Raw genomic sequence first — 121,494 nt, 5'->3', positions numbered from 1 at the left:
AGGTATATCGCGCCTTTCTATTAGTGATTGATGAGACATCTTGTCCTTACAGACATAACAACAGCTACACTCTATGACATTAATAAATGAAATAACTTGAATATTTCCTATGCGGCCTTCTTTTCACATACCAAGTTTCATGACCTCCTTTTTGAACAAACGTAGGTTCCAGACTTTAGCTTTCTTTTTTTTCATAACCATATAAACTAACTTGTTGTCTGGCATAAACACGCTGACAGCGTGCATAATCCCCATAGAGCCTTCTTGTCAATCTAGCGTAAGTCCTTTTTGCCTTATCGCATAATCCATATTTTGACTCATAAACGGAGACACAAGCATACGGACGCATGAACGGACTGGGGGTGAACATTAAACTCCCGGTAGGTGATTAACAAATGGAATTTTACACCGGTATGTGATGAAGACTGTGTATCAGTTTCGTTATTTGTTCAAAGCAGAATGCAATACGACTTAACAAAACCGACTTGACTCAGCCAAGTTCTCAAAACATCATACTTAAATAGTGTTCTATACATATATTACTACAAAGGAAGACAATCAGCAAGGCTTATTGTCGACGTCGTATCGAATATATATTGTCCCGTTTTGGAAAGGCGATTGTTCACTTTCTTTAAATAAAAACATTATCTCCTGATATTTTATTTCTAGTTTCACTATTTCTATACATGTGACAGTATTTCAAGGAATGAAGCAGTCCCATACAAGTGTAAAGTCTTATAAAACGAAGATGTTGCATATCGTCCGTACTGTTTGGATTTAAATGTTTAAAGGTATCTTCTACGACCATTATTGCTCTAGCGACACTGAAGCGGGCCACAGGATGGCCAAAGATAGAACAACATGTGCGACATTGCTTCGGAGGCTGTGTTTCCTCGGGTCAATAACGTCAAGCCAACACACTTGTAGATATTTAACAGTGTTCAGTGTTAAGACTTTCATTAGTGTTTAGATAACACTAAGTCTTAAAATTAAGTAACAATTGTTTTTCACATCTCTTCAAAATATATGATAAACTAGTGTTTACATGTTATCGCATAATGATGTCTCTCTTAGTTTTAAATACAATCCCTAAACAACTATGCCTATTGCTATATTAATGATTCCACACACCTAGTACGTATTTAGTAATAAGACTTGCATAAGTGTTAAGACAACGCTAAGTCTAAAAATTAAGTTACAATTGTTTTTCACAAGACATTTCGGTTTACATGGTCAGAAAAAAATTGCCAAAGATCGAAACAACATGTGCGACATTTATTTGCAAGCCGTGATTACACTTGTGTGAAGCATTAAGCGTTTAACAATATGTTCAGTTTACATTTGCATTATATTTAGCAACATATATGAAACGACAGTATATAAAATTATAAGATATACTTGCATATGTTTTTTCTTTCTTTCTTTTTTGATTTATTTTGATTAAGGTTCATTTAAATCATGCATACTGTAAAATTAGCGACCCGACATAGCTACTACCTGTTCATTTTTTAGATTTGTTTTTCTGTGTTTTGGTATAGTAAGAAATGCCTGGAAATTTAAATTTAACGCCTGCATACAGAGCGTTCGTATGAATGTTGTGCGGAGGAGGAAACACGTCGTCAGATTTTTGCGGAGAACATAAAGTAGATCAACATACACACTATCAAAGACGTCAGTTTGGGAATCGACGTTTTATCTCGGGATAAACCGGTTCTAATATATAGTAAAGGTTAGGCAAACTAGAAAAAAAAACTTGATTGATGAAATATAGATTTGATATATTTCAACTAGTTGCAACACACAAATATGCGCATAATATAACTAGTATCGTAAAATTATGTGCTGCTTATCTTCAGACAAACGAAGAATTTGTACTTTAATACGCGAATCTCGTATCAACAAGAAATAAAACGAAATTTCGTCCGCCCGAAAATTCCACGAAACCATTTTCTGTGGACTAGACAGAAGAAAGATATGTTACGCCTGTCAAATATCAAGTACGTTTATCTATTGCGGTCACACTATGAAATGGCGTAAGGGTAAACCTAATATGCTTCTTTAACCGATCTGATCTTGGCTAGTTGCTTCCCATAATTGGTTAACATTAATAAAGTGGAACAACTTATTTCCTACAGTTAATTTTTACTCATTTTTTGTTATGGGCCTGTTTATATTAGCTTTGGACCGACTACAACATTTAATCGATAATCTTTGGCGGTGACCGGAAATATTTCGCGATCTATAAGCCTTTAAAGGGTATATTACTCTTTTCAACCCCCTTCCACCCCAACCCCTAACCCGGAAGAACCAAACAAATGTGTAATTAAATATTATTTTCTCTAAACAAGTTCATATATCTTAATTGTTGATTCTTAAAAAAAGTAAAACAAGTTAATGTACACATGATCGATAATAAAGTTATAAGCAATTTTTGATCTTCGACATGTTTTGTTTTATAACCTTACACGTGTATGTTTTTATCTTACGTATGCAGGGGAACTGCGGTTTGTGTTGTGAGAAGTAGACTTTGATTATGTATAACTCTATTTTAAACTTACACAGTAAGATACCAAGATTAAATCAATAAAAAATGCACTTAAGTATCAAAACAATTAGTTAAAAACTATTAATTACTGTCATTAATACAATTGGTCTATAAATAAATAAATATAATAGTTATAAAAGCACAACTATAATATTATTACGCGAAGTGCATTAAAATGTATCAGACTTGTTCAATTGAAGGTCAACATTTCCGAAAGATAGGTACACCTTGCGACTCAGTGAACAGCTACTGGTGAACTGTTCTAGAGCCTTTGGTAACAACGGTTGCTCCGGAGGTCATGCTGCCAATGCTTTCCGGTATGTCATCGCTCAAGTGGGCATCGAGGTCGAGACGGATTATAGATACAACGCACATGCGGGTTAAGTTTTTCATCTAGGGATGAAACAATCAATTGACGTTTATTAAATATTTAAGCTTCAGCAAGAGCAATCTTTAAATTTTCATACTTAAAATCTATCAAATAAACATAACGTTTCATCTGAGCGAATCGCGAGAACAACAACTATCAAACTCCTTCATCCAGTTCCTGTTAGTTAAGTTTTACAGGGAACCAGTTTATTACTCTACATCTTTGTATAATAGTTTCAAATAAATAGTAACCAGCTCCAATATCTACATCAGTTCTTTTCATATCAGCAGGACGTTGTAAATCCTCGTGTGTTCTCTCTTGACAAATCAAACATTCTTTCCAATCGAATCGATCAGTGGGTTTTTCGGTAGGTATATCATGAACATCTACAAGTTCTTTTTGCCATAATGTCTTTAAAAGTTCCATGTTTTTCAAATGCAAGAAACTACTTGGATGAACTTGCAATTAACAAAAAACTTGCATAAAAACCTTTTATTTACCGTATTTTCCGGTGTAAAAGACGCAACTTTTTTCTACAATGTTTGTACCCGCGTCTTTTTCAACGATTCGACTTTTCTGTGTAAAAAATCCGATTTTTATAAATATTTTCACCACCCACCTTTTGCAATAAAATCATCAAAAAATGTATGCAATCCTATCAAAATAAAAATATTTACCATGATTGTGACAATAATATCCAAAATTGACCATATGCATCCTGTATCATTTGTCAAACTGATGTGTGTATTTCCTAGACACCGTTTATATGTCATTGACAAATGGGAGTGTTGTAATACTCTATTGACATCGCTTACGTAATTTTGATTGGCCAGTATTGCTTTGTTTTAAGTCTACCAGTTATTTACACAAGCATGTGCTGGAATGATATGTGCATGTGTTGAGTTGAAAAATGATTGACATAGATAATGTGTTAGGATAAACATTAAAAGTAACATGTAAGCGTTGGTAATTTTAATGAAAAAAGATTACATACTATTGATAAAAAATAATTAAAAAATGCATTATCTATTTTTGCAATTTCGAAAAATGCAATTTTCAAAATGGCCGTTATTTTATATGGCCGTCGTATTTTTGCCAATGGAAGAAGTTTATTGATTTGGGATATTATAAGAGATGTGTATACCAAATTTTATTGTAATATATGAAAAATATATTTGTTATGATTTTTTGAAGATTTTTTATGAACATATTATGGCCGCCATTTTAAAATTGCTGCCAAAATCCGCCATTTTGATTTTTTAAGATGGGTCTATATCCGAAATTAAGTGTTATAACCTTAACTCCATTTCTGCAAAGTTTCATGCTTTTATCATTTTCTTAACAATTTTCACACAAATCGACTGGACTATGTCTCAGTCGATTTAAGAAATCTTTTTTTTAAATTGGACAAAAGCCCATGTTTGTTTCGCAAAAGAAAGGTACGGGCCATTATCCATGACTTCATTATGGTAGAACAGAATAAAAAATATATTGACACTACAACCGAGCATGCCGGTCCTGTATTAGTATCGATTGTGTTCATTCAGAACTTCAAGCATTGCCAAGAAAGTAGGATAAGGTTGACAAATACATGGTAAAATCCGGACTTATATATGCCATTTACTAATTAATATTTTTTATGTGAAGACAAGAGCTGTGTTTGTAAAACACAATGCCCCCTACTGTGTCGCTTTGAAGCCATATATTTGACCTTTGACCTTGAAGGATGACCTTGACCTTGACCTTTCATCACTCAAAATGTGACGATGCATGTCAAATATCAAGTTGCTATCTTCAATTTTGCAAGAATTATGACCAAGGCTAAAGTTTTTGGACAGAATTACAGACAGAGCGAATGACAGACAGACAGACAGGCCCAACACAATATATCCCCGATCATTCGATCCGGGGACATAAAAACAAATAATGCTGTACAATAAATTTCAACACATAACACTATTTGAATTATATTAAGTAAACAAGCTAATGGCAGCACGTATTTATTATATGTAAATTTAGACGAAACAAATATGTATGGAGTTCTTAATTAACTTTTACCGATTTTGAGGCTAGTTAAACATTTTTAAACTATGTGAGTGTAAATATAATATTTCAAATCAACCGTTTTGTATTTTATAAGGTGTTTTCTATAATTCATCATGCTCACCTGCATCCGGAATCCACGTTGTTCTCGTGCAGGGCTATCGATACTGGCTCGTAAAGAACTCCCATGGCGTTAAGTGGGGTGAAGCGGGCTGCATCAGGATGGCAAAAGATAGAAATTTCTTAATTGGCATTGCTTCGAAACGAGTATATCCAGTTGTGTAACAATTGTTCTAACGTTTGATTTAAAAGCCGATCATTTTGCGACGTCGATTAAATTTTTCATTCTCAAAATGTTGGACGCCATTTTGGTATCGTCTTTTGAATAGTCCTTATATGCTTAAATTGACGTTCAGTTTGCATTGAATGTCACATTTTCTGTTTTTATCAATTTTCAAAACAACGTAAATAGTTATTTTATTGACATTTTATTTAATAATATCATGCCAATTCATTTTAATTGCCCTCTTCATATCATGGAGTTATACCGCAATGTGCTTTTTTGGGAAACCCAACTATTAAGTAGGTACAAACACGCTAAACCAGTGTGTACCGATGGTAGTTACATTCAAATTTTTATCATTTCTTAGGAATGTAATTTTGAGAGAATTTAATTAGCTCGGATGGTTTTTAAACCCAGATTAGCGATTTCTTCCAAAATCTTCAACATTCCGGGATTTGTCTACTAATATGTGTTTGATTAAATGTTCATAAATGTTCCTAAGTCTGTCGTAACGTTTGACTTCAATATTGTAATAAGTAGTGGTTGCCAAAATTTCACTGATTTCTTATTATTTCCCTTCAGTAAATACACAGAGCAGAAAACAACAACATGTTTTATGACAACATTTCGTGTTGTCATTATACTATAAAGAATTACTTTATTGTCTCCTAACGGTGAAACCGGAGGGGACTTATGGTTTGCGCTCCGTCTGTCAGTCTGTCTGTCAGTCCGTCACACTTTTCTTGATCCTGCGAGAACTTTTAAAGTTCTTCATATTTTTTCATGAAACTGGAAACATGGAAATATGGCAATATGGAGATTATTCACGCCATTTCATTTTGCTCCTAAAAATTCTGGTTGCTATGGCAACAAATATGTATATATATATATAAATAAATTACTGACAATGGTGGAGTTTCACCGGTAGGGGACAATATTGCTTGGCAATCTCTTGTTAATTATGGTTGATAAAATCACATTCGCAAAAAAAGGGTTTTGTCCATTTTCATATTTTTTTACCATATCCCCCGTAGTAGCATTAGTTTAAGCAGTGGCAATTTTGTTAAAAGTATGCCTGTTTCATTTCACTGTTAACATTATATGATTCGATCTACGTATATCGAGGGAGAAAAGTAAAATTACAATATATCAGCTCTTTTTATTGGACATACATATACATTGCAAATGTTGTATTTTGATTGTATTTTTATCAAAGGGTGATACCAATTACTTTGCTTAAATAATTTAAATCGCATCGTACCTTTGATTTAGTGACTTTTATGATTAGTTGTTGTTTAGGCCGATGCATATATTTCTAAAAATTATATTATACGTTTAGCCTTGTTCAATTGTTTGAAGGGTCATGACTGATAAATTAAACACCCACGCGTCTTTCAAGTGAAACAAAAGTCCAGTGCGCAAACAACAATAATGACTAAATACAGTAATAAAGATGACTTTTCAACATATCAAAAATTAAGTAATGACCGGTATCATTCAATTTCTGTGTGAGTATTATATTGGATCCATTTAACTTTTATTTAAAATTGTTTGAGTGATTATGTTTTTTTAATTTGTGTTTATGTTGCTATAAAACATGTTCAATTTGTCTGCTTCCCGTGCAACTGATGTATCGCTTTGTTCATAAGAAGACATGAATTAGCATCATGAACGGTATCAATAACTTTAAATATGATAAAAATAATATTCAGTGGGTGCAGAGCGTGCTGTAACACGTGATTGTTTCTATTTAAGTGTGATTAAGCCTGAAGCCATGTATACAATTGGTAAGCATTTCGTATTGAGGACTGATACACGGTCTCAAACAAATACTGGTGTAAACTACCATTTATAAGCCCCATACCGTTGCAACCGAAGGAGACTATAGGTTTACCCCAGTTCCGTCCGTTTGTCCGACCTAATCCGCATCTAGTCCGTATAAACATACTCCCAGATCCTTTGATAATTGACGATGCTGCGAAGCAGCTCGTCTAAGCTATCATACCATGAAAACATTCTTCACAATGGCGACCTATGTAAAAGACCGAGCCAGTCCGATTGAGATAGCTCGATTTTTCTAATCGGCATACCTCGCTGATTATGATTAATAAAGGTAAAGAAAGCTCAGCTATAAAAAGGACAGCATATTCTGGGAAAAAAGATTTAATACTTGTTTGAAAACGTTAATTTTAAATTAGTTATATTAAATTCATCATATTTTTATAGATCAATGAAACAACTATGCATTTTCTGTATTTTATTTGACATTTGTCGTGATTTTGTAAATAAATTGCAAATGAAAACGTGTGTAATTAACGTTTAACGCGATCATGAGTGTAAAGAAAACGAATTATTTCAAACCTGCCATTTGTAAACGTGATAGCGAATATAGTATTTAAACAACATAATAGCCATACGACATTTATGAAACTCGCTTTTATGCGTGCTTTCTCATTTTGCATATTTAATAAACTTTTCAAACAAAAATTACAGAGCCACATTAGTGCACATTCTATGTTTGATGATTCATTCGTTTGTCGGATATTCTTTGCTGTTTTAAACACATATTAGGTCATGTCGCGGAGATTTAGTTAACCTTACCATGTGTTCATGGGCAAACTCACGTATTCAAAGTGCTCTTACGACTATGCGCTCATACCTTCTTTCGGGAATCAGCATAAAAGTATTGTCGTTCTTAACGAACAAACATGCCTAAGCTTATTGAATTAGAGAAAAAAACATAATCCAAAGAGTAAAAATTATATGTTCGCACACATGGACATATGAAATCACATCCGTACACAATTATCATTAACTTAGGAAAGGAAACAACGAAATATAAAGTTCGGTATGATATACTTGTGACATTAAAGAGCATGGTGTAATACAAGAGCATGTCAAGTTTTGAATATATCTGCTGAAACGTAATGTTATAACCCAAAAATGTTTTACTGTAATAGAACGTTTTTTTTAAAGATAAGTGGTACAGAAAATACACGTCGAATATTTTTTTTTAAGATATTTCTCGTTATACTTGATCAAGAATGTAACCCGCCTTTCAGATTCGCTGAATAGGTCAAATTCCTTACGGGTACTACTTCACGGTACCCCAAATGTTTTTTCGTACCCAAATTTATTTTCGTACCCTAATTTATTTTCCTACCAAATATATTTTCCTACCCATTTTTTTTCGTTACCAAATTTTTGTTCGTACCAAGTTATTATTTTGGCATAATTTGTTTAACCCAACATTTTCGTTCACATTTTTTTTACCCAAAATTTTCGTACTCACATACACAATTGTGGTGATGTAGAAAAACTTAAATTGATGCTTTTATATCCATTCTTTTCAAAAGCATCGTCACACCAGTACTGTCAGTACTTTGTTTTTTGCTATGGCGGCTCTGGGAGTACATATGCACCCCTGCATAGACACAATCGCAGTTGTGCGCACAGATTTTGTGCGCATCACTAAACAGACGACTTTGGTTACCAATTAAAGAAAGCGATGAATAAACTGAGAAAACCCATAACATTTACCTGAATGGCAGCCTACGGGCGTTATCCTTTGCATGCAACCTAACAATCACGACGATATTTCAACAGACTATTCTTGACGACATTTTCATTTTGAAATTTCGAACAGTGTAAATATTCGACGACTGTTCGACATCGTTATCGACTAAGGCTAAATCAAATATAACGATGTGCAAAATATTGGTGTACTGCGACCTAACCAAAAGCGACACTTTTTGTTGGCAAAAATAAAAAGCAATCATTTCTTGCTTTAATGGTACAATTTGCATGAGTTTGTTCTTTAGACAGGTAAACGTTGATCAGTTTGTGCAGTATCAGTGTCCCATAGCCTTTGCAGCGGTGATACAATTCTCGACCTTTAGACAAACGACGGCGCATTGCAACTCTCAGCAACCCTTTGGGTTAAAAAGCTGAGAGTTGAATTATTACAACTAAATCCGGATCCTGCTATACCTTAAGGTACTTAAGCCTGGTTTATGAAACTTGGTATGTAGATAGGGGATCATATGGGAAATATGAACGTTATTTACATGTCTTTGTCAGACAAAAATTGTGGTGGCTATTACGGGAAGTGCACATCAAATCTGGATTCTGCGATTATTCAAACAATCCAAAAGCTAGGTTGATGAAACTGGTTATTTGCATATTAGAAATGACAAGATATTTCAGTTATTTCGTCGGACAAAAACATTGTTGTTACGGTAACGGATGCCATGCTTACATACATAATTGATATTTAAAGTCTGGCTCTTGCTATAACTAAAAAAGCTTGTATGCTAAATTGATTTAATTTGGTGTGCGGATAGAGGCCTATATGATGAATATGCACGGTTTCTTCATTTCATATATCTATGCGTTCGTCCGTCCGTTCGTCAGAAAAATCTGGATCCTGTGATAACTTACGAAGTACTTTCGGAAACTGAGTATGTGGATAGAAGGTCGTTTGGAAATATTTTTGTTATTTCTGTTTTTTTTAGGTAGACAAAGATGTGGTTGATATTGCTAGAGATAAAGGCGAAAATTAATTTCTGGATCCTCGACAACACAAAACTTGCTTAAGCTTCTTTGATGAAACTCAGTATCTTGATAGATGGCCATATGGTGATTTTCGTAATTTCGATGGAATCTTTCTGTCCGTCTGCAAAATGTGTGCGATAACTCCAAAAGTACATAAGCTTGGTTGATGATATCGGGCCTTATCGGGAACATGCACGTTAATCTAGTTGTTTTGTCAGATAAAAATAGAACATTCTAGCTTGAGGCTTGTGGTTGCTAAGGTTACAGACACATGTATGAATTTCAATTTAGATCATGAGACACCTAACAAACTACTTCAGTTAGGTTGATGAAACTTGTTGTGAATAAGCACGTTATTTTAACTTATTGTCAGACATTATTTAAGCAAAGCTATTATCTATGTTTTTGGATGCTATGGTAACAGAGATTTGAAAACTACAATCTGCAGCCTCTTAACTAACTAATAATTACTTTAGTTATGGTAACGGAACTTATGTGTATCTAGTTCTCACTCTGACTACATTTACATGGTAGGAACTGCTGTATGGTCTTTGTTAACGCTCTTGTTCTTCAAAATTGTATTCTTAACATGCAAAAACGATTCACGAATTATTGTATGGCACGTAGAAAGGCGTTCCGCGGAACGACGCAAATTGCCAAAGGCGGCCGAGTGTTAAATTGACAGAAAGGTAGTCCGGCTAATGGTATGATACGAGTTTCTCGTTGATTGCAGTGTGTGTGTTGATGGCGGAAAATCGACAGGTACATAATACTAGCCTAATCGCGCCGTTATCACACACGTCGACATAACTGATGACATGTTAAAAGACTTGAAAATTGAAATTTGTATGTTTTTACACATTATTAACAAACATTGTTTTTTGTTATTTCTAATATATTCATAAGTGTTTGAACACCTTACCATTAGTATAAAAGCATTAAATTGTTCATTGTATAAGTTCAGTTTAAGTCATATTGTTATTATTAAAATGGCTGTTATGTATTTACAAAATTAAAACAAACACAGTGCCATTTATGCGATTTTACTATTGACCTTAATTTTTCCAGAAAACGCTAGTAGCGTTATTCTTAAAGAAAGTGAAATGTTCCGTTCACACACGTGGAAACACGGCTTGCGAAGCAATGCCGCACATGTTGTTTCTATCTTTGGCCATCCTTATGTAGCCCGCTTCACCCCACCTGGTGCCCCAGGAGTTCTTCACGAGCCAGTAGTTGGAGGGGCTCGATCCATAGCCCACAACTAGCACGGCGTGGCGTCCAATCGCAGTGCTGGAACATGATGGGTCGTAGAAGACACCTTAAACAGAGCATGAATCTTGGTTGTTATCAGGCCGATTGGTTTTGATAATCTTATCAAAATTATATATTTCATTGATGAAAACTTGTGAACATATTCCATTTGTATTAAATCTTGCACCGATGTCATTTATCCCATTGCAACTTCAATAGATATCTGACGAGTAGTCCTTTCTGTGCATGTTTAACCAACTAAAATCCTACGCAAATTAAGCGAGGAGTTGATTCTGTGTATATTATACCAATGCAAAACTCAGTGTATATTAAACAAGCAGACAGTTTGATTCATATTAAAACAATAACAAATTACATGCATAGTAAACGCGAATTTATCCCGCATATATATACGAAAAGGAACCTTAATGCACATCAGACAAGCTAATATTTTACACATACCTCCCATATAGTGCTGGAAGTTCCTGTTGACGTACATGGAAACTGAGATAGGCCCAACTGAGGCGGTGACGGTCTCAAGATTCTTTTCGCCTGGATTGACGGTATAGTATCCACGAATGATGGCCCTAACCTTGCTCTTGGTAAATGAACAGGGGTAGGAGTCCTAAATGCACATGTTAAAAAGCACAGTTTAACTTACGCTTTAGCTTTTACACAAATAAATACAACTATGAATGTCTATAGTGGTAAAATAGCTGATGGTGCTTTGAATACTGCTTGTAAATTGGGCTTTCATACCGGTATAAATGGTAGCATAAAACATAACCTATACGAACGTGTTAAGAAGTTTAAGGCATCATGCAAGACTATTACAAGAGTAAATTAGCATAGCTTTTCACAGCTGACAAACCGATATCATGGTTGTATAAAAGATCAGAATCCTTTGTATTCCAGCTTTCCATAACGAAAGAAGAGGCACAATACACTAACCCCTGCTCTGTATGGATAGTCCGCCTCGCCTTCTATGCCAGGCTGGTCGCTGACATACTGAAGACTTCTACCAGTGTATCCTCCTTTACAACCATTGTTTCCGTACCGTCTAGAGCAGTCAATGAGTTGTTGTTCACTCAGTGAGACAAGTCTTCCAGTCTGCCGGGCATGCTGACCTTCTATTGTACCAGTCTGCAAAATTGCACGGTTAATTGAATTCCAACTGTATGGGTTCACCCAATGAATAGGTTTTGTAGACACGTAATATGGCAAACTCTTTATTTACACATTTTGTTTAGAAGAAGCCACAATAACAAGACGTGTTGAGATGATAAAGATCCAATTGTTGATGTCAGTTAAAACGATGAAATATGTCTGAAAATAAGGCTTGTTATTGCCGACCTATGTCCTTTTGTGAAGATTTGATGTTAGTACTTTACTTAACAACATAAAAATGCATAGCGTTTGTAGTAGTGAACTTTTTAACGAATATATTCTTTTACACAACAAGTGTTCTATAAAAAAAACACTTGAAAGGCTATTAATATACTTACAGCACTAAATGACCAACACGAACCGCAGTTTCCCTGAAACAGATACAATTATACTAGATTGCATATCACACTTTAATAAGGATGTTCGCCAAAGGATCTGAAATAACATATCAAAGAAACTATATTATTTTATCACCGACGGACCGAGAATACCATATTAAACAGATAAAATGATCAAGCAAATAGGATACTTCCATGCATATTGTATCTTGCGGACAACATATCAATTGTCAAACACAGATGCAATCCTGTTTTATCACACTATTAGGAGTGCATATATAAATAATGTAAAATTTATTTCTGCTTTGCTGTTACGCGCAGTATAACACGCAATTTTCATTATTTTTGTGACGTCATTTGATGTTCCGTGTTTTGAGCCATTGTCCTTTTTTGTCTAATTAACACTTACAAAACAGACACTTTTGGGATCAATATAATGCTAGTTGAGTGTAGAATACATATTTGTTTATTTGCTCGGCATAAAAGGGTTTTCTAAGAATCTCTAAAATGTGTCAATGTAATCAAAAATATAGCCCATTTTTCTATATATGCTGATTATATGCGCGTGCATTTATGTATTCACAACTTACTTGGTCCTTGACTTGCGTCACATATCCCTTTTGTCTCCAATCAACGGAAGATGGCGCTGCATAATTTGCTGGCAAGAGATAAATGGACACATTCCCTGTCCAAATATCTTTGTTTTGAAGATTGGCAAATTGTTCAGCAAATTCTTCATAGGTCTACAGTAATATTTTGATAATCATGATATTTGATGGGCGAACAATGAGCATATCAATTCAGCGTGTTTAAATATACAAACTTATACGTAACCTTTGTACATCTTTCAGTAATGTATGGGAAAGTATGTATCCACTTGACATAATGACAGTAACAATAATGCAATGTCCATTTACTGGTGCACGATCAGCGAAGCAATTGTCTTGTACACTTGGTGATTGGTGATACTATTATTGTAGTATGACTGAAACAATCGCCGCGTTTTGGTGTTTCAATCACTTCTCTTCGAAGAAATGATAATTTTAGTACTCATGCGATGATGAACAATGCATTACAATTTCAGAAAATGAGCGCGTTCACGATTTAGATTTGCACTTACATTAACAGGATAGGCACTGAAAGTACATTTCTAAACAGTCGGAAACCACGTGATTCCCCGCAGTGGGAAAGGAAAGCAAAATATTTTCACACGGGCCATTTTATATTATCGCGAAAGCTTTATAACAATTTAATCTTGCAAGTTCATTTGATCATACAATGTCAAAATGACATTTCAACTACCATAAATGGATAGTTTCACAAAACAAGGAAGTTGAAAAGAATCACATTTTAAAACTATTTAAGAACCCTACTTAAATCTCATTTTGCATTTTATTAAGATTTCCTTTTTATAGTGCAAAAAACAAAAAGATGTTCTGTAATCAGTATGCTAAATCAAAAAATTGATTGGCGCATAAAACATCCAGTACATTCATTTATATTATTATCTGTTTTACCATGTCTGTAAACTGATTGATCCCGAGATAGTACGTCGACTCTCCGCTGACGTACTTGGCGTTGTGTTTGTTGATATACCTGATGTTATCAGCAAATATCTGACGTCGTTTTTCCTCCTCTGCTAAACTGTCACATTTCCGTTCTGAAAAATATGTACATGCACAGTTTTCTTTAACGTATATGAAGTGCATCACTCTCTTATTTACTATAAAAATTAGCAGATTCACATTAACAAGCTGTTCGTTGGTCATGTTTTTAACAAACTGAGGTTTTACGACGTGATAAAAAATTGCATGTAATTATATACAAGTAATATGCATTATTACAATTTTGCACGACCTGAATTAAGCACGATCTTATATTTTACCATTTTATATGTCAAGGAGCATCTTATAGTTTACCATGAGTGTCTTTGAACATTTTGAACAATGACTCGGTCGTATGACTCATGTTGTAGACCCCAGTTTGAATAGCGTCACCATATGACGTCAAAGTCGGAGTGCATTGTGCGAACAGCACCGACAGCAAAAGCGTCGCAGCCGACAACAGCATCTTTGATTTGGTTGAATCAGTATTGTTACTATGAAATAAATCACTTAAAACGTACTCAATAAATAAATAAAAACCCTTTGTGAACTTTAATGCTGACAACTTATGATAATGATGGCCTTATGGCAAAATAATTTAGTAAGAAGTTATCATTTGAACCTTTGTTTGGAACTATCTGCAAATCAAAATGGTGTTGCTGAGAAAAGTACATTTTAAAGGATTTTAATATAGAACAAAAAGTTGCATTCTTTTTTATTTAATGAATAGACATGAGCCGGTCAGTCAACTGGTCTAACAATTGGTAATTTTCAACCTCAATGTCATTATTTTAACAATCTTAGACTCTTGCGAAAACGAACAATAATACTGAGGCAATATGTATAATTTCTAAGACACGAGTTGCATTTTTTTGCGTAGTCTTTATTGAACAGTTTAGCAGGAGAGGAGTTTAGGGACATTATAAATTATTTATTAACTTCATTAGCATGGTCAAAACCGACGAAAGGTTCGAATAGACACATTGTGACAGTAAAACAATCCTTTACATCGTTGACTGTGTATACTTACATTACAAAACCAAAATACAAATAAATGTAAAAATTACTTACTGTCATGAAAGGAAAGATTAACGACGTAGTTGATATCCCTACAATAACAAAGTTAGTTCAGATAGCATGTGCTCGATATTATTTAAATACTCCTGATAACAAAAAAACTGACCGTATCCCAGACAACCCGCAATGACTTGTGATCATTCGTCGAAAAGGAAGTTTTATTTAAACGAGCAAAATGCAAACAAATGATAACACTGACTCACTCAGACACTTTACTTCCTGATTTATGTTTTAAAAAAAGCACAATATTACCATCTTTAATTTGAAAGGAATCATTTACTATCTCACTACACGCACTTAAATTTCAAGTTTATAGAACTCAAAACTGATGATATAAACTAGACCTCAAAACAAAAATAACAATTAACACTTTGTTTACATAAATTTGTAGCTGCTTTTGAACTTTTTAAACTAATGTTTTTGTTACACATTCATATATGTTCACCAGACTTGTAAAATAGGAAGTAAATATACCCAGTATAATTTGAATTATAAACGCGTTCTGAGCTTTTGGGAAAACTTCAGTATGGTTTAAAACTTCTGCTCTTACAGCAGTCGTTAAATCCGCAATATTTACAAAAATATTACTATACATTATATACGGGTAAGTATTTATATATGAAGGTTAACACAAACACCTACCGGATATATCTAAATATCGGATGGTTAATAATGCATGACAAACAAGAACAACTTTTGAATGGCCTTCGAAAACGAAAGTTTTTTTTGCGGATTCGTCATTGCCATGCTCTTTATTTAAAACGATCAAATACAAAACAAAAATGAATAAATAAGTCACTTTACTTCTTGATTCATGCCTTAAAAATAGCCTTACATCACGATAAGAATATCTTTGACAAGCTTTTGAAAAAAAATGCTTCCATGTAATGGTGCTCAAGCTGCAAAACACCTGTTTATAGCCACCAAGGCGAATTAGGTACAGAGAAATTCCTAAATAAAGGTGTGCAAGTAAGCAGCATTTGGAGTATTTAAATAATAACCAATGTAAGATTTGAGTTTCGGTTGATTTACTTAATATTTATAAGCTTCAAAACTGTTGCTAATTTTAATCATACTGTTTTAAATGATGTCAGAGGCACACAAAACGCCAATAATTGTATTGCTATCTTCGGCCCACATGGAAATTAAAAAGGCTTACGCATTTTTGTGAAAAAAAGAATTCTTTGATCTCCAGTTTCTTATAAAAGCAATTGAGAGGTACGGTATGTGAGAAAACGGTTTATGAGACTTGTCGGACTGGCAGGAAAATGGAAATTAAAAACGTTTGTTGTTGAAAATTGGCAGACATTAGTTTAGCCCAACGTCTAAATATAAGCATTTCTAGATATTATCTAGCAACGGATTAGGATAATGTTTTCCTAATTTGAAAAACTTACAGATCTAGCTATTTTAAAAAATCAAGTTTTTGGAGGACATGTGTTGATGTTCTTGAATTGAAGCTCGATCCCTGATCTTGACGGACCATGACGCTAGAAACAGGATATTTTCCCCCAATTTCAAACTGATAAAAAGGCCTGTTTAGCTCTTCAGAAACCTGTCCGTATAGACATGGTCATGACAAAGGGGTCAGAAGGTGACAGGAGAACAGTTACGGTATACTTGAGTAGTATATTAGAAAGACAGGAAGAAACAGTACCGTCCACTTGTTAAAGTTCTGATTAGTGGTGATAAAAACGAGCTCGTTTCTCAAGAGCCAATAAAACAGCAGAGCACCCATTACGAACTTTGTTGCATTCGAACACATCATGTCATAACTCGCTATCCGTATAATATAATTTAGTTGGAGCCTTCTGCTAGTTGAATGTTGGGTTTTAATACGGGCAGAAGCCCGCGAAACGGGCGTTCACCGTTCATACATATGGAAATTTAGACATAAAATTACATAAGAATACCACATATGGATGCGTCTCAAAAAAATTTGCCACGCGACATATATTTTCGCGATGCTATTTTTGACCTTGAACAAATCAAAAACACTTTGACATATGCTATATCACATGTAAATACATAACTCAGGAAAAATTATATCAATGACATCATAATTGTGTAGCGAATCGCACTAAATATTCTCGCATTATTTGTTTTTCTTCGCAACCGTTTCAGAATTAAGACATTACTCAATTAGCTCCCCTGAATACTCTTCTTCAGTGGGTATAAGCCGAAGACTGGTTCACTACATATAGTGACAGTCTTTACCAAACACAATTTACGTGAACATAACCCGTCTTAAATATATTGCCGAATATCAGATTTCTGTCGAATATATTTGCTTTGATCTTTTCGATATCTTATTGTTATTATTATCTTGACAAATCACAAACGCTTGTTAAAAAAATATTTGTTTTAAACATTATAGTTGACATTTCTATTCTTCCAGTATTATCGCGGTATTTCAATAACCACACCCTACTGTTTATTTGTCAGAATTCGTGACGCATTTTCCATTCGCTCTAAGAAAGAAGTTGTACGTGTGATAATGAGCAATATTCTGGTAAGTTGTCGTTGTTATCCATTATAAACACATTTGTTCATAAAATTGAAAGATATTCCGATCTAACTTTTTAGTCTTTTAGCTTTAATTTTAAACGTATTTACACCTCGTCTGCTCGCACTTTACCGATATCCCGAAAGGTTACATATCACTATAATAAGTTTAGGCCTAAAACCACAAAATCCGATACCTTTGGATTTTCTTATCACAATTTTACGTAAAAAGTCTTCCAGATTCGAAGTCAACAAAATACAAGACATTTATAAATTGTCTGCATTATTGATCAGATTTTAAGATATTTGTTGGTTTTCCGTCTTAAGAAGCTGTTCTGCCAAGTCAAGAGCTGGGCATCACACAAGCCATTCTATCCAGCAAAACTGACAGTGTTGGTTTACAGAAATCAACAAAGGAGGGATTCCTGAACTATCAAAGTTTCCAAGCTATTCACACAGTGATTATCTGTGGTGATCTTTATTGGTTCTGTTGGTTTACTTGGATAGAACATGTGTGAACTTTTATAGAACTTTGAAAAGTCTATATCTGTCTATCTATAAACAAAAATTAACTATGGTATAATAAGATCAGATGTGCAAACAATGTCAAAGGGTTGTTAAATTAACAATTTGAAGGCAATTATGTTGAAAAAATATGAAAGTTCCCATGCAAATTTAGTCTGTATATCGACAAGTGTCTGCCAATAAATGTCAAACTAGTAATACAAAACTTACCACAAGTATGTAAAAGCACTAAGTACCTGTTGTGATCATTTTTAGTAAGATAGTGTAATTCTAAACAGTAGCAAATAGCTCGTTTAGTAAATGCATAATGCAATTAATAAGATTTCCTTTATATTGTGTAATTAATAAATTGGTTGTTACTTGTTAATCCATGATTAATGTTTTATGGCTAGTACAAAACCAGCATTGTTAATTTTGTAAAAGAAAATAAAATAACACCACTTTGTAATTTCATATACGTAAATATTCGTGTACTGTAGGTTGATGACAGTGTTTTAGTATTACTTATTTTGTAACAATTATTTTATGTGCAAATTAATGATGTGAAGTGTTTTGTATCTCCACACAATACCACATACCTTTTTATATATGTACTGTGTTATGCGTTATTTGAATGTTTAAATAAAAAAATATGGATGATATAACATGACGCATTCTAATATTTGCATTCAAATTGTAACTATAGAGCTAAGTGTATGCAGTTAAGACTTGATTTAAGAATTGCTACAAAATGGCTATTTTTTTTGTGGCGACAAAATTTAAACTATTCAACAATAGTTTGCGAAAGAAAATTAGAATCCTGCCAGATACCTGTATTTATTTAATATTTTAATTGCGAAACAAGTATGTTGTTATGCTATTACACATAATTATACATTGATAATAAATAAGAAGACAATTAGAGTGTTAACGTTTCCCAACAGTAGAAATCATTCTTCTGATGAAGTCAGTGGTATACAGACGAAAGCTAGTGGTATGGCTTTCAATACGTATTGTGTGTTATTTGACAGTCTAAAACTTATTGGATTTAAAAAAATCCTGTCAAATTTGTCAATCAAAATTGATTTGACACATCACATGATTTTGATTATGTTAAATCAGTGTACTGTATGCTAAATGCAACTGCTTCAGCAAGCTGTCAAGTTGATTGAGACATTTGATGAAACAAACTGTTTCCGGGGTAGGACCAGTACTTAGTGTCTATACATGTATGACGTATCATGACGTCGAAAGTCTACAAGACCTACTAGGTAGAACGAGAAATGTACTTTGACGTACAATTTTCACCGACCCTTGAGTGTTAGCCAATCAGAAGATACCTTACATATGTTGCTTTTAGATATATTTGACATTGAACATTATTATTATTATTATTTATACCGAATTATGCGACTATCGACCGCTTACTCATAGATATTGTGCGTATTTATTGACCTGACGTGGCGGAAGTAACCTCTGACTTATGCAAGTTATGGTTAATACAACAAAATACGACCAACGGGGAGGTTATTATACATTATTTATCCCGTTAATGTTTGGTAACTGTTTGGTTACCGTTGGGAATTTCCTACACAGTAGTGCGCTGGACGGTCGTGATACTCCGCCCCGCATGAATAAATACTCACAATATGCTGAATAATTTAATTTTAAAAAGGTAACAAATGAATCTTCTTCAAATTTGTATATAATCTTTTTCAATGGCTTAAATACTTGAAACTTCTATTATTTTTTTTTCCATTCTGATATTTTTATTCATTTTGTCCTTAATTAAAAAAAAGATTTTAACATTTATTATGAATAAATCAGAAAGAAAAGCGGCTCAATAGACAAGTGTTTTGATTGGCTGTACAGAAAATGTGTACGTCGAAGTACAAACATGTGTGTCGAAGTACAAATTGTACTTTGACATACAAACATATACTTTGAAGTATTTTATATTTGTATGTCGACGTACAATTGTTGTACTTTGACGTACATTTCTGTTTTTACCTAGTAGGTTTTCTTGACTTTCAACCCAAATGGTACGCCATAGTATGTCTTTATGGTTATCTAAAGAATGCTCCCACTTAAGGGATCAATAGAGAGACCTCCCAGTGACTAAGCAAGTTAGCAGACACCCCATCCATTATACCACGGTATCCGGAGAGGCGCCCCCCCCCCCGGAGAACTGCACCCCGGAGAACTGCCCCCTTATTTTAAAGGGGGCGGAGAGGTGCCCTCCCATCAAATCTTTATGGGCGGAGAACTGCCCTCCCATTAAATCTTTAGGGGCGGAGAACTGCCCCCCTGTCAGAATTAAGCAGGCGGAGATCTGCCCCCTCACAATAATTCATTGGGCGGAGAAGTGCCCTCCCGTGTCAACTTCAATTAACATGAAATGTCGGGCATCATTATCACACCTTTTTACCGCAAACAGTTACACAAACATAAATGGTTTCCGATGAGAAGTAAAAATTCAAATGGTGAGCAATAATTTACTTATGGCGAGTACGTAATGAAAACAATACTTACGGGTAATTTTACGTTATACCCGTACACATTTTATCCGGTAACAATGTAATTTCAGCGCAAGTATATTTCCATTTATCGTCCGCATCACTGTACATGAATGTCATGTAAAAGTCGTGTTTTAATAAAACACGTAGACCGGGCGGACTTAAATTGTTGAGCACTTGTTACCTATGATGAAAGCCGCATACGGCATCATTATATTGAACCGTCGAAATCCGTTATTGGAGAAAATAAACAAATAAATTATTGTTTTCAGCTTGCATAAGGATGTAATAAATTGCATACTAATTGTTTATTTAACTGACGGGGAAAATATCAAATAATTCAGCCGCGATAACTTTTTAATAGCAAAAAGGGGGAAATCACGTTATTATCAATATGGCGACGTCAATGCCGATGCAGGTATTATCTGTTGTTTTATACCTTTTATTAATTGCATAAATTTCGCTTACTTTCTAACCATATTAGCAAGAAAGTTATTGGCGTTTTTTTGTCATTGTAATACTCGATCTATATATCGACTTTACTCGCCGCGCAATTTCTTTATTTAGGGGGCACTTCTCCGGGTCTTCAATTATGACAGGAGGGCACTTCTCCGCCCGCTATTTTTCAGCAGGAGGGCAGTTCTCCGCCCACTAAAAAACTGTGAGGGGGCAGTTCTCCGCCCATTAAAAAACAGTGAGGGGGCAGTTCTCCGCCCAGCGAAAAATTTTTGAAAGGGCAGTTCTCCGGGGGGGGGGCACCTATCCTAGAGCCTTATACCACAGCCACCGAACCAGCTTTAAATTCCTGTTGCTAGAAAACAAACAAAATATAAGATGCTAGATCTTTAAGCTAGGAACATGTTACTCGTTTTAAGATTGATTTTTTATGATGCATTACTTAATTATTGCAACAATTATAATTTTTTTAACACAATCATGTCCATATATTTATTAAAAATACATGGTTATCAAAAAAACTTAAAAAGCTTTTGCCCGTAAAATAGGTATAATCATATTAAAACAGTTATTGTCATTTAGTTGAATACTGGATTAACAATAGTTTTGTTAGAGCAAGCGATTGTACATTGTCATATTTGTAAAAACAAACTTTACAGTGAAATTAATCCAGATATTTCGGAATGTCAACAACGTGTGATAGTGTTTTCAGTTATTTTATACAAATGTGGAACCTACAATAACTCAACTCACTTTAAATTGATTGCTTTGAAACGATTATTTCGTTATTAACACGAACGAATTGTTCATATTGTACTTTATTTTTGCTCATGTAGTTGACATAATCAATTATCAAGAAAAAGTAATTTTACCAATCGTGAAAGTCCAATATCAATAAAGATGCTATGAAATTGTCCTTAAGATAATTAAAATAATCGCTGAGATGAGAAGTCGGGTAAAATTTTGGAGGTGATGCACCTCTGATGACTCGTGATGTTGCATTTCATAGAACATTATTTCAAGCTATCACTGGTTTGGTATACAGTTCAAATACTTACAACCAATAATTATTTTACCTATATGCATTGAGAGGATCAAGAGAATTTCATAGGTAAGGATTTTAATAGTGGAAAACAATGGTATGCTAGTTTGCATTCTTAATTCATTTCAATAAATACATATAAAAAACAATATCATATTACGTCTCATTAAAGTGTATAACTGGTGTTTCATACATGTTGATAAATGAAATGCGGATGCTAAGTGTCTTATTGCAATTGGCTAAAAGCTTCACACTCGTGGAAACACGGCTCGCGAAGCAATGCCGCACATGTTGTTTCTATCTTTTGCCATCCTTATGTAGCCCGCCTCACCCCACGTGATGCCCCATGAGTTTTTCACGAGCCAGTAGTTGGAGGGACTTGATCCATAGCCCACCACGAGAACGGCGTGACCTCCTATGGAAGTTTTTTAGCAATCCGCGTCATAGAAGACACCTTAAACCAGTGAAATTCGACGTGTATATAGAAAAAGACCCATACAATCGTAAAAGATTGCATATATTGCCATTCAAGACTAAAATGGGAAAATTGCTGTTCATGAAATATTGATCGTGTGAAAGTTAAAAGAAAGTTTGTTGAATTAACATAGTATAGCAGTGGTTCCTCAAATCTTATTAAACGTTTGCCAAGTGACTAAATCGGATTCAAATAATAAATTAACATAAACTATTTTATAATTAGTGTATGCTTACCGCCCGTGTAACTGATGAAGTTTTGATTGATTTCGATGGCAACTGCTATAGGTCCAACAGTAGCAGTGGAGGTTTCCAAGTTCTTTTCACCATCGGGGACGCTGGAGTAACCACGAATAGTGGCTCGAACTTTGCCAGCGCTGAACGAACACGGATAGACATCCTTGTAAATAATCGAGCAAATACTGAATTTATCTGGGCTGGGCATTTTGCACAAGCATTGTTTTGTTAAAGATATTTGACTGTTTTTACTAAATATGTATTCTTTCTTTGATCCTCGAGTTATTTCTCTTAAAAGCAAGCTTTTCAGACTTTTTTTAATCAAAGCTGCTTTTATTTTTATATTATATTGGAAAATGCATCGCCTTATAAATTTAAACATTGTTGAGTTTAGACTATAGTAAATTCGTTTAAATTCGTACAACCGCCTTTATTTTTCCATATGTATGTACTCATAGTAAAACTTCAGTAACATTAAAGGGATCTTTTCACGCTTTGGTAAATTGACAAAATTGAAAAAAGTTGTTTCAGATTCGCAAATTTTCGTTTTAGTTATGATAATTGTGAGGAAACAGTAATACTGAACATTAACCATGGTCTAATATAGCCATTATATGCATCTTTTGACGATTTTAAAACCTAAAAATTATAAAGCGTTGCAACGCGAAACGATTGAATAATTTGGAGAGTTCTGTTTTTGTCGTTAAATTTTGTGAAACTACGAAGATTGCTTATATAAGGTATAAAATACGTCAAGTACGTGTACTCGGCGGAATAGCTCAGTAGGTTAGAGCGTTTTTACTTCAGGACTCTGGCAGGACTCCAGGGGTCACTGGTTCGAAACCTGTTCCGGGCAATGTTCTTATCCTTTTTTTAATTTTATTCTTGATTTTTTACTGGAGCTTTTACGATCCAATGTTTACATTTATCGATATAAAGCATTTAATGAATAAGTTAAAAAAATGCCAAAATCTGTGAAAAGGCCCCTTTAATAGCAGAAAAATCTTTTATTACATGCGGTCCCTTATTTATTGCAAGGATAAAACAGTGAAATACAAAACAAATGTACTTGAAAAGACACACAAGTTCACAAGTAAGACATGGCATAGAATAAAAGTGAAGTCACCGCCTTGGAACAGACAATTCAAATTGGACATTTAAACCGGTGTAAAGAAGCTCCAAACCGCATAACCAATAAGAAAATGCACTTGAATCTTATTGCTATTTAACTACTCAATGGTTTACTACAAAAAACTGAATTGTAAAATATTTAGAATTAGACAGACCTTTCCCTTGTAGCTGTAATCCGCCTCGCCTTCAATACCTCCTGCGTCAGTGACGTACTGAAGAGTTTCTTTCAAATACCCGCCATCACATCCTTGGTTACCATAGTTTCTTGAGCAGTCAATTAGTTGCTGCTCACTCAGTGACACCAGTTGTCCAGTTTTTCGGAAATTCTGTCCTTCGATGGTTCCAGTCTGAAATTGAGAACACAATCTGACTCGTTAAACGCTTAACTTAACAAAGAAGACCATGTCCTTCAAAAAATAGGTATTATACATTCATAGAAAATATAATTTACTCAATAGCACTGGAGGTTGATGCTATTGTGTGTTAAATATAACATATTGGATCTCCAGATATATATATATATATATAAAGTACATTATATATATATATACATTTAATGTACTTTATTAAGGTAAATCGCCACGCAATCAGAAACAGGACAAAACACATAACAAACACAAACACCAATGCATAAATATGAGGTCGTGTATCATGTTCCAATTATTTCAATACGAATACACATAATATCCCTGACGTTTTGAAGTTCGTCTCTATGTATTAAATGTTAACACAATTAACTTACCACACTAAATGACCAACATGACCCGCACTCGCCCTGCAATAGGAATAGGCAATTAATTATGTCAAGTATATTTATACACGGAGCGTATATTGACAGGAGTTGAATCGAGTATTTGACCTTTACTGTAGTAATTTCAATTTTATGCAAAAACTTATCATCCGATTTTATTGGTTTATACGTTATCTTGTTGCTTGTTAATTCCTCTTTCAAAAAGTATAACTTTTAGTATATTTCCGTTGTTAATAATTGATATATAGTGAGTTAAACACGAGAAATAAACATTTTATGTTTTACCCGCGCGCGTTTAACCTTGTCGATACTTTGTCACGTGACCAGTAGCTATCGATTAGCGTACATCGAAGCGCCGAGGTTATACATTTTGATGTACCTACTAACGTCTTTTTTCTAATTTTACTTTTATTCTCGGCCGATTTCGACAAATTATATATCATTAGAAAGCCTACGTTTCGTAGTTTTACTTCTTATTTCGACAGCCCGGCGAGTTATAACTTTAACTTTTGCAAATATCATACCGTATTAGAATGTATATTTACGGTTAACATCGTCGTACTTTATACAGATTTGTACAGATTTGTAGCGTTAATATTTGGAGTTCAGTTTTTAAAACTACATCTTGCTTAGGAGCAAAGAATTCTGTATATTTTTCGGCTTTGCATACTTCAAATAAAATGAGTGTTAAAACATTCATCGTTTGTTGTTTATTTCCAAAGAGGTTATTATGCATAATAATATGAAAGGCTATTTATCTTACATAACCAATTAATAAAATTATTTAAAGATTCTTGAAAATCCCGGCCGAAAAATATCAAGAGGGTCCGCTATATACGCTGTCTCGTAATAAAATTAACACCCTGTCTGTGTTATAAACAAGAGCTGAAATCGTTAATTTATTAAGCGTCATTAATAATTAGCTTTATTGATTTGTTTCGTGAACAAAATATTTCAATCTTTTCCATAAAAAAATATATAATAGTCATGACAAAGGAAATTAAATGGCCGCTATTTAAACAAGAGCAAAAATCGCCCAGACCGTAGCATCAGTTCTCCGCGTTAGGACCGCACGATACTTTCGTACGCCTTCATTCCTTACTTAATTTCATTTTTAAAATCAATTTTTTTCTATCGTATACAGAATTCTATTCTACTAAGCAAGATGTAATTTTTAAAACTGAACTCCAAATATAAACGCTACAAATCGGTATAAAGTACGAACATGTCAACCGTAAATCTAGACTCTAAAACGATGTGATATTTGCAAAAGTTAAAGTTATAACGCGCCGGGCTGCCCAAATCAGAAGAAAAACATAATATATATTTATATATCTGAAAACTACATAGCGTAGGCTTTCTAATGATATATAGTTTGAAAACATCAAAATGTATAACCTCGGCGCTTCGATGTACGCTAATCGATAGCTACCGGTCACGTGACAATGTATCGACAAGCTATTTGCCGGTACGGTCCCGTTTCATATCCGTCTCATCTAAAGTCCGTGCTTTATATAAACTTGTTAAACAATAAACATCAATAACACATAGGTTTTCTTAAACTGACTATTTAGATCGGGTAACAAACATCAAATGAAATAGTCACGTTAAGTTGCTTAATAAATGAAAACATTGATGATTTAAAACGTATACACTAATGAACAGTGCATATCTTCGAATTAAGGACTAGAATACTTGGTTCTTGACTAGTGTCACGTATCCTTTCTGTCTCCAGTCCACCGAAGAAGGCGCTTTGTAATTTTCCGGGTGAAAAAAGATGGATGCATTTCCGGTCAAGATATGCTCATCTCGAAGATTGGCAAATTTGACAGCAAATTCTTTATATGTCTGAACATTACAAAAAAAACGAACATATTATTATTTAAAGGCAATTGATCATACAATCAAAATGTTTGCGATAAATACACACAATTCAACCAAACGATATTTGGTAGTTTTGCTCCATTTAATGGGAGATATGTGGCACTTGTTAATGGGATACAATTTCCTTTCATTACGAACAAATTATATTATGACTAAAACAATGGAGTATTTCCAAGTTAAAATACAAGCTACTGCATAGGAATTTCGTATTTATTTCACATTCTCTTCTGTCTTCAAAGGCTAGGATAGCACGCTAATCACATGATTTATGTATTATAATATTTGTAATTTTCCAAGCGCATCGGAAAAAAACCCGTGTGTTTGTGCGTTTGTCAGAGTTAATTTACAGGTCCCACTGTGTATTCACGACTGCCTGTATGTGCGGACTGTATGATCGACTCCATGTGACTCTTCAGGGGATTTTTTTTAAATATCTTAAGCATGCTATCCACTAATAATATAATTTTGAGAAAAGGACCAAAGCGCGATGGCCAAGTAGACCTTCATGTGCAATGGTAGTCATTTACATATGTGGCTCATCAGATGCGTGATCAAGATGCAGAGATATAACGGAGACATGCAATATTATTTTAATAAAGAATAATTTTGCTTTTTTATTTGAAGCAATTTATAAAGGTAAACAAATGTGGTTGCTTTTTTGGTATGCTGTGTTAAATGTGTGATGTCAACACAGAGCCAAAGGACGGGATTGAAATTCGCTAGATGCAAGCTATTAAAACAGCAATCTCCACGCAGAGTTGTCGTTACTTATACACATACAAATCTGCATAAGGCTCAGCACGCCATTTTGTCTACCAAATAGCTAAAACCGAACAAACGCATACAATGTATATTTGAGTGGATATCTAAGATCGCATGCATTTAATTAAGAAATAAGACTTTTAAATGTACGATAAATCGTGCAAAAACTTGTGAGTTTTAATGCAACTCTTTGGAACTATTTTATTGCCCATTTACACACGCACTTCACAAATGTAAACAATTGTACATATTTTTTATTAAGTGACGTTAGGCATTGCTTCGACGTATTTATGTATGTCGGTTTCTTAACATAAAAAACATATCAATTTTATAATAATTAATTAAGACTGATATAAGATATCATGGTATGAGATGGTTTTCTTTAATGCAGTTAATGCAATGTAACCGTCGTGAAAGAGATTGTTTAGTATACTGTAACCTCACTGATGAACGCTTGGAATGATTATGACATGAATGAGACGCTTTCATAACAATAGTCCGTTCTGAGCCCAACACAGAGGTGAATGTAATGTGACCGTCGTGCAGGAGATTGTTAAAACAGCAGACGTGATCTTCCCAACATATTTTACTCTTTTAATGTACCTACACATTAATTTTTAAATAACTGCATTAACACATATATGAATATAGCATGATTGTTAAAAAGTTAGGTACGCCTTTTTAGAGGTCGCATTAGAGAATAAGGATTAGGGTTAGGGTTAGGGTTAGGGTAAGGGTTAGGGGTAGAGACATATGGTCCACATGCGCACGTATTTCATTTTCCAGAGATCTGTAGAAGTTTATTGTATACATGCTTTCCCCTGTCTTCTTCGTCGGGATCTGGCTACAGCTCAGAAAGAGGAAGAAAATGAGTATCTCGTGGATTCCTGGTTGTGTTATCTAATGCTTTTCTATAAGAGATGGTATAATATTTCTGTGATTTTTTAAAGGGTCCCAGGCGCGTGTAAGTCCTATCCGATTAATGGGACTGTAGATATTGGTCGTATTACTAGGCTTCATTCATAAACAAATCGTGCTTTCTTTGGACAGAACAATAGCCTTCCTGAATTGTAATTTGTATTTTTTGTAATAATGTACCGATTCCATATAAACTGGTTGTTTCAATAATCTGTTTGACTGTTTTCATGATAAGGAGTTATAATAAGTGGGATATTATATGACTGAGGTTTTCCGGTGTATGTGTATTTAATATAACACATGTTGATTCTTTTACACAATTAAAGGGGCCTTTTCACAGATTTTGGCATTTTTTTAACTTATTCATTAAATGCTTTATATTGATAAATGTAAACATTGGATCGTAAAAGCTCCAGTAAAAAATCAAGAAAAAAAATAAAAAAAGGAAAAGAACATTGCCCGTAGCAGGTTTCGAACCAGTGACCCCTGGAGTCCTGCCAGAGTCCTGAAGTAAAAACGCTTTAGCCTACTGAGCTATTCCGCCGAGTACACATTGGTGACGTATTTTATACATTATATAAGCAATCTTCGTAGTTTCACAAAATTTAACGACAAAAACAGAACTCTCCAAATTATTCAATCGTTTCGCGTTGCAACGCTTTATAATTTTTAGGTTTTAAAATCGTCAAAAGATGCATATAATGGCTATAATAGAGCATGGTTAATGTTCAGTATTACTGTTTCCTCACAAATATCATAACTGAAACGAAAACTTACGAATCTGAAACAATTTATTTCAATTTTGTCAATTTACCAAAGCGTGAAAAGATCCCTTTAACTCGTGCGACATAACTTACCAGAATACCACTTTCAGACAATGTTTTCTATGTACTACTTGGTAAAAATTATTGTATTTAACAAGTTAATTTCATTCTATTTCATATACCAATCAAATGGTGTTTCTTAAACACTGTGCTTTGCAACATTTCAAAATCCTTATATAATATTGCTGATTTTAAGTAGTACCATGTCTGTAAACTGGTTGATCCCGAGATAGTACGTCGACTCTCCGCTTGCATATTGTGCGTTGTGTTTGTGGATGTATCTAACGTTGTCAGCAAAGATCTGACGTCTTTTATTTTCCTCAGTAACATGTTTATATTTCCGTTCTGAAATGAAATTTTAAAACTCCTTGGACAAATGACGTGTTTGAAGTTAGAAGACTTTGCAGATGCAGCACACTTAGCAGAATTTTAAAATGTACAGCAGACGTAAAGGGGTAATTATACTTTAAAAATTCTGCCACCCGATGTAGCAGGTTAAGTATACTTTGAAAATCTGCTATTGAAGTGTCAGACTAAGCAGATGTAAAGCATCGGCTAGCAGATGTAGCAGACTTACTACACTTTAAAAATCTGCTGGCAGTTGTAGAGGATTTTGGAAATGTATGTCTTCTTGGACACCATGCAATGTATGTATATAAGGAATCTTTTTTCTATAATTTGACAGCCTGAAACGTGCACGTGAATAAATAAGACTGCATGTCACCTTATAACGACAATAGAACGTACCTAGGTCTCCTACGTAACACAAGTCGAAATGTGACGTTAACTCTTATTTGCTTGAAATGACGACCTAATCGGACAGATATCAGCATTAAACAGCAAACATGAAACTCTGTCACGCGCACAAACATAAATTAACAGTCAAATCAACGGTTTTATCTAACTGTACATGTATAATACTAGTCATGTAATTATGAAAGTTAATTTGATGCTTTTATCATCTCTTGTTAATCAAATTATTGATTGGCAACAATTTTATTATGGTTTTACTTATGTGAATTTTATCATGAATAATGTTGATGAGATGTAAATAAATACATAAATTAGACGACATATCACCAAATCAGGACGGTAGACAGTACCTAGCTAAAACGGTAAAAACACTTGTTTGTCACACGTTGGTACCTGAACACAGTAGAAAATGAGCATTAATACAGCGTTTAAAGGCTAGCCCAATAGACTATCTAGTGCACAAATGAATATTTAGGCACCAATTTTAATCAAACAAGTGTTTTCCCAGTTTATTATAATTATACTCATTAAGAAAACTGCAAATAATGTCTATTTATAGGATGCTTTTCACATGGAAACTCAGTTTATAAATATATATCATCAAATAATATCTTCATAGTGAATTGCAAACACAAAAGAACGCAGTGCATGTGTTACTTTAATTACATGAGTGGTTTCAAACTTAAAGTGTAAATACATCTCGCATTACTAAGCATATATTTGTTTTATATGTATGAGTAGGAAATAGATTCTACCATGTGTCTCTTTGAACAGTTGAAACAATTCGTCGGTCGGGAGGCTCATGTTGTATACACCAATCTGAATGACGCCATCATATGACGCCACAGTCGAAAACACCACCATCACTAACAGCGAGTGGGTGACCACTTGCAGGACCATCTTCGTTTGAGGTTAAATGTAACCAAACTGTATATTAAACATATATATGCGTTACATGACATGTATATATAGAGGAAGAATAGAGATGACAGTGGATGTGAAGACACGAAGACAACACTTTATCGAAAAAAAAAAAGAATAAACTATTTATAATACATGGTACTTTATGAACACTATTTAACATAATCATAACTACGTCAAATTATAGAAGAGTATGGAATATGGAGGCCAAATTATTTAACTCGATTGCATAACAAGTGCGTTGAAAGCATAGAATGTTTAAGTTGTTAAAACCTCATTTTATTCCGCATTTTATTACAAATGAAAATATACTTGATAACTTTATTTTTCGATTCTTAATATACTGTGATATTATATTCAATTAAAAAATATGTTTACAAAATGTCCATAAAAATATAGATAGTGTAAACGATATAAGTAAAAGGCGATAAATATAACACAATTCAAAAGAAATATTACAGTCCGTACCTTGAAAAATCTCCAAGATTCTTATGTAAATGAGAGAAACGCATGCATATGTACTGCCGCTTAGATACCCGGATAATTATTATAACAACAGGGCGGAAAATATACTTCTACATTGTAAAGAACCCATGAATGCCATCAGAAAACAAAAACGCGGCTGCATTATTCAATACCATTACAGGGAAGTTTTAATTCAACGTTGGATAAGGTTTCATCTCTTCCCAGTGTTTCACAATCCTCATAAAGGACATACATAACCGGTTGTTTTAAATGTCATTTTAACATGTGAACAGGCAGATATTTCATTTCTTAAACTATTTAATCCATCAATGCAAGAAGTTGTTTATCTTTAAGAAATTATTAGCTTTTTTCGCAACACAAACATTGATGATCACAAGGTCTTAGGCTTCAACAATGTTGATAAGACATTCGTCAGATTTACCGCACACAAAAAAAGTAAAAGTAAATAAAACTATTTTATATTTAAATAGCCCCCGCAGTATAAATGCAGTCTTGCTTTTTAACCGAAATGCAAGTTTTCGATTCGTTTTGGTAAAGCCTACCATATATATGTTTGACATACTTTCCATATATCAGCGTTTAGAAATGGTAACATGCAGCTGTTAAATAGTGTCTGAAACGAAATTGTATTTGTTCATTGTTTTACTGAAGCTGCATATTACACATTTGTTTATAAGATTGATTTCGATAAGATGAAACTGCAAGTGACATTTAATTTGAATGATTACCATGCATAAAAGAGGACTTGTATTTTTGAAATGCAAATACAAACAAAAAGTGCGCACTAATGACTTCTTAAACAAATACTTACACTTACAAACCACTGGGACTTTAATGAATGAACTAAATTTATTGGTTGTATTTGGTAGGCCTATATTGATGACGATAAGCCTTCAATTAGTAAAGCTAAAAGAATGGCAGCACAGGTTCAGGACTTTTTTTGACATCAACGAGTGACAGTAGACGGCATTGGTTGTTTAAACAAACACACAATTTAAAAAAGGACAAACACTTTGCATATTCATTATCATGTGCAAAGCATTTTTTTATTATATGTGAACTTTTAATAATGTCACATTTTGAGATGGCTGTTTTTTTTTAATGTTATCGAAATAAATAAATATTACCTTATATTACCTTATGTATGTATATTTCAATCTTGATTGTGCAGGGCACTGCGTTTTGTGTTGGTCTTTAAGTGCAGTGAGTAAACAAACTTTGTTTATATATAGCTTTTTTAGCTGGACACATGATGATTAAAACAATTGTACATACCAAAATAATTTCGTTACAAAGAGGAATAATCATTGTTGAGGTTTCTTCAACAAAAGTATCGGTCAAATTTATTATAGAAAAACACGAATTTATATATTCTAATAACGCGAAGTAAATTTGTATTTATGGGACTGGTCCAATTGAAGGTCAACATTTCCGAACGATAGGTACACCTTGCCACTCAGTGAACAGCTACTGGTGAACTGTTCTAAAGACTTTGGTAACAACGGTTGCTCCGGAGGTCATGCTGCCAATGCTTTCCAGTATGTCATCGCTCAAGTGGGCATCGAGGTCGAGATGGATAATTAACCAATCGCCACCTGTCAATCAATTTCTCCGATAAGCCAAACAGATATCAATTTTTTAGATACCCCTTAGCAGCGATTATCTGGCCGCCATTTTGTCCGATAAACGAAGTGTGTCGTACATATGGAATGAGCGTAACTTTTAAGGTGTAGACAGATTTTATATCAAATGCCTGCTCATTGCTGTTCGGTCATAATTTAAAAATGTAGGGGCTATATATACTGTATAAAAGGACATTATTTTACTTATCTTTCTTGAAAGTATGAACGAATAATAAATAATAAAAAAATATGAACACAACAGTTGTGCGTTCTGTTAAACCGTTTGATGCACAATATTATTAAGCAGTTTGGGCAACCAAATAACTGCCACACGTCTTTTTAAATCTCGGCGTAATTGTAGATAATTTATAAATAACAGTATATGCTCATCAGAATATAGGAACATTGAGGCATTGTTAGTTACTGTACACAAGATCAGAAAACTGTTTAATTATTTCCAAATACATATTTATTTTCTTTGGACTATAAACAACGGAAACTTTCCTAAATTATTAAGTTAAATATTGTTTTTAACTTAAGTAAAAAAGCAACAGCAAAAAGTATTTTCAACGCGGCTTAGCCAGTTATAGTGACTTCATGTGTTAAGTGTATAATACATTGTATTGAAACGGGAGGAAATGTGAACATTGCAATGAACATATAAAGGTTATCTAGTTATAAACAAATGCATTATATACTTAATAAATTCCATTCGAATATTCGTAAACAGCACTGGAAAACCAACATTTCATTTTTCGAGAGTGAACTGTAACTGGTACGCATTAAATAAAACATGATATAAAAATGCATATCAGACTATCTGTAAATAAAACCACGAAATTAGGCATATATTAAATTATGGTTCCACTCAACATTTGATTTATATCTAAATAAAGAGAATCGGTGTTTTTTTTTTAAATAAAACAATAAACCAGAGATCTATACATTTTAATAAACGGAACTAATTCATAATGATATAGATGCTTCATTTGGATTGGATCATTAATATATTCATCAAAATAATTATATATATAAATAGCCCTAAGGCCGTTTAATTCAAATCCAAGATTATAATAAAATAAAAGTTCATTTTTACAAGGGATCTTTATTCAGCTCCCTTTATATGTATATAAAACATTTCTTATAGTCAGTCTTTCGTTTGCTCATTTCTTTTGATTACGCAATTTCTCTCTATAGCATATATGATTGTATTAAAGTTGTACAAAGCAGTTTATTTTATTTTGCGGCTTTAACAGTTTACATTGTAGAAAATAGCCTAATACATCATTACAAAATATACAGTTTCACCCGCCTAATCCAGGATCATTGCGAACTGCTTGTCTGAGTTTTCCAATTACTATACCACGTGACTGTGTGGGCGGAGCGATCGATAATTTGGCGACTGATCAATTGATACAACGCACCTGTGGGTTTAATTTTAATTTTGGCATGACATAATGTATTGATTGTATTATACATTATAGCTGAGCAATATCTGTCTTAAATTGTTTTTATCTATGCAATCAAACAAAAAGTAATTCAAAAATCTATGCAAAAATAAGAAAATGCACACGGTACCATTCATTTAATGTATTTTCATGTTCAGCAATTATCTAGGTAAATGGCAATTTGTGTTAAAGATAGGTTATACTTTTTGCATTGTAAAATTGTTTCAATTGACATGACTGATGAATAAAACACTCATGATACAAGTGTCGATCCCGTAAGAAATCAAAACTTAATGTTAAACAAGAATGCCTTATTTATTCAACAATATTCATATGATAATTTAGGTTGCTGCTGATTGAGTTTGCTAAAAGATTGTTAAAAGAGTTTCATTCTATTCAAACTCTTGTTGCCATGGCAACCGAAAAATAAGTAAGCTTAGTTTTTCAAAATTGTAAAACGTATTAACAAATTTAAAATCAGAAAATCATTATCACAGACTTGCCCATTTTAAGCAGATCAAATGGTTTCCATCATGAAGTACAGGAATACGATAATACACTTTACCACTATGGCCTGCAAAAGCATTTTTTTAAATACAGTTTATTGTTTTCAATGGCATGATCTTAAAACCGTCGTGACATTAAAGTGTATTCAATATGACGAACGACAGTGTGTGTCGAACAATATCCTATTTATATTACGTTTAAGAATCAAAACTAATCAACTATACAGAAACAGTAATTATCCAAGAAATAATATTTTTTTAGACTTGTACCGAAGGTCATCATGCCCGTCAGACTGGAAGACTTGTCTCACTGAGTGAACAACAACTAATTGACTGCTCTAGACGGTACGGAAACATGGGGTGTAATGGAGGATACACTGGTAGAACTCTTCAGTAAGGCGAGGCGGACTATCCATACAGAGCAGGGGTTAGTGTATTTTATTTGTTTCTTCTTAGGTCCTTGACAGCAGGAATATTGAAATTAATCGTTTCATGTGTAATATCATAAACATTACGGAACAATATTGCATAAAACATGCAGGTATACCTATTTAATACTTAAGCGGCGGTATTATTTTATAAACATCGTTCTATTGGTAGACAGCATACCTCATAACTCTAATGAAACACGTTCTTAAACGTTCTTTTACATGAGTTATTCTGCTTTGCAAATCGAAACCGCTATCCGTGTGAAAACGAAACACGCGTTTAATTTTAGTTACCTGGCGCATGCCAGCAGGGATATTAATAGTATTCAGATAAAAGTCTTAGTCGGGGCAGGGGGGGCTTATTTCATAGCTATGCCTTGCAAGATGCGTTTGTTAGAAATATTATGTAAAAGAGATAATCTCATTTTCAACTTGCGTTTGTCTTCTTTTTCCCAGTCAACATTTTGTGTAGGCACTTAGCGTTTTGATTATAACTTTGTATTTTATTATGACATCATACATTTAGCATACGTTAAGCACATGAAATTCGCCAGCATTATTAACAATGGATATTTATTTCTCAATATCAGGATGGTATAGCCCAGTAATACCGTTTAGCAATCCGTTTTCAGGACTCGTTTTGCTGTTCATTAATCAAAAGCAAGCTAAGAGAAACCATACAAGGTTACTTTACTGTCATGCCTGGCGAAAAGAACCTGGTGACCGTAACTGCCTCAAAAGGCCGTTTCTCAGTGTCCATGTTCGTCAACAGAAATTTCCAGCTGTATAACGGAAGTACGTGTAATATCCAAGACATAAGCTGATGGTTTGATGTGCATGGACTTATATTTTAGTCTTGTTTACACGGATATACATGAAACTAACTACACGTTAAATATGCATGTAAGTTGCTATTGTTTCATTGTACATACTTGCAGGATTTTATATAAATGGAATCAGCTCATTAAATTTCATTGATCGCATATATAATTGCTATCGTATTGTCCACGACAATCGGCATGATATCAACAACGATTCATGTTTTGTTTAAGGTATCTTCTACGACCCATCCTGTTCCAGCTTTGCGATTGGGCGCTACGCCGTGCTAATTGAGGGCTATGGATCCAGTCCCTCTAACTACTGGCTGTGATAAATCCTGGAGCTCCTGGTGGGGTGAAGAAGGCTTCATCACGACGGCCAAAGGCAGAGACTACATTTGTAGCATTGCTTCGGAAGCCGTGCATCGACGTTTGTGAAGGGAACATTTCTCTTTCTTTATGAATAACGCTTACATCGTTATCTGGACAATTAATAGCAAAAAGTAAAATCGCAAAAATTGCACTGTGTTGGTTTTAATTGTGTTTAAGACTTAACTTTGAATGTGTTAAAGACATAGTAACTTAGTAAAAAATAGTGTTAATTTAACTCAACTTTAAAATTTTTACCATAAAAACACACTGTAACCCAAAGTAAATTCGAGAAACCATATTCACCTCAAGCGTTTGATGTTTGTGTATCAAACTATCAGCCGAACTTATTTTTGTGTGAATACTAACACTCGGTTGGCTTCGGCAATTATCTTCGTACGTTTTTGGTTGGTAAAGAATACAATTTGAAAAAGGTTGTTTAATAACAAGAGCATCACATACAAAACAGCAGGCTCATAATGAATAAATCTTGCAAGGGTGAGTGAGAACTGGATATTCTCAAGTTTCATTTAGCTATATTATGTAACTTTTAATAATGTCATATGGCTGTTCAAAGTGATGCACCTCGCTTTCGGGTCATTTTGATTTAAATACCTATGATAGTGAAATATTTTTTTTTCAGAAAAGTTTTTCGTTATAATTTGATTATTTATCATTAAAAATGATTTTTTTTCTCTAATAAATATCATAGCCACACGCTAACCACATGTGTACATTAAATAAAAAGGCATAAGAACCAGGTACCGTAAAACACTTCTTATTTTATATTGCCTAAAAAGCATTTAAAAATCGAGTACGAGGATGTGTACATACAGTGTCGATAGAACGCTGTATACAAACAAAGTAAGCAAAATAGGTTTTATGTTTTTTGTTACGGATTTTTTTGGCAAAGGAAATTTGTGCATTATGAAAATGGAGGTAAAATACACTTATGGCCATTATTCAATTTGTTTGCCTGTTTAGAACGCATTTCATTCAAATATTTTGTTCTCAATTGTAAAAAGACAGTTTGCAATACACAATTCCGGTTTTCGTCTCCAGGATGTCAAAATCTAGCGCGTGTAGTTATTTAAAACTGACAATCCACGAACTTACGCTATCCACGAACATAGACTATGCAACGATACGTTTATTTGGCGTGGTAAAACATTTTGCACATCCGATACGGTATTTTTTAAAACTCAAACTTGCCATTACTTAAGGTTCATGGGGGGTGGATAAAATTCATTAAAAATTCGCTTTGGTTTTTCTTCATTGAATGTGGTACAATATGGTCAAACTATATTTCATTTTAAAGCTAAAGACGGATAGAATAACATAAATACATTTTTGACATTCAATATTTGTGTGATTTATTCATATTTTGGTTTGAAACCAATACATTTTTACACTTATTTACAAAATCTCAATCTAAAGTTAGGAAGGATATGCACTACCTTAAGTTGAATAAATACAAAGCTATATACATATACAAGGTCAAGTTAGCAACATTTCACAGAAAATTATTGTCATAAAACAACAAATGAGTTTTTATTCAACTGCCTTTTTTGGATAAATATACTAAACAAAGTTCTAAAAATGACTAAAACGTAACTACTTTTTAAAAATCCAGGTATGGTGGATAATAAGAGTCACAATTCTATTTCAAAGGCTTAACAATTTTGTTATTTACCTCTCAACCAAATTGCAAATTTTAAGCCATCTCAAATTGAAAAAAGATTGCAGACGACATATAAAATTGTAAAGGAATATAAAGAAATTGGCAAAACGATTGATTTTATATTTCGATTCCTTCTACCCATTTTGAAAGCGTGGCCATCGCTGTGATTCGTAGAAAAACGTGCAAAAAAATCGGTCGAAACCACGTGCAGTGGTGAGAAAACCGGGTATGTGTATACACATACCTGAGAAAACACATACTTATTTTGACAGTTGGGTGGAAAATAGTAAAACAACTATTAACATTAATCAGCAATAGATCGCACTGAATAACAGAAATGACCACGTAGAGATATCATCACTTACCCTATTTCAAATATTTTCCAGCTGAAAATTGTCCCACACACGTATTTTTTAGTTTATTTGTATTGTTTTTCTCGAGCCGAAGTGCATCTCACAGAATATCCATCCAACTTCCGTTGTTTTCACTTTCGTTATTAAAAACTCCGTTTAAAAGAATTATGTCTACTTTTAGATTGTTAAAGCGATGTATTATTATATATTATCAATAGAATAGTATACCGTGATGAATTGAACGGAGTTACGTATCGATCTTTCTGTCAGTCTGTAAGCGTACTATTTTATGCGCAATAATAATTACATGTGATTCGACAACGATTGTAAACATTGGTGAAATGCTTCTTACATAATTATTCTTTTGAGTGTTTATGAGGTCTGATCAAGCAGTTTGCAAACATCAACGGAAAGATTACAATCCAATGCATTTGTCATCGTCAACCGTTTGGAATGTCAATTAGGCGATGAGTGAGTTTTTAGCATGTTTCTTTCTATTTTATTAATTTAAAAATGGCTGCCCCCATGGTGATGAAATGACATGTGCTCGAGTTTTGATATTTCTAGATATGTAAACTTTTTTTACTATTCAAGCGTAACTTGCCCTCGTCAATGTCGATATTATTCACTAGTTATATAATTTTCCGCCGAAATACGTGGAATAAACATGATTCAGATTTTGAAAATAATGTATATTTTAGTGTTAAAATCGCTTTGTATTTTAATTGATTTTGTGGATGTTATAATACGTTGATGTACAAAATTGGTAGCAGTTTGAAGGAAAAACATCCTTTAAAGCATATATGTATACATTTTCAATGTGGCACTCTTCCTTTAGTCAAATTTGAGTTCAATGCTAGGGGTCCCACATTTTTCAAAATGAAGCCTCTACATGAACCTTAAAAGGTTCTGAATATAATTATGAAAACTATTATCGGTAATATAAGGATAAAACACGATTTCATTTATTTGAAAATGCAGAATTTCATCTTGAAGACATGGCTTAACACATGTTAAGCCAGTGTTTTTATCTATAAAAAAAAGTTGAAGTTGGGATGAAAGCTCAAAGTCGGGCTTATTACAACTTTTCCAGACTGTAATTTTTTATTTGGCATGCATTTAAAATCCTGTTTTTCAAAAAATAAATAAAAGGCTGGACCCTACGTTGCATCTATAATGTTTTTATTCAAATCAATGATACCGGTAATCGACATTCTCAGATTGTTTTGCGAAATAAAACAAACTAATTAAAAACCACATTTTACCTTTCCAATAAGGTTACGAAAATGGAAACGTTTTATTATAAATGTGTGAAGTAGCCAGTTACCAAATTCTTTGTTTTAAGATGTTTTATTCAATAGATGCTTATGTTGCTTTACGGTTGCAAATTGTGGGGATTTAAAGCTTTGGATTATATAGAACAAAGTCAGCGATATGCCTCTAAAAGACACTCATGTTTAAATGATAGAACGTTAAAATACAGTCATGCCAGGGATTTTTTTACGTTTTCCTTTATTTATCACCGCAAATTGCAAAACTGAAATGTGTAAATACAGACTGATATGGTTCCATGATATTGTCTACACACGGAAAAACACAGATATTGTTATGCTTTATTTACGTCTGTTCACCGTGACCTCGGAATGGGATGGTATCGGTATATAATAACTCTATTGAAGCGGGAATCTGCAGAGTTTGAAATCTTAACCCATTTATGCCTAGTGGACTCTCCCGTCATTCTAAATTGGATCAATTTATTTCCAAAATTAGGGATGTCTAGTATATTTATTTCTATATTAAGAATATTTCTTACCGAAATTTCTTTTTGCCAACAGCGCAGACCCTGATGAGACGCCGCATCATGTGGCGTCTCATCTGGGTCAACGCTGTTTGCCAAGGCCTTTTTTCTAGACGCTAGAAGCATAAATGGGTTAATCAATTCAAAGCGTCATATCGTTTCGCAGTCTTATGCTGTATGTATTAAGAATTAAATGAATTTCGCGAAATGTGTCATTTGTCCAAATAGAGTGATAGAAAGCCATATGTATCTTATATTTGAGATGAAGCAGAGTGTTTTTTTGTTAGCTAGATGATAGGCATTACTGAAGTTGTAGACTGTAGTCGTTTTGTCAAAAAAGTGTCCGCTATGTACATGAAGTAGGCATGTTAAGCACACTAGGCGTGTAAAACAATAGTTTAAAACAACCTAAACATTCCTTCTATAATATCATTTAGCTATAGGATAAAAAGGGTAGTGTATTAACATAGACTGACTGGCTGGCTGGCTGGCTGGCTGGCTGGCTGGCTGGCTGGCTGGCTGGCTGCTGGCTGACTGACTGACTGACTGACTGACTGACTGACTGACTGACTGACTGACTGACTGACTGACTGACTGACTGACTGACTGACTGACTGACTGACTGACTGACTGACTGACTGACTGACTGACTGACTGACTGACTGACTGACCTGACTGACTGACTGACTGACTGACTGACTGACTGACTGACTGACTGACTGACTGACTGACTGACTGACTGACTGACTGACTGACTGACTGACTGACTGACTGACCTGACTGACTGACTGACTGACTGACTGACTGACTGACTGACTGACTGACTGACTGACTGACTGACTGACTGACTGACTGACTGACTGACTGACTGACTGACTGACTGACTGACTGACTGACTGACTGACTGACTGACTGACTGACTGACTGACTGACTGACTGACTGACTGACTGACTGACTGACTGACTGACTGACTGACTGACTGACTGACTGACTGACTGACTGACTGACTGACTGACTGACTGACTGACTGACTGACTGACTGACTGACTGACTGACTGACTGACTGACTGACTGACTGACTGACTGACTGACTGACTGACTGACTGACTGACTGACTGACTGACTGACTGACTGACTGACTGACTGACTGACTGACTGACTCACTCACTCACTCACTCACTCACTCACTCACTCACTCACTCACTCACTCACTGACTGACTCACTGACTCACTGACTCACTGACTCACTGACTGACTCACTGACTCACTGACTCACTGAATGACTCACTCACTCACTCACTCACTCACTCACTTGTCAAGTCTTTATATTGTAAGTGCTTATTTATTTCAGCCTTTTTTCTTTATGCAAGTAAGACAGATTCGGCTAGTTTTTAAATATCAATCTATATTTACCAGTCTGATGAAACATGTGCGTTCAACAAAGGCAAGATAAAAGCCACTTTTTAAAGCTACTAGAGGGTGAGTGAGGGCGAAGAGAACCTAGAAAAGGCCACAGCCTCTGTTGGTCCTGATGCTGTAGCTGTTTTCATCTGTGAATCGGTTGAGTATTATAAGACAGGTACATATTCATGCCTTAAGTATGGAAAACACAATATTGTACAAATATATCGATATTGATTATACTTCTAAAACTGGTGCGCATGTTAAATACTGGATTTATCAATTAGATCTGTATCCTTTAAACACGTTCTCTTAAAGGAGTCCTGAACGACCCAGACTGTCGAAACGGTGTTCTCAATCACGGTGTTCTCGTGGAGGGCTATGGTCACGAAACCTCTCTTGGATTGGATTACTGGCTCTTGAGGAACACGTGGGGTACAGACTGTGGCGACGAGGGCTTCATACAGATTGCAAGAAATAAAGGCAACATGTGTCGCTTTGCTTCTAAAGCATTTGTCCCGATTGTTGATGCGAGTCCCAGCAAGAGTCCAAAGAATCGGAGTGAGGGAGTGTTCGTGTTGTTGATTGTAATTGCAATCTACTCATTGGCGTAGAAAATATGCATGTTTAGATCATAAGGTTCTCAGAGTAAATATACATACGGACTCTGCAGACTTCGAGATAATCCGGATTAATCCAATCCGTTGAGAGTAACTTTGTGTGCTGTACATATATTACATATTATACTTTGGACAACCCTATTCTGACTTTCACCTATCTTGACTTTCAGTTGTGATTCATTTTCTATACACATATTTTGCATGATTTTGTTTAATGTTATATTTCGTATGACACTTTTTTTTTACTTGCAAACTTTTACACAGCTGAGTTATGTTAAACCAAATACTCAACAAGTTTATTCTCTTTTTAAAACTATGCAGACCGTTATGGCGCTGTATGAGGGTTGTTAAGTGCAACCATATATATGTGAAAAGGGTCATATATGTATGTTTAATATCATGCATGGTTTCACTTAGTAGCATACAAGGTCGAACATGTCTGTTAAATATCATACAACTTAGTAAACATATGTTTCTGAAACATACGTAAACAGAGTTACAGTCGCATTAAATCAGCGCCATACACGTCCAATCAAGCATCATACATGTCTGTTCAGTAACATACAGAGTCGTACAGGAACGAATCAGGTTCGGACATGTCTAATCCAAATATATACATTTCTGTTCAATACCATACAGGGTCGTAAATGTATGAATCAGATATGTACAGGTATGTTCCACAAACATGTCTGATCAGTATTATGCAATGTCGTACACTACTCATCCAGAATCATACATGTCCTTTCAGTATCATACATGTTCTTTCAGTATCATACATGTCCTTTCAGTAGCATACATGTCATTTCAGTATCATACATGTCCTTTCAGTATCATACATGTCCTTTCAGTATCATGCATGTCCTTTCAGTATCAAACATGTCCTTTCAGAATCATACATGTCCTTTCAGTATCATACATGTCCTTTCAGAATCATACATGTCTTTTCAGAATCACACATGTCATTTCAGTATCAAACATATACTTATAGTAATTCTTACATGTCCTTTCAGTATCATACATGTCCTTTCAGTATCATACATGTCCTTTCAGAATCATACATGTCATTTCAAAGGCATACATGTTTTGTCAGTAAAATGCAGGATCGTATATGTATGAATCAGGGCTGTATGATTCAGCGTCGTAGCGGTATGAATCAGGGTTGTACAGGAGAAAAAAATCGGGGTAATACATGTATCAATTAGGGCCCTAAGGGAATGACAAATGATCGTGCAAGAACGATTCAGGGTCATAATTGTATACATTAGGGTCGTACTAGTATTATTAAAGGCCACACAGGTATGATTGGGGGTCGTTCAGGTATGAATCAGGGCCGTTAATGTATGGTTCATGGTCGCAGATGTCTTCTGAATAAAGGTCGAATATGCATGATAGAGGGTCGTATTTTTACGAATCAAAGTCGTACGTGTATGACTCATGGTTGGACAGCTATGTTTAAGCATAAAAAATGTATGTTTGGTATGAGACAGGGTCGTATAAAAAGTATAAATAAGAGTCGTATATGTATGCATTTGTCACGCACATGTATGATTTATTGTCGTACATGTATGAATCAGGATCCTACAGGTATGCATCAGGGTCGCACATGAATTATTCAGGGTAGAAGAGGTATGATTTATGTTCGCAAATGAATTATTAAGGGTTGAACAGGTATTTATTAGGGTCGTACATGTGTAATTACATTTGCATTCACCGACATGTTATTGTCCATTGATGTGTTTTGATCTTCATCAAGATCCGTCGACGATGTTGGCACGTCACTGACATCAGACATGACTGTAATGCAGCTAGCGTCATTTAATTTGTCTTTTTCACACGCATTGTCGTTATCGGTCGCAACGTCACTAAAACTGAACAGGATATCCATCGGTTCGCAATCAGAAAGTCCGGATATATAGCAACAATGCGCCGGGGACACAAGCGGTACGAAATGGTTACATTTGAAGTCAATACGGCATTCGAGCGCGCGCATTGATGTCCACATAACGGTCACTTTTAGATGTAACCTTTGATCAACTTTCCTTCCTCGTACGGTACGAGTGTATGCATCTGACATCTCCATGAGCTGTTGGGGCGGAAAATACGATTGTATTGGCTGCTTCAACGCGGCGCTGATCGCATACAAGTGAGCCATTTCCGAGTAAGCATTTATAGTCACTGCTCTTTGTGCCAAATCTACATACGGACTTGTAGAAATTAAAAGTTCATTCAGGAAGTCATTTTAGGAAGCCCCGAGTCGTAGGAAGACCCGTTTAGTATCATTTCTATCGCCGTCTAAAGTCTTAAAAGAACGTGATAGTCCTCCACTCCGGTCAATGCCTTTGACACAGTTCGGTATAGACAGTTTCCATCACCAATTGTTGTCGAAGGACGGAAGTCTGCATTCATTGCAGGCTGGTAAATGCGCAATATCTTAACTGCCTCCTTGTCGACGTCCGATGCGCTGAACATCAGATTTTCATTCACCGGGAGTTCCACTTTGTACGTTAACAATAGTTTTGATTCAGTTTTCGCTTGATTCAAGCTTTTGTGGCCACCCAAAGCATGTTAATTGCAGAGCCTGAAAAGAAAAGGAAAATACTGCAGTACTTATTAGACAAAAACACGACTGACTGACTGGCTGACCGACCGACCGACCGGAACAGAAAATTCATTCGTATTACTTGAAAAAGTCTTGTTCATAAAAACAAAACTGACAATATATGAGCAAGAAGCATATGCAAATCAATCCGAAACTTACAGAAAAAGTATACAAAATATGTTAGATAAGGCGGATTAGGCCATTACATTACTCAACGTATGCATTCAATAACTCAGTTCTCTTTTTTAAAAGCATTTTTACAATATTTCGCGATACTTGTTAGAAATTTAGTGTTATTATATGTTTACAAAATTATAAATATATGCAAACTAGATAGGTTATAATAGTTGTTCATCCGTTAATTAATCGGTTAACTGAAAGACTGAAAAAATAACTAGCTATTCGATGTACTGCTATGAAGTCGGGTGGTTGTAGTGCATAGGTAACAGGAAGCACATTTCGTTTCACATGAAACACATACAAATGCATATTAATAAAAACTATTTTTGAGGAAAAAAAATGAAATAAAATACAAATAATGTATCATCATATTAATAATTTACGGATGCTAACAAGTATTGGGATCTCAAACGCCTCGAATTACTTTTTTAAACGTACCATTGTGCGCAACTGTAAAATAATTTGATACATACTACAAGTAATGATTTACTGACTTAAGGAGTGTTGGTTTCTAATCAAATATGTTTAATAGTTCGCTCTTAATTAGAATCGCTTAGACGGTTGTGGTTGCATAATTGATGACGTAAATTATATAGACTTTAAGACTTATTATATTATATTCTGAATGAACATATACGACGTAATCTAATCATAATATCAACAAAAGTGATAATCTTGATACAATTTATATTTCAATGCACTTGTTTACACGAGCATTCAATTGTAGGATGGTTAACAAAACATCAAATAATCAGACAAAGACTCGTTGGTTGCTTTATTAATGCTCGATTGGTCATTGTCGGCTTGGGTACTACTTACATGTACCCCGGGTACTCTTAAGTATACTTTAATGTAAAATACTAACAAGTACCCGGGAAATTTAACGCTAAATCGGTTGTTGTCGGCTATTTTGTTTAATTAATTATATTCACATGTATGTCAATTTTCTGTAAAATGGCCTTTATATTATCGAAACTCATACTCAAAAAGCATATTTATATAGTTGTTGATTTTTTTAAAGAGAAGTTTGTATAAGATTCTCGGATGCGCATTTTACGACATCGGATGATTTGCGTGAATACAACTCGGGTACAGTCTAATATCGACCGGGTACGATGAAGTACCCAAAGAAACTGTACACACTGGTCAAATCCAAGAGATGCGACAGTTGTGGCATATCGCCTCTGAAGCAAGATGGATTGGCACACAGCGACCCAACCACCAAAGCGACCATACTAAACGACCAGTTTTGCAGCGTATTCACAAGTGAGGACTCAACACAAATTCCATCACCTGGAGATACCCATTTCCCAGACATGCCCAGCTTCACCATTGGAGAGGAAGGAACAAGGAAGCTTCTGGCGAACCTTGACCCACACAAGGCAACAGGTCCGGACAGCATCTCCACCAAGTTCCTGAAAGACTTCGCCCAAGAACTGGCACCAGTCCTCACACTACTCTTCTCTGCCTCACTCGACCAAGGGGAAGTGCCATCAGATTGGAAACATGCAAATGTCATCCCAATATTTAAAAAAGGTGACCGCAGTGACCCCGCCAACTACAGGCCTATCTCACTAACCTGTGTTTGCAGCAAGCTGATTGAGCACATCCTCCACAGCCAAATAATGACCCACCTCGACAAACATCGGATCCTCACCGACCAACAACATGGGTTCAGGAAGAGGAGATCCACAGATAGCCAACTCATCCTTACCATAAATGACCTAGCCAAAGCTCTGGACGAGGGAGAACAGATCGACGCAATCTTGCTCGACTTTAGCAAGACCTTCGATAAGGTCCCACACGAAAGACTCGCCAGCAAACTAAGTTATTATGGCATCAGGGGAAGCCAGCTCCAGTGGATTCGCAGCTTCCTAAGTAACAGGTCCCAGCAAGTCCTGGTGGAAGGGAAGTCTTCCGACACAGCACCCGTCACTTCTGGAGTGCCCCAAAGATCTGTCATCGGCCCACTTCTCTTCCTCCTCTACATCAATGACCTTCCACTACAGACAACATCACCAACTCGCCTCTTCGCAGACGATAGCCTCTTGTACAGGAAGATCCGCTGCGCACAGGACGCAAAGGCCCTGCAAGAGGACCTGGACAGGCTACAGAAAAGGGAACGGGACTGGTTGATGTCCTTCAACCCATCTAAATGTGAGGTCATCCAAATCACAAGGAAGAGAAACCCCATCCGTTCTACCTACTCCATCCATGGTAGGGATCTCAAGGTAGTGAAGGGAGGAACATACCTCGGAGTCCATATCGACGAGAAGCTGACCATGAACACGCATGTAGCCACGACCGCAAAGAAAGCAAACAACAGCCTCGCTTTCCTCAGGAGAAACCTGACAAGCTGCCCACAGGATATAAAGGCACAGTGTTACCAGACCCTTGTCAGGCCAATCCTAGAGTACGCAGGAACTGCCTGGGACCCCCACACTAAGACAAACATCAACCAACTGGAAGCTGTCCGACCCGAGCAGCCAGATTCGTCAAGGGAGACTACCACACTACAATATAAAGAAGTGAAACTCCAGCTGCTGGAGCAGTATTGAATTTTCATTAAAAACAATTAGTTGGTCCTTTATTTAAGGCAAGTGACCGATTGCCCAAACAGTACAAAACAGCACAATACAGCACAATACAAACCAACATAAACACAAAATATGAATAAAGCTGGGGTCACCGCCTTGGAACGGTCAATGCAAAGCATTGGGGGTTTAAACCTGGTTATAGAGCGCTCAACCTCACACTTGGCCCAGCAATATTCATAATACATTCAAGTGTAAATAAAATTTAACGTCATAGCATTGTAACTCAAATTAAACAATAATAAAAGGGAATTAAAACGCATTCAATTTAATTACTATTTAATTACTCAATTGCATTGAAGATACAAGAGTAACAGAATTACAACTTTTTGACGAACGATCAAATAAAACTATTAACAATTGTCAACTACATTCCTTCTTTATAGAAAAGATTTGAGAATGTAGAATCATAGAGTTAATATCTCAGATAATCATCGCGCAAAAACAGGAAGAAGCAGCAATAATGGGTGTAAAAATTCCATATTAAGCAGCACCAGCCAAATGGTGGCAAACCTTGGGTGGCAGCCCCTTGCCGAACGACGCTCCAACGCCAAACTTGTAATGGTGTACAGAATAACACACTTCCTCATTGACATCCAACCAGAGACCTTCTTTCACCCGACTACCACAAGCACAAGGGGCAACTGCACACGCTTCTTGCTACCCTTCTGTCGGACAGACGTCTACAAGTACTCCTTCTTCCCCTCCGCCATCAGACTGTGGAACCAGCACCCATCGCCGGGCACCATAGCTGACAGCGTAGAGGCCTTCAAGAGGGGCCTGTCGGCGCAGCGATAGGCCCGAGAGGCAGATGTTTTTAACCTTTTAATCAGCACTGTATATAGTTGCGCGCCGTGCACACGTCCCTGTACATAAACCCCCATGTACGAAACTGCCCCAGAGGGGACCTGTACATTACTGGAAGAAGAAGAAGAAGAAGAAGAAGAAGAAGAAGAAGAAGAAGAAGAAGAAGAAGAAGAAGAAGAAGAAGAAGAAGAAGAAGAAAAAGAAGAAGAAAAAGAAGAAGAAGAAGAAGAAGAAGAAGAAGTATATTTACCGTACCCGGGGTTCATGTTTGTATATTTAAGAGTACCCGGGGTACATGTAAGTAGTACCCGAGCCGATTATGACCAATCGAGCGTTAAGCTCGTAATTAAGCGAAAATTTCAGCATTATACATGTCTGTCCGGTATGAGACAGGGTAGTGCAGGTATAATTCAGGGCTTACATCAACTGAAAGCAACTGACACCAGCTAGGAATTTTAACAGGAAAATTAGTGAAGTCTAACCATGAGCTGTTTTATTAATCTTTCGGGTCATTTCTTTCCGGCAGTTTAAGATGTAAACATAAAATCAATGAACTGGCGTATTTTTCTTCCTCCGTATTTTAGTTCAAAATCATTGATACAAAGGGTAAGTTATTCACAAACTATATCGTAAGAAGTCAAGTGGAAATAACTGGGATATAAATACTAAAAATAGGCGCCTGCCATTCTTGATATTACCCGTTTTGTAACTTATTTTCGCGTAGCACTAAAAAGTAAAATAGTAACAGACCCACATCATAATTAATACTAAAACCAATAAAAGCAAAGGTTTTGACAATTTACTTGAAATAATTGTACCAAAAACAAAGGTCCGACCAGCTTGTTTTGTGTATCTTCTCGATCCCACTTATTTTATAGTCCATATAAACTGACTACCAGAGCCTTTGATAATATTTGCTATGACAGCACTGGGAGTCCATATGAACCCCTTTATAAACACAACCGCAGTTCTGCGCTGCTATTCAATGTGTATCATTAAACAGACATTGTACTAATTAAGGATAGCGATGAATAAACTTCAAGAACACATAAAATTTACCCGGATGGCAGTCTACCAAGGTTATCTTTTGCATGCAACCTAAAAAACTCGACTATGTTTAAACACACTAATCTTGCTGACATGTTAATGTTGAAATTTTGAACAGTGTAAATGTTCAACATTTCTTTGACATCGTTATCAACCTTACCTAACTAAGCTACATCAAACATCACAACGTGCAAAAGATTGGTGAACTGCGACCTAACTGAAAGGGACACTTTTAATGGGCAACTTTACGACAGTTTTCCAATATGGTGGATATAGCGCACAAAAGAATAACAAAGTAAATTAAAAGCAATTATTTCATGCTTTAATGGTACCATTCGCATGAGTTGTGCATTAGACAGGTAAAAACGTTGATAAGTTTTCAGTGCCTTCCCCAGGATTTTTTTCAGGCGCCCCGGGGCCGATCGGGGATGGGTTCCGGAGGGGTGTCCCCTCCATACGTTGATTTTTTTTTAATTTTACGTGTCAATTCACGTTCTGTGGTGCGTTATAACTCAAAGAAAAACAGCGTCAAAAGACGTCTTTTGGTGCGCTATGACTCTTCAAAAAATTCCCCCAGTCATTTAAAAATATATTTTTTTTATATTGTTTAATTGTTTTAAAACTTTTCCGCACAGATAGTAAAATCCCGACTCGAACGATTCCCCAATACATCCGTTTCAACCTGACTATTACTGTATACTTACTATTTTTCAAGTTTCTATTTATTATCCGATAATCCCGTTTATTCCGTTTTTATCAATCTCTTTCTGGTAAATATTTACGATAAAAGCTTTCAGTTATTTCTTTAACACAAACCTTGCCATTTTTTAAGTGACTATTTATAGATTTGATGAAATATTGCGTCTGAATATGCGTCAATCCCCTGACCTGTTGTGTGCTTGTTAAAACGCTCAATACACGCCATTTGTATGCAATAGACGCGACGTTGTACATGCTGCATACTTTTCGCGCTCTTTTTAATTTAGAAAAAGATTCGACACAAAATAAAATTTGCACTGCTAATTTGAAGCAAAAATATTTAACGTTGCGGTAACATTTACATTCGGAAGTGTGTTTCGGATTAAAAACGCGTTAACATCGACTTACGGGAATGGGTTTCGGATTACAAATTTAATTATTCCCATTTGAGATTTCAACAAATATTAACCGTTGCGTTATAAATTCAACGATAATTTGTTTAAACACTTTACGAGTCGAATAAATGTTTTTACGGAATTATGCATGAAATTCACGTTGTCCACGAGGATCACGGCCGGTTGCCATCATCAGTCTTCTAACTATCGATTATCGGACGAAACATTTACAAGTGTGCGTAATTTATTCAACGAAAATTTGTTAAAGCGCATTCCGTGTCGAATAAATGTCAGAAAAACGAGGTTAATCAGTTCTATAAATGGACATGTTGAAATATACATGTACTGGAATTAAATAAATTGTTATCACATAATTGTAACCGGGAGTAATTTGCACAACTTACTCGCTATAATAATTAATTGTTTACCACTTGCAATTAATTTCTCGTATTAATTATGAGTCGTAGGTAACACTTGTTTACAGTAAAAAGGTGTGATGATGATGCCCGAAACCATCTTTAATGTTCTGTACTGTACTAATTACCGGTTTATATTACTCAAATGGTACAACTTCTTACTAATCAAGCTGCGAAAAACTCTTACTTTATGCCCGACGTCAATCAAAAATAATGGTCGATAGTTAACCCCGCCCTCATAAGCATTCTCGTAACCAATTGGACGATGAACTTCACAGTTTGACGACTGGAAAGTTACCAGATACATCCTTGTCAGCATTTAAATGACCGTGTAATGTGGCTAGAATAATCGATACGCGCGTCATGCTATTCTCTTATCAGTGGATTATCCATTACCCCATGTGGTGTTTATGGCGATTAATTGTGAAAGTAGGTACCGAGTGCTCTTTTAAAACAGGGAATATTGATACACTGATAGGGAAACCTTGATTTTTTTGGACAATCTCCACTTTATTTTACTGAAGAATACACTGATCGGAAAATTTCAAGCGCCCCGGGGACTCTGATTTCGAAATTCAAGCGCCCCGGCAAGGGGCGCTTAAATGGCCTGGGGAAGACCCTGGTTTTTGCAGTATCAGTGTACCTTAGCCCTTGCAGTGGTTATAAAATTTTGCACCTTAGGACAATAGACAGCCCATTGCAGCTCCCAGGAACCCTTTGGCTATGTTAACATAAACGATCGCCAAAATCGCATTTGGCAATTACAATTCCCGGTTGGCGATCAAAAATAAGATTTTCATGACTTTGGCAATTGAAAAACTGGACCCTCTGATGTTCAAATGCACTCTCTTAATCCCTGTTTTCAGGCCGTATAAATTGCCAGAAACATCGGCATGAATACACAGATAAAACCCTTACTGGAAAGGCCAGATGGGATAAATTCATAAGAACAACCGCTTTGTTTAGGTCGATAATTCGCATAGTTAATCCCTTAATTGGTCACGCTTTACACTGCGACCAGACTTCCGAACATAAGGATTACTCGGCGATTCACGTTAGAACTGTATCACTGAAGCGTGTCGTGTAATGACCAAAATGTCATGAGAAATTCTCGTGTAACTTTCCAGTCGCCAAACAGTGATGTTCCCCGTCCAATCTGTTACGAGAGGTGCTTATGAGGGAGGGGTTAAACTTAAAGGCGGTGTTAACTGGCGACTATTATTTATTATATATTGACGTTGGTCATGAATTAAGCGTCTCATTAAACAATAACCGTTAAAAGGGCCTTTTCACGTTTTGGTAAATTGACAAAATTAAAAAAAGTTGTTTCAGATTCGCTAATTTTTGTTTAAGTTATGATATTTGTGAGGAAAAAGTAATACTGAACATTTACCATGCTCTAAAATATCCATTATATGCATCTTGTGACGATTTAAAAACCTGAAAATTATAAAGCGTTGCAACGCAAATTGATTGTATAATTTGGAGAGTTCTGTTGTTGCCGTTATATTTTGTGAAACTACAAAGGTTGCTTATATAAAGTATAAAATACTTCTCTGATTGTTTTGAGCATGGATGGCTGAGTGGTTTAAGTGGTAGACTTTTACGCCAAGACTCCAGGGGTCAGTGGTTCAAGCCCAGATGAGGGTTACTTTTTTAGCTCACCTGAGCACAACGTGCACATGGTGAGCTTTTGTCTGTCGTACGTTGTCCGTTGTGTGGCGTTAACATTTGCCTTGTTACCTCCCTATAGGCCACATTTATTGTCCAATCTTCATGAAACTTGGTCAGAAGATTGGTCTCAATGATATCTTGGATGAGTTTGAAAATGGTAACCTTTGCTTGAAAAACATGGCTGCCAAGGGGCGGGGCATTTTTCCTTATATGGCTATAGTAAAATCTTGTTAACACTCTAGAGGCCACATTTATTGTCTGATCTTCATGAAACTCTGTCAGAAGATTCATCTCAATAATATCTTGGACCAGTTCGAAAATGATGCCGGTTTGTTGAAAAACATGGCCGCCAGGGGGCAGGGCATTTTTCCTTATATGGCTTTAGTAAAACTTTGTTAACACTCTAGAGGCCACATTTATTTTCCGATCTTCATGAAACTTCTTCAGAAGATTTGTCCCAATGATATCTTAGATGGGTTCGAAAATGGTTTTGGTTGCTTTAAAAACATGGCCACCAGGGGGCGGGGCATTTTTCCTTATATGGCTACATGTATATATGGCTTTTGTAAAACTTTGTTAACACTCTAGAGGTCACATTTATTGTCCAATCTTCATGAAAATGAAATTTGGTCACAAGATTGGTCTCCATGATATCTTGGATGAGTTTGAAAATGGTTGTTTTTGCTTGAAAAACATGTCTGCCAAGGGGCGGGGCATTTTTCCTTATATGGCTATAGTAAAATCTTGTTAGCACTCTAGAGGCCACATTTATTGTCCGAAACTTGGTCAGAAGATTCATCCCAATAATATCTTGGACAAGTTCAAAAATGATGCCAGTTGGTTGAAAAACATGGCCATCAGGGGACGGGGCATTTTTCCTTATATGGCTATAGTAAAACCTTAATGTTAACACTTTAGAGGCCACATTTATTTTCCGATCTTCATGAAACTTGGTCAGAAGATTTGTCCCAATGATATCTTGGACGAATTCGAAAATTGTTCCAGTTGGTGGAAAAACATGGCCGCCAAGGGGGCATGGCACATTTACTTATATAGCTATAGTAAAACCATGTTAACACTCTAGAAGCCATACTTATAGCAATAGTAAAACCATGTTAACACTCTAGAAGCCATACTTAATGTCCGATCATCATGAAACATTGTCAGAAGATTTGTCCCAATGATATCTTGGACAAGTTCGAAAATGGTTCAATTTGCTTGAAACACATGGCCACCAGGGGGTGGGGCATTTTGCCTTATATGGCTTCATGAATCTTCATGAAACTTTGTCAGAATATTTGTTTAAATGATATCTTGGATGTGTATGAAAATGGTTCTGGTCTGTTGAAAAACGTGGCTGCCAGTGTGTTCACTAGTCATGAAAGTTGGTGAGAACATTTTGTTCTAATGACATCTTGGGCTGCAAAGAACATGTCAGTTCCTTTCCTTTCAGGTGAGCGACTTCGGACCTTTCAGGCCCTCTTGTTTTAAATTTTAATTTTGATTTTTTACTGGAGCTTTTTATATCCAAGGTTAACATTTATCAATATAAAGCATTTAATGACAAACTTCAAAACATGCCAAAATCTGTGAAAAGGCCCCTTTAAATTCCACGCATCGAAAGCTTGCGTGATGCAACATACCACATGCTGTAACTAAATATACCATTATACGTGCAACTCAATATTGTAGTATTTTATAATGAAAGAAATTACATCGGAATTAATGCACATGATGGGAAAGTATTGACCTATTGAAAATATAGAAAAAAATATGTCAATTTACGACTTGTACATTGCAGTATATGTATTTCTAAAGAGGCAAACAGCACCAGACTACGGTGTTTGACAAGTACCTTCGTAAAAAATATTGGTGAGAGGGGGAAGCGAAAGGAGTCTCCCGTTACTGTCTATACATTAAAATGAAATAAAATGAAATCTCAATAAATGAATGCCGCATTTAATTTCAAGTGAAAAATAATAAATATTTTAATTAAAAGTAGTTTGCTTGATAATAATTATGGTATTGTTTATTCTGTTTAAGTATCGCAAACTAAGCGAAAATTACACTCATATATAGAGCAAATTAGCTTGTAAGCTGAGGGTTGTCATCGTAAAGCTGAAATTTGGCTACTGCTTTTTTTTCCTTAGCGCCAACCTAGCTTTGGGTTATAAAGCTGAGAGTTGAATAATTGTAACTTACCTATTTTGTAACCTTTAATTTATTCACTTTGTTTAGTTGACATCGCTATTCTCGCTGTATCGCTATTTCTGTGACATTTGAATTGTTCACACACACACACTGCAGAAGTGCTGTTTACACGTCAGAATTTGTGACCCAATTTCCATTTGCTGTAAGAAAATAGTATCAACTTTTACCTGTTGTTGTTATCCATCAGAAACACTTTTTCTCACAAAATTTAAGGATATTCTCATTTAAATTATCAGTATTTTAGCTTATTTTCAACTTGTTAAATCAAATGTTAAATTGCTAATACGAGGAAGCAACTTTAGGTGCATCTAATGTCCAGAAGAGATGTTCATGTATTATGATTGTGGTGAGTTCATGACCGTTAAACCCTTGATGTTCATATTAATATCAATATCAATGTTTAAAGGGATCTTTTCACGCTTTGGTAAATTGACAAAATTGAAAAAAGTTGTTTCAGATTCGCAAATTTTCGTTTTAGTTATGATATTTGTGAGGAAACAGTAATACTGAACATTTACCATGGTCTAATAGAGCCATTATATGCATCTTTTGACGATTTTAAAACCTAAAAATTATAAAGCGTTGCAACGCGAAACGATTGAATAATTTGGAGAGTTCTGTTTTTGTCGTTAAATTTTGTGAAACTACGAAGATTGCTTATATAAGGTATAAAATACGTTCAGTATGTGTACTCGGCGGAATAGCTCAGTAGGCTAAAGCGTTTTTACTTCAGGACTCTGGCAGGACTCCAGGGGTCACTGGTTCAAAACCTGGTCCGGGCAATGTTCTTTTCCTTTTTTTAATTTTATTCTTGATTTTTTACTGGAGCTTTTACGATCCAATGTTTACATTTATCGATATAAAGCATTTAATGAATAAGTTAAAAAATGCCAAAATCTGTGAAAAGGCCCCTTTAATAATAGCTTTTACTTTACAAAATTGAAGCATCATTGAAGATATTATTTATCATACCACCGCATTGATATCCGCCTGATATAACGTTGGGTGATATATTTTATATTATGATTAACAGGAAGTTCTTAAATCAGTCATGTGTTGAGGATAGTCATATTACTCGGAATCAACTATAAAGTACCGGTAATCATTTTTAGTAAAATCGAATCAGATGCTGTTCTTGTTGCATTTCATGTTCAAAATTATATTACATCTGTTTTGTTGAATCTGATTAGATTTTACTAAAAATGATTACTTTGTTGTTGATTCCGAGTAATATGACCACCCTCCACACAAAGTGAACTTAATTTGAAGGAAAATATTTTATCTTTCTAATCTTCATGACTATGGTCTCATTGTCCATAAAAAAACACAAAAAAACATACTATATAATCACAATAATGAATTCATTCAATGAAAAGGACACATAAAAAGGATGTTTGTAATATTTAAATATAACAACATTGAATTTTCAGCATCTGCGGGCAGTATTCTTGTTGTTAGACAGCAATTGTTTTGTGACATTTAATAGCACATGCTGACCATATTCTGCAGACAAGAGTTGGTAACTCTTTCAGTGTGTTAAGATATTGAAGTTTTTTATCTAGTCCTAAGGATGGGATCAGAACAAAGCAGTCAGCCCCCAGCCGGCGCCCCAGGCAGCAGCATCAAGTCACAGAGAGACGAGGACATACCATACACCTCGTATGCAATCAGCAAACCTATCTCTGCAGGTGTGAGGCTGGGAACATGTGTAATTCTAAAATCATAATTATAAACAGATAATAGGGCAGTGCTCCAGCTAGGCCTTAATCGAAGGGCGCCGCGCCCTGCCCTCCCGAACCTCCGCCCTGCCCCCCCGAACCTCCGCCCTGCCCCCCCCCCCCCCCCCTCAAAAAAAAAAAAAAAAAAAAAAAAATTTTTTTTTTTTTTTTTTTTACATATGATAATTCATAAATCTCTTATTACATTGTAATTAGTTTAATCCTCATTGTAGACATTATATTTGAATGGTTTGATAATAATGGGAATAATACAATTATTTATAACATATAAATTAACATGCAATAGAAAGCATTCCAGAAACACCCGCGCGCTCGAACGTGCCCTTTTCACAAAATACTGCGCGTCGAAAGTGCCCTTTTCACAAAATACTGCGCGTCGAAAGTGCCCTTTTGCCAAAAAAGCCACCCTGCCCTTTTCAAATTCTAGCTGGAGCACTGATAGGGTATGGGAACATTTCTTAACCCATTCAGCCCTAGTGTCGTATATATGCGTCCAAATAATCAACAGTGGAGTTCCTAGCGTCGTATATATGTGTCCAATAATCTACAGTGTGAATTCCTAGCGTCGTAAATATACGACAACTTAGATGTAGCTCTGAATGCCTAATGACTTAAAAATACGTCTGTTCATATTGGCATTTAAATAAACAGCTATTTATTTGCAGTAAGTTTTTCAACCTAAGAAAATTCTTGTAACAAATACTTTCATAATTTGGAAAATGATTTTGTTTTATCATTTCTGGTCAAAACCCTGTGCAAAAAAAGATAAAAATAAATAAATTAAGTCATGGTAACTCATGTTGTTTTTTTTATAGTTATTTGTATTCTATTTTTGTATTTTATTTCATTCTACATTTTAATTAAGTTTTAATATAAGCATATTAAGATGTTCTCGTTTATTTATTTTTCATAAAATTACTTGCAATTGAAACATAACTGTGCTTATTAATGTTTGTTTTTATTATAAGCAATATCTTATTATTGTTTATATGTCATTTAATTATTTATTTTGTTTTATTTTAAAATAATTTTAAAAGATTGTTTTTATTCATTATAACAGTTTCTATTTGTAAAAAGTGTATACATAGATAATAATGGTATTGGATAAATTATTTGGATATAATTCAATGTTTTTTTATTTGATAAGTTATGCAAGATTTCTAAATTTTCATATATTACTACATTCATTTTTAAATTGGAAATATAATAATAAAACATCTGTCACATAAACCGTCAACAAAGTAACAATACTTAAAAACACTATATACCATTTCACACCACTAAAAGTAACAATAATCAGATAATCTGTCAGGCATTCAGAGCTGATGAGGGTCCTGATTAGCTAGGGGTAGATAAGGCTATTACTGATAGGGGCTGCCTAGAGATAAGGCTGTAGTATGGAATGAGTTAAACTGGACATTGTACAAGACTCATTATTTCTGTTCTCAGCTACATAAATATATTTATGCCCCCCTTCGAAGAAGAGGGGGTATATTGTTTTGCACATGTCGGTCAGCCCGTTCGTCCGTCCACCAGATGGTTTCCAGATTATAACTCAAGAGCACTAAGGCCTAGGATCATGAAACTTCATAGGTACATTTATCATGACTGGCAGATGACCCCTTTTGATTTTCAGGTCTCTAGGTCAAAGGTCAAGGTCACAGTGACTCTATATAGTAAAATGGTTTCTGGATGATAACTCAAGAATGCTTAGGCCTAGGATCATTAAACTCTATAGGTACATTGATCATGACTGGCAAATGACCCCTATTGATTTTCAGGTCACTAGGTCAAAGATAAAGGTCACAATGACTTGAAACAGTAAAATGGTTTCCGGATGATTTATCAAGAATACTTACGCCTAGGATCATGAAACTTCATAGGTACATTGATCATGACTGGCAGATGACCCCTATTGATTTTCAGGTCACTAGGTCAAAGTTCACAGTGACTCGAAACAGTAAAATGGTTTTTGGATGATGACTCTAGAATGCTTACGCCTAGGGTCATGAAACTTCATAGGAACATTGATCATGACTGGCAGATGACCCCTATTGATTTTCAGGTCACTAGGTCAAAGGTCAAGGTCACAGTGACTCGAAACAGTAGAATGGTTTCCGGATAATAACTCAAGAACGCTTAGGACTAGGATCATGAAACTTCATAGGAACATTGATCATTACTGGCAGATGACCCCTATTGATTTTCAGGTCACTAGGTCAAAGGTCAAGGTCACAGTGACTCAAAACAGTAAAATGGTTTCTGGATGATAACTCTAGAATGCTTACGCCTAGGTTCATGAAACTTCATAGGAACATTCATCATGACTGGCAGATGACACCTATTGATTTTCAGGTCACTAGGTCAAAGGTCAAGGTCACAGTGACTCAAAATAGTTAAATGGTTTCCAGATGATAGCTCAAGAATGCTTACGCCTCGGATCATGAAACTTCATAGGTACATTGATCATGACTGGCAGATAACCCTTATTAATTTTCAGGTCACTAGGTCAAATGTCAAGGTCACAGTGACTCGAAACAGTAAAATGGTTTCCTGATGATAACTCAAGAATAATTAGGCCTAGGATCATGAAACTTTATAGGTACATTGATCATGACTGGCAGATGACCCCTATTGATTTTCAGGTCACTAGGTCAAAGGTCAAGGTCACAGTGACAAAAAACGTATTCACACAATGCCTGCCACTACAACTGACAGCCCATATGGGGGTCATGCATGTTTTACAAACAGCCCTTGTTATGATGTGTTTCTACAAGGAAATTAGGCTTATTGTCAGCTATTTTGTTTGATATATTACATAACTGAAGCGCATGTCATTAAATATTTAACTACAAATCTGCTTCTGACCGTGTTGTAATGGAATTCAATGATTGATCCAATATGTAGCGGGAGTGCCTTTCGTATTTTGTGAGACCTACCATATAAGTAAATCAATAAAAGGATACTGATAGACTTATTGCCATGGGCCTGGCATGCATTATTGAAAGAAGTAGTTATTTTATGTATTCACTGTTCAAATAATTAAAAGGTTTCTCTTAAAAGAAAATCAAGCCATTGAGCATGATAAGTGACACTATTATTATGGAGCATATTACTTCACTTCACTCCACAAGTTATCCTTGTAATTTTAGGATATAATCATTTAGAGAATATTATTTCTTAGATTCCCCAAAGAACTCCCCCCGTAATCAAGCCAATCGACAGCGTGCAGCCACGATGCCCTCCCACCGAGAGATGCAGACCCGGGAGTACACACCCAAACATAACATCGTCGTTGTTGCTGATGGACAGTCAATTATTAAAGGTTGGCATGTAGTGTAACCATGAAGAATACATCCCCGGACAATTTATCATTGAAGGTTGGCATGTAGTGGAAGACTAAAAAATAAGTCCAGGGTTATACTGTGCATGTTTGCTGAGTTTAGCAAGGTGGTTTAGGTCTGAGTTTTTCCAAATATGGTGTTATTTTCACATGCTGATGAATGAAAAAAATAGCAAATAGATGAAAGTGTTTGGTGTGTTATTTTTAGCTCATCTGAGCAGGAAGTGTGATGTCTGGTGTTGAGGGTTGTGTGGTGGTATTTGTCAACATTGTCAACATTGGTCAGAATGTTTATCTAAATAAAATTTCTCAGCAAATCTATGCAAAGTTCAAATATGAGTCACAAGTGTCCAAGAATTAGGTCACCACTCACCCGGTTGAATCCTTGAAAAATCTTTTACCACTTTAGAGGCCACATTTACTTGGTCAAATTGTTTATCATATTTAGGCCAAAGTTTAGGTCAGATTAAAACTTGTTACCCCTCTTTGTGCTGCATTTATTGCTCATTCTTGACTGAGTTTTGTCAGAATGATTATCTTTGCCGTGTTTGAATCTGGGTCAAGTGGGATCAAAAACCAGATCATGTGGTTGAATCTTCAAAAATTGTTGTCCGTTAACTCATGTGAGTGCTAAAGGGTCATCATGGCTCTCATGTTATTATTTCAATAGTTCTTTATAGCCTAAGTTATTAAGGCATGATACTAAAAATGCAAGTATTGATAAAATGTTTTGAAGCTTTTAATTTAGATTATGTGGAAACCTGGATATTGATTCTTACATTCGTGTTACTATTTTTTCTGTCAAAAGTTTTCAAAAATTCCCCTAACATATTCTATTTTTATCCCTCCCCAAAGGCGGAGGGATATAAAATTGGTGTTCACGGTCAGTCTGTCAGTCCATCCGTCTGTCACAACATTTTGAATTTGGTTGGAGTTATCAATTCAATGAATTTGCTTGTGATCAATAGATCCTGATCCTGAAATCACAAAACTGAACACGATCCCTGTGATCTGGCCCATACTGAGAGGGTCCTTGAACATCCCTACGAGTTCCCGTGACAACGAGGTTCAGGAGAAGATGGACCCCAAGCACCTGCTGGCTCTCTGTCTGCGCTACCAGGACCATCTCAAGCAGATGGCCGAGTCCGTAGCCTTTGATCAGAATGCACTCTGTATTCGTATCAAAGAGGTGATAATATGAGGTTTATATGCAGTTTTAGTATAAGGATCAAATGAAATAGATGCTGATGCAAGGCTTTGCTGCAATAATGCTGTGTAAAGATTTCTTGGGAGTTTAAGTCCCATGAAATCTTGAAGCAATAGGTATTAAGTGACTTTCCTGTGCATCTGTCTTGTCTTACCTTCCACAACAGTAGTGGTTTCCTTTAGCGCTAATATTGATTGCTGCGTCCTTTGAAACTTACACATTGATGCAGTTGATTGTATCGTTTCCTCTGGCACTAACATTTATTTCCTTATCATTTGAAACTGTCACAGGTACTGTTTTAACATATTCGCATTCTTTATCTGCCCCTTTTAAGCTACTTATATTAACCTTTACCTTATTTAGAGCAAGAAAAGTTTAGATTCTATCATTTTGTCTGGAAGCTTTTGTTTTGAGAAATGTATACCACGTAATAATAAATGTCATTGTAGAAATTGAAAACACAAATATGTGGTTCAAATGTTTACTTAAACTCAAAATATAATTACATGTATAATGTGATTGTGATGTTTGGTATGCTTGGCACTTTTTTTAAATCCAATTTGTGTGACCAAGAAATTGTTTGTGCATATAGTACTGCAGAATTCATTTTATTTCGTTGATTACTTCATTGATATTATTTGTTTATGTGATACCGTATCTCTGATTGTTGATGGAAATCTTGTAAATTGTCGATGATGCTTTTGAATTTCAAGTGCTTCTGTCCATTTCAGATTGACTTAATCATACAGAAATTGATGCAGAGCATGTCTGAAAAGCAAAGGAAATACGCAAAATATGCCGACCAATTCCAACGCACATCAGAAACCGTGCTTGTTCTAAATCGTATTAAAGACACCATGAATGATATCATGCCCAGAATGGAACAGTTGAACAAACTTTTGCCACCTGAGGAACAGTTAGAACCATTTCAAATGAAAGAACCACCCAGAGCATCATAGGATCATTCTGTTGTTGTTTTTTATATGAACAGCTCTCTGGGAAAACAGGGCTTAATGCATTTGAGGAAAGTGTAGTCTGCACAGGCTAATCAGTGACAAACCCTCTGCAGAGAGACTGGATTTTTGTTAAAATTATTTTCTTTTAACAAAAGATTCCATCAAGTGAAAGTGTCGTCCCTGATCAGCCTGTGCAGATTGCACATGCTAATCTGGGACAACACTTTACACAGATACATTAATCTCCATTTTCCAAGAGTGATGTTTATATAAGTTGTTGATATAATGTTGTTGGTGTTTTTATCAATGTTGTGATAGTGTTTAATGTACTGTTTGTTGTTGTTTAGACATTCCTTTGTGCCAGGGGCTGTATTCCAGAATCATGTTATGTGAAATCTACACCTTAAAATCATCATGTTCCTGCATTTTATTATTTGGATGAAGGTAAAGTGTTTCATTTGAGGCTGAAAAACAGATGACCATGAGGGTTGCAGAGAGCTCAAATGAGCCTGTCTATGGGAAAAAGGGGCTTAATGCATGAGCATAAAGTATCCTTCCAGATAAGCCTGTGTTGACTGCACAGGATTATTTAGGACCATACTTCTCTTCTAGAATGGATTTTCAATTAAAAGTTGCCTAAATGTTTAAATGTTTCAGATATAGCATGATGTATTTTATCTAAATCCAACTATCCCTTTATATTCTATTTATCATATTATAATGTCCTGATCAATCATGTTAATTTATATATTTTAAAAAGTATTCCTTATGGAATACCTTACAATATTGTAAAACATTTTTTGTACCGATTTTATTTTTTATGAAATGTTGGAGATATATAGCATTTGTACAGATTTCAAAACAATCAGTGGAAAATGTGAAAAAAAATCCTTTTAACTTGTGTCTGTATGCATAACCTTGATTAATCGACAAATGCTATGAAAAACACCTCAGCAAGTGTGGTCACATTTAATATATGTCAACCAACTCATTTTTATACATGGTTGATCAGCATGGTTGTCGCACTTTCATAGGATTAACTCTTTCAGTGCGGGAACCGAATTTTTAAGGCCTTTGCAAACAGTTTGGATCCAGATGAGACGCCACAGAACGTGGCGTCTCATCAGGATCCAAACTGTTTGCTATTATGATAGAATTCTTTGAATATAAATCGAAGAAAATGCGAATTTTATGAATTCAGCAGACGACATTTAAGCAGACGACAAATTTCCCAGCATGCAAAGGGTTAAGACAAATGAACTTTGCCATGTCTTTCCATTCCTCTGTATAATACGTCTATGTTGGACACTTAATGCAAAGTCAAGGCTTGGTATCTTTGAATACTTCAAAAGTAAAATGTCGAACTGATACGTTCATTTTGTGCAATATATTTTAGCTCAACTGAGCACTAAGTGCTTATTGAGAGCTTTTTGGATACCATGATGTCCGTGGTCCCTCAGTTTGTTTAGTGCATGCCATATTTTTATGGCCCCTTTCGAAGAAAAGGGGGCATATAGTGATCGGACTGTTCGTCCGTCTTTCCGTCACACTTTGCGTTTAGGTTTCGAAAAATGCTCATAACTTCTATGTCCCTTGAGATATAACCTTCATATTTTGTATGCATGTGTATATGGACAAGGCCTTTCCATACGCACACAAATTTTGACTCCTGTGACCTGGACCTTGAACTTAGGGTCCGCGTTTAGGTTTCGAAATCTGCGTTTAGGTTTCGAAAAATGCTCATAACTTCTATGTCCCTTGAGATATAACCTTCATATTTGGTATGCATGTGAATATGGACAAGGCCTTTCCATACACACCCAAAAAATTACCCCTGTGACCTTGACCTTGAACTTAGGGTCCGCATTTAGGTTTCGAAATCTGCGTTTAGGTTTCGAAAAATGCTCATAACTTCTATGTCCCTTGAGATATAACCTTCATATTTGTTATGCATGTGTGTATGGTTAAGTTCTTTCCATACACACAAAAATTTTGACCCCTGTGACCTTGACCTTGATGTTAGGGTCCGCATTTAGGTTTCGAAATCTGCGTTTAGGTTTCGAAAATGCTCATAACTTCTATGTCCCTTGAGGTATAACATTCATATTTGGTATGCATGTGTATATGGACAAGGCCTTTCCATACGCACAAAAATTTTAACCCCTGTGACCTTGACCTTAAACTTAGGGTCCGCGTTTAGGTTTTGAAATCTGCGTTTAGATTACGAAAAAAGCTCAACTTCTATCAAGCGTTTATAGGGGGCATTAGTCATCCTATGGTGACAGCTCTTGTTTTCTTCTATTCTTCAAGAACCCATTGACAGATCTTAGAAAGTTCATAGGAATGATCATTGGCTTACCCTGCTTCAAAATGGATTTTCAAATCATGCAGGTAGTATCAGAATTTGCCCCACCCTAGTATTATTTGTTTCCATTTTATTTATATAGTGAAAACCACAACATTTTGAAACCTCAATGACCAAAGGTTTGATATTTGGAGTGTAACATCCCATAGTTGTCCTCTACAAAACTTGTTCAAATCACGTGCAAGGGGTCAAACTCGGCCCTGTCTTGGGGGTTACTTGTTTCCCTAATACAAAATGTTTGTATCAATTGCAAACTGAAACATCTTCTCTGATATTGCAATATATGTTTGGCATCTAGCAACTCATGTTGACCCTTTCCAAGCTTTTTTCAAATCATGTCACTGGGGTCAATTTTAACCCATCCTGGTTTCTCTTATATGAATATAGTGAAATTAAAAAAAATATTGGCATTTAAAATTAAAAGACCCAAACTGAAAGGTTTAGTATTTTGCATGTAACATCGTTAAGTGATCCTTTCTGAAATATTTTAGGTATATACTTTGTTTCCAATATAACCTTACAACATTGCAATATACACTTTGATACACCATTTTGATTTTAACTATAGATACTGCGTTATGATACATCCTTGTGCATGCATTTAATTCTAATATTATAGAACATCTAATAAAATATATTTTGTAAGTGTGCAATTTGAATATATAACTTTATAACATGAATATCGTACAAAAATAAATATGGTAGATATTACTTACATGCTCTAGTGTATGTAAGAATTGTTTTTATTTAATTTAAGTTTTGCACACAAATATATGTCCATTTAAAAGATGTCTTCTACCAAGTTAGTTCCAATTATGCTCCTTGGGTCAATACTGGTGTAACTTGTTTCAATTATATGTATACATATATGTATAATTAAAACTTTAAAAATATTCTCCTTTAAAGGCCCAGATGTTATGTATTTTGCACATATTGTCAAATGTTTGTCCTCAACCATATGAGTTCAAATCATGCACCTGGGGTCAAAATTGGCCTCGGCTTATGTGTAACTTGTTTTCCTGATATGTGTAAAGTGAAAACAAAAAAGACTCCTCTGAAACCACAAGGCCCAAAGATTTGAAAGTTTGCATGTAACCTCTCAGAGTGGTTATCTATAAAGCTCTTCAAGTCATGTACCTGGGCCAAATGGCCTCGCCTGTGTCTTCCTTATATAACTATAACGTAGTGAAGACTTTTTATCGCAAGAATCCAAAACCACCATGCCCATAGGTTTGATATTTGACAAGTTACATTGGTTTGTGCTCCCCTACCATGTCCATGCCATGTCCTTGGGGGTCAAACAAGTCCCAGCGCTGGTTCTAACTTGTTTTCCATATATAAATATTGTGAATACACTAAACACCTTTTTCTCTGAAACTGCAAGGTGTTTGGTAATTATTATGTAGCATAATTGGATTGTCCTCTACCTTTTTATGCCCCCCCCCCCCGATCAAATGATTGGGGGTATATTGTTTTTGGCCTGTCTGTCTGTCATTTTGTCCCAAAACTTTAACCTTGGTTAAAGTTTTGCAATATTGCATAACTTTTGCAATATTGAAGATAGCAACTTGATATGTGGCATGCATGTGTATCTCATGGAGCTGCACATTTTGAGTGGTGAAAGGTCAAGGTCATACTTCTAAGTCAAAGGTCAAAAAGTGGCGCATTAGGGGGCATTGTGTTTCTGACAAACACATCTCTTGTTTGCTAAAATATGATGCCCATGAGGTCTTGATTGGCCTTGTCCTAGTTATTTATTTATCATAAAACATGACCACCAGGATGCAAGGCAGTCTTCCTTTTATGGCTAAAGTGAGCACTCTATAAGTCATACTATTTTGCAATCATCCTTAAACTTTCTAAGAACATTTGTTGTAATATCTTGGCTTATTTCTTTAAACGTTACTGAGCCCCACAAAAGCTGCCCAGAATAGTTCAGTTCCTTTAGGTCTCAGGTGAGCAACGTTATGACTTATTTCTCTTGTTATTAAGTATGATCCTGTGTATGGAACGCTGTGTGACTTTTTGTAGAAAAAAAATACTTAGGGGTATACATCATTTAAAGTAACCAATACAAAATGGTAGTGTTTTTTAATTCGAACTTATAGTTGTGCTTTACTTGAAAAGTGTGAAGACACTAGTGTAAATTGTGGAACGAATTAAATTCATGTTTTAATATATTGTAAACTTTATTAACAATAATGTGTAATACTTATGTCAAAATGTTTTTGTTGTTTGGTCAACAGATATACTTTCTTTTTTTATTAAGATGTTAGTAACGTTATAGCCCTTTGATGGTCTATACTCTATTGTCCTTTAATAAGTTTGTGTTGCATTTTTTTGTTAAATTTATTATAAATAAAACATACACATAAATGCCAGTGTCTTTACTGGAGCTCTGTTGTCTTGAAACTAAGACATGAACCACTAAACATTGTGTGAGCGCCACTGAACGGTACGTGTCCTGAACAGGTCCTGGGAGGTTGTCGCGTACAATACAAAAGTACTAGTCTGCTTTTGTAGAGCCGCTTGCTGTCATACCAGGATATGCACGACTGTTTGAGGATCATTCTGGTCTTAAAACATGTGCGTCAAGTGTGATCCCATATAAACCTGTACAGTCCGCACATGCTAATCAGGGACGATTCTTTCCGCCTTTACTGAATTTTTGTTTAGAAGAGACCTCCTTCAAAAAATAAAACCATATAGGTGGAGCTTTCGTTTCTGATCAGCCTATGCGGAGTCGTGGACCGAACAGGCTAATGTGGGATAGCACTTTATGCACATGCGTTAAGCTCAGTTTTCCCAGCACAAAGCTCATTTGTTCCATTACATTCCAGTATACGATGAATTAAGATTATAATACAATGTAGGTCGATAATGGGTGTGCGACACTGCTATCGGTAAGCATTATACTTGTAGTTGTTACAATGGCATGTGCACTATTCCGTCTCTCCGTGCTTGTGCGAACTGTAACTTTATCATGCGTAATGTTATTGTAAAATAACAAGCCACAAATGTTCACCACGCTTAAACGGTAATTGTCGTGGAAAACTCGTTTTTCTAGGTGAAAGGTCACTCTTGGAGGTCAAATGTAATGTTTTGGGTATAATACAGCTTGTGTTGTCTTTATCATAAATCGTGCAGTTTAAAAAAATATAATACCAATGTTCACAATATGGAGACGTCATCTCACCAAGCTCGACATCTGGCGCCAGCATATGTTTAGGTCAAGTATAGGCATCGGATTTTCGAATAAGCGTGTGATTTTGAAGAATATTAACTGCTATTAAGCAAAAGGCTTTATCAAACACTAACTAAATGAGACTATTGTCAAGCAATATAAGTCCCCTACCGGCTCCACCATTGTCAGAAATTCCAACAATTTCATATGTTTTGAGCTCACCTGAGCACAACGTGCTCATGGTAAGCTTTTGTGGTCGCCTTTTGTCCGTCGTGCGTTGTCCGTTGTGCGACGTCAACATTTGCCTTGTTCACTCTCTAGAGGCCACATTTATTGTCCAATCTGCAGTAAATTTGGTAAGAAGATTGGTTTCAATGATATCTTGGATGACTTCGAAAATGGTTACGTTTGCTTGAAAAACATGGTTGCCAAGGGGCGGGGCATTTTTCCTTTTATGACTATAGCAAAATCTTGTTAACACTCTAGAGGCCACATTTATTGTCCGATCCTCATGAAACTTGGTCAGAAGATTCATCCCAATAATATCTTGGAAGAGTTTGAAAATGATGTCGGTTGATTGAAAAACATGGCCGCCAGGGGGCGGGGCATTTTTCCTAATATGGCTATAGTAAAACTTTGTTAACACTCTAGAGGCCATATTTATTTTCCGATCTTCATGAAACTTGCTCAGATGATTTGTCCCAATGATATCTTGGATGAGTTCAAAAATGGTAACCTTGGCTTGAAAAACATGGCTGCCAAGGGGCGGGGCATTTTTCCTTATATGGCTATATGGGTGAATATTTGCTTAGGTTCCATTTACTGTCCATATTCAACAATTATCTAAATGGTAGACATTAACAGAGATACGTTTCATAATTACAATGTTAAATAATATGTAAACAGTATTGGATAAGAGTTCTTAGCAGATCACACGCTTGAAGCAGTTTTATGCTTTGTCGAAGCAACTAACCCCCATGTACAATGTATTTTAGTAACGGTGTGTTGTCCGAATTCTTAAAGGGTTATTTTCTTGATTGTTTTATAAAAGAATGTCAAACGAAAATTTAAAAAAACCAACCATATGGAGCTATTTTTATATTTAAACTTAACTTAATAACAGTTACATTTAGTAGCTTTATATGCAGACTATTTATAAATGGTCAGTTATGGCTCTGTCCGTAATTTTTCAAGTCGACACCGTTACGGAGAAAATTTCATCTACCGCACGGGAATGATACGGGGATACAACTTTATCCGAAAAGTAAACATTCTTTCAACCTTTTACGTCATAATTAAGCAATGAACAAAGCGCGAAAAATGTGAAAATCATCAAAAAGTAAGTAAAATATTGAACGTACTTTTATTCAGTGTCAACACCGTTCTTCCATTTTCTTTGATATTTCCACTTCCTGTTCTTTTATGATTTTCAAATATTATGTATTCTTAGATGCCACAAAATAATGTGTGCGTAATGTGTTTTTGAGACAAGTAGCATGCTGTTTGTGGATGATCAAATGCCTGAATGTCATCACCGTTACAGTCCACACCGTTACGCTGAATGAGTAACGGTGATGACAACATCGTAACGGTGTGCACAGATATATACACACATTATGGTGTGAATAAACTTCGTTTTCATGTCGTTGATTGTTTTTCAAACAACATCGCAAATTTTACATGGAATTTATCTGACAAAAATGGAGAATTAATACAATTGGAATCAGTTCTGTCAGATTTCCCGAATGTCATCACCGTTACGTTCCACACCGTTACGCTGAATGAGAAACGGTGTTGACAACATCGTAACGGTGTGGAGAAATTTATACAAACAATATGATGCGAATAAAGTTGGTATTCATATCGCCGATTGTCTTTCAAACAACATCACACATTTTACATGCAACTTATCTGACATACTTTCTAGTAAAAAACACGATGCGAATAAACAAGAATATGAAAGTATAAGATAATCTGTCCACACCGTTACAAATGTGACAATACCGTTACGCCGCATAAAAAAGAAGACTTATATACATTAAGATTCAACAAAAACTGCAAACGTGTTTTAACATCATAAAGTCTTCGAAAAGGTGTCCGATGAAAGAAAAATTTAGTATATAAACATGTACCCAAACATTTTATAGAAATTCTTAAAGTTGTAAAACGTAATTGAAATGTGTATTTACACCGTAACGCACTTAATGTTCCGATAAAGTCACTGACGATTTGGAATTGATGTAATAGCCACTCATGATCACTTTATACAATCAAACAACGCCAAAAAATCATTTAAATTAATTTGAAATAAAATAATATTATCAAACAAATATTTATGTCCGTAACGGTGTTCTCTTCACAGCTTTTGACGTGCGTCAAATAAGCCTTCATATTCGCGATCTGGGTCACATTAGGTCGTGCCCAGCTTAGGTTGACGTCCGTCTGACATGTACCTACCTGATAAACGGTTTGTCGACACTGCTTTACTAATTGTGTTTTTTAACATTTTTTAATTAAGAATGGAACCTAAATTTCCTAATCAAATATTCACCCATATATGGCTAAAGTAAAATCTTGTTAACTTTCTAGTTTGCTAAATCTTCATGAAATTTGGTCAGAACATTTGTTTCTGTGTAGTAAAGTTTGGTTTTATTATGTCAATATTATGTGACATTAACTGTATAATGTAATTTTTCATAACACAGAAGTTTCATAGTTAACATTACTGTTTTAGTCATTAACACTTATGATAAGCCTTTCAACTAAGAGATAACTGAAAGAAAGACAACATGTACATGATTTTGCAGTATTTATGCAGTATTTATCCCCCTTGATTAACCTGGTTCAGTAATCTATTTTTAGTTCTTCTCTGGAATTTGGGAAGATATTGATCATTAATAAATGCACTGTTCTTAGGGAAAATTGACTACTCTGCCTTTGATTTCTACTGAACTGTATAAAATAAGCTGTTTGGGCTGATTTAAACACCTCTTGATGCTTTCTTGAAAAGTTAACAGCTCTTGAAAAAGGTTGGAATTTTGAAATAATTAAACTCTAAATTATTTTTAACACCAGCATCAAGACATTTTTGCATTATTTTCTAAAATATTCTTATTATTTAGATTATTTTTATATTGCATTTTCTAAATTAGAAAGACTTTATTCTATTTCAATAACTTAAGTAAATTTTTCTTATTTTTACATTTGATTCACTGAAGTTTCCTAATCTCCATAAATATTGTTCTTCAGATTTAATTCGACCTATTTTGTAAACTAGATTTTTAAAGCACTTTCTAGACTTACAGTAACTTATATTTATATCAGTTTTTTTTGACAGATTTTGAACTTCTTTTTACATTCATTAAGGTATTTGCTGTATGTTGTTCATTTCTGTAACGATACTTAGATTCTTTAGACTTGGTTTGTACCTGTTCTTAATTTTCTGTCATTGTTCTTCATTTTCCGAGTTCTTGGAATAAAAATTAGTTATTTTTGTTAAAGCTGCCTTGGTTTTCACTTATAAATAAATTCTTTCAGTGTATTTAGGCGTCCCTGACTGAACGCCTTTAGTTAATTGAATTACAACAAGTCAGTATAGTCATCCTGACCGGAAATAAGAGTTCGTCAAATAAATATAAGTGCTCACAAAGTAACATAACTTGTTACCGCCCTGTGACCGGTTCATTTGCGTAAGCGAAGGAGACCGCACTACCACACCTGGATAGGACAGTTGAGTTCGATAATGGTTTGGATCGGTAAAAAAACATGGCCGCCAGTGGGGGGGGGGGGTCTTTTTCCTTATATTTATATAGTAAAAAGCTTGTGAACACTCTAGAAGTCACATGTTTTGTCTAATCATCATGAAATTTTGTCAAAAAATAAGTTATGTGGATGTCTCGGACGAGTTTGAAAATGGTCATGATCAGTGAAAAACATGGCCGCCAGGGAGTGGGGCAGTTTTCTTTATATGTATATAGTGACAACATGTGAACAGTCTAGAAGACACATTTTTTCCCAATCTTCATGAAATTTGGACATATCTTGGAAGAGTTAAAAAATGGTTCAGGTCTGTTAAAAAAAACATGGCCGCCAAGGGGCCATTTGTTGTTCATTCTGCATGATACTTGGTTAGAAAATTTGTTCCATTGATATTTTGTGCTGCAAAGAACAGGTCATTTCTTTTTATCTCAGGTGAGCGACTTTGGGCCTTTCAGGCCCTTTTGTTTTAAAATATATTTGTTGCCATAGCAACCATAATTTTTGACGTAGGAATAAAATGAAATGACATGCATAATGTCCATATTGCCATCTATCCATGTTCCAAGTTTCGTGAAAAAATATTAAGAACTTTTAAAGTTATCGCAGGATCCAGAAAACCACCATTTTCAGCCATATTTCTAGTCTATTTGTTGCCATAGCAACCAGAATTTTAGACGTAGGAACAAAATGAAATGACGTGCATAATGTCCATATTGCCATCTATCCATGTTCCACGTTTCATGAAAAAAATATTAAGAACTTTTAGAGTTATCGCAGGATCCAGAATAGTGTGACAGAGTCGCACAGAGCGAAAACCATATGTCCCCTCCGGTGGAACCGGTAGGGGACTAATAAGATCCTTTGGCAAAAAAAAGCAAACAAAGAAACCGATGTTGAACATTTCTTTTATTGTGTTTTCAAAAGGATGTATGTACATAAATACATGAAAAATACCCGTAAACAATTTCGTTATGGAGGTTACATGTAGATTTTGCTTTTTGTTGAAGATGCAAATATTGCAACAATGCTTACTTGTACATGCATTTAGCCTATAACTGTTTGCCAAATGTATTACCAGTATCAAGGAAACATTTGAGCGGATATTTTCTTGCTCAGCAATAATTTAACATACAGGAAGATTTTTATTTATACCGAAAAAATAACGTCATTTAAAAGTTGATTTAAACATTATATTTCATTTAAAGATTTTCATTGGAGAGCGTTTCCATATGCCAATTTCAAAGGAGCTTAGACTATATCAGCAAAAAAGGTTTAAATGAAAATGTTTCACGATAATATACGTGGCAGATACATAATACTTGTATGTAAAGTGCAGAAATTACCTTAAGCTTAAGAAAATAAAAACAAAGCAATATCCTTATTGAGACTAACAACGCTAATGGGATACGCATAATTGTATTTCTTATGCATAAAGTTGTTAAATACATTACAATTTTATATAATCTGTTTTAATACATCTGTCAAAGTCTAAAAATAAAACTGCATGTTACCATCGAATGTCATTAACAACAGAATAAACAGGGCAATAATTAAAGAAAAGTAAATTGACATTTCAAAATAAAATACGTTATTTCGATCACAGCTAAAATTGTAGGTAGAACACGTCCTGAATAAATTATAAGTTATTTAAAACATATTTAATAGAATGTTATTGATTATGTTCATTTAGCGCCAATATGTGTTTGTGTACGTAAGCTATGCATGTGTTCCTACCGATGCATTCAATGTAACATCAGCCAAAAGGTTAACGCGTACTAAATTGTTATTGTATACTTATCTGTTAGTGAGATGTTATTCATCCCAATAAAACTATATAAAGTGTATGTTATATTGAAGAAACCTTTTTCGATTTAGTGTAGCTTATCGGACAAAAACCACGTCACAGAACGACATAGAGTTGTGATTGACGAATAAATAACAATAATAAAAAATGGTTTGAGTCTAACATAATGTAATATCAAGTTTGTGTAATTAAAATGAGAGTACCATGTACCATGAGCTATTGTACCATGCTGTGTTAGATGCCTGACATCTTTGCATTGTTAACCCATTTATGCCTAGTGGACTCTCCCATCCTTCTAAATTGGATCAATTTATTTCCAAAATTAGGGATGTCTAGTATATTTATTCTATATTTAGAGTATTTCTTACAGAAATTCCTTTAAGCAAACAGCGCAGACACTGATGAGACGCCGCATCATGCGGCGACTCATCTAGGTCTACGCTGTTTGCCAAGGCCTTTTTTCTAGACGCTAGGCATAAATAGCTTAAATGTGTTGTCTTTTACGCTAATGTTCTCCTTTCTTTCTTAGAAGATCATAATTAATAGAAGAAACGCTGTACAGTTTGTTGCGTGGATTGTTATGAATAGATGCTTTCTAATATTAATGTAAAATCAAATAAAAATACCGTGATCAAAATTGACACAATTGTTTCTCTAACTTTGATGAAAAGGCTACACAAAGTTATTAATAAGTTTCCCCGAATATATCTTTGATTTGAACATAGACAAAATAATAAAACATAACATCAATCTCAGTAAATCTCATTAAATTGTCTAGAAAGATACTGCATTGTTTTCAAAAATATTAAAATGCTATACATGCAATTTAAATCATACCAAACAAATCAAAAGAAACTACGCATAAGAATTGCCCAAAACATCTTAAATTCTACAAAATAACAACACAATCAATTAAAATAAATTACCCTTATTAAATATTCAAATTTAAACCTAATGCTGCATTGTATATATTTGAAATATGGAATTTCCATGGAAAATAATGGTTAAATTAATAAACAACATTATGAACATATGTACACAATAAATTATGCACGTTCAATCTTTTAATAAAGCAAGAAACAAGAATATCTCGATTGTTTTAGACGAGGTAATTAACTCCAAAATGTGGACGCAATAAAAAGCACAACTTCTCTGAAACAAGCTTCTCATCACTGAGTCAAAATGCGTATGCACAAATTTCGTTCAGCTCAAAACTCAAATCTTGACAATAGTACCATTTTCCACGCATCTCGTCATTCTACGCGCACTACAAACGCGAGATCGTTACTATTTGAGTTTAATGTGTGTACATGTGGTACACTGTGTATTTAGAACCATTACAATCACAGGTATATGTATATTCATACACGTGTCATCCGAACAATGACGTCATCAGTTTCGTCACGACCCTCTGTCCACAAATTTTAAAATCAGCCGCGTCAATGTATTGTCATCCATGTTTTCAACCACAGACACATCTTGGCCGATTAACTCGGCTATTTCCTTCCGGTCTATGCCATAACGAATGAACATGCGTAGAAAGTCCATCTCGTCACCCGTATACCGATTTCTATATTTAGGACAAGACGCGTTGCATTGTGGGAGTGGGCATGAGTCAATCAGATGATGAAAGCAACTTCCGGTTGGATATTTGTGACGCCGCGTCCTGCTTTGTTCTAAAACAGTAAAACATTGGCATAAGGACACAGGTGTTGGGCGCGTGGCCAATCACTTTAACACTATCAAATTGTCATAAAACAACATTTTTTATCATTTTGACAAAAAAATAAAATAAAAAAAATCTGATATGTTATATATGAACGTATATAACATATCAGGAAAAAAATTAATTTTTTTTCTTTTTTGGTCAATATGATAAAAAAATGTTGTTTTATGACAAATTGATAGTGTTATAGTGCCCAACACCTGTGCATGAGGATAGTACTAACTAGCAAGAAGAAGGAATGTCATGAAAAGTGTTTTTTTCTTTGTCTATTTGTGTTATTTATATTACATTTCTGTAGTCTGTGTAATCCTTTTTTTTAATCGCAAATATGTAAAGACTGCGTTTCGCATATTTAAGGGGATCTTTTATTGTTCATAAATTCACAATGTATGTTTAGTTGCAATTTTTATTGCTAATTATACTTAAGTATAAACTCTAACACTGAACCACAGGTACTTGAAAAAAAAATTGGTCTTATTATATAACGACCAACAAATGTTTTTAAGTACCTGCACTTAACCACCTTTCGTATGCCAAATGGGAAAGAGATAAATGCCAATCAATAATTGTATTTACCGATCAAAAGTATATATTTGTAATGGTAAACAAATGCACACGGCTGCATAATACACTCGATTAAATATCTGTAAAACCTCGGACAAACAGTGAAAAAGAGTGGCTATCAAATGCATCTACTGGTTTATATAGTCGGGTGTCTTCTCTATGTATTAAGACTAGTCTATATTCCTTTAAATGTATTGATCGAAACATCATGTCCATCATGTCCCCAGCAGGATCGGACACGGGGTCATCGCCAAGGATCTACCGAGTGCACGTCTCTAATTATCTAAGACGTAAACTTAAAAGAAACCCAGGGCAGATAAATTTCAGATCGGTGATCCCCACACACCCCCTAACATACACGTTCCCGGTACCTGTTTTCTTGCCCTTATTATGCCGTTTTCTATTCTTGTGCGCCCTGTTGTCTCTTTTTCGATCTTTTCGCTCCTGTCTTCGCCGGATCTTCTCAAGTTTCTTCAGCCTCTTCTTGTGTTTGTTATTCTTATTACTCCGTTGCTTGGTTACGTTATTCTTTGGTGAGTCGCCTTGTAAGATGTAGTTCAACGGCACGATGGAACTGAAAGTCAAAGACGGGGAGTTATAAAACACTTTATCCCTTATTCTCATAGTATCGGTCCTCCTCATAGTATCGCGACTTTAATGAAAAGCTCAAGAAGTGCTGGAAAGCTAAGTTTTTTTTCAAATTTTAGAAGTTGTGATTTATGTTTAATATGGTTATCCATGACTTTCGCGACGATAATTCTTATGATTTCTTGTGTTGGAAAGTAGGTCATGTTTATTCCTGGGTGATGCTATGATACTTAAATTACGTAACACACAATTATGTTTTGTTTAAGGAATAATAGTTGCTTTATCAAATGTTTTATATGCCGCTTATTTTTTAATTAAATGTAAACATATTTTAAGAACAACATGAGGAAGAGTTTCGTTTTTCCATTAAGATACTATTTTAAGAACAAGCACATGCGCATAGTAACAAACCTTAGCAACCAATCAGAATGGCTTATATTATGAGAACCATTGTACATGATACAGATTACTACAGGGAGCTAAGCCTAGCCAGTATTTTGTCAAAACAATAACGATTTAAATGCATTTTTCGTTGTTATGTCTTAGATTACATATTTAATTTTAGATTGACATATAACACATGCGTGTATTGTATTCGTTCACTTCCAAAATTCGTACGTATTAATTAAGAGGGCCGATTCTACGGATAAACATGCTATATTTACTTGCTCCGGAATGGGGTATGTGTTTGGGGAAAAAAGCACTTATATGTGGGTACATACAAAGTTGACACATTTAAAAACCTTTAAAAACAATGTACAATATCGAACATTTGTCTGTCATGGGTTAAGTCAGTCTTGTTTGAACCTATGGGTTATTTGAATGTTTGAGATCCGGATATCACATATGGCTTTACAGAACTGAAATAATATAAAATTGACCGTTGGTATACATTATTTACATAGTCGGAATATACTCACTTTACAGAGGTAGTGCTTTTAATACATCTGTCGTATTTGTAGCTGTTCTCCCAGCAGTAAATGGACTGGCCCAGTTTGATGTTGTTAATGCTGACGTTGAACCAGTCCATTCGCATGAGGACCTCGTGCGAGAGGCACGCGGGCGCGAACACCGCACTGAAATAGACGGGTCGTAGGCTCAGTTACACTTTGTTTTGGTTGTAATGGTAATAGTTTAAAATAATTCACATTAAGTCGATTGCATCTAAAGCCCTCTGCTTAAAGACACTCTACCGAGTCAATGTCCTGTTAAGACCGAATGCCCGGACCTAGGACCTTCCCATCCCAAGGCTTACACTAAAGCCATTACACTTTTGCAATCTGGCACATAGCAACAGGTGTGTAGTTGTATTTATTTTTTGTGATTTAGTATTTTTACATTTATACATCCAATACTTAACTAGCACTGCGGAGTGTGGAAACTCACGTTACATTCTCCAGCGTCCGTCTGACCTCCTGCCCCAGTTTATGGAGGTACTGCCACTGCGACTTTGTCACCATGGCAGCCGAAGTGTCGCCGCGGATTTGCGTCTGCTCGAACACGTTGTCCACGAGGATCTGTGCCTCGTCAAACAGGTGCTGTATCACGTACAGGGGCGCTGCAAGAGAAGGAACATGGGGAATACCTGGTTAGTGTTGAATTAAAATAAGTTTAATTAGTTAGTGTCGAATTGAGATAAGTTTAATTGGTAAGTTTTTAATTAAGATAGGTTTAATTGATCAGTGTTGAATTTATATACCGGGTAAGTTTTATTGGTTAGTATTTAATCAAGATAAGTTTCAATCTTCAGTGTTGAATTTAGAAGTTTAATTACTCAGTGTTGAATAATTAAGATAGGTATAATTGGTTAGTGTTAAATAAGGTAGGTTAAATTGGTCAGTGTTGAATTAAGATAACGTTGATTGTTTTAGTGTCGAATGATAATAAGTATAATTGGTTATGTTATGTTAAATGAATATAAGTTTTATTTGTTAGTGGTGATTTAAGATTAGTTTAATTTGTTAGTGTTGTGTGTAGATATGTTAAATTGGTTAGTGTTGACTGAAGATATGTTTCAATGGTAAGTTTTGAATGAAGATAACTTTAACCCATTCATGCCTAACGTCCTGAAAAAAGGACATTGCAAACAGCGTAGACCCAGATGAGACGCCGCATAATGCGGCGTCTCATCTGGGTCTGCGCTGTTTGCTTAAAGGAATTTCTATATAAAATATTATAAATATAGAAATAAAAATGATAGACATCCCTAATTTTGGAAATAAATTGATCCAATTTAGAAGGATGGGAGAGTTTACTAGGCATGAATGGGTTAACTTGCGAGGCTTAGAGCAATGGAAGCGGGTCCACGAAGAGGATCATAGTTTCGCAGTTTTCAACATTATCAGGGTGAGGGATCACATGACTTTTTGGGGTTCCACCTTTTAACTCCAAAGGATTTATACACGACGGTAAGTGGTGCTTTATTTCAAAAACTTGTTTAAACAAGTTTTCAGAAGAATTTCAACTAGTGCATAAAAGACGGATTTTTATGCTGCTTATGGCAATGTGAAAAACATCAGAATTACTTTTTTTAATAAGTATGTGTTATTGTTCAAAAAATCCAGTTTTACTGCATTCAACATTCATTGTTATGTTCCAGGCAATGTGAAATATTGTCACCGATTTCAGACGTATTCAATGACGTATTCTTTACCTTAAGATATCGGCACAAACTTATAAAAAAACTGTCTTATATGCACTGTAGAGAATTTTGCAAATGTATTTCAATAACTTGAGATATTTGCAAAAATAAAGTTCTTATCGTTGTGAATACATTCTGTCCAACCCGTGTGTAGACCCCCGAAAACCCCGTTTATTCTGCACCCTGATTATCTAAGTTAGGTATGTTGATCACACCTGTTATTTTTAGTACACCGTTGAAAAGAAGTTGATGTAAGCAACGAGGAATAGTGTCATAAGTACATGATATAACAGATGTTAACCGGGCTTTTGTTCAAGGTCTAACGAATTAAGCAATACAGTATAAGAGCATTGCGTAACTTTTAAAATCATGACTAAATTTCTGCAATGACGAAGTCAATAAGTTAAAGGGAAGTTACTTGCGTAATGTAATCGTGTTCTTCAACGAGGTTTTCTCCCCTAATTTTTACTAGCATTCCCAACCGTATTCGGAGCAATTCCAAATCTATATACGTATATGATGACATCACTTAATTGTGAGCGAACATATAAACCAATTACCCATTTATGCATTCGAATGACAGTACGCTAGGACCGAATGGCGCCGAATACCCAGCACTCGGCATTGCTTTATAATTTTACGAACAATCTTACAATAAAGCTGTCGCGGATCCCAGTTCAGAATAACTGTTATTGTCATGCATCGTGCAAAAAACTACATTCCTGCGGAGATCAGAAATGTGTTTTCGTCACTATTTATGACATCGGGAATGAAGCTGTTATTTACGGACAGTTCAAACCAGTGTATATTGCTAGTCTTGTTTTAATTATCCGGTAAATTCCGACATAGGGAAACTAATAATCTGATATGTGTACCCCAAGAGTTTTTTTGTATTTAAAATTAGTATACTTTTTATAATATTAGTACTTTCATCGTCAAATTTAATGAATTAAATTTCTGAAGATAGTTAACATATTTGTGTTCACGAGTCCAAATCGGTAGCATCGGGTGAGGGGGTTAGAAAACAGTAAGTGTCCTAATACGATCTGCAATTTCGCTCCAAAAACGTGTACCAGTACCTTAAGTAGACTACGCGCTACTTCATTCTTTTCTTCTAAAATTTCTAAAAGTTGTGTCTGTTGTTTTCGTTGACAGTTCTTCAGTAACACGAAGCTAATTGATGCTATTTGAACAATTACAATTATTGTTAAATTATTGTTACTTTAACCCATTTATGCATAGTGGACCCTCCCATCCTTCTAAATTGGATCAATTTATTTCCAAAATTAGATATGTCTAGTATATTTATTTATATATTTAGAATATTTCTAACAGAAATTCCTTTTAGCAAACAGCGCAGACCCAGATGAGACGCCGCTGTTTGCCAAGGCCTTTTTGTAGACGCTAGGCATAACTGGGTAAAAGTAAACCTTTCCAGATACTTAATGCTTATGTGTATAAAAATAACGTTATACACCAAGGAACGTTTAACTTACTTTTCAAGGATTTATACATTCTGTAACCGAAATAGCACCTCCAGTGCTCGGACTCTGGGTAATCCGCCATGCATGCTTCCGGGACACGACCTTGCCACATCCTGGAAATAAGGTCAATGTTAAAGGGGCTTTTTCACAGATTTTTGGCATGCATTGAAGTTTGTCTTTAAATGCTTTACATGTATATTGATTTATGTAAACATTTGATCTAAAAAGTTCCACTAAAACAACAGAATAACATTAAAGAAATACAAAAAGTAACCCTGATCTGGGCTCGAACCACTGCCCCCTGCAGTAAAAGTCTTACTCTAACACCACTAGGCCATCCGTGAGCAATATATTTTAAACTATATATAAGCTATCCTCGTAGTGTCACAAAATAAAGAGACAACAACAGAACTCTCCAAATTATTCAATCGTTTCGCGTTGCAACGCTTATAATTTTCAAGTTTTTAAATCGTCAAAAGATGCATATAATGGATATTTTAGAGCATGGTAAATGTTTAGTATTACTGTTTCCTCAACATTGTCATAACTACAACGGAAATTTGCGATTTTGAAACAATTGTTTTTAAGATTGTCAATTTACAAAAACGTGAAAAGAACCCTTTAAATCGTTTGGCGCAAATTAGGTTAAAAGTATATTTGAACAGCGTTCTGAAAAAAATGGGCGCAATTTGAGTGTGAAGAGTGCCGTTCCCAAATGAGCCAGTGCAGTGCCCACAGGATTATCATGGCCAAAACTCTTTGCCTAGACAATATTTTCGTTTACAAGTGATTTCCATGAAATAAAAAATGACACTAAATTGGATAGGGAAGTCTCTGATTAGCCTTTGCGGACATGAACTTTGCCCAGTTTTCGCAAAACGCGAGGCACTGTTGGTTTTCTTAGCATAACACATGTAACGCTGACAACATTTGACGTTGGTGTCTTGGACTTTGTGTGGTCGGCATTTCGAGTGCACGTGTTTCATACATAAACATACATACAATCAGTCGCACAAATGTAACATACTGCCTTAACTTTTGATTTATGCAGTCGGAATCATAGTTTTTACGCTTTAATTCTCGACTATTTCCGTTATATCAATATGTACATTGTACGATTTTCAAGCAAAGCAATAGCGAATGGGAGTAAATAATTATCGTTGCAAAAATAAAATAGACTTTATTTAAAGTGCTTTTAACGCTAAAACCAACGATGCGATTACTTGCGACGTTTGTTCAATAATCATTGTTCATTTGAAATTACATTTCGCGCGGTACACTAATGACTTGCGGAATGAAGCGTGGCAAATTAACTTTTTCGACTTTGAGTTGCGATAAAAGAGGGACACTATTTAATATGATTGATTAGTGATGTGTATCCTATAATCGGTACAAAAATGAAACCAGGTTTTGATAAAACGGGCCAGCAAACAGGTGCGTGGCTTTTGCCTTTATTAACCCAATTTTCGTCGGGCATTGAGGCCCAACAAAGTGATCAAAGTAGCAAATATTTTAAGTAAATCCACAGAGGGCAGGTGGTCGAAAAGTTGAACAATTCTGCATTGTAGGTTTTAACCCATATCAGTTCTATTATTTCAAACGTTCGCTAATTTATACATAGCATGCGTGTTTAGCCTTTATCAGACTTTTCCAACATTTTTCGATGTTATGACTGGCGTTCGTTATAAACACGGCAATCGCACATTCATTATCGGAAGATCAAAGGAAAACTACAAAATAATCAAAGGACGAAATTAAGGCCACTAAGTCCGATTAATCTTAATGTAATTACAAAGTAAATGTTTAACGTTCGGTTAAAATTCATCGTCAGAATGAATCGCCAAATTTGTTTGCCCGTTCACTGATGTATATACATACACAATCGCTCAATTTTTATATTTACAATAATCAAAGTCGGCTAAAGATCAAAAGGATTTTGTATGTGATGTCCACCTTTATAGACCTCGACATTTATAAATATCCAAAGTTCAAGTCGGTTGTGTTCGTAATTATCGACAGCCGTTATATAAGAATCTAAAAGCCAGTTTATTATTGGTTTTCCAACTGTGCCAAGAGGACTATCAATAGGTCGAAGAACTTTACTGTTAAGCAGTAACAATGTTAAGCAATAACTTTATTTACATAGCTAACCATAGTTTATTTAATATACGGTGTTATTATTAAACTTTACACATCTTAACCAATGACAAAACTTTCTCGTACTTTACGAGACAGTGCACGAATATGGAAGGAAATATCCGCCAGTCCATGCATAATGTTAAATGACATTCTCATTTTCACTACTAGCATATGCTTTTTCACGAAATGGTTAATATTGTGCAAATTAAAAAGCGCATTGTTAAGGAACTTGTACACAGATTTTTGCATTTTTTGAAGTTCATCATTTAATAATAAAAAAGATAAATGTAAACATTAGCACGTAAGAGCTCCAGAATACAAAAAGAACAGAATTGAAGAAAAAAATGTATCCCACCTGTGCTCGAAATGTTATTGACATTTGGATTAAAATTCGTTTACGCCATGACTTATATATTGTATATAAGCAATCCACGTATTGTCACACAATATTATGAACATAACAAAAACGCACCAACATCTGCAATCATTTCGCGTTTGTAACGCTTTATAATTTTTATCAATTTCTAACGATAATTAGTCTTCAACAAAAAATCTATTTGAGTTTTCGTCCTTAATGTTATTTTCAGAGTGATATTATGTATATTTTTTTAATCTGTGAAACAGTTGCAAAATAGTCGTTTCAAAATTTGTGAACAAGTCCATTTATTGTAAAAATGTTCAACTATTGCATCTTTTTCAAAATCAGGTCAACAATAAAAGTACGATTAAATATTCTAAAATATAGAAAATCGATTGAAATAAATGTATTTACCAATATCATGTTCGGAGATCAGTACTTTTTTTAATTTTAAGCGCTCTTTGTGTTAAAAAATGATGGTGTCCCTATATACTTGCTTGATGCCCCGTTTGGTTCCGTCCACCGGTGCGCACGTGAGCGCCTCGACGCAATCCTTATAGCGGTATTGTGGATAATCCAGGAACCAGCCCGAATCGGCAATACCTCGGACTTCTACGCCAGGTGCTATCTCGGCCATTTGGTCCGCAACGCGGTCTAGGTTGACTAAAACGCCCGTGCCTCCCGCGCTGAAGGGAAAATTTTCAAGATGCGGTTTGCAAAAGAGGAGATGTGACTTGTCTGAGTCTGAGTTTCGGGATTTTTTGTGATTTTGAGAAATTAATGCAGTCATTCACAAAATATTGACTGCATACGTTTGAGCCAATGTTGTTTTTTTAAAGTATCTTATTAGCAAAAATCCAGTTGAGGCGGAAAGTGTCGTCCCTGATAAGCCTGTGCACACTGCACAGGCTAATCTAGGTCAAATGTCAAGGTCACTGTCACAATACGTGTAAATCGTTTCAGATCAATAACTCGTCAACGAATTGACCGATTGGCTTGATACGTCACGTGTGCATTGGCCTTGGACAGTAGGTGACCCCTAGTTATAATCCCATAATAATCTAAACCCATTTACTATAACGCTGATTTAACAGAAGTGCATATGTCTGTGTTAACTAAAAACTTATTTAAGTGTCTAAGTCACACTAATATGATAAGATTAACTATTTAAGCAGTTTTGTTGCAAAAATCCTTTGTCAATGCTTTTTTTTTTGGGGGGGGGGGGGATGGGCGGGGGCATTTGTCTCCGACCGCGGAGCTCTTGTTTATTTTTCCAATAATCACTCCTAAACACAAATTAAAAACAAAACAAGTTACATTTCTTCACAGTAGGCTGGAATGTGTAAGAATTAGATTATGTGAATACTGCTTTAACTTTGGTGATTGTTTTTTTACACTTTATTACTTTTGCATTTTGTAAAATTTGGTTCATACTTGGGTAAGTTTTTTAAATGTCAATATTATTTTTCAGTATACCGAAAACTTCTATATTTTTAGTATTATATGAATAAATGAATGGTATAACATATGCATTTTCCGCAGGTTTTTCTGTTAGTAAAATTTTAAACGGAACCGAACGAGCCTTTTGGATACCTGGTATAATGACAGATTTAGGGTATTAAAATCATTTGAAAATTTATTCCAGCACACCATGACAGCAAAGAGCACAATAAATATTAGCAGACTCCTCGTGAAATTGTCACAAGAAATTAGCATAAACGTTAAAAGAAAAAAACTTTCAACAAGTGACAGACTTGAAGCCCAATGCAAAATATCAGTATAAGAATATTTCCAATGACGCATAACGTGTACTGAGTATGGGGTCGGGTTATACAATGTTTTTATACGACCATCATCCCTTGCCTCTAATGCAAGTAGGACGGTTTTCCGTTACAGAAATAAGTACGTGCGCTATTTTCTTACAAAACAGTGCTTGGATCGGTAAAAGTCAAACGGGAACGTGTGAGTAGGTTTACTAACCACCCTCGTATGTTTGCGGCTCTATTCAATAAGGTTTACTATCCAAACTAATATTCTTTAAAAGATACCATGAAGGAGACTGACCTGCTTCCAGCGAGTATTAGCTTTGTGGCCTTCTTCAGGCCTCGAGGTATAAGGTCTCGAATGACTTGCTCTAATATCAGGGACCCCATGAACGCATAGGCTGAAAAACAGAAAAAAAACGAGCGATGAAAGCACTCCAAACTATAAGACGATCGCTTTAGCTTAAATCCGTGCACGGCGAATATTTAAGTATTATCAACAGCAATATATTCCCAAAATATGCAGCCATAGCACGGCCTTTCTAATTATTTTTTATCAAAATACACACCTGTATTTCAACCATTATTATAATGATTGGTGTTATCTAAGAACGTATACGGTCAATCTATAAACTTTCCGTTATTTACACATAATTGCTTACAGAGTTCATCAAATTAGTAAACTCCCATAGCTTAGTAAACTCCCATAGCTTGATATAATTTGCCAAAAAACACTCACATTCAACGTTATAAACCCCTATTTATTCCTCATAACAAAAAAAGACCTATAAAATACAGGTCTTTGATAATAAGAAAAAAAGACGCACGAACAAAGTTTTAAAAACTTTCAGTTAACGAGAATTTTTTACTAACATATACTTACCATGTTCATAAAAATATTTTGTTGCATACTGTAATGAAAATAATTACTAACTCACGATTTCGTTTTTGCCTTACTAACATAGTTTCCTTACACAGTTTACTAAAACTTAAATCAGGATTTACCTTCATAGTTGACACACTTGAATTATTAAACTATTTATTTTTCCAACAAAGTTATATTCTACAAACTAAGTTAATTTACATACAATACTACAAGATATAGTTTACAAACAATTAGTAACTTACGGTTGCCATTGGCCCCCATAGGGGCTGTACCGCTCCACGTATCACTGGAGCAATATGGAATATATCTGTAACAGTATGGAATATATCTGTAACAATATGAAATATAACTGAACAATATGGAATAGATCTGTGACAATACGGAATAAAACTATAACAATATCGAATATAGTTTTAAAAATAAGGAATATATATGTAACAATATGGGATATATTTGTAACAATATCGAATATATCGGTATATGCAACAATATAGAATAAATATGTACAAATATGGAATATTTATGTTATGATATGGAATTTATATGTAATACTAACGGTATTTTTTATATATTTTACAATAAACATATGAAATATATAAATATGCAACAAAATCCCTAATGATTATTTGTAACAATAAACCGCATGGAATATTTATGTAACACTTCGGCAAAATATTACTTAGGTATGTCAATCAGATACACTTTTTTAAATAGAAAATATTATGTATTAATCTATGGAGACCTACTTTAAGTACATGCGTTGTGTTTTTCGAAATTTGAAACGTACAACAATGTTTCGTGTAACATTCATTTTCAGAAAATTCACTCTAAAATATCCACGTTGTATATAAACTAAACAATCAACTGATTCTATTAACTGATTCTTATTAATGGACCTATCTTATCAATAAACTGTTTTTAATCAATTATTTATTCTTTGCACAATGAACAATGCCCTCAATGACGATACATTCTTTGTGTTACCTGACTTTTTAAATCGCATTATGAGACGTAAAACAAAATTTAATGATACTGTATACATTGGTACCATAATATTATACAGTTAACGTCTGTAGTATAATCATTTATCACATGCCATACCCTGTTTCCCATGTAATACAACCATTACATTTGTTTTTATAACAATGTGTAATACAACATTTTAAAACGTTTTCATTGGCTTAGTTTTCGTTTATTGACCAATCGCATTTTGTTATTTTGCTGAAATGACGTTGCAACGTCTAATGACGTCACGAAATGTAAACAACATTCGGGATTTATCATTATGTTTCCGAAAATATTTATTTAATTTGCTCATTTAAAAACATGTGATAAAAAAGATCTGACCCTCGTTGTCATATCATACAATATTTTATTAAACTCGTCCAGGAAATTCGTTAGTAAGCTCGCCAAAGGCTCGCTTACTAACAAAATTCCTAAACTCGTTTAATAAAATATGGTATGATATGACAACTTGTGCCAGATCCTATATTTATGAGAATAGCACGGCATTCCATTCATCGGAAAACTCGATACATATTTCTGATACATTTTTATCAAGAATTATGCCGTTGTAAAGATGTGATAGTTGAACGTGATATCTGAAATTGGCATTATTATTTGAAGGAATACGGTTCGTAGCTTCAAATAAAGATGTGCCTTAAAAAAGTGGCGACCATCTACAGAGTATGTGATACGTCTTTCTGACATGCGCATTCCCTTGACTGCTACCAATTTTACTTAAACCAAAAGTATTTTACCAATTACTTACACAATATTGGAATGAAAATAATATGGATTTTCTTCTGGATTCCAGGATAATATCCCGGTCGCTGAAAACCAAGAACAATATTTAAAATATTATAAAATTATTCGACGTAATGGATCTAAAAAGACAAATATTCCGATTTCTAGATGATGAAGATTACAAAATTGTAAGTATCTCATGACAACACGAGTTCATATTTCCATCGTCCTGGATAATGATTACATAAGTAAGCCGCATTATTCTATACACTACACTGTTCCACATTATTTTATCTTATATTATTATTTATAACGACACTTCATATCGCCTTACTCACTAGGAATATCGTGTACTTGATGCTCATTGCATTAGCTCGTGTACACATTAATACAAACTTAAATCAAGGCCAGTGTGTCATTGTAATGCCGGTATATGTAGTGAGGTTATCAACATTGCACATTGCATCACCGTTCAGACTAAAATGAATGTAGGACTGAGCCGCAATCGTGATACATCGGCTATCTCGGATTCCTCCGTAAGATAGGCCTCGTGGCTAACGGTCACCATCTTGCCTTGTATTACTACTTTACTACCCAAAAGGTTATCAGTCTATTGTTATGAGGCTTTAAACGATGCGCGTTGAACTAGCGCCAAACTTTTTACCGAAACTTTGATATTAAGAGCCCTATTAACGTTCATTTGTGTTGCATTTTGACCTATTATCCAAATGATTTACTTTTCTATCATTATTTAATCACCATATTTTCCATTTTTTAAGATGCAATTACAGTATTTACAAAACCAACCAAACCGAAAGTGAAACTGTATGCATTACGTTACGCTATGTAAACATTAAATATATGTTCAGTTTGAGGAAGCGAATCGATCAGAGACGATAGAATATGTATGCAATACAGACTATCATTGCCGATTGTAGTACTGGCTAAAAAATACCTTTGATGACAGGTCATGTATAGAACGTTAATCAAAATAGTGACCATAAATCACTACAAATGTCTGGGTTGATCATTAATATAATTAATGCACGTTTCTGATATAATTACCTGCATCTGGTTGTAAATACCATGACATTGATAAACTAAAACGTTTTTTCATAAATTAACATTTCATGTGTTATTATTATCATTTAGGTAATTTAGAGTCATATCATTATCATCATTTACTATTCTTAAAATTGAAAAAAGCTTATATTATCATTATTACTTTAAATTAGAATTTTTAAACTTTACTCATTATTTTAATAAATTTCCACATTCGCTTGATTCAAAATAAAATGTATGAAAAAGGGTTTCAGTTTTTAGTTTTAACCTATTTTTAGTTCCATTAAATTTAAAGTACTAACTACGTACATGTATTTGAAATGCTCTTGAGTTCATTTCCTGGGCCTAGAACCAGTACTTTGGTGTCTCTTGGAGATTTCTTAAGAATGCTCCCACACTGGGGATCAAACCAGTGACCTCCAAATCAGTAGGTGGACACCACATCCGTTACACATCAGCGACCTTTAATTATTTTAGTATTGCAGCATTACATAATATAATGTTGCTACATAATTTTGGAAAATGATTTATGTGCAGTACTAAATAAATCTAAATGCATACAATTTTAATTGTGTATATTGTGTGATTATTAGTTAAAAATTCACTTTTAACAGGTATACTGGTATACAGGGAAAAGTCTCGATTTTTTACTATATACTATATATACTAACGTTAGTATATATAGTATATAGTAACAAGAGCTGTCACAATATGATGACTTATGCCCCATATAAACGCTTGATAGAAGTTATGAGCTTTTTTCGAAACCTAAACGCAGATTTCGAAACCTAAAAGCGGACCCTAAGTTCAAGGTCAAGGTCACAGGGGTCAAAATTTGTGTGCGTATGGAAAGGCCTTGTCCATAGACACATGCATACCAAATATGAAGGTTATATCTCATGGGACATAGAAGTATTGAGCATTTTTCAAAACCTAAACGCAGATTTCAAAACCTAAACGCGGACCCTAACTTCAAGGTCAAGGTCACAGGGGTAAAAAAATTGTGTGCGTATGGAAAGGCCTTGTCTATATACACATGCATACCAAATATGAAGGTTATATCTCAAGGGACAAAGAAGTTATAACATTTAAAAAAAATCTAAACGCAGATTTCGAAACCTAAACGCGGACCCTAAGTTCAAGGTCAAGGTCACAGGGGTAAAATTTGTGTGCGTATGGAAAGGCCTTGTCCATATACACATGCATACCAAATATGAAGGTTATATCTCAAGGGACATAGAAGTTATGAGCATGTTTCGAAACCTAAACGCAAAGTGTGACGGAAAGACGGACAGACAGACAGACGGACAGACGGACAGTTCGATCACCATATGCCCCCTTTAATTCGAAGGGGGGGGGGCATAAAAAATCGAGACTTTTCCCTGTGTACTGGATTATGAAAGACTGATAAGCATAAAATTGACAACTCATCTCCCCAATGATACATGTACTTTGGTGTGGCTCATTCTCAGAACAAACCCACAGTCAGTGAGAAAACTACAGTGTAAAAAGACCACTAAAGTGTTACAATTATGGCCGACCAAGCAAATGTTATCATTTAAAACAAAGAAAACTTCCAGTTCAATATAGATGTTATACCAATTATGGCATTGACCAACACAGAACATAATTCTAAGGTTGAATTTCCCAAAATTGACTGTTACAATTGGATACTGTTTTCATCTTCACTCTACTTTATCTGAAAATAAAAGTCTTAAATGATGTTATAGAAACATACATATTTAATTAATTCTATTAAGTATATATATACATATATTATAATATCTTTTATCAATGGTCAATAAATTTTAGTTTAACTAATATACATGTATATATACATGTTTATGCTTGGATTTGTTTCTATTGAAGCCAAATTAATATCACATTTCATAAATTAATATCACAGCAGTATTCCTTGTTTGTCTGTAAGTACTGCAGAAATTAGGGATAATTAGTTTACTGACTCAGCCTTAATCTTAATATATTATAATTGTTAAAACAATTTTGCAAGCATGGACACGGTTTCATTGTTTGAGTATTTAAAATATCAAATCAAAAATTTAGTTTTGATGTAAAATCAGTTTTCATATGCAAGTGTCTATTTCACTTATAAATTAAAACAGCATATTATACATTATTGAAAATATTATTTTAAGCTTGATGTCATATTCCAACTTTGCATAGTGTAGTTACTCGAACATTGTATTGAACTGTATGGGAAGCTATATTTTTTTAGAAATGTATGTTGTATTTACTAGTATACACAATGCATTATTTCTACCACAAGTAGACCATATAAGGCCTACTGCTACTAAATAGGCACTGGTATGAATTTGACACTGTATTTGATGCACATACAAAACTTCAATTATTAATACACAGTATTTTTCCAAGGTTTTGTACGACGTTTTTTTGCAAATGAGTGTCTTAATGCATTTGAAAATATACTTAAAACAAACTTAAAATGATTTTAACATACCTTTTTTCCTGGTAAAGTGTATTTTGGATGATAAAAAATACACTTGAAGAGTATTAAGTTGGAAAAATGCAGAAAAAAAACAACATTTTTTCTGTTAGAAGTGTATCTTGTCTGCATTTTTAAGTGTATTAAATGCACATTAAATGAAGATAAATACAATGCCAATACTGTTACATGTAATGGCCATTAAATACACTTTTTTTATGAAATAAAATGCTTTAGTGAATTGAAATCATCTTTTAATAACGTTTTAACAATTTATAATACCTTTTTATATAAATTTTCTTTTGAAATGTGACACTTAAATGAATTTTGCACCACTAGTTAGAGATATAATTTGTGCTCATATGCTTTATCATTACACTATATAATATAATTTGTTGTATGAAAATTACCCGTACAATTCATGTGAAAGCTCAAGAGATAAATAGCAGCGTGCTACACCCTGCTCCTTTTTACATGACTTGATGGTATTTAGTCCCCAATTTTACATGGCCAAGGGCAAATGTGCAGATTTGACAAAACAGGCTTAACTGGGATCCCATAGGCAGACTTTCATCTTACTTGTATTTAAAGGGGCCTTTTCACGTTTTGGTACATTGACCAAATTTAAAACAGTTGTTTCAGATTCGCAAATTTTCGATTTAGTTATGATATTTATGAGGAAACAGTAATACTTAACATTTACCATGCTCTAATATAGCTATTACATGCATCTTTTGACAATTTAAAAAAAACTTGAAAATTATAAAGCGTTGCAACGCAAAACAATTGAATAATTTGGAGAGTTCTGTTTTGTGTTATATTTTGTGAAACTACGAGGATTACTTATATATAGTAATAAAATACATCGTGCATTGTATGCGGAAGGTTGGGCGAGGGGTCTAAGTACGAGACATTTTACGCCAGAACTCCAGGGGTCAGTGGTTCAAGCCCTGTTGAGGGTTACTTTTTTTTTCTTTTTTGAATTTTATTCTTAATTTTTTACTGGAGCTTTTTAGAGCAAATTTTTACATTTATCAATAGAAAGCATTTAATGACAAACTACAAAACATGCCAAAATCTGTGAAAAGGCCCCTTTAATTTAATTTATGGTCACAATTGCTATTTGGCAAATTTTCAGTGGTCACAGTATTCAACTGAATTTTTTTCACTTTGTAGTGATTATATTTTTATTATTTACCAGACAACATCTCTCTTCAAAAGTTTAACATGATTGCTTTGTTAATTTAGAAACAAGATCAAAAAACATAAATAACATAAAATGAAAAAATGTGTAATAGTAAAAATGGCAGCAAAAAAGCACTAGATTATGTGCCTTTAATCTGAGATGATATGGTGATGTATTGGAATTTCTCATAAATAATGTGTCCCATAGTTGTAACTTGTATAATTGTATAGTCGCATGCATGAGTGGTGTCAATGTCACAATACCAATTAAAGCCTATAATTTACTAAAAGAATGTGAAGTTTGATGTGTGTTTTTTTTCAAGATTTGTTATATATAACATATATATATATATTGTTGAAAAGTTAACATGCAATAAAGTTACTGTAACAAGTGACAGTAAGTTTTACTGATTTGATTGGATGCATATGCAGATATATCATGGTTTGTGCAAAGAGTAGCAAAAAAACAATTAAGTGCTTTATCCATAGGATGACATATGCCAGCGATAAACGCTTTGATAGAAGTTATGAGCATTTTTCGAAACTTAAACGCATTTTTCAAAACCTTAACGCGGACCCTAAGTTCAAGGTCAAGGTCAAAGGGATCAACATTTGTGTGCGTATGGAAAGGCCTTGTCCATATACACATGCATACCAAATATGAATATTTCATCTGAAGCGACATAGAAGTTATGAGCATTTTTCGAAACCTAAACGCTAAGTGTGACGGACAGACAGACAGACGGACAGTGCGATCATTATATGCCCTCCTTCGGGGGCATAAACATGTGTTTCACATTGTTTTGGTAAATTAGAAATGTAGTTATTAAAAAAAACAGAATCATCAATTATTATTGTTATTGATTATAAAGAGTTGCTGGCATATTGGATGTGTTCATCTAGCTATTAGAAGGTCCCTGTTTTATTCCCACTGGCACTAAGTGAGGGTTCTCAAAATCTTTAAACAAAATGAATAAGTACAGATAGGATCGAGAAAACCTTGCTGATAGGGGGGCTAAACACCTGAAATCAAAGCGAACCAGGTTAAAGGCAGAGGTCAAATAAATCAGAGGCAGCATGAGCCTGCTATACTCTGAACAAGTATTACTCAGGAAACTGGCTTTAGTGTCTTACTAAGCTTTAGAATTTAAGTTTCAGTGCAATCTATCTAAAATAAATTGGTTAAAATAAATGATAATTTGTAAAAAAATAAACAGTCTGCACAAATTCAATTATTTACTTTACCTGTGTGCAGGAATTATTTCAGTGTTGATGGTTTGTGAACTATGTCAAAAGCACCATAGCTATGAAACACGTGTATTTTTAATATTGCAATGTTCCACAGAAATGATGCTGATGATTATTCTACACGATGATGAATTATTAGAAATATTTATAAATTCCATTTCCACCAACAATTCCACTACCAGTTCAAATGCGTTCGTAGATCTACACAGTTGAACATAACACTATTCCATTCAACAACCGTGACACATGTACTCAATTTTTCAAATTTTCGCAATTAAAATTGACTCCTACTGTTTATATTGTTGTTGTTGTACTTTTGAAAGTAGTTCGTAAGATGGCGACCATTAACCCAGAGATTGATTTATGGAATAAATCGTCTGCTGATCCAGAGTGGACTGAGCCGGTGTGCATTTCTGCACGGCTGAGTCGTGACCGTATCTGATACTAACGCCTTAATAAGATAATAACTGTTCCAACCCTTGGTTTTCATGTTGAAGTGGCGTTTGTATCAGTGAATATCGGAATGTCCAATCTCGAATGAGAGATAAACTACCGCATAGTTCACATTCAAGTTAATCGTAAGGTGTACACATAATAAGATTATTGCATCATGTTACCCGGCTTGGACAGGGCGTAATTTGGTTAATTTAAAGATCCATTCGCAAGGGTAAAACAATAAACAAAGGCTTCTTATTTCATCACATTACTACTAATTTATCAGTACAACTTAACCCATTTATGCCTAGCGTCTAGAAAAAAGGCCTTGGCAAACAGCGTAGACCCAGATGAGACGCCGCATAATGCGGCGTCTCATCAGGGTCTACGCTGTTTGCCTAAAGGAATTTCTTTAAGAAATATTCTAAAAATAAAAATTAATATACTAGACATCCCTAATTTTGGAAATAAATTGATCCAATTTAGAAGGATGGGAGAGTCCACTCGGCATAAATGGGTAATTTGAATGCTCGATTTCACTATTTTGCATCGACGTGAAATGGCATTGTTTGTATACAGGTTATTACAAATAATACCGTCATGCCGTTAAGTGCAGATAAAATATATCGTGCGAAGCCGAAATAACATTATTGTTTGCATGTGCGAGATTTTTTGTTTAAGAATGTTAGAGTAATTAAGACGTAATTGTTGCACGCATACAAACGGTTTAAATACGTTTTGTTTGAATGTTTGTCTTTACTTCACTGCTTTAACTGCAGTAAAACACATCAAAAGCAAGTGGTGAAGGTTGAAAACCGGCAATATCAAAATATGAATATGCATATTGTTTTCTTCATTTTATACCTAAAAAGATCTCTTCCTATTCTTAACTTGCATTTTTCTGTTCTGTATCTAATTCTACTCATTACCCAATGTGTTATCGTTGTTGCCATAGTTCACGACACTTAGTAAATTGCAAAAATAATTCGAGAATACACTTGTACTTTATTGTAACTTTAACGTGCGGATTGCAAACTAAATTTATAAGCGCTTTGAACTATAAATAATATTGTACAAGTTGACTGACTTATCAACACAGGAAGGTACTTGAAAATAATTTGTTCCTGAACGAACTACTGAGATATTCCAAGTGATTTCTTTGACTTCTTCATCGCTAACTGTCTACTTAGATATCACCTGTTGATGTTGAACTTGAATTCATAATTGCTTGCCGGCTTTGAAGTCATACATTTGATAATAAATGTTCGCTCACGGAAGCATTTAGGTGTCAAGTTTTAATCTGCATCGTGTCAAAAAGCCATTTCCATTGTATGATAATGTGTTTGTGTTGCTATGTCGCTAATTAGCCAGTTCCTTTGATCTCACCTATTGTTAAACAGGCTACTCACAACTACAGAAAACGTACGAAAAAAAGGTGCTTTTGAGGAGGAAAAATAAATATCACACCAAAAAACAACATAACGGTGGTTTTTACTTGTACATGCTAAATACCAAACTAGATGGAAGGTCTGTGTATATTTTAAAACAATACGGTAATTCAAAATGATCGTTTTCAATTGACGTTGCAATTGCATTTACATTTCATTTTTATGTATCCAAGTTAAAGGGGCCTTTTCACAGATTTTGGCATTTTTTAACTTATTCATTAAATGCTTTATATTGATAAATGTAAACATTGGATCGTAAAAGCTCCAGTAAAAAATCAAGAATAAAATTAAAAAAAGGAAAAGAACATTGCCCGGAGCAGGTTTCGAACCAGTGACCCCTGAAGTCCTGCCAGAGTCCTGAAGTAAAACGCTTTAGCCTACTGAGCTATACCGCCGAGTACACATTCTTGACGTATTTTATACCTTATATAAGCAATCTTCGTAGTTTCACAAAATTTAACGACAAAAACAGAACTCTCCAAATTATTCAATCGTTTCGCGTTGCAACGCTTTATAATTTTTAGGTTTTAAAATCGTCAAAAGATGCATATAATGGCTATATTAGACCATGGTAAATGTTCAGTATTACTGTTTCCTCACAAATACCATAACTAAAACGAAAATGTGCGAATCTGAAACATCTTTTTTCAATTTTGTCAATTTACCAAAGCGTGAAAAGATCCCTTTAACCGTTTTCGTGAGTATTATCGGAGACAAGACATGATATGTATGGACGAAGAAGACGTTTTTACAATGGATCGGAGATCGTCGTCAATATTTGTGGAATCAAGTCACGTGGCGATGAACCATGTGACGTTTTTAGTCAATAAAACTTGGAGTCACTATTCCAACACCGAATGCGTGTGGTTTAAATCATTCTGCACAGAACACCCACTGCAAATCGCCGTATATTCTTTTTTCACGCGCGTATTAGGGTGGCTATTTTCGTCATTCTTAAAACACTATTTTGTTCATCATACAGTATTTCTTTGACGACAGATTTAATTAGAAAATCAGAGTGATTCGTAGCAACTCGGCGAAATTCAATGTGAAATAGTCTTTAGGTTGATTAGCCCGTCTTTGACATTAACCCATTTATGCCTAGCGTCTAGAAAAAAGGCCTTTGCAAACAGCGTAGACCCAGATGAGACGCCGCGTCTCATCTGGATCTGCGCTGTTTGCTTTCGTGAATTTCTGTAAGAAATATTCTAGATATAGAAATAAATACTAAACATCCCTAATTTTGGAAATAAATTAATCCAATTTAGAAGGATGAGAGAGTCCACTAGGCATAAATGGGTTAAGAATAAAATATATTAGGGTTAAAAAAATCGTCGTTGCTATCCCAGACTGAAAACTGTGTGTTTTCAAATCTGTGTAAAAAGTGGCCACTATTTGAATGCAAAAAACTAATTGGACCTAAACTTTTATGTTAATATTTCAAACGTTAAAGTTTTATTTTAAATTAGTGCCGTTGTGTTTTTCATGTGCTGTTGTTTTTTTCTGAATTAACCCATTTATGCCGAGCGTCTAGAAAAAATGCGGCGTCTCATCAGGGTCTTCGTTGTTGGCTTAAAGGAATTTCTGTAAGAAAAATTCTTAATATAGAAATAAATATACTAGACATATCTAATTTTGGAAATAAATTGATCCAATTTAAGGGATGGGAGAGTCCACTAGGCATAAATGGGTTAATCCAATAGGTCAATGGCCACTTATACTAGGTAGATGACCACACAAAAATCGGTTAATGTCTATAAAATGGACTACAAAAAAAAACAAAAAAAACATTCACGACACATTCCATCAGTACGGCACTTTGTATTTAATATGGCCGCAACGTCAAATTCTAACAGTGCACGAACGACGATTCGCTGGAAAATAATTCGGTGCATCAAACACGAACTAAATATATAACGGTGCACATATGTCACGCTGGTGTATGCAATGATGAGCGTTTGTGGATCACGTTTATGCGTAAGCAATAAAGGGACGCCGTAAAAAAGTTTAATGGTGATATTCGCGGATTTCAGCGCGTTTAAATACGTAATGCTAGTCTACTGCATATTCTCCATCAATAGAATATACTCCGATAACACCTGTTAGAAACCTTAAATTGAAGCAATAATTGATTTCCCCCTTTGAAGTTTTCCCTAGATAATAAATGTACGCTCACGGAAGCATTTGAGTGTCAGGTTTTAATCTACATCTTGTCAAAAAGCTATTTCCATTATATGATAGGTGTTTATGTTGCTATGTCACTAATTAGGACGCTTCTTTGATCTCTTGAAATGTCGGACATTTTCCTCGGTGTAACAGAAAAGATAAGACGAACCGATGCTGATGGAAGTATCGAATTAGAGGGCAACGCCAAGAGTCGACACGACACTCTGTAATCAATGTAAATGTTTATGATGTTGCAATGTTGTCGCAATGTGCGATGTGGCTGATACAGTCAAGTGTTGACATTTTTCTTTTTTATTTCAGCGCGGGAGTCCCGCAGATGGCTGATTTCACCGACATTTTTGAAACGTTATTTTGCTTGATTAAATATGATGCGATCATACCTTTTTAATCTTTAACATTTGTTTTAAACCCATTTATGCCTAGCGTCTAGAAAAAAAGGCCTTGGCATAATGCGGCGTCACATCTGGGTCTGCGCTGTTTGCTTAAAGGAATTTCTGTATGAAATATTCTAAATATAGAAATAAGTATACTAGAAATTCCTAATTTTGGAAATACATTGATCCAATTTAGACGAATGGGAGAGTCCACTAGGCATAAATGGGTTAAGTTTTCATTTGGCCAAAATGGAACCAGTCTCTTAAAGAAATACCACTTAAACGTCACTCAGCTTTGTTATTATGGATATCAACCGTATATTAAAAATAAGACCTGTACACTAATGCATTATATTGAAAACTTTTATGTCCAAGCATTAACATAGAAAAAAATCGAAAATGCTATCGGTACTTATTTACCAGTAGAAGAAATAAACATCGAACGGAATTAACGAAGATTTTCGTAACAGTTATCCGAATGTGAATACTTTAACATAACATGCATGGCAATAAATTGCAATTTCTTTCATGTATTTTTACATAATACGTATTTATACGTAAGAATATTGATAAAGGCCTTCTTATTTTTTTAATAAATTAAATTTAATTATTTTTTTATTAAATTTTAGTGTTAACTGTGGAACATTAAAATATGATACGATTCACAATACAATACAATGGTATTTAGACATAAAACATGTATTCATAGAAAATTATTTCATTTCACAGACTGCATTTTTCTTAAGTTCAATTTGTCACTTGATAATTAAAAGCTAATTGATTTGATTTTTAACGGATGTCTTCTAACAGAAAAACCGCAAGACCTAAACTTTCATTCATGATGAAAATGCCTTTTTGGTGATTTAATGTAAATCCAATGTAATACGAACCATAAGCCCAGCTTGTCTCATGTAACACAGCAAATTATCACATCAATGAAAAAAGAAATCAATTTGTACTACAAGTTTAAATCCCTAATGAAATAAATCTGAAATTTAATTGAAAACATTCCATTACGCGCCGCGGTAGTGGGTTAACAATAACAAGGCGGGGAAGCGATCAAAAGCTCTCGTTATATCATTTTGTGCGGGAAATGATGTTACAAGTGTGAAATAAGTCGTGTAGCTTTTGTCGCTAAATAAAAAATCTATTGATTACGGAGTTCATGCTGTTTTGTGAACCTGCGTTTATCAATTTCTCAAGCTAAGACGGTATGAAGTGGTGATTCATTGAATGGATTTTGGTAGGTATTGCTTTCTTCCGTTGAAGATATTTTTGCGAAATCTACTTCCAGCTGAGAAGCGCTATTTGTCGTGATCATATTCAGTCTTCAATGTTTTTGATCAAAGTGGAGAAAACAGCAAGCAACTATGTACTTGCATACACTCACTACAATCACGGACAGTATGGTTATTTTACCAGCGTAGAACAGGCCAATTAACGACCCAGTAAGGTGTCCGAAGTTCAAAGCAACGAATTACTCATACCAGTACATACTGTCTAACAACTGCAGCATACCAATAAAATTTTATTTTAACTTATAATCACCATTTCTTATAAATATGTCGCCCAATGGCGCATCACGAACAAATCCTTCTAAATGCTGCAGTTTCATTCTGTATAAACATTAATGACGTTTCTTAAATGACCAAAACAATAATACATGTGCAAAGACTGTATGGAAAAAAAGAGTGCACAGTATTTCATAACTGATAATTCATCAATTTATTTCAAGATTAATTTACCTTACTCACATTTAATATGTATGTAATAAAACAGTTTAGTGTTTTATATAAATTATTGACACAGTTGCAAAACTAGATTATGTTATCTAAAGGTAAAAAATCTGCAGACAAAACGATATTAATGGATAATTATTAATTTAATAGTTTTTCAAAATGGTGTTATGAATGTGAATGGTAAAACGTCTATAGATATTCCCAATATTATGACATTCATGAAATAAACACACAGCCTCTTTGATGGAAGCCGCTCTAAGAAAATCGGTCTTCTTACAGTGCGCACTGTCTCATGCCTATGAATTCTGGCAAATACCTGGCATGCCTACTTATAACAGGTAGTTGTAATTACAAAAATCAAAGACTTGCATTATTTACAACAACTATTTTTTGCATAATATCGCTTACGGTTAATGCGTATGATCACACAATTTCCTTTGTTGGTTCTGACGAAACTACTTTTTCGCCTGTAATGTTTAGATTGGTGAAACATCCTCCTAACAGATTTACGATTATCAGGATCAAAGTGGTCTTCAAAAATGTTCCCACCTTACAACAAGTGTTGTTGCTTAAGCGTGCCATGTCTGTGCCCTTTGATATTTCCTTTGAAGTTCAGCCGACATCAATTATCTACTATAACCAATCTTTCGCCTTAACTATTCGCTCTGTAATTTAGTGTCTTTCGTTTATGATGTTCATTAATAAATATTATTAATTAAGTTTACAGCAGAGATAATTTTTATATACATTTAATTACTGATTAATGAATCTGAATTGCATGTTCACACCTTTTGACAACTCATCTATCAGATCATGCGTTGGAACAAATACTTTATTGTACACAAGATACACAAAGGTAATATTAGTAATGCATGTAATTGAAGTTGGAAATTGTAGTTTGTTAAAAACAAACCTCTGTAAAGAATTTTTTTAGCAAATCAAGAAACAGAACATGCAAATGACAAACACATTACAATGTAATAATTCATAAAAAATGTATGTTCATCTAGGAATGACTTTCAGAAAATTGCGCCTCAGATAAATTCAAACAAATGTGTGTTCAATTATATTCAACTCAGCAAGACTCTCCTATACAGGTTTTGCGTGTACCGAAAAGCTCATTATAAAATGTTATCCTTAATCAATTGAACATTTAAACCATAAAGAAGAAATGATCGCCAGATAAATAAGCAAGTAACAAAAACCTTATTGGCATCATCTGTTCCTTCGATTCCGGCAACAAGGTTCAATACACCTACCTGATTTTCTCTTTGGCCATCCCTTTGATGTCATGAAGCGACGCATTCCGTCTGTGCTGGCTCTCATCTGACAGCTGACACTGTCGAAGCAGTACCAACCACCTGTCAAAAAGCAGGCAAGCTCAGCCGAAAAGACTTGTGAAAACCAGAAGATGACAACGCTTTTGCAACGAAGAGACGAAAGTCCCCCAAAAACATAAAAACAACAGTCCTCGATACAGAAAACCGGTTAACATTGTTGATTGTTTAGTGTTTTATTGACGTGAATAATTCGCGACCATCGACTGAAACGATTCTGACAAGATTTCTGGAGTACATATTTTAGCTGTCGTATAAGCCATTATCACCAGTTTGATAATAAGGCGGTGGTTTTAAAATACTTGCAAAACTATCTTTGTTCCTGTGCCTTTTGACTTTAATATGCATCTTCTTAAAAGAGTGCACTCACCTTCGAGGAATACAATCCACTTCTTACTACCGTACGACTTTCGAATGTAGTACCTGCAAAGAAAACGTCAAAGGCGTTTAAAGAGACGGATAAGCAAGTCATCGTCTAAATGTAGAATCAAATACAAAACTTTAATACTGTTTTACGAGGCCGTTCCGTACGTTTACTTGCAACTTAATATAGAAGGTAGAACATAATTCATGGGTTATTATCACTTTGAATAAGAAGTTAAAACGATTGTTAAACGTTTTTAAACTGACTTAATATTCATGTTCGTACTAATCAAATGAGTCGTGTTCTGAGAAAACTGGGCATAATGCATGTGCGTACAGTGTCGTCCCAGATTAGCAGTCCGCACAGGCTAATCAGGGACGACACTTTCCGCTTTTATGACATTTTTCGTTTAAATGAAGTCTCTAATTAGCAAAAATCCAATTTATGCGGAAAGTGTCGTCCCTGATTAGCCTGTGCACAGGCTAATCTGGGACGACACTTTATACGCACATGCATTATGCCCAGTTTTCTCAGAACGCGACTCAAATTATGCGCTGTCATCAGATTGTCTCATATGCTTATTATGAATGAATAATCTTGCAGCCAATATGATAAATGCGTGTTTTCTGAGCCAATTCTTATTGCACTTATGATTATATTTGTTTAAAAAAAACACCAGGAAGCCCCGCATGCATTGTTTTATTTTTGAATAGTTCACAAAACAGTGCCTATACATATAAATACATCAATCTTCACACACGCCCAATGTCAAAACTGTTTTGTTAACACTGTTATACGTGAAATATGAATCAAATACACACAGATGTTTGCAAATGGTCTGTAAAAAACATCAGAAATGTTTCAAGAAAATGGACAATATGAAGTATACTCTCATTTTCGATAATATTGGTTTTTGTTTTATATGTGCTTCTAAGTCAATTTCGACATCTGAAAAAGAGGATTCAAAGAGTGTATTTTTTCATAATCAATTTTTTATTCGAACTTTTGACTCTATACGACATCCGTTATATAGTGTCCATTCATAGCACAGATAATGTATGTATTACGTCAGAACTCGAAACCACGTCTATTTATTTGAATTGCGCATTTAACGTATTTGACAATGCTTCTGTTTTGTACTCATTTATTTCACGTTTGTTATGTTATTAACTTTCTGTGGTTCATGGTTTTCAAGTGATGAAATATATACGTTACAAATAGACAAAAGGTAACTGTCAGCAGCACTTTGCCAAAACGGAGAAATTATTACCAGTACAAACGGAAAGCCGTCATTATGGTGACGTTTTCTCGTTATTAATGATCGAAAGAGTAGAAGTTCGCTGGCAATAAAGCCGAACGCTCGCCATTTTTGTCAAGAGGAATTTGTTTGTTCCTTGAATTTTTGCATAATGTGACAAAATTGTTATATTTAACAAGAAAATAAATTTTCTAATTTGATTGCCTTTATCCGCAAGAATGTTACTGTAATAATACACCTGTTGTTAGTGATTATTTACAAGAAGATTAACCAAGAATGTTAATGGGCGCGTATTCACTTGACAATTAAGTAAGTATTTAATGAACTCCTCAAATATTTATTCTCTATTCTTGCGTTGAGGAATGTGCACTATGTACACGATCGCCGTGGCCTTGTGGATAAGGCGTCCGCCTCAGGATTTGGAGGTGGAAGGTTCGAGCCCCATGAGCGTTTGTCGAAGGATTGATGTTTGTCATGAGACTTGTTCCGATATGGCCGGCTCGTGAGCCGCGAGCGTTATGCCAGGCATAGTGATAGGAGTTGGGAGGTACATGGTATACACGCAAAGGTGTCTCATAAGCCAAATTGGCTGGCCCTTTCACTATAATAAAAAAGACCTTTACCTTTACATTTTACATTCAATTTCATCTTAATTTTGATACCGCTTCATTTTTGCGTATCGTTAACGAAATCATAACTATTCAAATCATTAATAATTACTATCATAATAGTAATTGTTATTATAATAATATTATTATATATATATTATTAATATTGTGATTAAATGTTATTTCATAGCTAATATTGTCATTTAATGTTATTTCATAGCAAATATATTTTAAATGGGCAAATCGATTGAATAACTACAAATATGGACACTTTAAATAAATGCACAATAGTCCTTTTAACGCATATATTTTATAGCATCAATTATATATTGATGAAATCGTTACGAAAAAAATACACACCACCGGAAAATACGCCTCGATTGTTATTCAAACTCAATGCTAGAAAATATGCGCACTTTGATAAAGAATTTTACGAAATCACAGTTGTGTTACCACTATTGCGCATGCGTATAGCTTTACCTCATACTCATTCATAAAGATTATACATCTTATATCTTTCCCGCACTCGCGAAATGTGTCATCGGGACAACGTTTAAAAAAAAAACACTGTATTGAGCATTTATACTCGAGACATTCATGTTAAACAACCATTTAATACATATTTGGTGAGCGATAATCTTATTGTTGATAATATAAAACTGTATTAGCATCCGTTATGCCCTTTTATTCTGTTCATCCAGGTTTCAAACGCAACAGGAATTCGTAGACGCAAAATCGAAAAGGTGCATATGATGATTGGCATATACTAGAATTGCACGTTTTTTGTCGGACTTACAAATCTCAATACCCAGCCTAAAAATACCCGATATGGCTCATTTTATACGCATAGGCAACAATGTTATCATTAAATGTTTACCGATATATACTGAAAAGGTTAAATGATCCGTGACTCCGTATTCTGATTTAGAGTAAATCACCTATATAGCGTGACTGTATCCAATTTCTATAATTCGATATAACTTTCATTAGGGTATTTAGAAAAACAAAAATAAGTGAATGTTCAACAGAATTACAGTCCCGATAGGAGCGTGCTTGTGTCGTCCTGACTGACGTGGAGGGAGTTGTCGGCTTGCGTGCAAATAGACATATCTGATTTTTGTATTTTTCAAATTCCGTTCACTTTTTACCTTCAGTTAATAATTAAGATCGCTATCAGAGGGTTACAAACATTCGTTTTCTAATTTATCAATGAACAGCGTAAAATGGGCAGCGTTCCCTCCCGGTGATTAAAACGGATTAAGTGTATCATTATTGAAATTGGCGGATTCGTCAATTTGTTAATTTCACTAGCTGTGGAAATTTAATGTTAATCTTTAGTACTTTGGGGTACACGAACTTAAGCCTAAAAGGATTAAAGGTTATTAACTATTTTATGCTACTGCATTATATTTATTAAGTATTCATTGGTTGCGATTCTAAAAAAGGAAGGGAATGCTGTTTGCTTTAAACGCTACCGTATAATGGGACAGGAGTTGCATGTTTGCTGCAATCAATTTGTTCGAGCGTTCACGGCTAATTTGAAATATCGAGATTTAATTTGTTTTGAACAATGGCTCATTTTACCATATAAGTGGTCTTAACGAGAATAATGTTAAATAAACACATTCCTATTTACCCAAACCATACTTCCAATATACTTTAATTCGTTTAGGAGGACTCATTGGATGTTACCACGCCCTGGGCAAGCCCTTGCTTACTGATACATAAACCATTTGTTTGTTTCAAACACAAAACATATAGGCGTATCGCTTCTTCCTGACAAATTCGATCTTTTTTCTTATTTACTTTTTATTGTCGCTGCGGTCAATTATACTCGTTGTCATTAGATTGTATTAATAAAGGAAAGGTTGCTTAAATGTTTGTCGAGTGTGATTAGCAATTTGGAGTGTGTGCTTACCCAACATGTATGCGGTCATTGATGAGGAAATCAAAAGCTCTTCACAGGTCAACGAGATTATGGAAACATTAAACAGCCCGTTTTGTACAATAAATCGTTATTATTAGTATTAAAATGGTTCGTACGTATCTTAAATGCAATGAACTATGCTTATATAGAAAATACATAATTATAATACTTACGTATATTACACCTGACGATTTTTTTATGAATGATACTCATCGGTCATTGACGTGAAACATATATTATAAATTGCGACCATTACTAAATAGTGAACCACGAAATGAACTTTTAATGTCAAGTGATATAAATATTGATATATTTGTACATTTTAATATTATCTTTATTTATATTATGCTTATCTTCACTACACGTATTTTCTCTCCCGGTCAACTGTTGCAGTAGAAGACGTGTTAAGAAGTGTATTCAATTATGAAAAATAGGTTTCATACAATACATGCAATGACATTTAGATAGAGTGACATTAAAGAAACCTTCTGGACATCTCTTATTGTATGATTATTATGCATTTGATGTAGTCTTTTGTATGTCCCGTTCAGCACCAGACAGGTGATTACTCCAATGATTGACTTCGCCTTTTGGATTCAATGGATAATCGTTTGATAGCAGTTCAGAACTATAATCTTCATTATGTTTATGAACCGTAGACTGGTTTAACTTTGGCGCCAACAGTAAGAGATTAGGAAAGGCTGAGGAAGCCGTCATAAGTCTTTGATTCTTTCGCCTTGCAGTCCGAAATTGGATCCAATGCTTTAAAGCTATTTATGTTTGACTTACAAGCCGATTTTCCTTCCGTATGCTTTGAGATCGCTGTAATTGTCAATTGCATGCATTTCGATTGCTAAATTTTTCTATCGCACGTTTTAAGATCGGTAATTTGTCTATTGCATCTTTGAGATCGGTATATTTGCCTATTGCATGTTTGAGATCGGTATATTTGCCTATTAAATGATTTTCTATCGGTATATTTGCCTATTGAATATTTTCACATCTTTACATTTGCTTATTGCATCTTTGAGATCGGAATATTTGTCTTTTGCATGCTTTTAGATTGGTGTATTGGCGTATTACATCTTCGAGATCGTATACTTGCCTATTGCATGTTTTTAGATCGGTATATTTGCCTATTGCTTCTTTGAGATCGGTATATTTGCCTATTGCATTTTTTAGATCGGTATATTTGCCTATTGCATCTTTTAGATCGGTATATTTGCCTATTGCTTCTTTGAGATCGGTATATTTGCCTATTGCATCTTTGAGATCGGTATATTTGCCTATTGCATCTTTTAGATCGGTATATTTGCCTATTGCTTCTTTGAGATCGGTATATTTGCCTTTTGCATCTGTTAGATCGGTATATTTGCCTAATGCCTCTCTGAGATCGGTATATTTGCCTACTGCATCTTTAAGATCGGTATAATAGCCTTTTTCTTGCTTTGGTCTGTATTTGCACATCCAATAAATCAAAACAAAGAAATACATTAATTAATAAACAATGGTGCAATTGTTCCAACAGTTTCCACACTTTGGGTTGAGTTACAAATTGGTTACATCTTGTTACAAACTTTGTCAAATCGGGGTGTTCAAAAGTACCCATGTCTGTATTGATTGACACTGATTGCACATTTTTTGCAATAAGGAAATACGACCATAACGGATGAACTAATGTCTCGAGTAATAGTCTCTACGATCTACGCGCCCTTCATTAATCTATTTTTAACAATATTGACACCTTTTTAATTCGAAGCGACAGCCATGTTTCTTATTTACGAAATAAAACTTCTTTTCGGAGGAGGATATATTTAAGATTATTGCGGGTTTCGTCTACCTTAACTAATGTGCCATAAGACGAGAGCATGGCATGGACTAAAAGTACAGTATTTATAAATAGAAACACATAATGTTCATGCTAAATAAAGAATGCATATTTCTTCAGTTATTTCTTCGACCAGTGGACATTATAGCCCGCACTTAAAGATATAAACATAGTTAATGTATTTCCATGAAATGTTAAAAAGCAGCTTGATATGTACATATACAGACTTTAATTAACAACTAGCTAAAAATGTACAGATAAAAACGCGGATTGTGTGTTGTCGTCGTATACAAAGCTGACGCCAATTACGAACACACAAGCGACACAAATTTAGATTATATTTTAATTAAAAACAACAACAACAACAATATCCCTTTTATACACCTTTAAAGAACAATTAAAGCTTAGCACTGTGCAGCTTTAACGATGTTAAGATGTTAAAGAATTCCACACCCCATAACACCTGGTATCAGTTCTATATCTCAGATGTTAAGAGAAAGACTTGTTTGATCTTTTGTCATCCAGAAGTAATCTATCTTCTCGACTCTAATTTACTATTAACCAAAATAGCGCCACGCGGCCGTGTCTTTTAATTTGTATCAACGCAACGAAAGCTTCTCTTTAGCTTTAGATTTCTGCTGTTTGATCTGAGTTATAATGACCACTCTCTATACTATACACGGGTACGTTTGCCTTTATTAAACATCCTAATAAAGTAATAAAAAGACAACACTTGTCTGGTGCTTTGAAATACAAGTTTAAATTACTGTATTGGGTAAATTCAACTTAATTGGACTGTATGGGCCTATGATCGTAAAGGTTCTTATGTTGTTTTCCTCTCCAATTCGTATTTCATCGTACAACGATCAAACGCGCTCTTCAGACCCTATAAGTATACTTCTTTGTTCTGGACAACATATATTTCATCCTTTTACCAGCATGTTGTATCATGTGTGTCCGTTCACTTCCTTTTACTGTCACCCTCTAAACACTTCACAAGACCTTTATATACTTTTGTAGTCATGAACTGCATTTCCACGCATCGCTTTTGGCAAAAAACACCTATATTTGCATATGTAACACCGTTAACACACAATTCAGCCTTTTTTTAAATGCTTTTCATCTTTCTTCTTCTCCACATCTTGGTTGCTTGATTTTCAACCTCCTTATTAACCCATTTATGCCTAGTGGACTCTCCCATCCTTCTAAATTGGATCAATTTATTTCCAAAATTATGAAAGTCTTGTATATGTATTTCTATATTTAGAATATTCATTACAGAAATTCCTTTAAGCAAACAGCACAGACCCTGATAAGACGCCGCATCATGCGGCGTCTCATCTGGGTCTACGCTGTTTGCAAAGTCCTTTTTTCTAGACGCTGGGCATAAATGGGTTAATGGATTAAGATTCTTTATACAGTGTGTATATCGTTTAGATACTTTTGCCATGCTTTCACAAACCATATATTACGTGTCTATAAACACTTGAAGACTTTTCTAGCGCAACACTTTTAACAACTTTAATATCTCAATTATAGGTTAAAATTTTGATTAAAAATTGTATGTGTGATCATTTGACTACATTCTGAGCGAGCGACCGATAAAATCATTCATCCGTGACGATTGGACGCTTTAGCATGTGGGGTATAATTATAAGGTTTCATCTGTTCGCACGTGAAACTGGTAAAACGCGATATGATTCTAAACTTATTTCATATTCATCATTTTAGGTGGGTTCTTACACTATCTTTATAAAGTAGACATATTTTTTGACATATTTTTTACGGAAGTAAAGAGTTGTTCAACTATTTTACGTGAATTTATTGGCTCTCCATATACGATGAATGTACAGAGCCATATACGATGAATGTACTAGTATACACATTCACAATTTCGGGTTTATTGTTTCAATAATAAGATGTTCCTAAAATTGTTTTTCTATACACCCTACACCAACTGCATTTATCCGACCTATGTTCATAATAATTTTACCCCAACCATCTGTTTTTCTTAGCGCTTATATTACCAGATAAGGCGTCGTAGCGACAATGTATCCATCTATGACGTCGTAGCGATAGATAGGTTGTCACTTTGATCGGAGATAAAGGTCGCTTATAATTACAAACATGTTAATTATCCTGGGGTAAAAAAAAAATGAATTTTTAGCTCAGAATTTCTTTTTTCTGAAATAAATAAATATTGATTTAGGCGATATTGATTTTTTTCAATTCTCGAACACCAGGGTTAAACAACATTTTCTATATTTGATTAAAAAATGCTTGAAATATCAAAATGTCACATCATTTCGTATCACTACCACTTTGGAGGGCCCAAAATGAAATGTCATCATTTTCGTGGATATTTTAATTGCATATTGTCCACACGTTCCCGTCTGTACACAAATAATTTTAGTCTTATAACGTTCACCTGACAACCGCGGTAACATATGAGGACATATTAATAGTATTTCCTTTTTATCTCTAACAGGTCTATCTTACTAATTTTGATAACGGACACGCATTGAAGTCAAAATTTCTATCTGCTAGCCTGTTTGCAACTCAATCCAACACAATTATCTTCATGTTTTTAGTCCGGTTCATGAACACGAAACAGTATTGCAACCCTTTTAATATCAACAGCATTTTCAGAATTCTACCTTATCACTAAGTGTCTCTTTAAATGTCGAATGTTTGACCTCGACAAACAAAGATGTTAGAGTATGTAGCCTTTCTTACACGCTAGATCAAAACGTAAACATGGCTTTGATGTCAAGATTAGATAAAATACTTACCACTTCTAATGATACGCCATGAAGTAAATGCGAAAATATGCGTTTAGTTCTCCTTTAAAACATTTCGTTTAACGTTGTGACTCTCTACTAATTTGTTTTATTAATGGTCGTGTTATCTTGAGGAAGTTCAAGGTGGTTTCATACAGTTGTTGTCGATGTATTTTACACGCACTGTGACCATTATTGCTACCATTGACTGCGTATTGCTAATTTGAAATGAACAGTTTATTACGAGTTGTTATGCGAGCAAGCCTTCAAAATACATGATTTAACAAAGAGACAATATAGCGACAATAACTAAACGAAGTTACCAAACAAATATAAAAACATAACTTGTACAACTTAAAAGTTTTTAGTAACATTACAAACATAATGATATATCAGAATATACCATTCAATATATAATATATTGCAAAGTTATGGTTTTGTAAAACATTAATAGGAATTGCAAATTGACCTGCGTTCGCAGCTGGTAGCACTCCAAACCCAGATTGCAGCGAGTTCATACACATTTCTAATGTATGGTATGCAATGAAACTTTATTACGTGTATAGTTAAAGAATTCTGGAACTTTGTCAAACTCGCATATGTAGTCTCAAAGCATGTTTTTCTTTATTTTTGACAGCTCATTAACTTTATACAGATTCTTTATCGAAATATTAAGGATTCTATATAATTATTTTGATAAAACTATCTACACATCTCCCTTCAAAGGTTTCTTTGATATTTACAGCAAAGCAAGTTCTTATATAGATCAGCTATCAATATTGGCGATAGGCCTTTTTCGTTTTGTCAATATTACAGTTGATGATAAAGATTTTGTCTCATCCTAATTATACTATATATCGAGAAACGTGCGCTTTGACTATTATATTCATATAAGTGTAACTATTTAAGAATTAGAAAACCTCACTTCAGGCCAAATGGCAGAATAGTGACCAGCCAGGCAGCCCCCAATAGTATATGGACCTCAGCCATTCTCAACTGGTGTGCCGCATATCGTTCTGTTTACATACAATACTGCAAAAACGCGATGTATGTTTCTGGTTTATTTGTTTATTTGTTTGTGTCTGATGTTTGAAGATGAGCACCTATTGCAATATTTGAAAATGTACAATAATGCTCTTATACTCTGTTTCATATTTACAGAACCGCATGTAAATATAAGTCACCACCCTAATTATTTGATAACACTAAGGGTGGGTTAACAGACATCGTCACAAAAATATTATACGGATTCGAATTGTGTCGTTCTTAATCGTCTCTCTGTGAGCGATCAAAAATAGACCCAACACTATATCGTAATTATGCCAGTAATTGCATTTATTTAATAAGCCTTCATTCGTAGGAGATCATATTTGTTGTTGGCGCATTTGAGCAAAAACAAAACCGTCCACTACTAATAGCTAATAGCTGAGCAGTCGGGACAGGCTAATCAGGGACGATACTTTCCGCCTAAACTAGATTTTTGCTAAGAAGAGACTTTCTTTTAACAGAAAATATCATAAAAGCGGAAAGTGTCGTCCCTGATAAGCCAGTACGGACTGCACAGGCTAATCTGGGACGACACTTTACGCACATGCATTAAACCCTCTTTTCACAGAGCACGGCTCCCATACAATGAATAAAACTGTGGCACCGCCTTGTGACGTTCAATTTCAAGCAGTAAGGACCCAAATAGGTTCTAGCTTCAAACCCCACATGTACCCCAGATTATTTTTATTTAACATTAAAGTTTATCGCATGCCATACCGTGTTTCCCATGTAATATTACCATTACGAATATTTTTTTATCCCATTTTCACCGAGACATTGACGGTATAACACCTTATGAAATATACTAGCCTGTCTCCAACACTGTGGGATATACCTGTCGCGTGCACGGACTACACGGATGGTGTGTATTTTGGTTATGTAGTCTATTCGTTTTGCTTTTGGAAGTAAGTAAATGTAAGGGTATTTTCTTTGATGAATAAACTTTGTGATTTTATCAAAGAAAGTCTATTCAGTAAGAATAACCCGTTTGCAATAAGTGTTTCAAAACTTTATATTATTTTTACGGATTATCTTGTGTTTGGATCGCAAACTAAAGGATGTGAAGGCTAGATCAAGACGCCATCAAAATCTGCAGCGTCCACGAACAAATAAGGCGAGTAGTTTTTTTTTGATAATTTATGTTTAGAACGACTCTGTGTGTAAGTTGGCATCGACATCATTTTGTCAGGAGCAATCGCCGCCTTATTTGATTTTGATCATTTTCTTTCGAAAAAAAAATTAATAAGATCCTCCTTTCGCGGTCGTAGTGTATTAAAATGTGCATGCTGCGTAAAATTGAATCGAGGCATATTATGGTGATGTTTTTTCTCGTTGTAAGTTTTTGTGTGATTTTTTTAAAGACTATTTTGCGTACCAGAACAAATACATTGTATATCACTACGCATGGTTGCATTCGTTAGATTTTAAGCACTTTTAAGAATAACTTAAAATTATTGTTACGGTTATTAGATCTATTTATTTTAAATGTCACGTTGAAAAAAATGGGATAAATAGAATACTAGGTTTCAGTTAAATACAGAGGAGTTTATGTTGCTCGGCTCGAAAACCGAAAGCGCTCGCCAAGGCTCGCGCTCCCGGCGTTCTAAGCCTCGCAACATAAACTTCTCTGTATTCAACGCTAACCTAGTATTCTCTATATCTTACACATGTGTAATATACTTTAAAAGCGTTTTCATTGGCTTAGTTTTCGTTCGATTGACCAATCGCACTTTGTTATTTTGCTTTTCTATACACCCTACACCAACTGTATTTATTCGACCTATGTTCATAATAATTTTACCCCAACCATCTGTTTTTCTTAGCGCTTATATTACCAGATAAGGCGTCGTAGCGACAATGTAACCATCTATGACGTCGTAGCGATAGATAGGTTGTCACTTTGATCGGAGATAAAGGTCGCTTATAATTACAAACATGTTAATTATCCTGGGGTAAAAAAAAAATAATTTTTAGCTGAGAATTTCTTTTTTCTGAAATAAATAAATATTGATTTAGGCGATATTGATTTTTGCTAAGAAGAGACTTTCTTTTAACAGAAAATATCATAAAAGCGGAAAGTGTCGTCCCTGATTAGCCAGTACGGACTGCACAGGCTAATCTGGGACGACACTTTACGCACATGCATTAAAATTATTGTTACGGTTATTAGATCTATTTATTTTAAATGTCACGTTGAAAAAAATGGGATAAATAGAATACTAGGTTTCAGTTAAATACAGAGGAGTTTATGTTGCTCGGCTCGAACACCGAAAGCGCTCGCCAAGGCTCGCGCTCCCGGCGTTCTAAGCCTCGCAACATAAACTTCTCTGTATTCAACGCTAACCTAGTATTCTCTATATCTTACACATGTGTAATATACTTTAAAAGCGTTTTCATTGGCTTAGTTTTCGTTCGATTGACCAATCGCACTTTGTTATTTTGCTGAAATGACGTTGCAACGTCAAATGACGTCACAAAATGTAAAAAAAACTTTAGGGATTTATCATTATGTTTGCATAAATATTTATTTAATTTGCTCATTAAAAAGCATGTGATAAAAAAGATCTGACATTCGTTGTCATTACATACCATATTATATTAAACTCGTCCAGGAAATTCGTTAGTAAGCGCGCCAAAGGCTCGCTTACTAACAAAATTCCTGAACTCGTTTAATAAAATATGGTATGATATGACAACTCGTGCCAGATTCTCTCTATATATATATATATTTAAAATTTGAAATCATAGTATTACAATTAAATTAAAAACACTAAAAAACAATTCAATTAAAATAGCAATTAGATTTCAATGTAATAACACTTAAACTAATGAATTGTTTGATGCAAACCGGAACAACAGAATTGTAACTATTTGAGACACATTAAATAAAGCCTAAACAAGTTTTAACTTCATCTTGTCTTTTATCAAAGGGTTTAGGAGCTTACCATCATATATCGTCATATTTTGATCATCGTTATGCAATATTTATAAATTTGTTATATCATGCTCAGTTTATGGAAGACCATGAATATTTGTGTAACATGTTAAGCAGTTTTATAAAGAACAAGCATGACCTCGACTGCCAGTGATATTTCAACTGTCAGTGATATTTTGACTGCCAGTGATATTTCGACTTTCAGTGATATTTCGACTATTCAGTGATATTTCGACTGCCAGTGATTTCTCAACTGCCAGTGATATTTCGACTTTCAGTGAAATTTCTACTTTCAGTGAAATGTCGGCTTTCAGTGAAATTTTGACTGCCAGTGATATTTCGACTTTCAGTGATATTTCGACTTCCAGTGATATTTCGACAGCCATTGATATTTCGACTTTCAGTGAAATTCGGACTGCAAGTGATATTTCGACTGCCAGTGGTATTTCGACTTGCAGTGATATTTAGACTGCCAGAGATATTTCGACAGTTAGTGATATTTCGACTTTCGGTGAAATTTCGACATTTAGTGATATTTCGACTTTCAGTGATATTTCGACATTCAGTGATATTTCGATTTTAGTGAAGTTTCGAATGCCAGTGATATTTCGATTGTCATTTATATTTCGACTTTCAGTGATATTTCGCCTGCCAGTGATATTTCGTCATTTAGTGATATTTCGACTGCCATTGATATTTCGACATTCAGTGATATTTCGACTTTCAGTGAAATTTCGACTGCCAGTGATTTCTCGACTGTCAGTGATATTTCGCCTACCTGTGATATTTCGACTGTCAGTGATATTTTCACAGCAATTGATATTTTGACTGTCAGTGATATTTCCACTGTAATTGATATTTTAACTGTCAGTGATATCTCGACGGCCTGTGATATTTCGACTTTAAATGTAACACATAATAAAGCGAAGTCTAAAATAACGCATCTTTATGATGCTGTGTGTTTAGGTCTGATTTATTGCGTGTAAATTGGTATTTTACTTTCTGATTTAGTCACGGGTTTGATTTAATTGTCGCTTGTACGTCCAAACAAGATTTTGTGTAATAAATGAGAAAGCTCGGAAGAAATATATTTCAGACGAGGTTCCTGTTAATAAGGTTACGTTTCAAAATCGAACGCTTAGGTTCTGTAGCTACGGTTTTCTTTGTCACTTTTAAACTCCAAAATGTCTGATTATTATTAAAAGAAAATCAGGAAAAAATTTTTTTTAGATAAAGTATCTCTAATACGATTACATTGCTGTATGATACTATTACAATGATGTTCTTCATGTTGCGTATGTTGCTCTTTTTTCGACATGGCAACATCTTAGTTGTTCTTGAAAATCATAAACTACCTAAGTATACAAATATATATTTCTTAATTGAACGTACTGTTGTTATTGCACTATTCGTTGTTAAAGTCGTCAACATAGCTCCCTGTTTAAATGACTGACAGCATATGCAATTGTTAACTATATGCTTTTAATGCACCAATGAAATTATACCGTCTGGAGTAATCAAATGACTTTAAATAACAGGTCAATTGGTAAACTACATGGAAGTGATGCAAATTGTCATTGGTGTAATACATTTAAAATTCGATGCACCAAACGGTTAAACTAGCACACGGTCCTTTGCAACAGAGTCAATTTAGCTCTTGAATATACGTATTAATCACACCAATGGGCACATGTGTTTGTAGCAACAAATATTAAAAAGGTACGTTAAAATATAATTTGCAATAAGAGTTGAAATAAAACTTTGAATATCCTTTACAATAAGAACTCTGAAAACACATGTTTTTGAAGCAATTGTTTAATACCAATCACTTTTGAAGCGTGTTCCTTGCAGCAAGTGTTTACCAATCAGTTTTGATGCGTGTTCCTTGCAACACGTGTTTACCAATCACGTTTAATGCGTGTTCCTTGCAACAAGTGTTTACCAATCACGTTTGATGCGTGTCCCTTGCAACAATTGTTTACCAATCACTTTTGATGCGTTTCCTTTGCAACAATTGTTTACCAATCACGTTTGATGCGTGTTCTTTGCAACAATTGTATACCAATCACGTTTGATGCGTGTTCCTTGCAATAATGGTTTACCAATCACGTTTGATGCGTTATCCTTGCAACAATTATTTACCGTTCACGTTTGATACGTGTTCTTTGCAACAATTGTTTACGAATCACTTTTGATGCGTGTTCCTTGCAATAATTGTTTACCAATCACGTATGATGCGTATTCTTTGCAATTGTTTTACCAATCACTTTTGATTCGTGTTCTTTTCAACAGTGATGAAAAGAGCACATTGATTATACGTTTTGTTTGCATCAAGAGTTTAATTCATCCTTCAAATATAAGCATTATGCGCACAATATGTTGTTTAGTCATTTCAATACGTTTTCTTTGCAACTCGGGTTAACCAAGCACTTTGACATGCATGTTCTTTGCTACGTAGGTTTGACTACACGTGTCTTTGCAATAAGAGATACATTTACATTTACAAGATATGTGTCCCGTGAAATAAGTTAAACTAGTATTTTGCATCGCATGCTTTTGGCACTTACTGTATATATACATAAGCTATGTATTTTTGGCATCAAAAGACGGTCATGCGCAGTGAATATTATGTATATAGCATTAACTGAGTCCAAAAACTGCACTGAATACATTTATACTTCATTTGTAATATAATACAATATGTACATTTCTTGTAATAAATAGTGAATTAAATAGAACTAGTCATAATCCTTGCACATGGATTGCAAGAAACATACTTTAAATAAGTTTTATAAGGCCCACTACAATCTTTTACTGTAAGTATAAAGTTTTAGGCTTTGATACAAAACAAAATCAATACACCCTTCATAAACATTTTTCTTCAAGTGACTTGAATATTATTTTCGTATGTAGTGATTGCATATTTATCATAATAGTATATATGTTTTTGCAAAACATGACATATTATAAACCTCGGCATTGGGTCGTGAAACATGCAGGTAAATAGAGCGTTAGCGTTCGCGAGAAACTTACTTCACCTCTGTATCCGTTGAAGAATCGTAGAGGCGATATGGTGATGTAGCAATGAGTACGGTGGAAAGCAAGAACGTGCAGGTTAACAAGGGTGAAACAAATGCATTGCTTGATGTATGTGTATGTCATGCCGTGACTGAGGTTGTATAAAATGTTGCTTATGCAGAAAGCGCGTTTTATAGTGACGTTGTTTAATACTGTGTGGGACGAGCATTACGGATATATGACAAGCGATTGTTGGTGGCGTTTTCTGTGAAACATTCGATGCGATGCATCGCCATAAATGAAGAAACCTCTGCTGTTGAAACGTATGCACCTTAACATGTAATTTTTTCGTAAGTTGTTTAATATAATAGATGAGTTGTATGGGATTAATAGCATACTGCATAGAACATGATTGACGTTTAATGGTTGTGATTCTTGCCACGGCTTCGCTCACTCTTATTTCTTAGAATACCTAAATTCTAAATTTAGTATAAATTTTACATTAATTTATAAAATGCTAAATTATAACTAAACATTAACCATGATTAAACATGGATTTTTTTCTGTGTTTCGCAACCTTTAATAAACTAATCTTATGGACGGCTACTAAATAGTCAGAAATCTATAGCTGCTTTCTTCTGAGCGTGGAACGTTAACAGCGCGAGGACATAACAGTGAGAGTAGAACGTTTAGTTTTATGTAAAGTTAACACTAAGATGATGAAGCAATGATCTTACACCGTGCGTTGCTTGATAAATCGACGTCAAACTCAATCGATTTCAGCTGTTTCTCAAACGACGTTCAAAGTCTGTGTTAAGAACACTGTGACCTCTTTATTTTTATTTTACGTGTTCCAGTATAATATTTGAATACGTGTAACTTATGTCTCACATCGCAAAAATAATAACAAATGCATGTATTTTCATAAATATTTCCGTTGAAATGAAAGTGATCTTGCTCAGTGCTTTATATTTCTGCTTTTTTTTATCTAGTGCATTTGGCAAAATAATGGGTTAGTTACTACAAGAGGAACGCGGTGACCTTTATGCACTCACATAAGTTCAATCCGCACCAATTATTAAAGACTTGACCTGGTGACTTAGTTGTGGACCCCACTTAACCCATATCCAAATACGGCCTTGACATTTTCAAGATAAAATAACATAACAGAATATTGTCAAGATAAGTAAATAAGGCTTATATCGTGGTAGCAATGGTTTTCTAGCTTTTGGTCTGGTGACCTAGGTGTTGGATGCACTTGAGTCAGAATCAAACTTGGCATTCATAGTATCAAGAATTGCATTCTGGCAAAATTAAAATATGGCTCTTATAGAGTTAAAACAGGTTAATATGAGAGAAACCTAATGACCAAGTTTTTGGACCCTTGATCAGGATTCGAACTAGGTCCAAATATTTCCAAGATAAACTCTCTGCCCAAGTTTCATCAGAGCACACTTTGTGATTCAACAACAACTAAGTCAAACGTAACTACAATATAATACTAATACAACTTCTGTACGCCCGTGCTCGGAACAACCGTAAAAACGATATAGATATGTTATGTAAAAACAACACATCATCCTCTCGTAGTGTAAAAATTCCATTCTTAAAATTCCTGTCCACAATTTCGCATCTCGTTATCTTTATATGAGTCGCGTTCTGAAAAAACTGGGCATAATGCCTGTGCGTAAAGATTCGTCCCATATTAGCCTGTGCAGTCCGCATAGGCTAATCAGGGACGACACGTTTCGCCTAAACAAGATTTTCGGTAAGAATGGACTTCCTTTAAACGAAAAATACCATACAAGTGGAAAATGTCGTCCCTGATTAGCCTGTGCGGACTGCACAGGCTAATCTGGAACGACACTTTACGCACATGCATTATGCCCATTTTTCTCAGAACGCGACACACACACATATATATATATATGTTCATAGAATTAAACACGGGCATTACGGAGTCAATTAATTGGTCGTTACCCGTGACCTATGTAACGTGACAGATTTAGAAACAATACAAGTTATCATCCCCGCATACTCGGACCAATATCGGGTTTTATTCACGAAACTTCAAAGAATTAATATTCAATTTTGACTTGTATTTGTATGTGGCATAACATCATTAATGTTCACCAAACGGTTCATAAAGATGCGTCCGAGATATAACTGGTAGTTTAAAATGTGGTCGAGATATACCTACACGTTTAAACTGTGCTCATAGAAAAATGCTTGTACAAGAACGGCTACACATTTGAATGGGGGTATCAAAGGTATTCCCCTTAATACGATTCACACACTCTCTCTCACTCTCTTCCTTCCCCCCTAAATCCCTCCCTCCCTTCCTCTCTTTCTTCATCTTGATTAAGCAAAATATTTACACCATACCAAAAATACTTGTATGTTTCACGCCATCCTTGGGATTAGAACTCACGCCTAGAGAATATAGTGCACTTCCATGAGAATTGTGCACTCCCATGAGAATTGTGCAACTGTTGAAATACGTTATCAACGGTGTGAATGTGTACGTAATATACATTTCATTAATAACGATTTGTTTCACTACAAATAATATAACTTATTTCCCCGCACACGCGTAGTGTCAATAAGACAACGTGTTGTTGTTTTTATTCCTAAAATAAACATTGCACTATTTTAGATATAAATAAAGTTATACTTGTTCAGCAACCATTTCATTAATACTTTTGACGAAATATAAATATATGTTTTTGAAATTTATAAACGTATATTCGTCAATATTCCCCTTTAAATGAATTTAATAATATTGGGCTGCTCTAGTAGTTGCTTATAATCTTCAGAGAAATGCACTTTAGATTACACTGAGGAGCTTTGTAAAAATAAGGGCCTTAGACTCACCCGGCGGGGGTTCCGTCATTGCACGTGATTGAGTCGTTGGACAGGAACTTCCGGCGCAGTTTTGGGACATCTCGGACACCGCAGTCGTGAGAGCTCTGGGCTATCTCCTTCAGTGCTTTTATTAAACTGTCCGTCTTGCCAAGCTTCTCGAGCTGCTCAAAATCCAAATTGATGTCATTAGCGCTCCTGTGGTCATGTATTGAATATGACGTCACCATGGCTAGTGCACATGTCGCGAAAATCCATAACAATCGAATCTCACAATCCCGCATTTTCTTAAGTAGTAATGTTCTGTTTTATATATCCTTGTGTCATTTTCTTTACATCTATATGATCGATTTTTTCGAACTACATGGTGAACATCTTATATAATAATGTGAAATAAAGCTCTATAAAATATGTAGTTTGCATCCACAGTTTTATAGGTACATCAAAGGTGTGTATCACATACTTTATCCAGCCGTTGTATGCATTAAAAAACGTTCAATGTGACCGACTACAAGTGTTTTGGCGATTATTTAAACCTGTTAACATTTTATCATGATAAATGTATTAAGAAATACCATGTTATTTTGTTTATTTTGTATGTTAAATGTAATATATCCCAAAATATAATAATAATAATAATAATAATAATCGCAACGCTCAATTTTAATAAACTATTCAAGCTATCTGAAGTTAAATTACTTTAATAATTGGTAATCCATGAACGTTTGCACTCTTCCATGGTACTATGAGTTATAAAACACTATCAACTAATAATGAATGTAATGAGCCCGAAGCTTAAAGCCGCATTAAACGCCTGTTAGCGTCCAAATCTACAGGTCGCAAATTATTCAAAACACGCCTTTATTATATAGACCCAGTTATTTCTCCAATCTCCGTCGCACTGCGATTAAACGGTAGTGTTTTAAATAACAAAAAATAGCCAAATGCATCCCAACTGGCGTATTTTCTTCACAGGGTTTCGCCACCTTTCTTACAAACCAGTTCGAGCAATTATGAATGATAAACACCGCTCGTATTTTTATATGCACTGGCACGCTTTAAACATCAAAGAGCACTATTTACCTGTTGAACGGAGATTAAAGGCTAGCCTGATAGTAATCTTAACAGCGAGTTGTTTCCCCACGCGAGTGACATCGGTTCGTTACGCGTCCGATACCTTCGCGTCTCGCTATCAAATAAACGTACTACAACATTCTGACTAACATCTGTAAGCATCTCGTTTTCTTTGATAGACAATCCGCAAACAGGTCCGGTTAGATTGTCACGCTAACAAGACATTAACCCTTTGCATGCTGGGAAATGTGTCGTCTGCTAAAATGTCGTCTGCTGAATTTCTAAAATTAGCATTTTCTTCGATTTTTTTTTCAAAGAATACTATCAGAATTGCAAACAGTTTGGATCATGATGAGACGCCACGTTCTGTGGCGTCTCATCAGGATCCAAACTGTTTGTAAAGGCCTTCAAAATTCAGGTTCCAGCACTGAAAGAGTTAACTATTCACTTGTGATCGTTTATAGATGAAGGAAGAAAACAAAATCCTCACAAAACAAAAATCCTCAGAAAACAAAAATTACAGCCAGTTTCCAACCCAACCCCCACACAGAACGTGCCGTGAAACCCACATGCTTCTATAACTTATGTCTAACATCCAACCCAAACTCGCGACTATTTTCATGAAACCGAAAGTGTTGTCAACCAATATCACTGACTACAACTGAACAATCTACATACAACCAATTGTTGTTAACCAATATCACTGACTACAAATGAACAACCTAAAAACAACCTAAAACTCGCGACTTACTAAATGTACCATCAACGTAGTCTACGATGAAGGCTGACAAAAACTGAGCAGCCAACATCTACCATATTTCCGACAAATAAACAGATTCAACAACATACTTTAAAATGTACAGAAAAAAATTCAAGCAACCTTCAACTAACCAAAAATGAAAGGCAATATTCTTAACATAATTAACTACAACAAGAGCTGTCACCATATGATGGCATATGCCCCCGAAAAACGCTTTTTCGAAACCTAAACGCAGATTT

The 121,494-nt window shown here is 34.8% G+C and overlaps 4 protein-coding genes across 5 annotated transcripts; 1 reads left to right on the top strand and 3 right to left on the bottom strand.

The window, feature by feature from the left end:
- Positions 1 to 10,824: 10,824 nt before the first annotated feature.
- Positions 10,825 to 15,493, bottom strand: LOC127850087 (procathepsin L-like). Of its 2 annotated transcripts, none has more exons than XM_052382859.1 (8): positions 15,339 to 15,493; positions 14,471 to 14,649; positions 14,069 to 14,211; positions 13,142 to 13,294; positions 12,552 to 12,584; positions 11,998 to 12,189; positions 11,509 to 11,671; positions 10,825 to 11,113 (listed from the first exon to the last, which is right to left on the bottom strand). In XM_052382859.1, exons 1-8 carry the CDS (start codon positions 15,371 to 15,373, stop codon positions 10,908 to 10,910), a joined length of 1,104 nt encoding a protein of 367 aa, XP_052238819.1. In that variant the 5' UTR covers positions 15,374 to 15,493; the 3' UTR covers positions 10,825 to 10,907. The 2 variants fall into 2 exon arrangements, with proteins under 2 accessions (XP_052238819.1, XP_052238820.1); XM_052382860.1 differs by having other exon boundaries at positions 15,227 to 15,368.
- A 6,553-nt stretch (positions 15,494 to 22,046) lies between these two features.
- LOC127850089 (procathepsin L-like) lies at positions 22,047 to 31,502 on the bottom strand. Its single transcript, XM_052382863.1, has 8 exons — positions 31,379 to 31,502; positions 30,745 to 30,916; positions 29,439 to 29,581; positions 26,544 to 26,696; positions 24,840 to 24,872; positions 24,253 to 24,444; positions 22,967 to 23,129; positions 22,047 to 22,709 (listed from the first exon to the last, which is right to left on the bottom strand). The coding sequence occupies exons 2-8, from the start codon at positions 30,887 to 30,889 to the stop codon at positions 22,684 to 22,686; spliced, it is 855 nt and encodes a 284-aa protein (XP_052238823.1). The 5' UTR covers positions 30,890 to 30,916; positions 31,379 to 31,502; the 3' UTR covers positions 22,047 to 22,683.
- Positions 31,503 to 49,129: 17,627 nt separating this feature from the next.
- LOC127850090 (BLOC-1-related complex subunit 5-like) lies at positions 49,130 to 63,676 on the top strand. The gene is made up of 5 exons (XM_052382865.1): positions 49,130 to 49,227; positions 56,626 to 56,751; positions 59,987 to 60,127; positions 61,114 to 61,334; positions 62,084 to 63,676. The coding sequence occupies exons 2-5, from the start codon at positions 56,634 to 56,636 to the stop codon at positions 62,309 to 62,311; spliced, it is 708 nt and encodes a 235-aa protein (XP_052238825.1). The 5' UTR covers positions 49,130 to 49,227; positions 56,626 to 56,633; the 3' UTR covers positions 62,312 to 63,676.
- An 8,828-nt stretch (positions 63,677 to 72,504) lies between these two features.
- On the bottom strand, positions 72,505 to 120,418 carry LOC127850082 (palmitoleoyl-protein carboxylesterase notum1-like). The gene is made up of 12 exons (XM_052382845.1): positions 119,434 to 120,418; positions 101,165 to 101,217; positions 100,717 to 100,818; positions 87,341 to 87,401; positions 85,812 to 85,876; positions 84,985 to 85,084; positions 83,418 to 83,606; positions 80,436 to 80,536; positions 77,685 to 77,856; positions 77,219 to 77,374; positions 76,082 to 76,284; positions 72,505 to 75,096 (listed from the first exon to the last, which is right to left on the bottom strand). Exons 1-12 carry the CDS (start codon positions 119,703 to 119,705, stop codon positions 74,822 to 74,824), a joined length of 1,749 nt encoding a protein of 582 aa, XP_052238805.1. The 5' UTR covers positions 119,706 to 120,418; the 3' UTR covers positions 72,505 to 74,821.
- Positions 120,419 to 121,494: the final 1,076 nt, after the last annotated feature.

The sequence above is a fragment of the Dreissena polymorpha genome, chromosome 11 (genome assembly GCF_020536995.1).
Source record: "Dreissena polymorpha isolate Duluth1 chromosome 11, UMN_Dpol_1.0, whole genome shotgun sequence".
In the NCBI taxonomy this organism is placed as follows: domain Eukaryota; kingdom Metazoa; phylum Mollusca; class Bivalvia; order Myida; family Dreissenidae; genus Dreissena; species Dreissena polymorpha.
This window is presented reverse-complemented; position numbering and strand designations above follow the sequence as displayed.

Bases quoted from the DNA above. Each gene is read 5' to 3' on its own strand.
- LOC127850090 (XM_052382865.1), top strand. From the start codon at position 56,634: ATGGGATCAGAACAAAGCAGTCAGCCCCCAGCCGGCGCCCCAGGCAGC. The intron at 60,128-61,113 runs GTTGGCATGTAG...TGTGATCAATAG, and splicing joins TGGACAGTCAATTATTAAAG to ATCCTGATCCTGAAATCACA. The intron at 61,335-62,083 runs GTGATAATATGA...TGTCCATTTCAG, and splicing joins TCTGTATTCGTATCAAAGAG to ATTGACTTAATCATACAGAA.
- LOC127850089 (XM_052382863.1), bottom strand. From the start codon at position 30,889: ATGGTCCTGCAAGTGGTCACCCACTCGCTGTTAGTGATGGTGGTGTTT. The intron at 29,582-30,744 runs GTAGAATCTATT...ATTTCATTTCAG, and splicing joins ACTGTTCAAAGAGACACATG to AACGGAAATATAAACATGTT. The intron at 24,873-26,543 runs GTATTCTAGTCC...TTCCTATTGCAG, and splicing joins TGACACTAGTCAAGAACCAA to GGCGAGTGCGGGTCATGTTG.
- LOC127850082 (XM_052382845.1), bottom strand. From the start codon at position 119,705: ATGCGGGATTGTGAGATTCGATTGTTATGGATTTTCGCGACATGTGCA. The intron at 83,607-84,984 runs GTCAGTCTCCTT...TTTTCCCTTCAG, and splicing joins CTAATACTCGCTGGAAGCAG to CGCGGGAGGCACGGGCGTTT. The intron at 77,375-77,684 runs GTGAGTTTCCAC...CGTCTATTTCAG, and splicing joins CGGACGCTGGAGAATGTAAC to TGCGGTGTTCGCGCCCGCGT.
- LOC127850087 (XM_052382859.1), bottom strand. From the start codon at position 15,373: ATGATCACAAGTCATTGCGGGTTGTCTGGGATACG. The intron at 13,295-14,068 runs GTAAAACAGATA...ATATTACTGTAG, and splicing joins TCAATCAGTTTACAGACATG to ACCTATGAAGAATTTGCTGA. The intron at 12,190-12,551 runs GTAAGTATATTA...GCAATTTTGCAG, and splicing joins CGTGTTGGTCATTTAGTGCT to ACTGGTACAATAGAAGGTCA.